Source organism: Podarcis filfolensis (assembly GCF_964270895.1).
Source record: "Podarcis filfolensis genome assembly, chromosome: 13".
Classification (NCBI taxonomy): domain Eukaryota; kingdom Metazoa; phylum Chordata; class Lepidosauria; order Squamata; family Lacertidae; genus Podarcis; species Podarcis filfolensis.
In genome coordinates this window covers 24,136,515-24,280,693 of record NC_139615.1, presented here as the reverse complement: position 1 = coordinate 24,280,693, position 144,179 = coordinate 24,136,515, and the positions used below count along the sequence as shown (strand labels likewise).

At 40.2% G+C, this 144,179-nt stretch overlaps 8 protein-coding genes and 2 pseudogenes across 10 annotated transcripts in view; 5 read left to right on the top strand and 5 right to left on the bottom strand.

Moving 5' to 3' along the window:
• Nucleotides 1-32,947: 32,947 nt before the first annotated feature.
• On the top strand, nucleotides 32,948-40,237 carry LOC310748616 (vomeronasal type-2 receptor 26-like; the record flags this gene model as incomplete). Its single annotated transcript, XM_083584467.1, has 6 exons — nucleotides 32,948-33,162; nucleotides 34,906-35,197; nucleotides 36,772-37,629; nucleotides 37,916-38,143; nucleotides 38,863-38,989; nucleotides 39,339-40,237. The coding sequence occupies 6 exons, from the start codon at nucleotides 32,948-32,950 to the stop codon at nucleotides 40,235-40,237; spliced, it is 2,619 nt and encodes an 872-aa protein (XP_083440593.1).
• Nucleotides 40,238-43,133: 2,896 nt separating this feature from the next.
• Nucleotides 43,134-55,790, top strand: LOC310748615 (vomeronasal type-2 receptor 26-like; annotated as a pseudogene). The gene is made up of 7 exons: nucleotides 43,134-43,351; nucleotides 47,616-47,814; nucleotides 48,666-48,717; nucleotides 49,501-49,829; nucleotides 51,496-52,344; nucleotides 54,619-54,745; nucleotides 54,888-55,790. The product of its transcript is annotated as a vomeronasal type-2 receptor 26-like (transcript).
• Nucleotides 55,791-73,882: 18,092 nt separating this feature from the next.
• Nucleotides 73,883-80,456, top strand: LOC310748614 (vomeronasal type-2 receptor 26-like; the record flags this gene model as incomplete). The annotated part of the gene is made up of 4 exons (XM_083584466.1): nucleotides 73,883-74,719; nucleotides 74,884-75,111; nucleotides 77,975-78,101; nucleotides 79,555-80,456. The coding sequence occupies 4 exons, from the start codon at nucleotides 73,883-73,885 to the stop codon at nucleotides 80,454-80,456; spliced, it is 2,094 nt and encodes a 697-aa protein (XP_083440592.1).
• Nucleotides 80,457-81,679: 1,223 nt separating this feature from the next.
• On the bottom strand, nucleotides 81,680-82,669 carry LOC310748613 (olfactory receptor 10A5-like; the record flags this gene model as incomplete). The annotated part of the gene is made up of 1 exon (XM_083584465.1): nucleotides 81,680-82,669. Exon 1 carries the CDS (start codon nucleotides 82,511-82,513, stop codon nucleotides 81,680-81,682), a length of 834 nt encoding a protein of 277 aa, XP_083440591.1. The 5' UTR covers nucleotides 82,514-82,669.
• A 6,653-nt stretch (nucleotides 82,670-89,322) lies between these two features.
• On the bottom strand, nucleotides 89,323-90,522 carry LOC310746679 (olfactory receptor 6F1-like). The gene has a single exon (XM_083580661.1). The coding sequence runs from the start codon at nucleotides 90,512-90,514 to the stop codon at nucleotides 89,576-89,578; it is 939 nt and encodes a 312-aa protein (XP_083436787.1). The 5' UTR covers nucleotides 90,515-90,522; the 3' UTR covers nucleotides 89,323-89,575.
• A 9,013-nt stretch (nucleotides 90,523-99,535) lies between these two features.
• LOC310748612 (olfactory receptor 6F1-like) lies at nucleotides 99,536-100,534 on the top strand (the record flags this gene model as incomplete). The annotated part of the gene is made up of 1 exon (XM_083584464.1): nucleotides 99,536-100,534. The coding sequence occupies one exon, from the start codon at nucleotides 99,536-99,538 to the stop codon at nucleotides 100,532-100,534; it is 999 nt and encodes a 332-aa protein (XP_083440590.1).
• A 2,916-nt stretch (nucleotides 100,535-103,450) lies between these two features.
• LOC310746646 (olfactory receptor 6A2-like) lies at nucleotides 103,451-106,343 on the top strand (annotated as a pseudogene). Its single transcript, XR_014552312.1, has 2 exons — nucleotides 103,451-103,556; nucleotides 105,031-106,343. The product of XR_014552312.1 is annotated as an olfactory receptor 6A2-like (transcript).
• Nucleotides 106,344-121,500: 15,157 nt separating this feature from the next.
• LOC310748611 (olfactory receptor 13G1-like) lies at nucleotides 121,501-122,436 on the bottom strand (the record flags this gene model as incomplete). The annotated part of the gene is made up of 1 exon (XM_083584463.1): nucleotides 121,501-122,436. One exon carries the CDS (start codon nucleotides 122,434-122,436, stop codon nucleotides 121,501-121,503), a length of 936 nt encoding a protein of 311 aa, XP_083440589.1.
• Nucleotides 122,437-126,652: 4,216 nt separating this feature from the next.
• Nucleotides 126,653-127,603, bottom strand: LOC310748610 (olfactory receptor 13A1-like; the record flags this gene model as incomplete). Its single annotated transcript, XM_083584462.1, has 1 exon — nucleotides 126,653-127,603. One exon carries the CDS (start codon nucleotides 127,601-127,603, stop codon nucleotides 126,653-126,655), a length of 951 nt encoding a protein of 316 aa, XP_083440588.1.
• Nucleotides 127,604-132,654: 5,051 nt separating this feature from the next.
• LOC310748609 (uncharacterized protein) overlaps nucleotides 132,655-144,179 on the bottom strand; it is a gene marked incomplete at both ends in the record, with an annotated part of 23,647 nt that continues 12,122 nt past the window's right edge. Inside the window, one exon of the mRNA XM_083584461.1 lies at nucleotides 132,655-133,623. Within this exon, the coding sequence (XP_083440587.1) occupies nucleotides 132,655-133,623 (969 nt within the window). The remainder of the gene's footprint in view (nucleotides 133,624-144,179) is intronic.

Here is a 144,179-nt window from a genome sequence, read left to right as displayed (position 1 = left end):
TGGATTTGAATTTCTGTGTGCTGGGTGGCTGGGGGAGCAGTTGGGGAGGGGTTTGCAAGAATCTGGAAGCTTGTGGTTTTTTCCCCCTGCATTTTTATAATTTTCTGTGACCATTGGGCCACTCTGCTGTTTTTTTAAAAAAATTCTGGGTTTGAATTTTGAAATGCTCTTTACAGTATGTGTGACTTTAAAGAGCACTTAATAAACTCTTGTTGTACCAAATTTGGCTTTGTTTGGACTTTTTTTGACCATAGGAACGCATTAATTGATTTTCAATGCATTCCTATGGGATTCCGTGCTTCGCAAGACGAAAAATTCGCTAGACAAAAAAATTCGTGGAATGAATTAATTTCGTCTTGCGAGGCATCACTGTACCCCCTGCCCGTCCCCCATGGTGAGCCATGAAGGCGCAGGCAGATTGCCAGTACCTCCCATACCCTGAGAGTTTCATAGGGGGTGGTTTAACTCCTTCCATCTCCTTTTTTTCAGCCTGTTCTTCTCTCCAATGTTGAGAGAGCCATTGCCATGGCATGATACACGAACCAGAAGCCTGAAACAAAAAGTTTTGAAGGTAATGGCCACTCAGCAGCATTCTGGATGGGCAGGGGTTGTGCCCAAGCAAATTCCCCCCACCTTTGAAAACCATTTTCTTGTGTCTGGCCATTGGAACCCTCCACAGCCTGCCATAAGGGCTTGCAGGATTGCGCAACAATATTGAATCTGAACTGGGCAAAAATGCAGCAGACTGTAGTGAAGAAGTCTTCACTCTGGTCCGCTTCCAGAGTATTTAAGCCAACAGTAGCCACCAGCAACCTTCCATCCCACACCATATATACAGCATCTTAATACTTTGGTTCTTAGACTGTGCTGTGGTGCAAAATGGCCATCGTATTCTTGGCCAGGAAGGAATTTGCCCTCAAACATTTTGGGCCTGTTGTGGGTTTTTTTTTGCCTTCCTCACAGCAATTGTCACAACGAGCAAAGCCTACCAAGACCTAGCTAATCTTTACATATCTTTAGGCCCCAGGTGAAAACATTCCCCTTCAATCAGGCTTTTCTCTGAATAAACAATCTATGACCCTTTGAATGATTTATGTTATATATTTTGTGTTTGAATGTACCCCACCCTGTGATATTTGGGTGAAAGGTGGTATGTAAATTTAATAACAATAAATTACCTTTGCTTTTCAGATATGCATGACTGTTATGACTGCATGGACACAACCTATCCAAACATCAAGCATGATTTTTGCATACCCAAAGCTAGAACATTCTTATCTTATAAAGAACCTCTAGGGATCAGCTTAAGCCTCTTTGCACTTTCCTTTGCATTGATAACAGCTCTGGTGCTGGGAATAATTCTGAAGCACCACAACACTCCCATCGTCAAAGCCAACAACCGGAACCTCACATACATTCTCCTGATTTCCCTTCTGCTTTGCTTCATTTCTGCATTGCTTTTCATTGGCCATCCTGAACCGGTGACATGTCTTCTCCGACAAACTGCATTCAGCATCATCTTCTCAGTGGCTGTTTCTTCTGTGCTGGCAAAAACTATCATGGTGGTTCTGGCATTTATGGCCACAAAGCCAGGAAGCAGGATGAGAAAATGGGTGGGGAAAAGCCTGGCCAACTCCATTGTTGCATCCTGTTCCCTCATGCAAGCAGGCATTTGCAGTGTGTGGCTGGCAACTTCTGCCCCATTCCCAGATGTGGACATGCACTCAGTGACTACAGAAATTATATTAGAATGTAATGAGGGATCTGTGATTTTATTTTCTTGTGTCTTGGGCTATCTTGGCTTCTTGGCTGTTGTTAGTTTCATTGTGGCTTTCTTTGCTCGGAAATTACCGGACAGTTTCAATGAAGCCAAGTTCATCACTTTCAGCATGTTGGTTTTCTGCAGTGTGTGGCTATCCTTCATTCCAGCTTATCTGAGCTCCAAGGGCAAATACATGGTGGCTGTGGAGGTCTTTTCTATTTTAGCTTCCAGTGCTGGGTTGCTTATGTGCATCTTTGCACCCAAATGTTACATCATTTTGTTGAGGCCTGAGCTGAACAACAGGGGACAGCTAGTAAGAAGATAAGACTCAATACATACTTTTTTTACAGTCTGTGGTCTGCACATGCACACACCTTTCTGATATGTTTCCCTTTCTGGAGCTGGTCAATATACATTTTGCTCAAAATTCTCCAGTCACTACTAGTTTGAAATACTAGTGAAACTCAGAATCAACTTTTTAAAAAGTATATACAGAAGGTAAGTCATACAGACTTACGTATGTACAGAAAGTATTTTTAAGTCAGACACATTCAAGAACTATACAGCAACACAGAAATGAGGATCAGAGTAGGTTTAAATGAAGATATGATGGTATGCATTTTATTATAGTCTGTGGTCTGATAATATTTTATAGAGAGATTAATAATATTTTAAAGAAAATAATAAGAATTCAAGAAGAGTGTGACTTGGCTAAAATGAGCTTGCTTGTATGAACTTACTGAAGCCTGCTGCTATTCATCAATTCAGGCTAGCAATGTGAAGAATCTTCTTCTGAAGGAACAGCTTGAGCTGCACCTACAAAGTGATTTTTTATTTATTTTTTGTCACTTGATGCAACCCCATCTGCCCATAAAAACAGCCCATTGAGGAACGTTAGAGTTGTATATCATGTCTGGATTTGGGTTTAGTTAGCCCTGAATCCTCCCATGTCAAATTGGTACTGTTCTGTAAAGTCGAATATGCTTCAGTTAGGGTCAGATGTGGAATGGGACATGCCAATGAGGCATTAATTGTGTATGATCTAATCAGATGTTGGAGGAAGATGTACACAAAGTCCTATGTAGAAATACAGTATCTATATGTATGAAAATGCAGCAGCTATTAATTCAGAATTTTGTATATTTACACAGAAAGCTTACTATCTCTTCAGTGTGAATAAACTTTGACAAGTTACAAAGAAAAAGCTCTGTGCGTTTGTTCATTTGTTTAAAATGAACAGCTTACAATTTTTATAATTTTTAGCAGAATTGTATTAAATTCTCAAGTGTATCACACCCTACTGATGGGATGAATCCTACCTAATTTCAGAAGGATACCTGCAGTTGATTTTCTATGAGGCCATCATTAACATGTTTGAGGTCATTAAAAAGAAAATACCATACACCATAGAGGTGTCCCTAGGTGGGGATACTTCCAAATTACAGAGAAATAGTAATTGTCTTTGTGCACTGCTATTCATTGGCCACCCTCAGAGGGTAGCATATCTTCTCCGACAAGCTTTTTTGGCACCATCTTATCAGTGGCTGTTTCCCATGTCCTAGCCAAAACCATCACAGTGGTACTAGCTTTCATGGCCACCAAAATAATAATTAAAAAATCCTTCCAGTAGCACCTTAGAGACCAACTAAGTTTGTTATTGGTATGAGCTTTCATGTGCATGCACACGTCCACCAAGCCAGGATCTCAGATGAGGAAGTGGTTGCGGTGAAAGCTGGCCACGTTCATTATTCTTCTCTGTTCCCTTATACAAGCAGTTATTTGTTCAATATGGTGGGCAACCACTCCACCATTCTCTGATATTGACAAGGATTTCATGGCTGAAGAAATTGTACTGCAATGCAATGAGGGGTCTGTGGCTATGTTCTGCCATGCCTTGGGCTATTTGGGCTTTCAGGCTATTATGAGTTTCACAGTTACTTCCCTTGCTCGTAAGTTGCCAGAAAGTTTCAAGGAAGCCAAGTTTACCACATTCAGTTTATCAGTGTTTGATAGTATTGGTTGTCCTTTGTTCCAAGCTATATGAGCTCCAAGGAAAAATACTGTACCTAGTGGCTGTGCAGATATTTTCCATCTTGGCTTCCAGTGTTGGCTTGCTGGGTTCCATATTTTCTCCAAAGTGTTATGGAATTCTGTTGAAGCTTGAGCAGAGCAGTAGGCAACAGTTGATATGAAGAAAGATTCAGGTAGGTAGCCGTGTTGGTCTGACACAGTCGAATTAATTTTAAAAAAATTAAAACTTTTTTTAAAAATAAAAAATTGTCTAGTAGCACCTTAGAGACCAACTGAGTTTGCTCTAGGTATGCACTTTTGTTCCTCTTTTGGCAGACAGTAGAGGGAGAAGTAGAAGACTGGAGGGGGGCGGAGGCATTGGAAGCTGAATAGATAACAGAATTTAGTGAGTAGGAGTGTCAGAGGTGTTCCTCTTTTGACAGACAGAGAGGATTCAGAAGGGGAGGAAGAAAGGACAGAGCTGGCAGGCAGTGAGGAATTCCAAGGGGTGGGGGAAGGAGTCACAGCACACAGAAAGGCAATTTGCCAGTTCTGATAATGACACAGACAGAGGAGGAGAAGATACTGTAGAGGGGGAGGGGGTTGAGTCTCCCAGAAGCAGACGCTGGAGTCGCTTAATGGAAAAGCGGCTCATGGGGAAAAGGAAGAAGAAAGGGTGGAGATCATGTTTTGGTCGGAAGAGATTAGTTTCGGCAACTGGTAGTGAGAGTGATGAGTAATTTAGCGAAGCTCAGTGTACAAAGCTTGCAAACTGCTAATAAATCTAAGTAAGAAAATAACCAGAGAGCTTGTCATGTGTGGGAGTGTACCACCCTGCTCGTGATTAATGCTTAGCTGGAATGAAATATTCAACGCAGCAATAGAGAAATTAAAATAATAATTTATTTGTCAGACAAATAAATGATAGGCACAGTGGTATATGGTTACCAAAAGCTCTGCCTGCCTCCAGCCCTGATGGCCAGCACTTATATTTCCTCAGCCCAGCCCCCTTGCTCCTCCTTTGGCTGCCTCTGTCCAATCAGCCTGGTTGAAATTCCTATTGGCTGTTTGCTAGAACCAATCATAAAAGATACACCCATTTCCTATTACCTTTTATAGGAGACAAAGAGCTATATTTCCTTCTATCCATAAATGGCAGACAAGTAGCCATATATCTTACATTTGCCTCGACAAGGCACCTTAATTACCAGATCACCTTTTGCCCCTGTTGCCCCTACATTCCAAAACAAATGGCTAAAATGGTATTAAATTCTATCTAAACAGAGATCTTGGGTTCACATTCTCACACACCATCAATGAAATAAGAATCTAACATTTCTTACTTTCTGAATCCTTTGCATTGTTACATTAAGGCAACAAATCTCATACATAACATAGATAGCTTTTTAGAAGAAAAGGCCTTTGCAAAGTAAAAAGGAATTCAGTAAAAACAGCTTCAAAAGAAGCCTCTTCAGTTTACACCCTCCTTTCCCAGCCAGCTGCTTTTCCCATTAGCTCTTCCCAAAATTTATTGCCCTTTAACTCTCTAAACCTTAGGAAAATATGGCTAGAGTCTGATGGGAGGCACATGATATTATTTTCTGTTAAACAATAAATCTTACTATTTACCAACTCTTAATTAGTGTTTTTGCAGCTTGATTGTATTCTATAATATGTAGGGTCAATGTAACATTTGCTCCCAGCCTGTAATTCCCTTTTACAACTTTGAGAAACTTGTCTCCTGCTACTGCTATAAATCAGGGGATTGTTCAAGAGAGCAGGAAGATAAACAACTGCCAAAGTACTTAGCCAGCTGCTTTCTGACTGGCATGAAACATACAAACATTTGCAAATATATCTTTAAGCTCATTTTAAAATACAAGCCTTGATCAGATGCCCCAGGAGAGCCTACAGACCTGACAAGGAGGAGTTTGAGGCAGAAAGCAGTCAGTAGGATAGGAGGCAGAAAAGAGGCATAGGTGCCTCCCTGTCCCTGCTCTGATAACTCCTCTCCACCTTTGTCTCCCAGAACCAAAAGAAGCATGAAAAGGGTGGAACAAAGACAGGTATGCAGGCACAATCTCTGATTGCTTGAAAAAAAAGAGAGAGGAGGGCCTTAGACAGCTGTGGGGAGGCAGGGGGCTTCAGTCTCCACTCCTTCACAGGGCCAAGGTCTACCAAAGAAGAGTAGCTGTGTTTATTAGGCCTGGCACTCCTGTGCAGAACTTGTTTTTTCTAGTATACAGTTAACTCCATCTACTTTGTGTAATTTACTGTTGGCTGGCTTGTTCCAGACAGTGAGACCTAAAAACTGCCTTCTCACTTATGAGGCCTTTTCATAGGGTTAGGATCTCATTTGGGGCTCACTTTGTAACATTCACTTGAGGTTTGGGGCTTCCCTAACCACTTCCTAACCACTTTTGGTTGCTTTTTCATCTCTGTTCAAAGCACCTGCCTTTTGGCTCTTGGCTTACTGACCATACATTTTTAGAAAATGAAAATGTGCTCAACTGTTGGGGGAGTGATTTGACATGGCTTGTGTTTTCTTTCCTTGTACAAGGGCATGTGATTTGCTCTTTCTGAATTTCTGAGACCATAAAAAATAATTATTTTTTGTGCTTCTCAGGGAATAGAGGCAGAAGTGTGGATGGATGGGATTTTTTTCTTTGCATTTGAAGGCAATACTACATGATTTGCACTGTTTAAAACCAATACAGGAAGTAAATCACAGCTATGCTTTGAAATTAGTACTTCTCTGAACTGTGTGATGCAGTTGTCCAACCAAACAATATGAACAAAAATGAAATAAATGAGGGGGATGTCAGAGAACTGGACTTTCTGACAAGCAGCGAAAGAGCAGGCACAGAGGAAGAGGGGGGAGAAGCAGTTAGCCACAGGAATTCGACCTTCGTACACACACAGAGAGAGACAGAGAGACACAGAGAGCAGGAATTCAGCTGCAAGGCTCAGATAGTGACACAGAAATAGAAATAGAGAGTGTGCAATCACCCTGAGCGCATAGACTCACAAAATTAGCCGAGAAGCACGAAAATTGCAGAAAGAGGAGGTGGGGGATTTCCTTTTGAGGGAGAAGAGAGCGGAGATCAGTCCTGGCAACTGTGGCATCGGAGAAAGACTGAAATTAGCGGAGTGGCTTTTTGTTGAACCAATAAATCCTAATTAATTTTTTTTTACAAGATATTTATTAAGATTTTTAAAGATATTACAATAAAAGAAAAGAAAAGAAAAAACAGATATATAACAAAAATACAGAATAAAAAAAAAATTAAAAACACATAAATTTTCAATTGCTTATTTTCCTTTAACTTGTTTCCCGGACCTCCTCATACCTCCCTTTTTGTATTCCACCACAAATTATTAGTTCAGCAAATCCTTACCAATATATTATTACCTATTTATAATCCTTTTTTTTCATATTCTCTTAAAGCATTACAGCTGGAAACCACTTAATTTCAATCCAACATCATTCTAGCATTCATTGATTTTACAATATTACTGTAGATAGTCTTTAAATTTCTTCCAATCTTCTTCCACCGACTCTTCTCCCTGGTCTCGGATTCTGCTGGTCATTTCTGCCAATCCCATATAGTCCATCACCTTCATCTGCCATTCTTCCAAAGTGGGTAGATCTTGTGTCTTCCAATACTTTGCAATGAGTATTCTTGCTGCTGTTGTAGCGTACATAAAAAAAGTTCTGTCCTTCTTTGACACCAGTTGGCCGACAATGCCCAGAAGGAAGGCCTCTGGTTTCTTCAGGAAGGTATACTTAAATACCTTTTTCATTTCATTATAGATCGTTTCCCAGAAAGCCTTAATTCTTGGGCACGTCCACCAAAGGTGAAAGAATGTACCTTCAGTTTCTTTACATTTCCAACATTTATTATCGGGCAAATGATATATTTTTGCGAGCTTGACTGGGGTCATGTACCACCTGTAAATCATTTTCATAATATTCTCTCTTAAGGCATTGCATGCTGTGAATTTCATACCTGTGGTCCACAACTGTTCCCAGTCAGCAAACATAATGTTATGTCCAACATCTTGTGCCCATTTAATCATAGCAGATTTCACCGTTTCATCCTGAGTATTCCATTTCAACAGCAAGTTATACATCTTTGACAAAATCTTAGTTTTGGGTTCTAACAGTTCTATTTCTAATTTTGATTTTTCCACCTGGAAGCCAATTTTCTTGTCCAAATTATATGCCTCCATTATCTGATAATAATGAAGCCAATCTCGCACTTTGTTTTTTAGTTTCTCAAAGCTCTGCAGTTTTAGTCTATCTCCCTCTTGTTCCAAAATTTCCCAATATTTAGGCCATTTGGCCTCCATATTGAGCTTTTTCTGAGCCTTCGCTTCCATTGGTGACAACCACCTTGGTGTTTTATTTTCCAATAAATCTTTGTATCTTATCCAGACATTAAACAATGCTTTCCTGACAATATGGTTTTTAAATGCTTTATGTGTTTTAACCTTGTCGTACCACAAATATGCATGCCAACCAAAAACATTGTTAAAACCTTCTAAGTCCAAAATGTCTGTGTTCTCAAGAAGCAGCCAGTCTTTCAGCCAGCAGAATGCTGCTGATTCATATTAAAGTTTAAAGTCTGGCAGGGCAAATCTGCCTCTTTCCTTTGCATCAGTTAATATCTTAAATTTTATTCTGGGCTTCTTGCAAGAAATCCTAATTAATTAACTGCCGGAGTCGTCTCGTGTGTGTGGGAGAGACCCAAGCCTTACAGGAGAAGTGTTTGCAAAATATATTAGTCAAAAGTGTATTTAGAATTTGTTCATTAGGATAAATTTGCACTACAATGCTGTTGAATTTTCATGAGGATTTTTAAAAATTGCTTCAGAAATGTGCAGAACTGAATTAAAAACGGTAAAACTAAAAAAAAGAGATTAACCAAAACTGACAAATCTTTTTATCCCTAGAGGCACATATATATTTTTCCTCCCATAGATTTCTATTCTCTAGCTCATAGATACCAGTAAATAATTTCTATGACCAAACACTTTTATTTCCTGTCTGACTCCAGAACAAAGCCTTGAATTTCTGATTTCCTTCCCTTGCTGTCCTAAATTTCCCCCCTTATTCAACTAAGTAGAATTAAAAACATCTGTTCAGATGTGACAAATATGTTTGTCCAAAGGGAAGGTAATCACCATTCAAAACTGGAAATTCTCTAGAGAAAACATGTTTGTCACATCTGAATAGAGGTTTTCAAAAGTGTAATTATTTCATATGCTTGTCAAAAACCTTTGTTATGTTACAGTGATCAGTACTAAAACCAATCAGACATTTGTGAGTGATGGTACAAATATACCTTTCAGTTGTCAGAGCTGGAATTAGGGACTAGAAGAAGCAAGGATCAACCAAACAATACTTTTCATTTGCACTCCACAGTTCACACACATTAGGTGACTAAATGGCCAAGTAAGTCAGGCCATTTTAGTCAGTTTATATGAAATTAGGGCATTTCTGTGTAAATAGAAGGTTTGTATCAAGAATGATTTTATTATTAGTCTTGCTGATGACAGGACTTCCTCATGCAATATGCAAGCCACATATTGTTAAATGCAGTGTCCACAACTCACACATTCCACTTCACAGTTATCATCAGGAAGGAGACCTCATCATTGGTGGCATTGCCTCTCACAGCTTCATCATCTCCAGTCCAATATCCTTCCATGAAGAACCACCACCACCATCATATGACGAGATAAAGTAAGGACATAAAATATTTAACATTAAAATTGCAATTCTTTTTGATAAATGGTTATTTAGTGTATAATAAGAATGTTATAAGCATTAGCATACATGTGTATGACTGTATGAAATAATATCTTCAAATGGTTTTGATCCTTATCCATTGCTTAGGTACATCCTACTTTCAACAAGTACCTAACTTAAGCAAGTGCAGGTTATTTCAATTTTTGAATATGATCATCTGATGTTGTTTAGCTCTCTAATCATGCCTAGAAAGCTCCATGATGTGGATTTTGTCAAGAAATGTTTTTGCATCAATAAAGTAATGCATGATACTCATGGAAGTTGTGTGGTGATAATTTTACAAAGTGTGGCCTATGTTTCTGATTCAAAATACCATTTTCTTTGTAGCGTGGTGCCTAAGCATTACCAGCACATTCTGGCCTGGGCATTTGCTGTAAAGGAGATAAATGAAAACCCTCAGATCTTACCCAATACCACTTTGGGGCTCCTTATTTATGACAGCTATTTCAATGCCAAGTGGACGTACCATGCCACAATGCTTCTTATATCTGCCTTGAGCAAGTTTGTCCCCAACTACATATGTGATACTGAGAAAAATCTGATAGCAGCCATTGGGGGACTGGACTCCCAAACTTCGCTTCATGTGGCAGTAGTTTTGGATATGTATAATATTCCACAGGTGGTATCTTCTTTCTTTCTTTCTTTCTTTCTTTCTTTCTTTCTTTCTTTCTTTCTTTCCCTCTGAGTGAGACAGAATAGGATTTTGTTTGGAAATGTTAATGTGGGCATTTCTAGTGATTAAATGGACCATATAGCGTGTTTAAATATGAGATCTAAGCTAAGGATACATTATTGATGATTTATGAGTAAAAAAAAGCTAGACCTGGATGAAAAGGAAGAAGTGACACATGAGAACAATTGGAGTAAAATAAATTACATTATTAGGAGCAGCTTACAAGAACCAAGGCAAAAAAAAAAAGTTGAGAAGTGGAACTTTCATGGAGGAAGTTCTGCAGATGGGAGGCAGGTGCAGCAGTTTGACTTTATAGTAATGCTTCAGTAAATGTTAAAGGCAAGCATATTCATAGGTGAGAAATAATTGATTCATATAGGAACATGTGGTCATGCTTTGAACATTCAAAACTGTATTGTTAAAACAATGTCATTCAAATTCTTTCTCTTCTCTGCCCAAACATTGTTTAGCTTATATATGGCTCTGCTCCAGTGATGAATAGTAAAGTGTCAAGTGCTTCCTTCTACCAGATGGTCCCTAAGGAAGCTCTCCAGTATGAGGGAATTCTCTCTTTGCTTCTACATTTCAGGTGGATGTGGATTGGGGTCAGTGTTATGGAAACTGACAATGGAGAACAATTTGTGCAAAGTGTAGTTCCACTTTTTGCCCAGAGTGGTATCTGTTTGGCCTACATAGAAAGAATTCCCAGACCAACGTTAGTCACAGAAATTTTGGAAATGTTTGTCCGGGGGGCAAAAATACGCGACAGAATCATGGACAGCAATGCCAATGTAATAGTGATCCATGGTGAATCTTATTCTTTGACAATTTATAGATGGTTTGACTATCTATCAGAATTAGAACATGTGGCAAATAAACCCAAAGTATGGATAGCAACAGCCCAGGTGGAGCTCACTTCATTTGTCTATCAGAAGACATGGGATACAGAACTAATCCACGGTTCTCTGTTATTTACAATTCACTCCAATGACCTCCCAGCATTTTCCAAGGCTGTTAAGGACAGAAACCCTTCCAGCGTAACAGGAGATGGATTTATCAAGGACTTTTGGCAACAGGCTTTTGTTTGTGAATTCCCTACAGGTGGGGGCAAGGTGGAGGGAGATATTTGCACTGGGAAGGAGAAGCTGGAGAGCCTTCCTGGACCTTTTTTTGAAATGAGAATGACTAGCCACAGCTATAGCATCTACAATGCTGTCTATGCTGTGGCCCATGCTTTGCATGCTATGTCTATATCCAGAGTCAGATATAGAGGAGGAATGAAGCTTCAGACTCAACAGTGCTGGCAGGTAAGAGACTGAACATCACCTTGTGACTCACTCTTTGTGCTCACACTTTCACCTTCATTCCTCTTGACATTGATTGGAAATGATACCACATAATGTGTTTTCTCTAATTGCCATCTCCAACTTGTAAACCCAAGTTTACTATCATAATGTAAAACTGAATGGATCGGGATCAATTTATGAGTAATTGTGGCATCAACTCCCAGGCTAATTTTTTTTTTAATAGTTTGACTATATAAAACCAAAACACACTTTTTGAAACAATATCTTTGACATAATCTAACATATTTGATTAGATTTTATAATTAGCAAATCAACAACAAATAAAAAAAAAAACCACTATTTCACGAGTCCACAACAATAAAGAATCTTAATATTATTCTTTTCCTCTTTTAAGCAAACTCTTGAATATTGTTGTGAGGAATAATATTCCATTCGATAGCATTATGAATTCTAACATGGCCACATCATTTTAAAAACAGATAAATTGGTCAAGGAAATGGCCATGAAACAGCTGCAAGCTTTCTTCAGTGTTCTGAATGTGACACCCACCAGTGTTTGGGGAAGGCGACAGTTGGGCCCCCAAGCACTGTTGATCCACTTGGCGGGATCTGCTATTGGAGGATGAGCAGGGAAGGGGATTTTCGCAGGGAGGGGGATTTCCTTACCTTCTGCAGTGCCTCACCTCCAAAACAATCTGAAATATGTTCTGGAGAACTGGATAAACATCTAGAATTGATTTTGTACCGATGTGCTGGGGATTAGAGAGGGGGAGAGAAATGTCCATAATTGCCTTTGCTGCTTTGGCTCAAAAAAATTGAATCTAGCCTGCAAGGAACATGGTGCAGCTGCTGCTGCCACCTTGGCTGCAGTAGCAGGTGTTGCATTCCTTGGAGCAGAGCTTTCCAAACTGTGTGTTGCAACACATTAATGTGTTGGCTGCAGCGTGTAGGTGTGCCATACGAACGTTCCTTGTGCCCCTCCCTGATCAGGAGTGTGCAGATCAAGAGATATGTTGTGTCCCCATACATTTCACTTTTACAATTTATGTATGTGTCCCTATCTCTTATAAGGGGTTAGTTAAACCTCCGGTTTGCTAGTAAAACTGAATTACTGTGTCGCGAAATGATACATGTCTAAAAAGTGTGTCACCAGCATTAAAGTTTGGAAAGCTCTGCCTTGGAGGCTAAATCTGTTGCTCCTGTGGATCCTGATGCCTGAGGCAATCTCCTCACCTAACCTCATAGGTGTGCTGGCCTTGCCTCTTAGCAGCTGTGCTCTCCTTATGTTGTCTCTTAGGTCAATCATATCTGAAGAGGGGTAGAGTTGATTCCTCTGTTCTTCAAAAATGATTCAATCTCTGGACTCTTCCGCTCAAAATATTCATCAACTGTGGCTTTTCCTCTATCACCTTACTAACTTTTTACACCATATACAGTATGGGGAACCTGTTACGCTCCAGACACAATTGAAGTCCCACTCTGTTCACTGTCTGCCAGTATGGGCAATGGTTAAGGATAATGGAGCATAACAACTGAAAGGCTGCAATTTCCCTCATCTCTAGTATATACTTTCAGTCAGTGCTTTTTAAAAAAAAAATGTTTAGGGGTACTCTCATTTTCTTACTCATATTGAAATACTGCCCCTCAATGAGCCCAAACTTAGATTCACAAAACATTTAGGGGTATGCGTCCCCCTGCATTTCCCCAGAAAAAAGCACTGCTTTCAGTGCCGACTTTAGGTGGAGCTCAACACAGAGATTTGTTCCAAAAACATGCTGGAGTCGGCTGAGTCTGGAGCCAAATCAGGCCTATTCAGAGGGGTCTGTGCATCTGACATCCCTGCAGGAAAGCCACTTGTGAAGCAGCAGCCCCTGGGATCAATGCCTCAATGCAACAGCAATGAGATTTATCATGCATGATGGAGGGTGCACTTTTACAAGAGGCTTCCCTGCAGAAAAGTCACTTTGGAAGAAGCACCCCACAGAATTGATCCCACTCTGCTCACAGAGTGAGGGTAGCAGATGCAACATGTGCTTCTTTCTGCTCATCTTCCAGCCATACTGGTATGATGGTGATGATGAAAGCATGGGCCAAACTGACTGAGTCCTCTGGATTGAGCTAATGGCAAATATGGGACATGGGCTGTGTCCACCCATAGTATATACATCATTCTAATTTTGCTGATTCATGTAGTGCATCCTCCTGCAAACTCTGGGTCGAAAATAGTGAGCACTTATCTACCACTCTTCAGTTTCCAAGATCAAATTACAACCTTTTCTAAACTTCTTTCTTGTCCTTTTCAATCTAGCTCCATCTCTTTCTACGTGGTGTCACATTTAACAACAGTGCTGGAGACAAGATTTTTTTTGACAAGAATGGGGAGTTAACAGCTGGGTTTGATGTTATCAACTGGGTCAAGTCCTCCAACCATTCTTATCATAGAGTAAGAGTTGGAATGATGGATCCCCTGGCTCCCCAGGGTCAAAGGTTTACCATCAATGAGAAGGTCATAACTTGGCCCAGATCATTTAACCAGGTAGGCACTGGCTGTTTGGATGGTCTACCACTATTTTATTAAGGGCCCTTACCTGGTATGCAAAGCTGATTTCATCTGATAGTGGTCGACCATGAAAAATACTGAATTTCATCTGTAAAAACAGTTATTAAGGCAAAAAACAACAACCCCAAAGACTTCTGTACTGTTTATGTATTGATCAATATATTCATTAGCAAGAGAATGGAGGAGGATTACCTGCATAGGCACCTCTTTTCCCTTCTTCTTGTAATTTGTGGAACTGTAGTCATTGGATGTTATTCACCTCAGTCATACTCAAAGCCAGTTCACTGATATCAATGGTCTGGTTAGTCTTGATTATGTTCAGTGATTTCAGTGGAACTGCTCTTACTAGGAAGTGGAAAAGCAATATCTATAAATGAAAACACAGTCCCAAGTGAGGTTTTCTTTGGCGGGGTGGGATAGATGAACTATTTAAAACTGTCTTTTTCATCTTTGACAGAAGTCTTTGTTATTTGCAGGCATATCATTCCACTCTGAGGGGATGGACCATGCTTAATTTCAGAAGCATATCTGCAGTTTATTTTCCCCTAAAGGGGCATCCTTTACCGTTTGAGAGAATGGAGCTTGATTGATTGGTTTTCCTTTCTGATATTCCTAAACTTATATAATTAGGATTCAAATGGATAGTGCACAGCAGCTGCAGTGTGCTATGCATTTCCTGGAGGTCAAGTCTGCTGCCCCTTTGGATCCTGACATCTGAAGCAGTCGCCTTGTTTTGCCTCATGTATGGGCTGACCCTGCCCTTTTCCAAAGCTGAGTGATTGAAAAAGCCATGATAAATGTATTACCAATCATTAGGAATTAGACCTGTCAGTCACAAAGAGTCTCCCCACCCTGAACCTGTCAGGTGTTCTTCAGAATCCCCCCTCACCACAATTGCTCTTTTTTGGGGAGGAGGGGGTAGAAATTGTAGCAAGTTTGAAAACAAATGTTTCAGTTTTTGCAGACACAAGGTCTATGCAGAATCATTTCAGAGGCTTCTGCTTCATTTTGGGGTGCTTTGAAGAGATCCTACTTCAGTTCACAAACCCTTTATCTGTCCAATGCTCAGTTCAGCATTGAGGTTACATACAAATTCAGGGCACAGCACTATTAACAACATTCCCAACATGTCCAATATTAGCATGGTTGTAGAACACATTGAGTAACAGCCCCAAACTTCTTCACAAACAGTGTAAAGACCCAGTACTTTCAAGTGTCTAAGATCATTATTCTCAAAATAGTCATTGTCCTCTTTCATTTATGGTTTAGGTTCAGCCTCGCTCTGTATGTAGTGAGAGCTGCTATCCTGGTTTTAGCAAGAAAGTGAAGGAAGGGGAACCATTCTGCTGCTATGAATGTATCCCCTGTCCTGAAGGGAAGATTTCAAATAAGAAAGGTAAGAAATATACTCCAACATTCAATGAGTGCATCAGCTGTAAAACATACATATAAAGCAGTGGTGAGGAATCTTTCTAGCCATGTGGACCAGTATTTAATCTCCTTCCACACTAGGGGGAGTTCTTATTAAGATCATAGCCTCCATTATCATACGTTTCTTTTTTTTATTTATAAATATTTATTAAGTTTTCCAATTTTATGCAAACACAAAAAGAAAAAGAAAAATATTGAAAACAAATCATTTTCAATAACAATTTTTCAGTAACATGTTTCTTTGACTTCCTCATACCTCCCCTTCTTGTTTTCTAGTTCAAATTGTTAATCCAGCAAATCCTAATCTCTTAACATTCCTTTTAATTAACACCTTATTTTCCACTCAACTTTTTAAATTTTATGACTTAAACAATTTTAATCCCTGTTATCTTTATCATAACAGCTAGAGACCACAAAAGTTCAATCCAGCATCTTTTCAGATTTCATTAATTTTGTAGTATTTCTGTAAATAGTCCTTAAATTTCTTCCAATCTTCTTCTGCCGACTCTTCTACCTGGTCGCGGATTCTGCCCGTTATCATACGTTTCAACTTGCGAACGCTGAAAAAATTTTCCCCACCTTTTTTCTCCATTGACTTTTGACCGCCCTTGGATCCTCGGTTGTCAAATGTTTCAGAAGTTGAAGGGTCTTCCAGAACGGATTACGTTTGACAACCGAGGTTTGACTGTACTCATCTTGCACATTATGATCCTGATCATTCACATGAATGAAAGAAATATTGCAATTTCAAATGACATGTGCAGCATCACATCTAGCTGAGGTCTTGGCTGTGGGAGGGTGTGAATTCTTCTTTGAAGCAAGTAACCTTGAGGCCATTGTCCCCAAATGACATTAACCTGCTCAATACCTGATACAACATGGGATGTTAGATAAGGGGCAGAATAAATTGTGTTGCCAGTGTACAATTGGGAACCTTAAAGTGGGGCTCACTGTTGCCAAAAAGCAGCTGGTTGGTGGTGAGAGCAAACTATCTGGGATCAGCTGTGCTATGGAATGCCGTATGGTGAACTCTGTAGCACAGCTGGTCCAAGCAAAAAGAGAAAGCTTATGTCAGGTCCTATCAGCTGGTCAGCACTGACTTCAAGCTCTATGAGTCTGGCTGCAGTATAGGGGCTTGCATAAAGCTGAGCAGGGCTCTTTGCAAGCTTCTTCTTGTAAACAGCCTAAGCAAAGAGCCCTTTTCATTTTTCAAAGTTAAGATTAGCCTGCAAAAAAAGTTGACAATTTTGGGTATGAAAATTAATCTCCATCTCTTCATCATAGTTATTTGATTGAATCAAAATATATTTAGGGAGTGGTGTTAACATAACTATCCTGAACAAACCTAGACTGATGAGGACAAGTTAATGACATTTTAGTTCTTTATTAGGAAAGCACTCAGCTCCTAAGGTGCAAAGGATATACACACTACTTCCTGCTAACTAGCTGTCTAGGCAATCTACCTCTGCATACCTGTGCTCTGTCTCAGACAGTTAATGCAACTGTGTGACCCCATCCCCTATGCCTTCTTCTTCTTTTTCTTCTTCTTCTTCTTCTTCTTCTTCTTCTTCTTCTTCTTCTTTTTCTTCTTCTTCATTAAATTTCTAAACTGCCCTTCATTCAAGGATCACAGCACAGTTTACAATATAAAAACACAATAATACATTCCATAGTAACAAATGAAAAGAATAAAACCCCACAGTTTAAAAGGTCATATATTGTTTAATTAGCAAAGGCATGGGAGAGGAGGAATGCTTTTGCCTGGTGCTTAAAGATATGTAACAAAGGTGGCAGGTGAGTCTTCCTAGGGAGAGCATTTGACAAGCAGGGAACTGGCCTCCAGACCTATCACGGAGAAGGGCAGAGGGAATGCTGAACACATGACTTCAGGATTTCCTACAGCCCTTCTTGAAGATCTTCCTCTGCCTCCTTTTCTTCTGTCTCTGCCTGCCTGGTCTCTTCCTTATGACTCCCCTCTTCCTCCACCCCGGCAGCTGCCTTACAGGTGGAAGAGGACCCAACAAAACACTGTCTCCTTCCCCAGATGATCCTCTTCCTCACCAGCCTGCTCTGCCCCCTCAGACTCCTGTGTGTCGCTGACAATAACTCTATTCTTAATTCAGTCTGCAATTTGAAGAGAATATGTGGTATTTTACCCTATAAATATGGACCCTGTTACTTCTGTAGCACAGTTTCATCTGTTTCTTTTTCATTCACCTGTTTCTTTGTCATTCTTCTTTTCAGAATGGTTTCATATTTGCTTTTCTATTTATTTATTTATGTATAGTGTTTCTTCTAAAAGATTAAGTGGTTTAAGAATGCAGTTGAATAAAATTAATATGTATATTCTAATATGTAGAAAAGTTCTGGTATGTTAAAAAGATATTCTCCCACAGATATGAATGACTGTCATGAATGTACAGATGAAAACCACCCAAACAAATATAAGGATTCTTGTGTTCCGAAGTATATAAGCTTCTTGTCTTATGAAGAACCTTTGGGGATCAGTTTAGCATCTTTGGCTCTTTCCTTTTCTTTGATTACGGCTATGGTGCTAGGATTGGTTTTGAGGCATCACAACACTCCCATTGTCAAAGCCAACAACCGGCAGCTCACCTACACTCTTCTCCTCTCCCTCCTCCTCTGCTTCCTTTCTGCATTGCTATTCATTGGACAGCCTCTGAAGGTGACATGTCTCCTCCGACAAGCAGCTTTTGGCATGATCTTCTCAGTGGCTGTTTCCTGTGTCCTAGCAAAAACCATCACAGTGGTTCTAGCTTTCATGGCCACCAAGCCAGGATCCCAGATGAGGAAGTGGGCGGGGAGAAAGCTGGACACTTTCATTGTTTTTCCCTGTTCCCTTATCCAAGTAGTTATTTGTTCTATATGGTGGGCAACCACTCCACCATTCCCTGATGTTGACAATAATTCCACGCCTGAAGAAATTGTACTGGAATGCAATGAGGGGTCTGTGGCTATGTTCTACTGTGTCTTGGGCTATTTGGGCTTTCAGGCTATTTTCAGTTTCATCGTTGCTTTCCTTGCTCGGAAGTTGCCAGACAGTTTCAACGAAGCCAAGTTTATCACATTCAGTTTGCTAGTGTTTTGTAGTGTTTGGTTGTCCTTTGTTCCAAGCTATGTGAGCTCCAAGGGAAAATACATGGTGGCTGTAGAGATATTTGCTATCTTAGCTTCCAGTGCTGGTTTGCTGGTTTGCATATTTTCTCCAAAGTGTTACATAATTATGTTGAAGCCTGAGCTGAACAGCAGGGAACAGTTGATGAAAAGAAAGACTTGAATGTTGTGCCCAAATAATGTGCACTGCTAGTTATCATAGTCTGCAATCCATACGTGTGTGTCCATGACCCCTAAGGTTTGCAAACATTTCTCTCTCAATATAGAATATTTTCATAGCTGTTGAAACACTATGTAATTTAAAAACGGCAAACTTCCATCCCAGAAGTATACAGTAACACAGAAATGAGGGTCGGAGTAGGTTTAAATGGAGAATGATGACTGCTTTTAAAACAGTCATTTTATGAGGAATGAAGCAATGTTGCATTCTTGCTCCCATGGTTTTTACCGATATAATAAACACCCCCTCTTTAGTAATTAGGATCAGAATTTTCCCAACCTTGATTAGATGATTTAGTGGTTTTCTTTATTCTCTGATTCTGTCTCAAAAATCTTTTGGAGATCTCATCCGAAGATCTCAGGGCAGTTCACAAGATGGTTCCTGGATCAGCAGGCTATAAAAGAAACTCTTTCTTTTAGATACCTGGGTGTTCTCTTTGATGAAACCCTCCCTTGGAAGTGTCATATGGATGCAGTTAAAGTAAAGACACAGAAAACCATTGGGCCATTGATGAAGTTATACTACAATAATGGAGGGCAGCTAATTGAACCTGCCTTAAAGATATTTGGTAGCAAAATGCTTACCCAAATGTTCTATGGCATTGAAATCTGGGGCTCTGAGTAGAACTTCATTATGTATTGTTTTGGAAACAATACAGAATAATTACTCTCTACCATCAGGAATATCAGCAGGTAATCTGAGTGGCCAACAATCAAAGCAAGAGAGGGCTATGCTCTGTTAAAAGTATGTTAAAAATGCTACTATGCCTCTTGAGCTTTTTCCTGCTCTGTGCTATTACAAACAGATATATGTGATGGGGAGTAAAGGAATGGGAGGGTTGCTAGAAACCTTGAACAGTAGAGGGGGTGACAAAATTATTTGGTCCACTTCTCACAGTTGGCCAACATGCTCAAGCTTTCTAGTGAATTGAAATTCAACTCTTGGTTCAATTATTTATTTACTTTATTTCTTAATTTTCTATACCACCCTTCATTCGATGATCACAGGACAGTTTTCAGTATAATTATGCACTTCTCCAGATTTTTTGATACAGCTTCTGTACAAAAAATGGGCTTCTCTAGTTGCAAACCTCACCTCTGTCCACAGTGCACAGCAGCTAAGGCCCACATTGTCTTGCCAGCCCTTAGGGGAATTCCCCAGCTGGCAGAATCTAGGAATCCCCACCCAAATACTGTCTTCAAATGGGCCAGTAGGAGGCCCTGATGAAGGGCAGCGCCTTGCCAGCTGGATGGGCATTAGCTGTTGGCCATGTCTGGTCAGTTGGCAATGCATAAAAGTTGGCTACTCCTACCTTCTGCAGTGCAGATATTTGACATCAAAGATGCAGACAAAATGTAAATTTTATGGATGAATGTATTGAAAAATATTTTATAATTATTAAATGGTTCAGATTTTACATAAAACTGTGTATTAAAGACATCCAATTTAAATTGGATTTTTTTCATGAAGCTGCTAAAAATATGTAAATACATACAATGAGTTGGAATGGAGCAATAACTGAGCAAGAGTGATTATTATTCAATTTCTAACCCATGCTTCATCAGCAACAAGTATGTTCCTGTTCTCTGTCGCATACCACAGTACTGTAATTTGTGATGACATTCTCTTTCTGTGGATCATTCTGTCTTTGGTGGGAGAAAATGTTCACCTGTGAAAAACAAGTTTTCTTCTGCAATTCCACAGGGAATCTTCAAACCTGGATCTGGTGATTGTCTTTCCTTTAATTATCAAAAGAGCTGTAATTATTTTGCTGCTTGTAAAAAACAAAACAAAACTGAGGTGTTTTAGTGACCACTTGCTAAATGAATAGCAAATACTGTGAAATATAAATATACCTAATACCATTTAGAAATAAGAAAAGGAATAAAGATTTATACTCCTGTCTTTAAGCCTATCAGTACACTGAATGAATGCTCAAATCAAATTGTGACCATAGAGACTCTTATACTGCAATCCTATACATGCCTACTCAGAGGTAAGCCGTATTGAGTTCAATGAGACCTACTCCCAAGAAAGTATGTATAGGATTGCAGCCTTAATATTCAGCTACAGATGCGGGGGGGGGGGAATAAAAAAGTTTATCAAATGAAGATTTGTATTTGGATTCTAGGATGGTCCTATTAGTGCTGGTGGTGCTGGTTCTGCTTCCTCACATGGCATGCAAGGCTCATAATATTCAATGCAGGGTTCATTTTCCTCACCCTCCATTTGACAAGTATCATCAGTCAGGAGACCTCATCATTGGTGTTATTGCTTCCCAGAGCTTCATTGTCTCCAGTTCACTAACCTTCAGTACAGAACCTCCACCAGTATTATCTGATGAGCTTACGTAAGGATTTCTAAAAAAAATTATTTAATTTTTTTTATTTAAAAAACTAACACCCTGCTATTTTTTTAATTCCACAAAACAGTATAGTAAAGGCAGGAAAACTGCATTATAAAACCAGTAAGAGGTAAAAACAGGAATTCTGAACTAACAGGATCCAATCTCATGGGTTGGGAAGAGCCTAGGCAGAATGATAACAAGACATTCGAAGCAACTAATAGATGGTGCCTTTTGTATGACAGATGATTTTTTTGTATGATTGTTGTTGTTGTTGTTTAGTCATTTAGTCGTGTCCGACTCTTCGTGACCCCATGGACCAGAGCACGCCAGGCACTCCTGTCTTCCACTGCCTCCCACAATTTGGTCAAACTCATCCTGGTAGCTTTGAGAACACTCTCCAACCATCTCGTCCTCTGTCGTGCCCTTCTCCTTGTGCCCTCAATCTTTCCCAACATTAGGGTCTTTTCCAGGGAGTCTTCTCTTCTCATGAGGTGGCCAAAGTATTGGAGCCTCAGCTTCACAATCTGTCCTTCCAGTGAGCACTCAGGGCTGATTTTGTATAATACAGTGCCACAAGTAACCTATGTGACCTATGTGGTCTGAAAGGTCTGTTCGGGGGCAGGCACTCCTTCAGGTAACCTGGTGCCCAGTTGGTCTGGGCTTATATGGTGGTTAAGTAGCTGATTGACAAGCTGTAGTAGTACCCTTGCTATTTTCCTTCCTTCATTCCCTTGTGTTACCCAAGTAATCACTTTGAGAGTTCCTGATCCGGAGACGTGACTTATTGGATTGGACAGAAGAAAATGTTGGTGCAATTGAGGGTGCTGCTGCAACACTTACTTATCTTCAAGTGTAACTAAGAAATTATTGTGTAGAAATTGTTCAGCAGATGAGAGCCGCCGCCACCTTTCTTCATATTTGATTCTTGCTGTTTGGAAAGGAAATAACAAACCAAGAAAGGGTGGGCTGTTATGTTTTATTATTTAAATATTTATATATAAAAATTCATAGAATCATAGAATTTTAGAGTTGGAAGGGACGCCAAGGCTCATGTAGTCCAACCCCAGCAACACAAGAATCTCAGAATATATACCACTATGTCATTGAAAAAATATATATCAAGTGATTCACAGCCATAAACATAAAACCATACAATAAGAGCAAGATAAAATGTTGTTGTTTAGTACTATCACCTCACTTCTTGAAGATGATGGCTAATTCTGTTTGGTAGTTTCACCTTTGTGTAGACCATGTTACGCTAAGGAATGCCTCCAGAAGTTGTGTAAATCCTATAATGAATAATAATATTGAAAGGAGATTATGCATAACACAGTTGTGATATTTGTGCAAAGCTTAGCAGAATATACCTCTTGTTCTAGTGTAGTGCCGAAGCATTACCAGCATATCCTAGCCTTGGCATTTGCAGTAAAGGAGATAAATGAAAACCTCCACCTCTTACCCAATGTTACCTTGGGCTTCCACATCTATGACAGCCATTTCACTGCAAAGTGGTCCTATCATGCCACAATGCTACATTTATCTGGACTGAATACATTTTTCCCCAACTACAAATGTGGCAATCAGGATAACTTGATATCAGTTATTGGTGGACTGGACTGTCAAATCTCTCTTCATGTGGCAACAATCTTGGATCTATATAAAGTTCCACAGGTAAGGTTTGTGTGTAACATGAAATTTTGAACTTATTTCATACCTTCTTTATCCTCCCAGATTCCATTTCATTGTTGAGTGACATAATTGTGTAAAATGAAGGTAATGAGGTAGCTATATTTTCTGTGCCTGTCATGTCCAGACGAAGAGAAACAGCCATTATGGTTTGTTTATTTTGTGTTGGTTTATTCATAAATGAGAAAAAGAAAAAGCTGAGCTGAGATTCATGAAAAAAACCTTCTGGGTACTCATGTAGTTCAAACAGAAGAATAGATCTACAGCATCTGGCCAATTTGGATAAGAGTGCAATTTAAGGTTTTAATTCAAACTCTATTTTATTTGGTCATCTGTTATAAACACTCCTGTGGTGAAATAAGAAGGCCGGATTTAGGCTTGATGAGGCCCTAAGCTTCTGATGGTAATGGGGCCCTTTATATGCCCAGCTGTCCTTTGTCAACAACAAATTGTTGCAGGTTTTTGTGTTGAATATATGCTGTGTGGCAACTTGTGGACCTAATAGGTATCTAAAGCCATTTGCACATAACAAAACACTGTTATTGTATTTGTTTTTTATCTTATATTTTGGAAATGTATATCCAGTTGTTTCCCCTTAAATTTTTTTTTGGGGCCCAAGAAAGTAGGGCCCTAAGCTATAGCTTGTTTAGCTTATACATAAATCTGGCAGTGGAGCTACATGAGTCCTGAATCTAAAATGGACCACCTGTAGGAAGGTACCCAAATTTTCAAAAGTAGATCCTGATTTTAGCTGGACTGAGCAAAAAGCTCAGAATTTGAGTAACTTGAATACAGGTAAAATGCACTTTGTCAGGCCATAAGTCCCAGAGCTGCTGAGATTGCAGAAATAACAAGAGGGGCTCCTCTGCCAATTTTTCAGAGCCCTCTTGTCAGTCTTAGCACTCAAGAGGAAAGTATAGGGAAGGAGGCAGTATTTCATGTATTAGAGATACAGTGGTACCTCAGGTTAAGTACTCAATTCGTGCTGGAGGTCCGTTCTTAACCTGAAATTGTTCTTAACCTGAAGCACCACTTTACCTAATGGGGCCTCCTGCTGCTGCCGCGCCGCCGGAGCACGATTTCTGTTCTCATCCTGAAGCAAATTTCTTAACCTGAAGCCCTATTTCTGGGTTAGTGGAGTCTGTAACCTGAAGCGTATGTAACCCGAGGTACCACTGTATAACTTATTTGTGGCTTTAATGCTCAGAAATGACAACATGCAAACACGCTTACATTATATTTAGATTCTTTTCTTCTGACTGCTTGTGTTGCATTGGGTTTAAAACATTGTGTGATTAAAGGGAAACAAGTGCTCCCCAGTGCAGTTATTCCCTCAGCCAGTTATCTTCCTGATGCAAGGTGGACATAAAATTTGATCAGTATCAGAACTCTCTTTATAGCATGGAAATAACAATATTCACTTGCTTGCCAGCTTGCATTATTTTGTGCTGAATGCTGGACACTTGAAACTTCGCAATAAATGTTGTTGTTACTATTATTATTATCATCACCACCTCCCCCTCCATTCCACATCTCTCCATTTAGCTAATATATGGCCCAGCTCCAGTGATGCATGACAAAGTCCCAGGCCTTTTGTTCTACCAGCTGGTCCCTGAGGAAGCCCTTCAGTATGAAGGGATTCTCTCTTTGCTTCTGCATTTCAGGTGGACATGGATTGGGATAATTGTGATGGATAATGACAGTGGAGAAAGATTTCTGCAAAGTGTGCTTCCAAGTTTGTCCCAGAGAGGCATCTGTTTTGCCTTCATAGAGAGATGCCCCATCTTATCCTTTGTCACTGAAATGGGAAGCATGATGGAGGATGGGGCAAGAATACATGATAAAATCATGGACTCTCAAACAAATGTATTGGTGGCTTCTGGAGAATCTTACTCTGTTATGTATTTGAGATGGTTGCCATATCTGTCACACCTACAACATGACTCCAACAAACCAAAAGGCAAAGTATGGATAATGACAGCCCAGATGGAGCTTGTCTCATTGGTCTATCAAAGGACTTGGGATACACAGATACTCCATGGTGCTCTGTCCTTCACATTTCACTCCAATAATCTATCAGGATTTAAAACTTTCCTTGAGAGCAGAAGCCCTTCCAGCATAAAAGGAGACAGTTTTATCAGGCACTTCTGGGAACAGGCCTTTGACTGTGTATTCCCAAATATCTTGGTTGACAAGGTGCAAGGGAACATTTGCACAGGGGATGAAAAGCTGGAGAGCCTTCCTGGCACTTATTTTGAAATGAGCATGACTGGCCACAGCTACAGTATCTATAATGCTGTCTATGTCATGGCACATGCTCTACAAACTGTATCTTCATCTAGTCTTAAAAAGAGGGCAGTGGTGGATGGAGGAAGATGGACAGTTCAGACTCAAGACTTGTGGCAGGTAATGGGCTAATATTTCATCAAACATTGTATTATATCCTGTGTGTTGAGAAAGACCCCAAAGATCTTCATATTTACATCTCCCTTCCTCTTACCATCAGGTGGAAAATAGTTCCATATTTTCCGCCTTTATCTGTGAACACTGATGTGTTCCTCCTCTCAGAAACTACCCATGCCATCATTGAACTGATGGTATTGAATTTAGTCTGAATGATCCCACTGCAGAATGTTCTAAACTCTTGCCTTTTCTTAAAGGCGTTTATAAAATTACCCCAAAACAAGATTCAGATATAACTTCTGGTCTTGGAGGTTTTATCCAGAAATATCAGGGCTGACAAAGAGGGGCAGGAATCAGAATAATAAAAAAGAGCACAAATTGAAAGCTTTTGCTGATGATTTGGTTATTACAGTAGAGGATCCAAAGAATTCTCTCCCTAGAGTATTAGAAATGTTTTAGAAGTTTGGACAGGTGGCAGGATTTAAACTCAATAAAACTAAAACTTAATTGTTAGTTAAAAATCTTAAAGAAAGAGTAAAGAAGGAGCTATCGGAATCTATAGATATAGAAATCCACAAAAAGGTAAAATACTTAGGAATATGGTTGACGACAAAGAACCTCAGTATTTACAAAGGTAATTATGAAAAAGTTTGGAATGAAATAAAAAGGAATCTAGAAATATGGAATAGGATGAATCTTTCCCTCTTAGGAAGAATTGCAGCAATTAAAATGAATGTACTACCAAAAATATTGTTCCTATTTCAGACAATGCCAATATTGTCAAGAAATGGCAAAAAGATATTTCAAAATTTATCTGGAGTGTGAAAAGGCCAAGGATAAAACATAAAATACTTATAGATTTAAAAGAAAGAGGAGGCTTTTCCCTTCCAGATTTTAAAATTTACTATGAAGCAGCATGTCTTACTTGGATTCAGGATTGGATAAAATGGGGGGGGGGGGGAGAGACAATAGAGTTGGAAGGACATGGTAACAGATTTGGTTGGCATGCATACCTGTGGTATGGGAAAGCTAAAGTACACAAAGGATTCCATAATCATATAATAAGTAAATCATTAATAAAGGTATGGGAAAAATACAAAGAATTACTGGAACCCAAAACTCTGTGGTGGTTATCACCCATTGAAGCACTATCAGTTAAAACTTCAACAATTCTCCTTCAACCATATGCAATCCTTAAATTTCAAATTCACTTTCCAAAATCTTATCCAATCCTCAAACTATTTATTATGGCCTACATCCTGTGCCCACTTAATCATTACTGATTTGACTTCTTCATATTTGGTTTCCCATTCCAACAATATATTATACGCCTTCTTTAATAGTTTGGAATTATCATCTATAATATCCTTTTGGAATTTAGAAACCGTATAAGTAAACCCTTTCTTATTGTCTTCTTTAAAAACTTCATTTAATTGTCTATGTTGCAACAAACTCTGAAGGTTTTCTTTTATCTCATCATAGTCTTTCAATTTTAACTTTCCTTGTTGTTCTATTAATAAGTCTCTGTATGTTAGCCATGTTTCTTTCATTACATGAAAATGATGTACAGATGGTATATCACACCAGTAGAATTGGCAAAAATGTATAAAACAGAACAAAAGAACTGTTGGAGGTGTAAAGAAGGGGAAGATACATTTTATCATATGTGGTGGGATTGCAAGATTATTTTTTAAAAATGGGAAATGATATACAATGAACGGGGAAAAAAATGTTTAAAATAACATTTGTTAAAAAACCAGAAGCTTTTCTGTTAGTTATTTTAGGACAAGAGCTGCTGAAAGAAAAAAGAACATTATTTATGTATGCTACAACAGCAGCAAGAATTCTAATAGCACAAAATTGGAAGAATGGAGTACCATCTAAAAAACAATGGCAAGAAAAACTGACAAACTACACAGAGTTAGCAAAGTTAACGGACAAACTGCAAGAAAAGGACAATAGGGGCTTTGAAAAAGAATGGGAAACTTTTACAATATATTTGCAGAAACAAAAAATAATGGACTCGTTGGCAGGATTTAAATAAACATTTACAACTTCATCTACAAAAAACAAGAAATATAACAATGTGATAATATAGTATTATATACAAACAGCAGAATGTATCATCTGATGTAATAAACCAGAAATGGAAGCTGAGGAAAGTCAACAGGGAGGGGGTGAATTGAAAAAGGAATGTTTATTATTGATATTGGAAATTTGTTTTGAAAATATGAAATCAATAAAAAAATAACAAAAAAGCACTCTTGCCTTTTCTATTCTAGCTTCATCGCTTTCTGAGAAGCATTTCGTTTAACAACAGTGCTGGGGACATGATTTCTTTTGACGAGAATGGGGTGCTTGTTGCTGGATTTGATATTATCAACTGGATTATTTTCTCCAACCAATCCTTGATGTTTTATCCAACATTGTATTTTATCCTGTGTGTTAAGAAAGACCCCAAAGAACCTTTTTCATCTTGGCATTTACATCTCCCTTCCTCTTACCATGAAATGGAAAATAGTTTTTTCTGCCTTTATCTGTGGAGACTGATGCAATTTTTTTGATCTGTCTTCCTCCACTCAAAACCCACCCATGCCATCACTGAAATGATGGTATTGAATTTAGTCTGAAAGATGCCACTAAAGAAGGTTCTAAACTCTTGCCTTTTCTTTCCATTCTAGCTGCATCATTTTCTGAGAAGCATTTCATTTAACAACAGTGCTGGGGACATGATTTCTTTTGACGAGAATGGGGTGCTTGTTGCTGGATTTGATATTATCAACTGGATTATTTTCTCCAACCAATCCTTTCAGGGGATGAAGGTTGGGACAGTGGATCCCCAGGGTTCTTCCGACCAACTATTCACCATCAATGAAGATGTTGTGACATGGCATACCTGGTTTAACCAGGTAGAATCTAATTGTATGCAATTTGGATTGACCTCCAGGTTTGAATGAGCACTGACACTGTGTTCTGATATGTAAAATGATTTTTAGTGGACAATGAATAGAGTGTGGACAATGAATGCTCTAAAATAGAGTGTGTTAATTGAAAAGGTTAAAAAAACACACCAAAGAAATAAAATAAAATAAAATTGCCATATTAAATTATCTTCCAAAGGTTCTTTCCTCTTGATATTATTGACTGAGGAATTTTAATCAACTCTTAGCATGCTATGTAAGAACTTTTTCAAAGGAAAAAGTATATGTTTCTTTAGAAACAAACAATTTTTACATATATTGCAGATATATGTATAATGCAGTGTCATCTCCTTAATCTGAATGCAATAGTTAGTTCTCTATATTGAACCCATTCATATAGTACTATTGCAGAATGTGGATTTTTCTATAGCCCCACCTGATACTACTGTGGCAACATTGGAAAGACCAGAAATAAATGGATTCAACCAATCACATGTATTCTACCCATCTAACTTGCATTTTCCTTTCCCACTCAAGTGACAATCAGTTTAGAGACACCCAGGTTACCGTCTGCCTTCCAATCAGAAAATAACAACAGTTCATAATTTACGGTAGACAGGAAACAAGGCAAACATTGCCAACATGATGATGTAGAAAAATGTGGGAAAACATCACTATAGTGACATTTAAACAGGGCCCAGTATAAGGCTTCCAAGCTCCTCATTCTCACTCTGTTCTTTTTGTTTTATGGATTCAGCACAAAATATTTCTTATTGTACTGATTATTGCTATACTGTATCCTTTATGACTTAGGTAAGGCCCATTTCTGTGTGCAGTGAAAGCTGCAATCCTGGCTCTAGCAAGAAAGTGAAGGAGGGGGAGTCATTTTGCTGCTATGATTGCATCCCATGTCCTCAAGGGAAGATTTCAGACCAGAAAGGTAAGAAATGAATTATATAGAACTATCATTTATACTGCTTCAAAGAATTGTCATTGAATATACTGTTTATATTGCTTATGGTACAGTACCACTCCCAACGAAAATGGGAGCACCATAGCCACACCATGACTCCCCTAAAAAATAAGACTGAGTAGTATATTCCCAGGGGAGGAGTGGGCAATGACAGACTGGTCTACGTGAACCAATACTGAGAGGGAGTTTGCCACAAAATATTAGGTAGCTGCTCCCATGGGTGCCTCACTTCACCCCCAATTCTTGCATCCTTCCTTCCTCGGCAATATGTAGTGTTCAGATTTTGTGAGAGGAAGTCAATAACTTTTCGTTTCAGACATAAATGATTGCTACAAATGCATGGAGCAAAGCTATCCAAACAAAGAACAGGATTTCTGTCTTCACAAGATTGTCATCTTCTTGTCTTATGAAGAACCTCTGGGGATAGGCTTGGCCTGTTGCGCTCTTTCCTTTGCTTTGACCACCGCTCTGGTGCTAGGGACATTTATGAAGCACCACAACACTCCCATTGTCAAAGCAAATAACAGGGACCTCACCTACACTCTCCTCTCCTCCCTTCTGCTCTGCTTCCTTTGTGTTTTGCTATTCATTGGACAGCCTAAGAAGGTGGTGTGTCTTTGACAGATTGCTTTTGGCATCATCTTCTCAGTGGCTGTTTCTTGTGTGCTGGCAAAAACCATCACTGTGGTTCTGGCTTTCATGGCCAACAAACCAGGATCAAGGATGCAGAAGTGGGTGGGGAAGAGGTTGGCCAACACCATTGTTTTCTCCTGCTCCTTTATTCAAGCAGCCATTTGTACTGTGTGGCTGGCTACCATTCCTCCTTTCCCAGACATTGACACGAAATCACTTACTGAAGAAATTGTACTAGAATGCAATGAAGGATCTGTACCTATGTTTTATTGTGTCTTGGGCTACATGGGCTTGCTGGCCACTATCAGTTTCACTGTAGCTTTCCTGGCCAGGAAGTTACCTGACAGTTTCAATGAAGCCAAGTTCATCACTTTCAGCATGTTGGTCTTCTGCAGTGTTTGGGTGTCATTTATTCCAGCCTATCTGAGCTCCAAGGGAAAATACATGGTTGCTGTGGAGAGTTTTTCTATTTTAGCCTCCAGTGCTGGGCTGTTGGGATGCATATTTTCCCCAAAATGTTACATTCTTTTGTTGAGGCCTGAGCTGAACAAGAGGGAACAGCTAACAAGAAGGGGTTACTGAAACATTTACTTACCTGCATGTTTTGCTATGGTTTGCATGCTGGATATTTGAATTTGTAAAAAAACCACCGAATTGTAATGTGAGCTTCGCTTGTAGCTCCTACATAGATCTTCCTTATAGTTTTACAAGTCCTGCCTAGTTAGAAGAAAAGAGAATCATCTGTAGTGGAGAGGAATGGAACAAAATTTTGCTTAAAAGCAAACTGACTTGCAACGTATCTCATTTTGCCCTCTGGTTCCCCTTTAGCTACTCTCCTGTTCATATGCTTATAATTTGGTTTAGCTGTGGATATACAACACCTATTGGAAGTTAGTTTATACATGAATGGCAGAACATCACCCTTTGGATTATAACCATAAAACATAACGTGTTCACGCAAGGAAATAGGCAAGGGACATGTTTGCTCAAACTGGGCTACTTTTGTTTGATTGAATTTAACAGGTCTGCAGTAGATGACAATTGTGTGGAATGTTAACTACTCATGATCTAAATTTGTAATGATTTTTCCAGTTTGTTTTGATGCCATTTTGATTATTGCATAGAAAACCTATCATCTGCACATGTATTTATCTTGGAAGACAACACTTTTTGCTTGGTAATCATTTTAATATTTTCAATAAAGTTTATTGAAAGAAAAAACCTACTTGCAACAAATTGTGGATGTGCCCAGTTTGACAAGACTGTTAGGTTGTGTTTCACCTACCCATTCCTTTAAGTCTCTTATTCTCAGGTGAGGATTAAGGCCTTCCTGCTTCACCCCTTCCCTGGGCCCCACAACTCGAGGGGTTGACCTCAAAGGTGCTACCCACACTGCCAATGAGTCCCACAGCATTGAATACAAGACTGGATACTACACACTTCCCCGTTAAAGTGATTAATTGTTCTCACTGAACCTTTGCTACCGGATAACTTCTCACACATACCTGCCAATGTAGCCCATCAAACACTTCAATGGCAACTACTGCTAAAGACACCTCCTGCCAAATCAGTAGGGCTGTGCAACTGCTTCAGATGAATCCTGAATTCTAAATAGAATGGGTTGTGCTTTCTCAATGTGAGGACCACAGTATGTCAATGTCAGGACCAAATATTTTGATTTCTAAATTTTAATTCAGAATCAGGGTCTTAAGTTGCATGCACACAACAAAGTGCCTGGGATCCAAAATAATGCAATAGAAATAGCAAGCTACAGGAACAAAAACTAGAAAAAACATAACCTACAATATGGTAAATATAGCGCTTGGCATAAGGCAGCTTCCCATGCTCCCTAATACAATGTATTTCTGTGTGCATTTTTCATGAATAAATGCATTTTAATACAACTTCTGTTTAATATATGCACATTTGGAAATGTTATTTTGTTGGAGAACTATATTTCATGAAAATTTCCAAGGATTACAAAATTTCAGTTTACATGTTGCTTTGAGAACTGCAAATTAGGTAGGCTAATATTAAAATCTCTCTTCCACCCCTACCCTCACAGTCAGGTCTCACACCATGTGTTGTTGTCTCTTTTCTCAACTAGCTCATTTTGATGTTCCCTTTATTCTTGCCCTGCCCTCCTTGCTAATATGTTTGTCCATCCCTTCTTGCTGCCTGCTGGTACACATAGTATCACACATTATCCAACAAAGTGAGATAGAAATAGATATAGATGATATAGATATCGATATTGATAGATACACCCCCCACACACTTTCTTTTGCTACTGTAGATCATTGTTCTGTATTTCTGGGGCCCATTTCATTTTTTATAGATGGCATACAGTTCATGGGTCTGTTCTCTCTGGTTTCTGCATTAAAATGATAGGAAAATAGACAAAAATAGCATTTACATGTGTGTGTGTGTGTGTGTGTGTGTGTGTGTCTAAATACCCATTCTTTAAAGTATTTTGAAAAGTTTTTTAAAAGGCAGATAAATCCATTCGGCCATTCAGGAAGTAAACAAAAAACAAACCCTAATGGAAAACTATCCTGTGAGCTGCTCATAAGATCGGAATTCCTTGGCAGAAAACTGAACAAAGGAAAACTTCTGCCCAGGTGTGACAAACATGATTTTCTGAAATCTTCTGTAATTCCGCAGGGAAAACTTCAACCTTGACTTTGTAATTATTTTCCTTTGTTATTGTAAAGTAGACTGTAATTAACTCTGACACATGTTAAACCACTTGCAAGTATTAGTGCTGGAGACTGCAAAGGATGTTATCTATGTGCCATGTTAAAAAATATGTCTCGGGACCACTGCTATTTTTCTAAAAAAGAGGTGCTGGAACTCACCCTGAACACCTCCCTTGTTCTTTTATAATGGCAACAGCACCCATATGGTGAGTTCTGGCTGAAAAAAAGTCCTGTTCAGGAATAACAGTATTTATTCTTGAGGTTTATGGTGTATTGCAGAGAGACGAGTATTCAGATCAGCCATTGAAATGATGGAGTTGTCAGTAGAAACATAATAAAGCAAGTCTAGTGAAGGTTTGTCGTTACAGTCAGGATGGAGACCTTTGTGATGTTGCTGCTGGCACAACTTCCTCACATATGCAAGGCTCACATTGTGAAGTGTCATATCCATGATCCACACCCTCCGCTTCACAAGTATCACCAGTCAGGGGAGCTCATTCTTGGTGGCATAGCTTCTCACAACTTCATCGTCTCCAAAGAATTATCCTTCACTGAGGAACCCCCACCAGCATTGGTTGAAGAACTTATGTAAGGAATTTCCTTTCATTTTTTAAATCAGTCTTAGATCTGCATTTCATTATGATGACTTATGGGTTAGGACTGTGGAAAAAGCTTCAGGTCTGAGGAAGGTTGTTCCAGGGGCAGGGAGGAAGCTCCTTGTTTTCTAGAGCAAACACACACACACACTGTGGACCTAATTAGATATGCTAGGGATGTTTTGTGTCTTATTTCAATCAGGCACCTGTAACCAGCAAAGCTTTTATCTCTGTCTCCTGCTATCTATGCAGGTGAATCTGATGGTCTTGCACACCTGGTATATTATTTAAAAGCTAATTCCCAATTATACTACCATTTCAGTTGGAAGACCATAAGTAGGAGGTGAGCACAATAGAACAGTAGGAATCAATCTGGCCCCTGTGAGCACAGGGTACTGGAAAAGATGGACCTGTGGTCTGATTCAGAACTGCTTTTCTTAACCTGCTATACTTATGGAACATCCTGCTCATGATTCCCAGCTACTGGTTATATATCTATCATTATAAAAAGTCATTGATCACCCTATACTTCATGAATGTTTCTGATTCCATCTTACAGATGGCAAAATCTCAGGTTAAAGCCCTCATTCTGCTCCCCTCCTTCTATAAAATACAGCAGGTGTTACTTTACTCATCTTTATTTATTCATTCATTCATAATTTTGGTACCCTAATTGCCATCTTTCAAAATATCAAGGAAGAGTTGCTTGTTTTCAGATGTGACTAAGAAAGTATTATGTAGAAATTGTTCACCTGAGAGTCGCCACGATCTTCCTTCAAATCTGATTCCTGATGATAAGCAAGGAAACAAAAAAAGCTCATTGTCTCCTTGTTTGGTGTGATTTCATTGTTTTCTACATCTCTGATTTGTTCAGAAGATCTTCATAAGGCACTCGGTACCAAAGACATTTAATTTAGAATAAGAATATAACTGGAATAAATGTACAGTGTTACCTCGGGTTAAGTACTTAATTTATTCTGGAGGTCTGTTCTTAACCTGAAACTGTTCTTAACCTGAAGCACCACTTTAGCTAATGGGGCCTCCTTCTGCTGCTGCTGTGCTGCCGCTGCACGATTTCTCTTCTCGTCCTGAAGCAAAGTTCTTAACCTGAGGTAATATTTCTGGGTTAGCGGAGTCTGTAACCTGAAGCGTATGTAACCTGAACCATATGTAACCCGAGGTACCACTGTATATTTGTTAGAGTTAAATACTAAATAGCACCTCTTATTGTGTTTAGATTATATGTTTTTATCTAACACTTTAAATTTTGAAGGTCATTACCAAGAAAATGTCATTTTGAAGAAAAGTCATGCTGTGCAATATTTTTTTTTATTTAGTTATAAAAATGTTTATATACCACTGTGTCATAAAAATATACATCAAAGTAGGTTACAGCTATAAAACATAAAACTGTACGATAAAGGCTAGCATACAGTTCTGAAGATGAACACTGATGCTGTTTAGTTCTGTCATCTCTGCACATATAGGTATAGGCAATATCATTTCCTAAAGTTTATCACTCTGGTAGCTTCACCTTTGTGTAGACCATGTTATGCGAAAGATTACATCAAGGAATGTATTGTGTTGACACCTGCCATCTTGGGAGACAGTGGAAGAGTGTGCCATGAAGAAAGAAGTTGTGTAAATACTAAAATATATAACAATATTTAAAGAAGCTTACACGTAACATAGTTGCATTTTTTAGAAGCTTAACAGAATGTAATTCTTGTTCTAGAGTAGTGCCGAAGCATTACCAACACATCCTAGCCTTGGCATTCGCAGTCAAGGAGATCAATGAGAACCTCCACCTCTTACCCAATGTTACCTTGGGCTTCCACATCTATGACAGCTATTTCAATGTAAAGTGGACCTATCATGCCACAATGCTCCTGTTATCCACACCAAACAGATTTTCCCCCAACTACAAATGTGGCAATCAGGATGACCTGATAGCAGTTATTGGTGGGTTGGACTCTCCAGTCTCTCTTCATGTGGCAACAATCTTGGATCAATATAAAATTCCACAGGTAGTGTGTGTGTGTGTGTGTGTGTGTGTGTGTGTGTGAGTGTGTGTGTGTGTGAGAGAGAGAAACATGCAGTTTTGAACATCTTTCATACCTGCTTTATCCTCCCAGATTCCATTTCATTGTTTAGTGACATAAATGTGTAAAATGAAGGTAATGAGGTAGATCTAATGAGGTAGATCTTTTCTGTACCTTTCATGTCCAGATCAGGAGAAACAGCCATTAGGGTTTCTTCGTTTTTTGTTTGGTTGTTCATAAATGGGAATCCATAAAAGGCTGAGCTGAGATTCATAAAAATATTCTTCTGGGTACTTGTGCAGATTAAACAGAAGAACAAAAGATCTACAGCATCTGGCTAAATTTGGATGAGTGAAATTCAGTGTTTTAATTCATTCTCCTTTTTGCCATCTGTTATACACATTATTGTGCCAGGATAGGAGAGGAGCCATATATGTATGTTGAAGTTCTTATTCTAGACTGGACCACATGTAGGAAGGTGACCCATTTTCAAAAGTATGTAGATCCTGATTTTCATTGAACTGAGCAAGAAGCTCCATACTTGAGTAACTTGAATACAGGTAAGGCTAGGTGGTGAGAAATGTGTGCTGTTCAGAGTAATTATACATTATTTATGTATTGCGTTTATTTACTATTTATTTATTTCCACTTATTAATCCTTTCCTATGAAACACCTCAAAGTCATCTAACAAAAAAAATATTCAACAATTAAATCATGTATGTACAGTAGGTTCCACATATAAAAAGAAAACTAAAATCATTTCACACATAAAAACAATTTAAAATCCAACATGGATAAAGATAGAGATAAACATCACTTAAAAGGCTGATTGAAAATAGAAAAATTCCAGTAGGTGCCAAACAGATAACAATGATGCCACCTATCTGATATATAATGGGAAGAAGCTAGGTCATGAAAATAAACATATCAGGCGTCACATGCCAGGGTAAAATAATGTGTCTTCAGCTCTCAGTGTAAACTACATACTGAATTTGCCAGGTGTACCTCTGTGGGGAGGAAGACCCACAACTTAGGGGCTACCAAAGAGAATGTCCTTTCCCATGCCACCAGTCCCAGGTTTCTGAGATGGTAGAACAAGCAAGATGGACCACACTGCCAATCTTAATACCCAAGTGGGACTGTAGGGAAGGAGGCAGTTTTTATAATATTTGGGGTCTAAGACATTTATGGCTTTAAATATTAGCTTGAGCACCTTAAATAGAACCAAGAAATGAATGGGCAATAAGCAAACAAATTAATTTATATTGACAATTGTGTTGTATTGTGTTTAAAACAAGTTTGTGGTTAAAGTTGGGAGACAAGGATGGTCCCTCAGCCAGTTCTCCTCAGCTTCCCTCTGCAAGGTGGACATGCTAGCCACCATTTGATCAGTATAAGGCCCCTCTTTGTAGCATGAAAATAACAACATTCACTTGCTTGCCAGGTTGTTGTAATTTCTGCTTGAATAGTGTATGTGCTGAACTTTGGACATTCATATTTCTCAATATTGTTGTTACTATTATCATCACACACCCCTCCATTCCATATCTCTCTTTAGTTAATATATGGTCCTGCTCCAGTGAGGCATGACAAAGCCTCAGGCCTTTTGTTCTACCAGCTGGTCCCTGAGGAAGCCCTTCAGTATGAAGGGATTCTCTCTTTGCTTCTGCATTTCTGGTGGACATGGATTGGGATAATTGTGATGGATAATGACAGTGGAGAAAGATTTCTGCAAAGTGTGCTTCCAGTGTTCTCCCAGAATGGCATCTGTTTTGCCTTCATAGAGAGATTACCCATGTTGTCCTTTGTCACTGAAATGGGAAGCATGATGGAAGATGGGGCAACAATACATGATAAAATCATGGACTCTCAAACAAATGTATTGGTGGCTTCTGGAGAATCCTATACTTTGGTTTTTTTGAGATGGTTGCCATATTTGTCAAATCTAGATGTGTCTAAAAAACCTAAAGGCAAAGTATGGATAATGACAGCCCAGATGGAGCTTGTCTCATTTATCTATCAGAGGACTTGGGAGACACAAATGCTGCATGGTGCTCTGTCCTTCACATTTCACTCCAATAATCTATCAGGATTTAAAACTTTCCTTGAGAGCAGAAGCCCTTCCAGCACGAAAGGTGACGGTTTTATCAGGCACTTCTGGGAACAGGCCTTTGACTGTATATTCCAAAATACCACTGTTGACGAGGTGCAAGGGAACATTTGCACAGGGGATGAAAAGCTGGAGAGCCTTCCTGGCACTTATTTTGAAATGAGCATGACTGGCCACAGCTACAGTATCTATAATGCTGTCTATGTCATGGCACATACTCTACAAACTGTGTCTTCATCTCGACTTAAAAAGAGGGCAATGGTGGATAGAGGAAGATGGACAGTTCAGACTCAAGATTTGTGGCAGGTAATGGGTTGATATTTTATCAAACCTTGAATTATATCCTGTGTGTTAAGGAAGACCCCAAATAACCTTTTTCATCTTGGCATTTACATCTCCCTTCCTCTTACCATGAAATGGAAAATAGTTTTTTCTGCCTTTATCTGTGAAGACTGATGCAATTTTGTTGATCTGTCTTCCTCCACTCAAAACCCACCCATGCCATCATTGAACTGATGGTATTGAATTTAGTCTGAATGATCCCACTAAAGAATATTCTAAACTCTTGCCTTTTCTTTTCTTTCCATTCTAGCTGCATCATTTTCTGAGAAGCATTTCATTTAACAACAGTGCTGGGGACATGATTTCTTTTGATGAGAATGGGGTGCTTGTTGCTGGATTTGATATTATCAACTGGATTATTTTCTCCAACCAATCCTTTCAGGGGATGAGGGTTGGGAAAGTGGATCCCCAGGGTTCTTCCGACCAACTATTCACCATCAATGAAGATGCTGTGACATGGCATACATGGTTTAACCAGGTAGAATCAAATTGTATGGAATCTAGATTGACTTCCAGGTTTGAATGAGCACTGACACTGTGTTCTGATATGTAAAATGATTTTTAGTGGACAATGAATGACTGCTCTAAAATAGAGTGTGTTAACCGAGAAGGTTAAAAACCCCCACAGAAATATATAAAATACAGTGGTACCTTGGGTTAAGTAGTTAATTCGTTCTAGAGGTCCGTACTTAACTTGAAACTGTTCTTAATCTGAAGCACCACTTTAGCTAATGGGGCCTCCTGCTGCTGCCGTGCCGCTGGAGCACGATTTCTGTTCTCATCCTGAAGCAAGGTTCTTAACCTGAAGCACTATTTCTGTGTTAGGGAAGTCTGTAACCTGAACCATATGTAACCTGAAGCGTATGTAACCCGAGGTAGCACTGTACTGTATTAAATTATCTTGCAAAGGTTCCGCTATTTTGATATTATTGAATGAGGAATTTCAATCAATTCTGCCTTGCTATGAAAAAATAGCAACAGTGGATAATTTAAAAGAAAAAAGGAAACAAGTCAACCATTACCAATATGATGATGTAGAAAAATGTGGGAAAACATCACTATAGTAACATTTAAAAAGGGCCCAGTATAAGGCTTCCAAGCTCCTCATTCTCACTCTGTTCTTTTTGTTTTATGGATTCAGCACAAAATATTTCTTATTGTACTGATTATTGCTATACTGTATCCTTTATGACTTAGGTAAGGCCCATTTCTGTGTGCAGTGAAAGCTGCAATCCTGGCTCTAGCAAGAAAGTGAAGGAGGGGGAGTCATTTTGCTGCTATGATTGCATCCCATGTCCTCAAGGGAAGATTTCAGACCAGAAAGGTAAGAAATGAATTATATAGAACTATCATTTATATTGCTTCAAAGAATTGTTATTGAATATACTGTTTATATTGCTTATGGTACAGTACCACTCCCAATGAAAATGGGAGCACCATAGCCACACCATGGCTCCCCTAAAAAAGAAGATTCAGTAGTATATTCCCAGGGGAGGAGTGGGCAATGACAGACTGGTCTACATGAGCCAATACTGAGAGGGAGTTTGCCACAAAATATTAGGTAGCTGCTCCCATGGGTGCCTCACTTCACCCCCAATTCTTGCATCCTTCCTTCCTCGGCAATATGTACTGTTCAGATTTTGTGAGAGGAAGTCAATAACCTTTCGTTTCAGACATGAATGATTGCTACAAATGCATGGAGCAAAGCTATCCAAACAAAGAACAGAATTTCTGTCTTCACAAGATTGACATCTTCTTGTCTTATGAAGAACCTTTGGGGATAGGCTTGGCCTGTTGCGCTCTTTCCTTTGCTTTGACCACCGCTCTGGTGCTAGGAACATTTATGAAGCACCACAACACTCCCATTGTCAAAGCAAATAACAGGGACCTCACCTACACTCTCCTCACCTCCCTTCTGCTCTGCTTCCTTTGTGTTTTGCTATTCATTGGACAGCCTAAGAAGGTGGTGTGTCTTCGACAGATTGCTTTTGGCATCATCTTCTCATTGGCTGTTTCTTGTGTGCTGGCAAAAACCATCACTGTGGTTCTGGCTTTCATGGCCAACAAACCAGGATCAAGGATGCAGAAGTGGGTGGGGAAGAAGTTGGCCAACACCATTGTTTTCTCTTGCTCCTTTATTCAAGCAGCCATTTGTACTGTGTGGCTGGCTACCACTCCCCCTTTCCCAGACATTGACACAAAATCACTTACTGAAGAAATTGTACTAGAATGCAATGAAGGATCTGTACCTATGTTTTATTGTGTCTTGGGCTACATGGGCTTGCTGGCCACTATCAGTTTCACTGTAGCTTTCCTTGCCAGGAAGTTACCTGACAGTTTCAATGAAGCCAAGTTCATCACTTTCAGCATGTTGGTCTTCTGCAGTGTTTGGTTGTCATTTATTCCAGCTTATCTGAGTTCCAAGGGAAAATACATGGTTGCTGTGGAGAGTTTTTCTATTTTAGCCTCCAGTGCTGGTTTGTTGGGTTGCATATTTTCCCCAAAATGTTACATTCTTTTGTTGAGGCCTGAGCTGAACAAGAGGGAACAACTAATAAAAAGAGGTTATTGAAGCATTTAAGTATCTGCATGTTTGGCTATAGTTTGTGTGCTGGATATTTGGAACCGTTCTCCTACATAGCTCTTCATCATAGTTTTATAATTCCTGTGTCTAGCATGATGGTGGTTGCTCGCACTAAGATGTTCCCCACATCCCAAAACCTCTTGTTTCCACTGAGAAGAAAAGTTCCCCCCCCCAGAATATTTGAGGTTAATCTCTTGATCTCCCTATCTTCAAGGAAGACCATAATACACAAAACTTACATCTTTGCTATCATTAATCACCTCATAATAATCTGCCGACGAAGAGTTGGCAATCGAGAACAAGCCAGCCATCTTTTCTCCTGGAGGTCAGTATCCCACATTTTCCGATTAAATAGCATTTGAAAGGTCTGTTTCTTTTCATGCTGAAGACCATGGTTTTGTATTCCTGGGGTCTTTTTCATTTTTTATGGATGGAAATACACTCCATGCATTCATTCTGTCCTGTTTTCACATTATTTTGATTTTTAAAATACGCACAGAATAGCATTTTTAATATACATATGCACATGTTTTTTTTAAAAAAAAAATTTAAAGAAAGACCAAAACTCCTTGCTGGGCTTTGGAATAATAGTAATATAAGCATGGTTGAATAGTGTTGAGCTGATTCCTTCTCTAAATATCTCCAGATAAAACACTTACTAACCACCATCTATGGACCAGCAGCTTTTACAGCCTCAGAGACCCCAGAGATATTGAAGTAGTCAAACCACTTACATCTGTAACCAATAAAGTTGTGGTCTGTTTTAGCTCATTAACCTAAATGCTCATGTCAGTGTGTGTTTAGGGACAATAGGGAACTGCAGGGCATGGGCCCTGGCATGCAAGACCACTCAACTTTCACGGTGGGAGGTGTTATGGCTGGGCATCAGGGCGCTTGTGGTGATCTGGCTCAGGGGCAGGGGATTGATGCCCCCTCATGTCAACCCCCAGCCACGTCACACCCACCTGGCCAATCAATGCTGGAGAAGGGCATGGCCATGGGTGTTTTAAACTGCAGCACTGCCAGGGGCTTCCCTCTCTCACCTCCTCATTGGATCTCCCAACCCACCTGTCCTCTTTTTAAGCTTTTGTGTGACACAATCTTGCTATGGACAAATGTCGGCCACCTTATTGTTGGGGCCGGAAGGAATTTTTCCACTTAGCGAATTAGCAGCTGCCATTTGGTTTTCGCCTACCACAACTTTGTAAGGTTAGGCATTAAGTAAGCCTTTGTTTAATGGAGGAGAGGTTGTATCCTCCGCCTGCCCCACCTCTATAAGGGCAATCTGTTAACAGGATCCAGGGGTGTGGATCTTGTCTGAAGCCCAGGCGTGGGCTACGGCCATGCCATGACCCCAACCGGGATCCCTTGTGGTGTCCCTATTTGGTGTAAGTCATAGGGCTCCCCCTATTGGTAGCTTACCCTTAGCTGGACTCCCTGCAGACAGGTGGGAGTCAAGATACTGCCTGGCTTCACCCTAAGCCCAACCACTCCCATCTGTAACCAATAAAGTTGTGGTCTGTTTTAGCCTATTAACCTAAATATTCGCATCTCTGTGTTTATTAATCAATAGGCAATTGAGGGGCATGGGGTCTTGGCACGCAAATGCTCACTGCCAATATCTCCAGATAAAACACTTGCCAACCACCATCTATGGATCAGCAGCTTCTACAGCCTCAGAGACCCCAGAGATATTGAAGTAGCTGATTAATTCTTGTGCAACAAAAAACCCAACCATCAACATATATAAATCTTTGTTACTAGCAAACCAATTTGATATACAGGTATTGAGGGAGGAATGGAATAAAGAATTAGAGATCTCTGTTTCGATCACACAGTGGGAAACTGTTTTAAGTGCTATAACAAGGGCATCTCAGGACCTTAAATTGAGGCTCATACAACAAAAAATAACATTTAGAATATACTGGACCCCATTATGTTTGTCTAAAAAAGGGCTATCTAGGGTATCTAACTGTTGAAGATGCAATAGGGATAATGCTTCTCTAAAACATACGTTTTTTCATTGTCCTATACTGAGAGATTGTTGGCAGAAGGTAACTGAAACTATCAACAGAACCGTACGGAACAACCTTACATTTACAGAGCAAAATATCCTTTTGAATTATATACCCAGCATATGAAACCTTACAAAAGGACAATATGAGTGGACTCTCCATGCTCTTACCACAGCAAAAAGACTGATACTGATGAATTGGAAAAATAAAAATCCATACAATTGGATGGAAGACTTTTACAAACTCAAAACATGTGAACAACTTGCATATAAACACAGACTTGCCATGGACAAACTCAATTATATATGGAATCCATCCTTACAAATACTGTATAATAGGTTAAGGTCTGGTGAAGTACAATAACAACTTTGTAAAGTAAAAAAGAGAGAAATAAATAAAGACCAAAACTCAATTGGACCATTCAGGAAGGGCAAAAAACTAATGGAAAGCTAAGCTCTGAGCTGCACATCAGATCAAAATTACAAGGCAGAAAATGAAGCAAAGGAAAACTCATGTCCAGGTGTGACAAACATAATTTTTTGAAAGCTTCTGCAATTCCTCAGGGGAAACTCCAACCTTGACTTTGCAATTATTTTCCTTTGTTATTATAAAGTAGACTGTAATTAATTCTGCCACATGCAAAACCACCTTAAAATTTTTAGTGTTGGAGACAGTGAAGTATTTTATATAAGTGCCATGTTCAAAATATGGCTCAGGACTAAAAAAAATATTATTCTTCAGGTTTAAGGTTTATTTCAGACTGACAAGTATTCAATACCTGCCTTTGAAACTATGGACAATACATTAAGGGAGGTGTCAGTGGAAACACAATATAATAAGTCTTGTGGAGATTTCTCCTTACACTCAGGATGGTGGCATTTGTGGTGTTGCTGCTGGCACTGCTTCCTGAAATGACATGCAAGACTCACATTGTGAAGTGTCATGTCCATGATCCACACCCTCCACTTCACAAGTATCACCAGTCAGGAGACCTCATCCTTGGTGGCCTAGCTTCTCAGATCTTCATAATCTCCAAACAATTATCCTTCACTGAAGAACCTCCACCAGCATTGTTTGAAGAACTTATGTAAGGGATTTACCTACTTTTTGTGAACAGTCTAATACCGGCATCCTCATAATGGTGGCTTTGGGGTTTGACTGTTGAAGAAAGCTTCAGCGAAATAAAGGTATGGGGAAGGGTGTGCCAGAACCAGGGAGGAGGTTCCCTGTTCTCTAGAGCATGGACAAAGCATCATGACTCTGTGGGCCTAGGTAGATATGCTAGAGATGCCTTATTCCAACTAGGCAGCTGCTATCTATGCAGGTGAGTGTTGTAGTTTTGCACACATGGTAAATAATTTAACAGCTAATCTCCAATTTCAGTATCATCTCAGTGGGAAGCTGCTGAGGGTTTGAGACCCATCGACTACACTCACCTGGTTTAGCTGCAAAGAGATTTCCTGGGATGTGGTCACGTTGGCATGGTGACAGCTTCTAGGAGCCACAAATGAGAACTGAGGGTAGGGTGGGAGCCAAAGGTGGACAAACTATCCCTGAAGCAGCATGACCTGTTCCCCACCAGAGGTCTTACCACTCCCTTATCAGCCCATACACCCTACCATACTGAGAAGCACAGTACCTATTATTAAGTACAAATATACTTCCTTTCTGCTTAGGGCAATTTAGGTTAAGCGTTATGAAAAAAAATGGCAATACTGCAATATATATATATATATAATGATGCATTGGTGATCATTTTACAAAACATGGGAAACATGTGTGATGTGCAATGCAACTCTTGTTCTAGTGTAATAATTAATAATTACCATCACATCATGGCTTTGGCATTTGCCATGAAAGAGATCAATGAAAACCCTCAGAATCTCAGTTTTAAATTGATATCAATTTCTCGCTTTTCTTTTCTTTTTTTTAGGTCAAGCAATTTTGTTGAATTTTCTTTTGGCCAAAAATGGGTATCTGAGCTAAATCCATTCACCCCTCTAGGAAATACCGTATGTCAAGCATTTTTGTTGACCTTTCTTTTGGCCAATACAGGGCTGGTGCTTTCAACTTTAGAAAAGCAATATGCAAAATTTGGCCTTTGGGTCAGTAAACTGAGCAGAGATGGTTACATCATCATCATCATCAATATCATCATCATGTATTTCATTACCTAGCATTCACTGTAAGGTCCCAGGGTGGGTTACAACATTTTTTAAAAAATATATTTAAAAAATCACAACACAACTTTAGAAAAGTAATATATGAAGTTTGGACTTTAATCTCATAATGAAATATTCTGGTATGATGTGCTACTTTTCAAATATTTATGTAATCACTTAAAGCATAATCCAACACTGCCATTGAGTTCAATAAGGCTTACTCCCAACTGAGTGACTAAGGGATTGCCACCTTCTTGAATCCCAGACTTTGTACAGTTTTGAGGGATTCTATATTGATACAGCTTAACAGAATGTTTATGATCATAAACTGAATAATGCTCCAGGTCATGAGTAACTTGAAATTACTTTATGTACTACATTGGTTAACTGTAATGTAATGTATTGCTTAATTGTTTCTTTTTTTAAATAAGACACCTTAGATGAGAGGTTTTCAATCTTTTTGAGTCCATGGCTTCCATGATCAACTACATTCTTTCCGTGGCTCTCCTGTGGGAGAACACGCTCCAAGCCTCAAAAGCTGCAGAGCTGGCAGGCCACCACCCAATTCTGAACACCCTCCCTTGTGGAGTGTTCCCTCAGGCTCCTCATCTCTCCTTGAGAGTCCTTCAGGGAGCAGCTGCAACTACCCCTGGTCCATGAGCCACCCCCCAAGAGAGGTGACTCCTCCTAACATCCCACAGGGGCCTGGGAAGAAGATGCCCCCAGCCTTAGTGGACCGACAGAGACTGGTCAAAGGTGAACATGAGGACAGCAGCTTACTCACCTTGGGAGGCAGCAGTGACAACAGCAGATGCCACTGAGCCTGCATGGTGGAAGGGTTCCCCTTCAACTGCCAGATAGGCCTTTCACACAGCAAACACAAGAAAGGCCAGCGTGGTGCATGCCTGCCCAGCCTCCCACTTGTCTGTTCCTTCCCAACAGCAAGGGCTAGCAGACTGGCTGGCTGGGATCCCTCACCCATTTGCTTGTCTACTCCAAGGCCGCCTCAGCTCTAGGCAAACAGCACCTCCTGGCCAGCCCCAGAGGCACCATTCGCCTGAGGAGCTTGTAGCCAGGGCTGCAGCAACAAACCACCACACAAGCCATTGGGAGGCAGATGCATGAGGGCATCAAAGAAGGGAGAGAACCCTCCCTGACCATCATTCAAGGTACCCCAAGGTGCCATGGCACACTGGTTGAAAACCACTGCCTTAGAGTAGTACCACAAATGTGGTATGAAATACTGAAATATAAATTCATGGAAAAGATGTTTAAAATACAGTAATTTTAATTTTTCTTGAATACTTTCTTGTGGATACTAGTAGTCCAAGGTCAACACAGCACCTACTTAATTACCAACAGCTGTGATAATGCAGAGCTAAGGTTTAATTGGGGCTCAGTTGGGGAAACATGCAGGATGGAAATATAATCAACCAATAGTCCTTTCAAAACTCTAATTTAAAAGTCATGAGGTGTAAAGAGAATTTATGTTTTCTTCCCCTCTCCAAGCCAAGAGCAAGAGGATTGAATCCTGCAGGGTACTGCTTCACAATAATCTGCCCTGCTGTGAGTAGTGGATTCAATCCTGCTCGGAACTTCTTCGCTACTGTGTTCCCTGCAGGGGACTTATCATTGTAGACTTCCCATTCAACACACAGTACACTGATAGTGCCAGATCACTCTGTGTGACCCACCCAAGGGAAATAAGGAGCTATCTTCATGGGACTCTTGGGAAGCTCAGATTCCCCTGAATAGGTCTGATTGGGTTCTGCTGTCTTCTGCTGACTTTGATGTGCAGCCCTAGAAATCTCCACAATCACCATACTGCAACTAATATTTCTATGAGAAGAAAGGGGTTGGTTGCTATGAAGATTAATGTCATGTTTGTGAGATCAAGCCAGACATTTTCCACTTGCTGATTGAAGGTCCTGCAAGTTCAAACTAAACTTATTCACAATTTTTTAAAAAAAACCCACACAAAACAAAACACTATTTCTGTATTCCGCAGCATATAAGCTTCTTATTCTATGTAGCATGGACACAGCCCTAGTAACATACTAAGGAAATGTCTTTCCCAGAAGCATTTGAGTCTAGTTTCAAAGGACTCAGCAGTTGGGTTTTTGAAGGCAACTGAGTTGCCGATTGGAGGATAGACATGTATTTGTTATAGGTAAGTGAAGCTTCCCTACACCCCACCCTGACTGATAATTCCTCCCACCAATGGCTTGTCCCCATTTATAATCAATGAGAGGGCGTTTGATATCTCCCAGAATGAGTTAATGAAGTTCAGTATGAATATTCAGTGTGGTCCTCCTAAGACATGTTCATGTGTGTAATGGCTTCGGTCTCTCCCACAGAAGCAAGACAACTCTGGAAGTAGTTATCTCAGATTTATTGCTTAAACACGTAAATCACTGCAGAGCTCAGTCCTCAGCGTCTTCTCCCAAGTTTGCTGTTGGCATGTCTGAGCTCCGCCTCTTCCTCCCCCAGCAACAAAACCCCCACTTTCGTTTTCTTTCTTTTTCCCGCTTCTCGCATATTCTCGCGAGCCTACGCGTTTTTGGACAGGCTATTTCCGGTGCCCCTGCTTCTGAGCCCGAATTTGAACTGACAGTTTGTGTTTTCCCCCTTGGACTCCCCCCCTCCTGCTCTTTGTACTCAGGGATTAGTTTTCTACTGCAGCTTGGCTGCCCTTTCCCCCTTTTCACATTCCAGGCTTATCTCCTCTCCTTGGCTCTCAGCGTGCTCAGCCTCTGAAAGCTGTGTTTCGTCTCTGACTATGTGTTTTCTAACTCCAAAACATGGTGTTGTGCATCTGATTATTTGCTCTCATTTCAATACTCAACTGATTAGGGGAGATATGCTCAGATGTGACAAACTAGCTCCCTTCTGCTATTCCACAGTGAAAACCTGACATCAAAAAATGACAATAATTAATTCTGCTGCCTCTCAAACTCCCTGTGGAATTTGAATAAGAAAGAAATTGAAAGATGCCATTTACTAAATATAAGAATGAGAGTTTAGAACTACTGCTTTCCACCAGCAATATTTATTATTCAGGGCAGCATGCCTCTTTACAGACTGAATGAACATACATATTAGCCTTTGAAGCTATAGACACTCTAAGAAGGGAGTTGACAATGGAGATAGTGTAATGTCCCTCAAGTGAAGATTTGTCCTTGCACCCAGGATGCTGATATTTCTGGTGATGCTTCTTGTACTGCCACCTCACACGACATGCAAAGCTCACATTGTGAAGTGTCATGTCCATGATCCACACCCTCCACTTCACAAGTATCACGAGTCAGGAGACGTTATCCTTGGTGGCATAGCTTCTCACGGCTACATCATCTCCAATGCCTTAACCTTCACTGAAGAACCCCCACAGGTACTGCCTGAAGAGTTTATGTAAGGGAATCCCTTCTTTGTTCATTTGAATAGTCCACCCTATAGCTTAAACCTTACACCTGTGTCTTACTGTGTCTTATTTCCTTTTTTGTGTTTTTTTTTTTACTTTCAAAAAAGAATAGAGCTAAACAGGTAATTTCTCAATTGCCCAGCCCATAGAAGGACAAGCAGTTGAAATTTTTTTGGAGGATACATAAATCAGATGAATGCATTGTCTGAATGCAGGATTATAGAGACATCACCCATCAGTGCTCCATAATCTTAGAAAAATGGATGGATGGTGGGGATGTTGCATAGGTCCCCGAATGTATTAAATGAATGGACTCCACATGGGGGGGAATTCAAACAGTCAATATGAGTTTTTGCAAGTGTGATATGATAAGAATACATATTTGCATACTTTGCAAGTTTTTTTGCAAGTATGATATGATAAGAATACATATTTGGTCTCATATTCATGTCCTCTCCGCTCCCCCAACCCACCCTCCCACTACACAATTTATTGTTTCGGTTATTGACCACTGATACTTAAATCATTAGGTGAAGTGTTGATTAATGGCCCAGAATGGTTGGCTACCAAAGCCTAAACATTGTAATTTCCCTTTAAACATATCTTATGTGAAAAAAATATTGGGTTGAAAAATGAATGTCCAACGTAAAATTATAGTTATGAATACAATCTGTTCAATTTTTATTTTCAAAAATGCTAAGATATTACATTTAATTTTATTTTAATCCATAGAAAAGCAAGGCTTGTAGCTTCAACTTTAGAAAGGCAATACTGAAAATGATGAACGTAATTTTCCAATGTCTTTGTTTGTGCTGTTTCAGGCTCCAAAAGAGTTGGTCAAAGGAGCTGTTTATCCATATACAAAAAGTGGATGTAAGAATATCGGGTTTAAAGATAAATATGCAAATTAAATTACGGTTTTGATACCAATTACTTTTATTTTGAAGTCAAACAATTTTATTGAACTTTCTTTTGGCCAGAAATGAGTATCAGACCTAAATCCATTCTAACTTCTGGTAAATATGTCAAGCATTTAGGTTGGATTTTAGCCAATACAGGGATGGTGCTTTAAACTTTAGAAAAGCAATATGCAAAGTTTCAGCTTTGTGTCTATAAAATGAGCAGGGTGGTTTCATCATCATCATCATCAATTTTATTTCTTACCTGTACTTCATCATAAGGTCCAAAGATGGGTTGCAATATTGTTATTTTTAAAAAAAATACAATCCATAACCACAACTTTAGAAAAACAATTTGCAAATATGGACTTGAATGTAATAATACTATCTCCTGCCCTTGTGCGCTACATTTCAAATAATGGTTTACAGCACAATCCAACAGTGAAATTGAGTAAAATAAGACTTATTCCCAGATGTGTGACTGTAGGTTTAAAAGCTTATTTGAGGCCAGACGTAGACTTTGTATCACATTGAGTAAAGCTATGTTGTTGTACCTTTAACAGAACGCCTCTGATTATTATGTGAAAATTTTCTGGGTCATGAGTAATTTGAAACTACGGTACCTTATGCATCAAATTGGTAATTGGCAAAGGATAAGCCACCAGAGTGCAAGGGGCAACCCAGTCAGATGGGCAAATATTATTACTACTACTACTGCATTGGTGAAAAATCAGTAATTATAATTTACACAATGTAGGTTATCTTTCTGATGCATATTGCAATTCTCATTCCAGTGTAGTGCCTAAGAATTACCAGCACATCCTTGCCTTGGCATTTGCAGTAAAGGAGATCAATGGCAACCCTCAGATCTTATCCAATATAACCTTGGGCTTCCACATCTTTGACAGCTATTTCATTGCAAGGGGGACTTATCATGCCACAATGCTCCTTACGTCCAGCCCAGAGAGATTCGTCCCAAACTACAAATGTGACACTCAGAATGATTTGATAGCCATCATTGGGGGACTTGACCCCCTAACCTCTCTTCATGCAGCAACAGTCTTGGATATCTACAAAATTCCACAGGTATATCAGTCTCCCTTAATGTTTGTATGGCCAACCATATTTCACCTTGTGGCTTAAAGGTTAAAATATGGAAAGTGGTGTTGTGAAGAAAAGCATAACCTTAAATAAAAAATCCTGAATCTGTTTATACAAAAAAAGAAAAACAAAAGAACATTCTCTCACACACAAACATGCATGAGGTTCTTTTACCTTTTCTTACCTTTATGTGTTTCATTATCTGAGCTTATAGAGAATTCAGGATCAGCTTGAATGAAGCTAGTCACTCCCCAAGAGAAGTTTAGATGCATTAACTCAGAGCAGAGAATAAGGTGATTTAACAGAGTTCCAGCTTTGTTAATCTTCATAGAAGATAATTATTGAGAAATATATGAAATCAGCCACAAATCTTTGGGCAGATACATATGAAAGACACCAGGGACACAAAGGTCATTGCCTCAGAAACTTATAATATGATGGTTGATTTTATGATGGAGGTCGGGTGAGAATTGAAAACGGTATGGGAGGCAGATCTTGGAGTGCACTTCTCAGAAGGGGAGTGGAAAGTTATGGAGCATTGACCCCATCTAAGGAACATTTTATTAATAATTAGGGAGACTATGCTAAAATTATCAAACAAGTAGCATTGCATGCCTACTAGTTTGCACCACTTAAATTTGATATTCTCTCCATTGTCTTTGCAGAGATGCAGGCAGGAGGGTGCCTATATGAAGGGAATACATATATTTAAAGGATTTGAGGTGCCATAGAAAAAGATCAGCATAGATCCTGCACGAATCTCCCTGATCCAGAAAAATACTGTTAATGCCATTTGGGCAGTGATAACCATCCCAAATGGCATTAACACTTTTCTACAAATACAAGCAGATGTTATAACAAAATCTGGAAAATGAAAAAATAATAATGACACAGTAAAGTAGGATGTCGGGATTGAAACACAGTGAGACTGTTTTTCTGAAACATGACATCCTCTTTCATCTCCATTATCAATACTCATATTTACACTGCTCTGGCTCCAGCTCTTAGAGTTCAATTTGAGGGCATCCATTCATAACAAAGTAGAACACAAGAAACACGTTTCATTTTTTAAAAGAATATTTTTCATTCGTTAATTGAACCATAGGAACCCAACTCCATGAGCCATGATAATTTATTTATTTATTATTTTTTAAAAAACACCTTATGGTAAAGAATATCATAAAAACAGTTAAGAGAAGAGAAAATTTAAAAAATCAAGAAAAGAATCACCACCATAGCTTAAAACATATAAAAGTTAAAATACAGCAGCAAATTAAAATTACCTCAGCTTTCTAAGTATCTGAGTGGGCTAATCTAAACAAAAAAAACAACAGCAATTATAAAGAGGACAGTGAAGCCAGCCATTTGATTTAAACAAGCAGGGAGTTACAAAGTGTAGACACTACCAAACTAACCAATCAAGTTCCTCTTATAAATGCAGAAAATATATTATGAAGCACCAGTGGGAGTGCCAAGTATGCCAATCATAGCGGTCAAGTAAGCACTTGTAGGGTATGGTAGTTCTCATAGTTCTGCATTTTGAATGACTGTGCTGGTGTACATTTAAAAACATTGAAGAAAAACTGACTGAATATCTCCATTAAAGAATTTCTATTTGTTCTGTTCCTTTTCTGCACCCTCCTCCCTTTAGCTCATATATGGTCCTGCTCCCATCATGCATGATAAAACTCCAGGCCTCTCCTTCTACCAGGGAGCCCTTCAGTATGAGGGGATTCTGTCCTTACTTCTGCATTTCAGGTGGACATGGATTGGGCTCCTTACAATGGAACTTGAGAATGCAGAACAATTTGTGCAGAGAGTGGTTCCAATGTTTTCCTCTAGTGGTATCTGTTTTGCCTTCACAGAAAGAATCCCCAAAGTATCTTTCATCACCGAAGCTAAAGACTTGGTACAAGAGGGTGCAAAAATACATGATAAAGTAATGGGTAGCAATGCCAATGTGATAGTGGTCTATGGAGAATCTTACTCAATGATATTTCTTAGATGGTTTCCATATTTATCAGAAGAAGAAGACATGGGGGAGGATGCAAGAGGTAAAGTGTGGATAATGACAGCCCAGATGGAGATGACTTCTGCAGTTTTTCAAAAGACTTGGGATACACAAATAATCCATGGGGCTCTGTCTTTCACAATTCATTCTAATGCTCTACCAGAATTTCACAAATTTCTTGAACACATAAGTCCCTCCAACACAGATGGTGATTATTTCATCAAGGACTTCTGGCAACAAGCCTTTGCTTGTGTCTTCCCTAGTACAGTCACAGATGTTATGGATCAGAATATTTGCACTGGAGAGGAGAACCTGGAAATGCTTCCTACACCTTTTTTTGAAATGAGCATGACGGGCCATAGCTACTGTATATACAATGCTGTTTATGCCATGGCACATGCTGTCCATGCCATGTTCTCATCCAGACTCAATTCAAGATTACTGGAAGACAATAAGAAGCTGTCATCTCAGGTTTATCAGCTGTGGCAGGTAATGTGGCCAGATTTCCCTTCAGACTGAGTGCCATAAAGGTAAAGGTAAAGGGACCCCTGACCTTTAGGTCCAGTCGTGACCGACTCTGGGGTTGCGGCGCTCATTTCGCTGTTTGCCATAAATTGATGTTAAAATAGTGCAGTAAATTATCTCTCTGATGGTTCTGGTCCTTGTGAAATGCAGTTAGCATTGTCTTCATCTGTAAAACTGATGTGAACCTCTCTTTTCTATCTAGTGTGGGAGACACAGTTTCCTTCAACCAGAAGGGGGAGTTGGAAGCTGGGCTTGATGTTATTAACTGGATTGCTTCACAAAACCAATCCTTTCATAAAGTTGAAGTTGGGAGAATGGATCCCCAGACTTCTTCAGGGAAAATGTTCACCATCCATGAGGATGCTATAACTTGGCACAAGTGGTTTAACCAGGTACAATCAGATTGTAGCTATTTTAGTCCTGATTTTAACAGTTTCTCTGCTCAGTGTTGAGTATGGAATTTATGGAGAATTTGGGAACTGATTATACAAAGTACACTTCATGAAATTCCTCTTCAGGAGCTCTTTGATTTTATGTATTGACAAGTTGTTGGGTGAACAAAGAATATGCTTTTTTGCATTGAATATGTGTAAAATATTCATTATTGATTGAAATATATAATAAGTCTGCACTTATTTGGTATCCAAGGAAGTGGCATTTGGTTCCCAGCATGGCTGTGACATGATCCCAGGGCCATGTTTTCCTTCCTGCGCAGTTGGTGGTTGGATGCACATCCCCTCCCCCTGGCTGTACTGGCAGGAAGTGGGTTGCTTGATACCACATACATATCAAATACTTTGGCCGAAACATGGGGGGGGCGCTAGTTCAACCTAATACCCACGCCCTGTATCTTATCACTAATTTACCCCTCACCTGGCCTCAGGTATCATGCACATGGGAATGCAAACACGCACACTAATTTCAGTGAGTACGCTCAGAATACTGCACCATTGAATATTACCCAAAATATCAAATTCCCTTCATAGGACCAAGCTATATGTCACTTTTAAGCCTTTTCTTTATGCAATGATTTCTGTCAGCTGCTTGAAGTCTGCGGAGTGAGAGTCAGGGAAGTGAGCAATCTAGCTAGCATCACCAGACAGGAGTCCTATTCCCTCTCAACAAGTGGAAAACTTTATTTCCTGCTTGCCTGTAACAAAACAGCCCTTAAGACTTTGTAATTCACTGATCCAGTAACCTCAGTATTCTGGAGACTTTGACTGATGAGGGGAGGCTACAGTGTCAGGTAATGGGCAAAGGAGGAATGGTGGAATCCATCTTCCCATCCTGGCTCTTCTAGGGAGGAAGAAGAGGTAGATGGCATGTACGGCATTTACAACAGGCATTTGAGGGAGGTCACAGCTCAGAGACAGATGAGGGGGAAAGTTGGGTAATCATGGGAGAGCTGGGCCAACACTTGGCTGACACCTTGTCATTAGAAATCATATCAGACCCTCCATCTCCCAGAACCTGGTGAGCCTTAAAAGTATGAGAGCAAGGAGCTCAAAGACAGAGGGCACTTAGGAGCACCTGTAGAGGAGGTGATTATGTTGATGGATGGGGAAGTTGGAAAGAGAAAAAGTGAGGGTGGAGATTCACTTGGGACAACACCGTTCTCCAAGAGGCTGGGTTCTATAGCCTCTCTCTGAAAAGTCTGAAATAAAGAAAGGACTGTAGGAAACTTTTCCTTGTCTTTATACTTTCCTGGGTAACCATTCGGGAGCCGACAACATCATCCTGACACCATACCATCACAATAGCATGTTTCTTTAAAAATATGTATTCCTATAATTGATTGAATATTGATTGAATATTGAATATTGGCAATGAGACCGGAGTTAAATAATTCAAATGGAACAAAATGGACATGACCACACTCCTTGACTGTGGCATTGCCACTATCGTAAGGCACAATTAGAACATTGTTTCAGCTGCTGGATACAGGGGAGCCGTAAACTGTTATTTCCTGCAATGCAGCTAATATAAATGACCAGCCTTCTGTTTATGAAAACAGCCTTCAGCATTAAATGCCCACCCTCACCTCATCCTCCTCACTGGCCCACTTCGAGAAAGGGCACATGGTTCCTTCCTCACAATGAGTGCATTCTGGACAAGGTCAGCCTGCATCACCACTTTTATGTGGAGCCTAAAGGTTCAGTTTGAAATAAGATAATTTAAAATTAGCCATTCCCATAATGACTCCAAGATCTATATTCTCCTTTTTCCTTCATCAATTAGGCAAGGCCTATTTCTCTATGCAGTGAGCAGTGCAGTCCTGGTTCAAGCAAGAAAGCAAAAGAAGGGGAGCCATTTTGTTGCTATGATTGCATCCCCTGTCCAAAAGGGAAGATTTCAGACCAGAAGGGTAAGCAATAATGTGTTTATAAATAGGAGGGAGTTTACGTGATATTTAATCACTACAGGGCTATAGATTCATATTGCATAATCAGCTGCTCTTGAGATTAAAGGCATGTTTGTGAGATTAAGCCACGTATTTTCCTTTTCAGATATGAGTGATTGTTCCACATGTTCAGAACAAACATATCCAAATAAACACCAAGATTTGTGTATTCCCAAGGAAATAATCTTCTTGTCTTTTGAAGAACCTGTGGGGCTAAGTTTAGCCCTTTCTGCTCTTTCCTGTTCTTTGGTCACCGTTCTAGTCCTCTTCACATTTGTGAAGAACCACAACACTCCCATTGTCAAAGCAAATAACAGGGACCTCACTTACACTCTCCTCCTCTCCCTCCTGCTCTGCTTCCTTTCTGCATTGCTATTCATTGGACAGCCTCAGAAGGTGTCATGTCTCCTCCGACAAACTGCTTATGGCATCGTCTTCTCAGTGGCTGTTTCTTGTGTGCTGGCAAAAAAACCTTACTGTGGTTCTGGCTTTCATGGCCACCAAGCCAGGATCCAGAATGAGGAAATGGGTGGGAAAGAGGCTGGCCAATTCCATTGTACTTTCTTGCTCCCTTATACAAGGAGGCATTTGCATTGTGTGGCTGGAAATTTCTCCTCCGTTGCCAGAGACTGACGTACACTCAGCGGCTGGACAAATTATACTCAGATGTAATGAGGGGTCTGTGACAATGTTTTACTGTGTCCTTGGCTATATTGGCTTCCTGGCCATTGCCAGCTTCACTTTGGCCTTCCTTGCCAGGAAGTTACCCGACACATTCAATGAAGCCAAGTTTATCACTTTTAGCATGTTAGTGTTTTGCAGTGTGTGGTTATCCTTTGTTCCAACCTACTTGAGCACCAAGGGGAAATACATGGTAGCTGTGGAGATCTTTTCTATCTTAGCCTCCAGTGCTGGATTGTTGGTCTGCATCTTTTCTCCCAAATGCTACATTATTTTGTTGAAACCTGAATTGAACAAAAGGGAACAGCTAATACGAAGAACCAACTGAAGAATTAAATGATTTTGTCTTTCTATCTGGTTATTAAATTACAAATATGCTAATTATAAACTGACTCTTCATTTCACAAGAGTTTAGACTTTTTATTCTACAGGAGACTTTGTTAACATATTAGGGCTCAGATGGTTAAGAGCCAAATGATGCCATAACTCTATCATTTAGAGCAATTAAGCATTTTTGTTTTTCTCAAACTGAAGTCAGGGCTGCAAGGCTAAACCTTTACCTGGGGATAAGTAATGGTCAATTCATTAGGATATTTACATGTGAGCAGAATGAATCTGGGCTATTTCATTTTAATACTGCAGCTTCTAGGGTAACCAAAACGGCCTCCCATTCCAAGGCTGCAACATGAAGGTGAATAGGAAGGCCTATGTTGTTCCTCCCCCTCTCCTTATAGCCCCATAACATAGTCTCAATATGCTTAGTAACTGTCTGAGACATAGCTCCCTATGCACGCAAGGAAACCAGTGCTATCAATGGAAAGGAATCAGCTGCTCTTCTCTTTAAGGCATCCAAACACACCAAGAGAGAAGACAAAACAGACCCCTCTTCATCAGAGGAGGAAACAAGTATAGGGGAATGTTGCTTGCTAAACACAGATTTCCCTTTTTGCTTTGCTCCTTCTTTATTATTCTGAGGAGTCATAGCAGAAGGTCAACTGCAGATGCTAGGGAACAGAATATAAACAGAGTGGCAGGGAGCCCTGTCAAGCCAACTACTCCCAAAATTGTCAAGTCCTCAAAGTATCAAAAAGAAAAGGCGGCACAAAAAGCTGAAAACATATTGCAAGCTTTAAATTGCCAACAATACCTCCCAAAATTTCAGATCAAAATTAGAGATGCTAGCCTCAATTCACTAAAATGGCTACAGACAAGCATAGGCTAAACAAGCTCACCCTTCGAGGCCACCTTAAGATACCTCCTTCTTAAATTACAGCTGTCTAAAGTCTTCTAATAAAGTAATGAACCTTCCCATTCACGGTAATAAAACACAATTATCAGAGGTGCGCAGAAGTTCTGAATGTGGCTACTGTGACCCTAAAGGATCAGGTGAATGACCTGGGGATCATTTTGGACTCACAGCTGTCTATGAAGGTGCAGGTTAATTCTACACCCAGGACCACTGTCTACCAGCTCCATCTGATACACTGGCTGAGACTCTACCTCTCTAAGCCACTGTCTCGCCAGAGAGGAATATGTTCTGGTTATCTCCCACTTGGGCTATTGCAGTGTGCTGTACGTGGACTACATGTGAAGGTAACACATAAACTAAAACTAATCCATAAGGTGGAAGCTAGACTGGTGACTGGGAGTAGCCACCTGGACCATGTAACATTGATCCTAAAAGATGTACATTGGTCCCCATTAGGTTTCTGACGACAATTCAATGTGCCTCTACCCCCATCGCTCAGCCCAGACATGGAACTCCAGTTCTGAGGGCCTTCTGGTGGCTCCCTCACTGTTAGAAGTGAAGTTGCAAGGAACCAGGCAAAGGGCTCAGCAGCTGGGTTTCTGAAAGCAATTGACCTGCTGATTGGAGAAGCTTATCTTTGTTAAAGGTAAATGACACCACCCCACACCCCACTGTGACTTATAATTCCTCCCGCCAGCGGTTTCCTCCCATTTCCAATCTAGGAGAGGTCATTTGAGATCTCCCAGAATAAGCTAATAAAGTTCTGTGTGAAACTTCAGTGTGGTCCTCCTAAGACATATCCATGTTGTCAGGGAATCAGGAGCAGGAGCACTGGGGAGAGAGGATTGGGAGAGCGAAGGGGAAGAATCCGAGGGCAGCGTAGGGGAGTATGACAGTGGCCCGAGAGATTCCATGAGCTTCTCCAGCGAATCAGAAGATTCCCAGAAGGGGGCGCCGATGGTCAGGGCAAGGGGGGTCCCAGGGGGGACGCACCAGAAACAAGGAGCCAGAGGGGAACCCCAAAGCAGCAGTGGAGGATCAGGACCAGTTTCCCCACCAGAGCGTAGTGGGGGGGAGGAGTCACATGTGTCAGGAGCAGTGTCTCCTCCAGAGAGGGAGTCAGGGCTGACCACGCCTCCAACGGAGGGGAGGTCAGTTGCAGCTAGCCCCCCCGATGGGGGAAGCAGTGACAGCAGCAGTGGAACGGTCAGGAGGAAAGTTGCTGGCTGGGCGCGCGCGCCAAGTTCAAATGTGCAGGCGCGCGGAACAGCAGGAGACCCGGATGGGGAACCAGCTCCTAAAGCCCGCCGGAGGGAGGGAGAAGGCTCAGGGGAATCAGCGGGAGAAGAGGCTAGAAAGGGCGGAACCCCGGCGGGCAGGCGGACCCAGAGGAGGAAGGAGCAGCGGAGAAGGTGGAGCAAGGCTAGACTCTTAAATTGGTGTCAAGGGGGAGGAGACTCAGACGGAGCATCAGTGGTCTGACACTTTAGACGTGGGGCTGCGCGCTGCGGCTCTGGAAGTGAAACTGAACTTCAATAAAGGCTTTTATACTTAACAACGAAGCAGCGTTGGTCCTTTGTGAGCTGGGACCTAGGGTAGCCCTGACACATGTGTTTTCCAACTCCAGACAATGGTGATCTTCATCAGATGACTTGCTCTTTTAGATGCCTGACTAATTGGGGAGGAAATATGTTCAGATGTGACAAACTAGCTCCCTTCTGCTATTCCACAGTGAAACCCTGTCATTGCAAAAATGGCAATAATTAATTCTGCTGCCTATCAAACTCCCTGTGGAATTTGCGTAGGAAAGAATTTGAAACATGGTATTTAGAGTAAATATACCAATTAGAGTTTAGAGCTACTCCTAGAGACTAATAATATTTAGTACTGAGGCTTCAGGCTTCTTTACAAGTTGAATGAGCATTTATATTTGCCTTTCAAACTATAGACACTCTAATAAGGGAGTTGACAGTGGACATAGTGTAATATCCCTTGAGTGGGGATTTTTCCTTGCACTCAGGATGCTGATATTTCTGGTGATGCTTTTTGTACTGCAACCTCACACAACATGCAAGGCTCACATTGTGAAGTGTCATTTCCATGATCCACACCCTCCACTTCACAAGTATCACAAGTCAGGAGACCTCATCCTTGGTGGCATAGCTTCTCACAGCTACATCGTCTCTAATGCCTTAGCCTTCTCTGAAGATCCCCCACAGGTATTGCCCGAAGAGCTGGTGTAAGGACTTCTTCCTTTGTCACTTTGTTTAGTCAGACCATAACTCAAATCTGGCAGCTGTGCCTTAATGATTTTTTCTTCTGTATTTTCTGCTATTTTCAAAAAAAGAGAGAATAGAAACATTAAAACAGGTAATTTCCCAAATGCCCAGCTGTAGAAGGAGAAGCAGTTGAGAAAATTTTGAGGATACATAAATGAGATGAATTCATTGTCTGAATGAATGAGAACAGAGACCTCATCTGCCAGTGTTCCACAATCTTAGGAAAACAGATGAGGATGTTGCATAGATCACCAAATGTATTAAATGAATGGACTTCACATTAGGGGAAAAAATCAAATAGTTTCGCCTTTCCTTTGGCAAATTTGATGTTGTGTTTTGTTTTGTTGCAAGGGCAATATGCAAAATGCTAAGTTTAATTATTGTGATCATAGAAAAATAATAACAATGAAATTAATTGTATACTGAATGCGTTAAAGCTTCCTGTTCCCCATAACAATAAAATAAGGAAGACTATAATAATGATTAATTGATTTAATCAACATATAAGCCTGAATATTCTAACTGCATATCTATTAATTTTAAAAACCATTGTACACCTTATTCTGCAAATGAAACTAAATCCTAAGTCATAAATTTTCTTCTATTTTTTACCTTCATATATTCCTGATAATGACCGCTCCCCGCTTAAAACGGGGGGCGCCCTTTGCGTGGACGCGTGCAGCCCCTAGATCTGGAGCGGCTCCATCAGCATAGGCTTGGCTTTGCCTTCCCTCAGGTGGGATACCTGGAGGTCTCCGCCTACCTCAGTCAGTTGTCCAATCCCACCTGGGGGAAGCGTTGCCAAGGAGACCAGGCCAGGTAGGGGAGGGATTACCTGCCCACACAATAGAGGGAGGATCTTACCTGGGAATCCTCACTTGGCTCCAGAGCTTCTCCCACCCTACCCACCCTCAGTTAATGTCTTATTTTGCAGGTTAACTTTTCTTCACAGGTTTTGCAGGTTAACTTTTCTTCACAGGTATGCGGGCGCTGCTACGTTAAGGTCGCTGTTAAAGGGCCGGAAAGGAATTTCCCTGCATTGGCAGGTTTCGCCTTTCCCATAGCAAAACGTCACAACTTTGGCGGTATCAGGCCTTGGGCGGAATCCTTTTGTCCATCTTCCTCTTTGTGGCGGCGATACCAGGGTTCCCCGTTAAAGGGGTTTTCTGAAGGGAGGCTTTGACCGTACGCCGAAAGGTCGTCATTGCTCTCCCCTGCGGCGGCGGCATTACGGGGGCGGCTATCTCTGCTTGAACATATGTTCTCCAGAGCCGGCCCATCCCCCCCCACACTGGATAACCCTGATGCTCCCTAGGTCCCCGGCGGGGGACTGGGGAGGGAGAACGCCCAATGCCTGAGCCAAGGTCTACCCACATTTGAAATTTAATAAAGTTGTGGCCAATTTAATCCCATAGCACGTTGTCTTGAGTCGTTATTCCACATGACGGGGGGACCGCGCGGGATCTGGGGACTCCGCCTGTCCATGCAATGGTACTGATTGATCTCATATTCACATCCTCTCCATCTTCTCCACCTGCACTAGATAATTTATTGTTTTGGTTATTGACCACTAATACGTCTATTATTAGGTGAAATGCTGATTAATGGCTCAGAATGGTTTGCTACCCAAAACAAAACCTTGTTATTTTCCTTTAAGAATCTCTTATGGGAAAAGACTATTGACTTTAAAAATGCATGCTCTACATAAGATTACTGTCATGAATACAACCTATTCATTATTATGTTTAAAAATGCCAGGCAATGGAGTTTAATTTTATTTTGGCCCATAGAAAAGCAAGGCTGGTGGCTTCAACATTAGAAAAGCAATACTGAAAATGATTAATGTAATTTTCCAATTTCTTTGTTAGTTGGAGTACTCAAAAAGAGCTAGCCGTTTATCGCTATACATTAAGTAAATGTTAGAATTGCATGTTTAAAGTTAAATATGCTATTTACATAATACATTTTATATTTTTCAAGTCAAATATTTTTGATGAACATTCCTTTGGCCAAAAATGAGTATGAGAACTGAATCCATTCTCACTTTTGGGAAAGATGTCAAGCATTATGTTGAATTTTCTTTTGGCTAATACAGGGATTGTGTTTCTACTTTAGAAAAGCAAGATACAAAATTTCAGATTTTGGCCAATAAAAAAGCAGGATTGCTGGTTTCAACATTATTATTATTATTAGTAGTAGTAGTAGTAGTAGTCTTACATTGGTTAAAATGCTGTAATTCTAATTTTACACAATGTAAGATATCTTTCTGATGCAGATTGCAATTCTTATTCTAGCATGGTGCCTAAGAATTACCAGCACATCCTGGCCTTGGCATTTGCAGTAAAGGAGATCAATGGCAACCCTCAGATGTTACCTAATACCACTTTGGGCTTCCACATCTTTGACAGCTATTTCATTGCAAGGGGGACTTATCATGCCACACTGCTCCTTATGTCCAGTCCAGACAGATTCGTCCCCAACTACAAATGTGACACTCAGATTGATTTGATAGGTGTCATTGGGGGACTTGATCCCCTAACCTCTCTTTATGCAGCAACAGTTTTGGATATCTACAAAATTCCACAGGTATAACAGTCTCTGTGCTGAGCACTATGGGTTTAAGAGGGTTTTCCCTTAATGTTTGTATGGCCAACCATGTTTCACTTTATGGTTTAGAGGCTAAAAAAAAATCCTGAATTTATTAATACAATTAAGAAAAACAAAACAACATACTTTTTCATTCCTCTAGTTTTTTCATCATCTGAGCTTATAGAAAATTGAGGATCAGCTTGAATGTAGCCAGTCACTCACCAAAAGGAGGTTAGATGCATTAACTCAGAGCAGATAACAATGTGATTTAACAGAGTTGCAGCTTTGTTAAGCTTCATAGAAGACAATTATTGAGAAATATATGAAATCAGCCACAAATCTTTTGGGCAAGAATATACAAGTGACACCAGGGAAGCAAAGGTCATTCATCTCCTTTATCAAGAGTCATATACCATATACAGTCCTCCAGCTCCAGCTCTCAGAATTCCATTTGAGAGCGTCCATTCATAACTGAAATAGAACACAATCTTTATAAATATTTTACAATTATTAATTGAAGCATAGGGACCCAACTCCATAAGCCATGACAATTTGTTTACTTATTATTACTTAAAACCACTTGAATGCAAATGAAACCTCAAAAGCAGTTAAGAGAAGAAGAAAAAAAAAATCACAACCAAACCTTAAAACATATAAAGGTTAGAATACTGCAACAATTTAAATTTACCTCAGCTTTCTAAGCAATTGAGTGGGCTAATTTAAACAAAAATGTTTTTAGCAGCAATTTAAAAGACCACAGTGAAGCCGACTGCTTGATCTAAAACAGGCAGGGAGTTTCAAGGTGAAGCCACTGCCAAACTAACCAATCTTCTTACAAACGCAGACCAGATATTATAGCGGTCACATAGGGACATGTGGGATAAGGTAGTTCTCATGGTTTTGCAGTTTTCTTTATTGTGCTGCTCTACATTTTTAAATGTTGCAGAAAGACTCACTGGATATATCCATTAAAGCATTCCTATTCATTCTGTTCCTTTTCTGCACCCTCCTCCATGTAGCTCACATATGGTCCTGCTCCCATCATGCATGATAAAACTCCAGGCCTCTCCTTCTACCAAATGGTCCCCCAGGAAGCCCTTCAGTATGAGGGGATTCTGTCCCTACTTCTGCATTTCAAGTGGATATGGATTGGGCTCCTTACGATGGAACTTGAGAATGGAGAACAATTTGTGCAAACAGTGGTTCCAATGTTTTCCTCTAGTGGTATCTGTTTTGCCTTCATAGAAAGAATGCCCAAAGTATCTTTCATCACTGAACTAAAAGACTTGTTACAAGAGGGTGCGAAAATACGTGATAAAGTAATGGGTAGCAATGCCAATGTGATAGTCGTCTATGGAGAATCTTACTCAATGATATTTCTTAGATGGTTTCCATATTTATCAGAAGAAGAAGAGATAGGAGATGTTGCAAGAGGTAAAGTGTGGATAATGACAGCCCAGATGGAGATGACTTCTGCAGTTTTTCAAAAGACTTGGGATACACAAATAATCCATGGGGCTCTGTCTTTCACAATTCATTCTAATGCTCTACCAGAATTTCACAAATTTCTTGAACACATAAGTCCCTCCAACACAGATGGTGATTATTTCATCAAGGACTTCTGGCAACAAGCCTTTGCTTGTGTCTTCCCTAGTACAGTCACAGATGTTATGGATCAGAATATTTGCACTGGAGAGGAGAACCTGGAAATGCTTCCTACACCTTTTTTTGAAATGAGCATGACGGGCCATAGCTACTGTATATACAATGCTGTTTATGCCATGGCACATGCTGTCCATGCCATGTTCTCATCCAGACTCAATTCAAGATTACTGGAAGACAATAAGAAGCTGTCACCTCAGGTTTATCAGCTGTGGCAGGTAATGTGGCCAGATTTCCCTTGAGACCATGTGCCGTAAAGGTAAAGGGACCCCTGACCATTAGGTCCAGTCGTGACCGACTCTGGGGTTGCGGCGCTCATTTCGCTGTGTGCCATAAATTGGTGTTAAAATAGTTCAGTAAATTATCTCTCTGACGGTTCTGGTCCTTGTGGGATAGAGTTAGCATTGTCTTCATCTGTAAAACCGACATGAACATCTCTTTTCTCTCTTTTCAAAATCTAGTTTCATCATTTCCTCAGGCGTGTGTCATTTAATAATTGTGCGGGAGACACATTTTCCTTCAACCAGAAGGGGGAGTTGGAAGCTGGGCTTGATATTATTAATTGGATTGCTTCGCAAAACCAATCCTTTCACAAAGTTAAAGTTGGGAGAATGGATCCCCAGACCTCTTCGGGGGAAATGTTCACCATCCATGAGGATGCTATAACATGGCACAAGTGGTTTAATCAGGTACAATCAAATTGTCGGTATTTTGAGTCCTGATTGTAAACACAGTTTCACTGGACAATGATGTGCTTGGATGTTACACTTCATGAAATTCCTCTTCAGGACGTCTTTGATTTTATGTATTGATACGTTGTTGGGTGGACAAAGAATATGCCTTTTTTTGTATTGAAGATGTGTAAAATATTCATTATTGACTGAATTGTATAGTTAGTCTGCACTTATTTGGTATCCAAGGAAGTGGCATATGGTTCCCAGCATGGCAGTGACATGTTCCCAGGGCCATGGTTTCCTTCCTGCGCAGCTAGTGGTTGGATGCACATCCCCTCCCCCTGGCTGTACTGGCAGGAAGTGGGTTGCTTGATACCACATACATATCAAATACTTTGGCCGAAACCTACCTATTTCTCTAATCAAATTTTTTTTTGGCCTAGTTCAACCTAATAACCACGCCCTGTATCTTATCACTTATTTACCCCTCACCTGGCCTCAGGTATCATGCACATGGGAATGCAAACACGCACACTAATTTTAGTGAGTACGCTCAGAATACTGCATCATTGAATATTACCCAAAATATCAAATTCCCTTCATAGGACCAAGCTATATGTCACTTTTAAGCCTTTTCTTTATGCAGTGATTTCTGTCAGCTGCTTGAAGTCTGCGGAGTGAGAGTCAGGGAGGTGAAAAATCTAGCTAGCATCACCAGACAGGAGTCCTATTCCCTCTCAACAGGTGGAAAATTTTATTTCCTGCTTGTAACAAAACAGCCCTTAATACTTTGTAATTCACTGATCCAGTAACCTCAGTATTCTGGAGACTTTGACTGATGAGGGGAGGCTACAGTGTCAGGTAATGGGCAAAGGAGGAATGGTGGAATCCATCTTCCCATCCTGGCTCTTCTAGGGAGGAAGAAGAGGTAGATGGCATGTACGGCATTTACAACAGGCATTTGAGGGAGGTCACAGCTCAGAGACAGATGAGGGGGAAAGTTGGGTAATCATGGGAGAGCTGGGCCAACACTTGGCTGACACCTTGTCATTAGAAATCATATCAGACCCTCCATCTCCCAGAACCTGGTGAGCCTTAAAAGTATGAGAGCAAGGAGCTCAAAGACAGAGGGCACTTAGGAGCACCTGTAGAAGAGGTGATTATATTGATGGATGGGGAAGTTGGAAACAGAAAAAGTGAGGGTGGAGATTCACTCGAGACAACACCACTATCCAAGAGGTTGGGTTCTATAGCCTCTCTCTGAAAAGTCTGAAATAAAGATAGAACTGTAGGAAACTTTTCCTTGTCTTTATACTTTCCTGGGTAACCATTCGGGAGCCGATGACAGCATACTGACACCATACCATCACAATAGCATTGTGTGCATGCACACGTATCTGACGAAGTGTGCATGCACACGAAAGCTCATACCAAGAACTAACTTAGTTGGTCTTTAAGGTGCTACTGAAAAGAAAAAATTTTTTTTTGTTATCACAATAGCATGTTTCTTTAAAAATATGTATTCCTATAATTGATTGAATATTGATTGAATATTGAATATTGGCAATGAGACTGGAGTTAAATAATTCAAATGGAACAAAATGGACATGACCACGCTCCTTAACTGTGGCATTGCCACTATTGTAAGGCACAATTAGTTCATTGTTTCAGCTGCTGGATACAGGGGAGCCGTAAATTGTTATTTCCTGCAATGCAGCTAATATAAATGACCAGCCTTCTGTTTATGAAAACAGCCTTCTGCATTCAATGCCCACCCTCTCCTCATCCTCCTCACTGTCTCACTTTGAGAAAGGGCACATGGTTCGTTCCTCACAATGAGTGTATTCTGGACAAGGTCAGCCTGTACCACCACTTTTATGTGGTGACTAAAGGTTCAGTTTAAAATAAGATAATTTAAAATTAGCCATCCCCATAATGACTCCAAGATCTATATTCTCTTTTTTCCTTCATGGATTAGGCAAGGCCTATTTCTCTATGCAGTGAGCAGTGCAGTCCTGGTTCAAGCAAGAAATCAAAAGAAGGGGAGCCATTTTGTTGCTATGATTGCATCCCCTGTCCAGAAGGGAAGATTTCAGACCAGAAGGGTAAGCAATAATGTCTTTAGAAATAGGAGGGAGTTTATGTGATATTTAATCACAACAGGGCTATAGATTCAAATTGTATAATCAGCTGCTCTTGAGATTAAATGCATGTTTTTTGGAAAACTGTTAAAATGATATGCATTGAAATTCAATTAGGGGGATATGAGGAAGTCACTTAACAATGTTAAGAAGATTAGTTTCAATAAGGTTATGATTTATGTTTGTCTGTTTATTTGTTACTGTGTTTTTAATTTTGTGAAAATCAATAAAAAAATTGAAAAAAAGAGAGAGATTAATGGCATGCTTGTGAGATTAAGCCACATATTTTCCATTTCAGATATGAGTGATTGTTCCACATGTTCAGAACAAACATATCCAAATAAAAACCATGATTTATGTATTCCCAAGGAAATAAGCTTCTTGTCTTACAAAGAGCCTGTGGGGCTCAGTTTAGCCTTTTCTGCTCTTTCCGGTTCTTTGGTCACCGTTCTAGTTCTCTTCACATTTATGAAGAACCACAACACTCCCATTGTCAAAGCCAACAACCGGCAGCTCACCTACACGCTCCTCCTCTCCCTCCTGCTCTGCTTCCTTTCTGCACTGCTATTCATTGGACAGCCTCAGAAGGTGACGTGTCTCCTCCGACAAACTGCTTTTGGCATCGTCTTCTCAGTGGCTGTTTCTTGTGTGCTGGCAAAAACCCTCACTGTGGTTCTGGCTTTCATGGCCACCAAGCCAGGATCCAGAATGAGGAAATGGGTGGGAAAGAGGCTGGCCAATTCCATTGTACTTTCTTGCTCCCTTATACAAGGAAGCATTTGCATTGTGTGGCTGGCAATCTCTCCTCCGTTGCCAGAGGCTGATGTACATTCAGTGGCTGGACAAATTATACTTGGATGTAATGAGGGGTCTGTGACTATGTTTTACTGTGTCCTTGGCTATATTGGCTTCCTGGCCATTGCCAGCTTCACTTTGGCCTTCCTTGCCAGGAAGTTGCCCGACACATTCAATGAAGCCAAATTTATCACTTTTAGCATGTTAGTGTTTTGCAGTGTGTGGTTATCCTTTGTTCCAACCTACTTGAGCACCAAGGGGAAATACATGGTAGCTGTGGAGATCTTTTCTATCTTAGCCTCCAGTGCTGGATTATTGGCCTGCATCTTTTCCCCCAAATGCTACATTATTTTGTTGAAGCCTGAATTGAACAAAAGGGAACAGCTAATACGAAGAACTAATTGAATTCCTTGAATTAGTGAACCAGTGCCATGCTTATTAAAAGCTGCCTCTTCGTTTCATAAGAATTTAGTGTTGATTTTTCTTCTATAGTGGATGCTACTAAAAAGTCAGCTCTCTCTAATAAACATTTTTCCCCCCATCCCAAAAACACTGAAGTCAGGGCTGCAATGCTAACCCTTTATCAGGGAGTAATTCTCACTCCATTCTTTGGGATACTGACATAGAATCACAGAATTATGGAGTTGGAAGGGACCCTCCACAGTGCAGGAATTTGCAGACATGTGAGTAGACATGGTTAGAAGTACCGTACTAAAAAAAAAAATTATTATGGGGATGAACCTGGTCTTTTACATTTCAGTATGTTCAGTATATTTGTTTGTTTTTTGCTCATGAGTCTATTTTCCACAGTATCAGATCCAGTGTAATAGCGTGCTCTGTGTCAGTTGCTCTATTGAGATCTCAGCCCCCCTTTTATATTTGCTTGAATTAAGTCCCTTTTGAGAAATTTGAAGGTGTGAAGGTCTGAAGGGGGCTTCCACACATTTTTGCTTTAACTTGTTTAACAACTTGCACACTACAGGGAATTCTTCCTGATCTGGTTTCCCAATTTTGGTGACATCTAAGTACTGTATATCTTGCAGAATGCACATATACAGTATTTACTTGAATCTAATGCTCACCTTTTTTGACCAAATTACATTGTGAAAATTAAGGTGCGCATTAAATTCAGTGTCACATTTACATTCAGCAGTAAATACTTTTTTTAGGTGTCAAAATTCTGAAAATTGAGATATGCATTAGATTCAATGGTGCATTTGACTCGGGTAAATATGATAAGTCTTTTGAAGAATGGCAATATATTGACACAGCAGAACTGGACCACTTAGAATATATGCAATTCTCACCACCTCCATTGATTTCTTAATGGGTAGATGCCAATGCATTGTCTCTGAATACACATCCTGAAATTAAACTGTTCTAAGCAATGGATCAAGTGTTCTGAACAAGCAAAGCCTACAGTAATGACAATTTAGGGCTGTTAGGGACATTGAATTTTTTTTGTCAGGCAAAGAGCTCATTGACATCACAGATTAATTGTATTTCCTGATTGGGCTAGGCACCAGTCTTTGTTAAGGTGAATACCATCTTCTACTGGTCTCAGATGCCTATAAATTTGTGCAGCTTTACCTTAAGCTTTAGTTTTCCTATAAGCATATTATAAGGAGCCACAAAATATTTGGTTCTGAACTTCCATTTTACAAGGAACTCTTCACATGTACTGAAACCCAAATCTGCTCAGTTCAGTAACATCTAGCTCAATAAGAGTGAATTTATTTGTTTCATTTACAATCCTGTGTTGTGTATAATTGTTTTCCTTCTGTTTCCCTACCATTTCCTGGTCTTCTTAGTAAAGGTTTTTATATATTAACATTTGGTTTCCTTGTTTCTGAAAGGTAATTCAGCTGAATTTCTCACTGGCTTCCTCCTAAGCTTCAAAGTTCTATAAGAACTTTGGATTTGAGGAGAGTAAATTCAGAACTTCACTCATGGTTCATATTGTAGCCCACAAGTATGTTGGGCTGCTGCTGTGAGAGCCCTGAAAATAGGGTTAAAATATCATTCATACAGCTGGACAGAATCGGGTGAGGTAAAGGATAATACTGCCTCATAAAAAGATATTGATACTTCTTGAGGGTGTGAATCCTTATACAGAAAATGGTTTGTCCAGTAAAGAACCCATACAATTTATCACAAGCCACCTACAGACCTCTGTGCTAAATGTGAAAAAATATGGGAGGATATACCAAGCACATATAAATTGGGATCAAAGCTGACCTATATGTGCCCATAACTCTATTCAGTTTTAATAATCCCATGTTTAGGCACAATGATAGCCTGAAATGAGTTATGGTTACCCAGCAGCAAAACTGATTTAGCACCATAGCAGTCAAGCAAAAAAGCAACTTTTGTATGATGGAAGTGATAACAATATGTATGAAAATACAGGCTTTTATAATGTACTTTCGGGAATTTCCAGGGAATGCTTTGCTGGGTTTGTTGCGTATGGCTTCACTTTATCTCTAGAATAAATATGCTATGATTCTGAAAATAATACCAATAATATCAAATAAAAATAAAGAATGAAACCTGGCAAATAAGAATGAATGCCAAGAATGAAACCTGGCAAATAAGTGCAGGGGTCTTTGGGTTGGCACCCATTACATATATTTTCGAGGAGGAAAAATTAAATGAACTTGCTTTCCAGATTAAAGAATTTCCACTGAATGCAAGCTTGGACCATCAGTCACTATCATCTGTGGATACTAACAGCACAAGGTCACCACAGCGGCCTGCTTAATTACCAACAACTGTGAGAATGCAGGGCTAATGTTTAACTGGGGCTCCTTTGGGAAAACATGCAGGATAGTAATATAATCAGTCATAAATGTTGTTAAAACCCTACTGTAACAGTCATGAGGTGGAAAGAGAACTTGTGTTTCCTTCCCCTCTACAAGCCAAAGCAGGAGCATTGAATCCTGCAGGGTACAGTTTAACAATTCTCATTCCAGCAATGAGTGGTGGATTCAATCCTGCTTGATTCAATCCTCTTTCACTACTGTGTTCCCTGTAAGGGACATACTGTTGAAGCAAACCCCTGTAAATTTCCCACCGAATGCAGAGTCCATTCGCAGATCACTCTGGGTGACCCACCCAAGGGAGATAAGGAGCTATTTTCACAGGACTCTTGTGAAGCTCAGATTCCACTGAACAGGTCTGATTGTGTTCAGTCTTCTGCTGACTCTGGTGTGCAACCCTAGAAATCTCCACAATCACGATACTGCAACAAATATTTCTATGAGAAGAAAGGGCTTGCTATTGAGATTAAGGTCATGTTTGTGAGATCAAGTCAGATATTTTCCACTTGCTGATTGAAGTTCCTGCATGTTCAAACTAAACTTATCCAAATACAAAACACTATTTCTGTATTTCCCAGGAATATAAGCTTCTTGTTTTATGTAACATGTAAACAGCACTAGTTACATACTGTCTTTCCCAGGAACATTTGAGTATAGAGTTTCAAAGGACTCAGCAGTTGGGTTTCTAAAGGCAACTGAGTTGCTGATTAGAGAAGAGGCATGTCTTTGTTAAAAGTAAGCAAAACCACCCTGCACACACAAACACCGACTGATAATTCCTCCTACCAATGGTTTGCCCACATTTCTAATCTATGAGAGGGTGTTTGATATTTTCCAGAATGAGCTAATAAAGTTCTGTATGAAACTTCAGTGTGGTCCCCCTAATACATGTCCATGTGTTTTCCATTTCTAGACCATGGTATTGTACATCTGATGACTTGCTCTTATTCTGATACAAGAATAATTAGGGGGAAATTTGTTCAAATGTGACAAACTAGCTCCCTTCTGCTATTCCATAGTGAAACCCTGTCATTGGAAAAATGGCAATAATTAATTCTGTTGCCTATCAAACTCCCTGTGGAATCTGAATAGGAAAGAATTTGAAACATGTTATTTAGTAAATATACCAATTAGAGTTTAGAGCTACTCCTAGAGATTAACAATATATATTATTCAGGGTTCAGACTTCTTTAAAGACTGAATGAGCATTTATATTTGCCTTTGAAACTATAGATACTCTAAAAAGGGAGTTGACAGTGGACATAGTGTGATAGCTCTTGAGTGGGGATTTTTCCTTGTACTCAGGATGCTGATATTTCTGGTGATGCTTCTTGTACTGCCACCTCACACAACATGCAAGGCTCACATTGTGAAATGTCATGTCCATGATCCACACCCTCCACTTCACAAGTATCACAAGTCAGGAGACCTCATCCTTGGTGGCATAGCTTCTCACAGCTACATCATCTCTAATGCCTTAGCCTTCGCTGAAGATCCCCCACAGGTATTGCCCGAAGAGCTGGTGTAAGGACTTCTTCCTTTGTCCCTTTGTTTAGTCAGCCCCAGAACTCAAATCTGGGAGCTGTGCCTTACTGATTTTTTCTTCTGTATCTTCTGTTATTTTCAAAAAAAGAATAGAAACATTAAAACAGGTAATTTCCCAAATGCCCAGCTGTAGAAGGAGAAGCAGTTGAGAAAATTTCGAGGATACATAAATCAGATGAATCCATTGTCTGAATGAATGAGAACAGAGACCTCATCTGCCAGTGTTCCACAATCTTAGGAAAACAGATGAGGATGTTGCATAGATCACCAAATGTATTAAATGAATGGACTTCACATTAGGGGAAAAAATCAAATAGTTTCGCCTTTCCTTTGGCAAATTTGATGTTGTGTTTTGTTTTGTTGCAAGGGCAATATGCAAAATGCTAAGTTTAATTATTGTGATCATAGAAAAATAATAACAATGAAATTAGTGGTATACTGAATGGGTTAAAACTTCCTGTTCCCCATAACAATAAAATAGGAGGACTATAATAATGATTAATTGATTTAATTGACGTATAAGCCTGAATATTCTAACTGCATATCTATTAATTTTAAAAACCATTGTCTATCTTATTCTGTAAATGAAATTAAATCCTAATTCCTAAATCTTCTTCTTCTTTTTTACCTTCATATATTACTGATAATGGTACTTATTGATCTCATATTCACATCCTCTCCATCCTCTCCCCCTGCACTAGATAATTTATTGTTTTGGTTATTGACCACTAATACTTCTATTATTAGGTGAAATGCTGATTAATGGCTCAGAATGGTTGGCTACCAAAAAAAAAACCTTGTTATTTTCCTTTAAGCATCTCTAATGGGAAAAGAGTATTGCCTTTAAAAATGCATGCCCTACATAAGATTACTGTCATGAATACAACCTATTGTTATACATTAAGTGAATGTTAGAATCACAGGTTTAAAGTTAAATATGCCATTTACATTATACATTTTATTTTTTCAAGTCAAATATTTTTGATGAGCAGTCCTTTGGCCAAAATTGAGTATGAGACCTGAATCCATTCTCACTTCTGGGAAAGATGTCAAGCATTATGTTGAATTTTCTTTTGGCCAATACAGGGATGGTGTTTCTACTTTAGAAAAGCAAGATACAAATTTTCAGATTTTGGCCAATAAAAAAAGCAGGATTGCTGGTTTCTTCTTCTTCTTCTTCTTCATCATCATCATTATTATTATTACTATTATATTGGTTAAAATGCTGTAATTCTAATTTTACACAATGTAAGATATCTTTCTGATGCAGATCACAATTCTTATTCTAGCATGGTGCCTAAGAATTACCAGCACATCCTGGCCTTGGCATTTGCAGTAAAGGAGATCAATGGCAACCCTCAGATCTTATCCAATACAACCTTGGGCTTCCACATATTTGACAGCTATTTCATTGCAAGGGGGACTTATCATGCCACACTGCTCCTTACGTCCAGCCCAGACAGATTCGTCCCCAACTACAAATGTGACACTCAGAATGATTTGATAGGTGTCATTGGGGGACTTGATCCCCTAACCTCTCTTTATGCAGCAACAGTCTTGGATATCTACAAAATTCCGCAGGTATAACAGTCTCTGTGCTGCGCACTATGGGTTAAAGGAGGTTTTCTCTTAATGTTCGTATTGTCAACCATGTTTCACTTTATGGTTTAGATGCTAAAATATGTAAACTGGTATTGTGAATAAAGCATAACCTTAAATAAAAAATCCTGAATTTATTAATACAATTAAGAAAAACAAAACAACATACTTTTTCATTCCTCTAGTTTTTTCATCATCTGAGCTTATAGAAAATTGAGGATCAGCTTGAATGTAGCTGGGCACTCACCAAAAGGAGGTTAGATGCATTAACTCAGAGCAGAGAACAATGTGATTTAACAGAGTTGCACTTTGTTAATCTTCATAGAAGACAATTATTGAGAAATATATGAAATCAGCCACAAATCTTTTGGGCAAGAATGTACAAATGACACCAGGGAAGCAAAGGTCATTCATCTCCTTTATCAATAATCATATATACAGTGCTCAAGCTCCAGCTCTCTCTATTCCATTTGAGAGTGTCCATTCATAACTGAAATAGAACACAAGTCTTAATAAATACTTTACAATCATTAATTGAAGCATATGGACCCAACTCCATAAGCCATGACAATTTGTTTACTTATTATTACTTAAAACCACTTGAATGCAAATGAAACCTCAAAAGCAGTTAAGAGAAGAAGAAAAAAGGAAAAAAATCACAACGAAACCTTAAAACATATAAAGATTAGAATACTGCAACAATATAAATTTACCTCAGCTTTCTAAGCAACTGAGAGGGCTAATTTAAACAAAAATGTTTTTAGCAGCAATTAAAAAGACCACAGTGAAGCCGACTGCTTGATCGAAAACAGGCAGGGAGTTTCAAAGTGAAGGCACTGCCAAACTAACCAATCATCTTACAAACGCAGAACATATATTATAGCGGTCACATAGGGACATGTGGGATAAGGTAGTTCTCATAGTTTTGCAGTTTTGTTTATTGTGCTGCTCTACATTTTTAAATGTTGCAGAAAAACTCACTGGATATATCCATTAAAGCATTCCTATTCATTCTGTTCCTTTTCTGCACCCTCTTTCGTTTAGCTTACATATGGTCCTGCGCCCATCATGCATGATAAAACTCCAGGCCTCTCCTTCTACCAAATGGTCCCCCAAGAAGCCCTTCAGTATGAGGGGATTCTCTCCTTACTTCTGCATTTCAAGTGGATATGGATTGGGCTCCTTACGATGGAACTTGAGAATGGAGAACAATTTGTGCAAACAGTGGTTCCAATGTTTTCCTCTAGTGGTATCTGTTTTGCCTTCATAGAAAGAGTCCCCAAAGTATCTTTCATCACTGAACTAAAAGACTTGTTACAAGAGGGTGCGAAAATACGTGATAAAATAATGGGTAGCAAAGCCAATGTGATGGTCCTCTATGGAGAATCTTACTCAATGATATTTCTTAGATGGTTTCCATATTTATCAGAAGAAGAAGAGATAGGAGAGGTTGCAAGAGGTAAAGTGTGGATAATGACAGCCCAGATGGAGCTGACTTCTGCAGTTTATCAAAGGACTTGGGATGCACAAATAATCCATGGGGCTCTGTCTTTCACAATTCACTCTAATGCTCTACCAGAATTTCACAAATTTCTTGAACACATAAGTCCCTCCACCACAGATGGAGATTATTTCATCAAGGACTTCTGGCAACAGGCCTTTGCTTGTGTCTTCCCTAGTACAGTCACAGATGGTGTGGATCAGGAGATTTGCACTGGAGAGGAGAACCTGGAAATGCTTCCTACACCTTTTTTTGAAATGAGCATGACGGGCCATAGCTACTGTATATACAATGCTGTTTATGCCATGGCACATGCTGTCCATGCCATGTTCTCAGCCAGAATCAATTCAAGATTACTGGAAGACAATATGAAGCTGACATCTCAGGTTTATCAACTATGGCAGGTAATGTGGCCAGATTTCCCTTGAGACCGTGCGCCATTAATTGGTGTTAAAATAGTGCACTAAACAATCTCTGTAATGGTTCTGGTCCTTGTGAGATGCAGTTAACATTGTCTTTATTTGTAAGACTGACATAAACCTCTCTTTTCTCTCTTTTCAAAATCTAGTTCCACCATTTCTTCAGGGGTGTGTCATTTAATAATAGTGCGGGAGACAAAGTTTCCTTCAACCAGAAGGGGGAGTTGGAAGCTGGGCTTGATATTATTAATTGGATTGCTTCGCAAAACCAATCCTTTCACAAAGTTAAAGTTGGGAGAATGGATCCCCAGACATCTTCGGGGGAAATGTTCACCATCCATGAGGATGCTATAACATGGCACAAGTGGTTTAATCAGGTACAATCAAATTGTCGGTATTTTGAGTCCTGATTGTAACACAGTTTCACTGGACAATGATGTGCTTGGATGTTATAAAGAATTCACCAATTCTTAACACCAATTGGCCTACCATGCCCAGGAGAAAGGCCTCTGGTTTCTTATGAAAGGTACACTTAAGTACCTTCTTAATTTCATTATAGATCATTTCCCAGAAGGCCTTGATCCTTGGGCACGTCCACCAAAGGTGATAGAAAGTACCTTCAGTTTCCTTACATTTCCAGCATTTATTATTGGGTGTATGATAAATTTTTGCAAGCTTGACTGGGGTCATGTACCACCTATAAATCATTTTCATAATGTTCTCTCTTAAGGCATTACATGCCGTGAACTTTATACCGGTAGTCCATAACTGTTCCCAGTCAGCAAACATGATGTCATGACCAATGTCTTGTGCCCATTTAATCATAGCTGATTTAACCATCTCATCCTGTGTATTCCATTTCAACAGCAAGTTATACATTCTTGACAAATTCTTAGTATTGGGTTCCAACAGTTCTGTTTCTAGTTTTGATCTCTCCACCTGGAAACCAATTTTCCTGTCCTGTTTGAAAACTTCATTTATCTGGTAATAATGAAGCCAGTCTCTTACTTTTGACTTCAGTTTCTCATAGCTCTGCAATTTCACTTTTCCCTCCTCATGTTCTATAATTTCCCAATATTTTGGCCATTTAGATTCCATATTAAGTTTTTTCACATCCTTAGCTTCCATTGGTGACAACCACCTAGGGGTTTTGTTTTCTAACAAATCTTTATACCGAATCCAAACATTATATAGTGCTTTCCTGACAATATGGTTTTTGAAACCTTGGTGAATTTTAACCTTGTCATACCATATATATGCATGCCAGCCAAACCTGTTATTGAACCCTTCCAGATCCAAAATGTCTGTGTTTTCAAGAAGCAGCCAGTTTTTCAGCCAGCAAAAAGCCACTGATTCATAATACAATTTTAAGTCCGGCAGGGCAAACCCCCCTCTTTCTTTTGCATCAGTTAATATCTTAAATTTTATTCTGGGTTTTTTGCCCTGCCAGACAAATCTAGATATGTCTTTCTGCCACCTCTTGAAACAATCCATTTTGTCCACAATCTGCAATGTTTGAAACAAAAACAACATTCTCGGCAAAACATTCATCTTAATAACAGCAATTCGGCCTAACAAGGAGAGTCTCAAATTTGACCATATTTCTAAATCTTTCTTAACTTCTGCCCAACATTTCTCATAATTGTCTTTAAATAAGTTCACATTCTTAGATGTCAAATTAATCCCCAGGTATTTCACTTTCTTTGCTACCATTAATCCAGTTTCACTCTGAAACTTCTCTCTTTCAGCAACTGTTAGATTTTTATCCAGTACTTTCGTTTTCTGTTTGTTCAACTTAAAACCTGCTACTTGACCAAATACTTGTATTAGCTCTAAAACTCTTCTCGTACTAGTGTCTGGCTCTTGTAAAGTTAATACTAGATCATCTGCGAACGCTCTCAGTTTGTATTGTTTAGCTCCGACCTGAATCCCTTTAACCAGCTGGTCCCCTCTGATCATGTTTAATAAAACCTCCAAGACAGATAAAAAAAGTAATGGGGACATTGGGCACCCCTGTCGTGTCCCTTTTTCAATAGCAAATTCTTCAGTAACCACATTATTTACAATCAATTTTGCTGTTTGTTCAGAATAAATTGCACCTATACCATTCTCAAAGCCTTGGCCTACCCCCATCCCTTGAAGATTCTTTTTCATAAAGCTCCAAGAAATATTGTCAAAGGCTTTCTCCGCATCCACAAATATTAATACTGCCTTAGTGTTAATATTAGCTTCTAATAATTCCATAATATCTATTATGTTTCTCACATTGTCAGATAGATGTCTTCCTGGAAGAAAGCCCGCCTGGTCTTTATGAATCTCTCCCACCAAAACTCTTTTCAATCTTTTTGCCAAAATGTCTGCAAAAATTTTGTAATCCACATTGAGTAATGATATAGGGCGGTAGTTCTTAATCTGATTCTTCTCAGTCTCTGATTTTGGTATAAGTGTAATGTACGCTTCTTTCCACGATTCGGGTGCCTTCTTCCCCTCTAAAATTTCGTTACAGACCTCCTTCAACGGTTGTATAATCCATTCTTTCAAAGCTTTGTAATATCTGGAGGTCAATCCATCTGGTCCTGGAGATTTTCCCAATTGCATATTTTGAATGGCTCCCTCAATTTCTTGATCAGTTATCTTCTGGTTCAAAATCACTTTACTTTGTTCAGAAATTTTTTGTAATCCATATTTTTTAAGGAATTCTTCTATCTCTTTTTCATTCACCGGCCCTTGTGCATAAAGTCTCCTGAAATAACTCTGAAAGCAGTTTCTAATCTCATTTGGTTTATAGATGTTCTTTCCCTCAACTTCTAGGTTTGTAACCATGTTCTGTTTTTGTCTCTTCTTCAATTGCCATGCCAGAAGTTTCCCACATTTGTCTGCCGATTCAAATGTCTTTTGTCTCATTTGTTTTATTTTCCATTCTATCTCCTGATTCATCAGTTCCATATATTGTCTCTGGTAAAACTTGATTTCTCTCAAAATTTCATGTGACTTTGGTTTACTAATTGTGTTTTGTTGTATCAGAAACCCTCTCATTACCGCTTTGCTGGCCTCCCAAATCACCCTTATTTCCGTTCCTTGATTAAAAATGTGTGCATTCTAGACAAGGTGCACCTGCATCAACACTTTTATATTGTGACCAAAAGTTCAGTTAAAATTAAGGTAACAATTTAAGGTTGACCCCCCACAAGTTCTCGAGGATTCCAAGCTCTATATTCTCTTTTTTCATTCATGGATTAGGCAAGGCCTATTTCTGTATGCAGTAAGAAGTGCATTCCTGGTTCAAGCAAGAAAATGAAGGAAGGGAAGCCGTTTTGTTGCTACGACTGCATCCCCTGTCCAGAAGGGAAAATTTCAGACCAGAAGGGTAAGCAGTAATGCATATAGAAAGAGGAAGATTGCATGAAATTCAGAGAAACAAGGCTAAAAATGCATAAGGATGTGCGTATACACTAGGACTGCATTCAGATAACACTTTATTCCATTTTCCAAACATTGTTAGCTAATAATTTCAATTTTTTTATGTGGCCTTTTAAAAGATGTAACAGTAGATGCTAGAATTTAGAGGGAGGTTTCTTTACCACTTCCATGTCATTAGCATTCAGTACTAAATGCATTTGCAATTTTGTTAACCTGTAAAATTGTACAGCCATACCTCTGCTTACGTATCCTTCCGCTTACATAAACTTCGGGATATGTAAGCGGCAAACCAGGAAGTATATTTCTGGGGTTTTGCTGAGTGTGTACGCGTAGAAGCAGTCCCTCCATTTGCAGAAACCTCTGTATCTGACCGGAGCTCCAGAATGTCCGCAACCAGAGGTACCACTGTATTTGTGTTGTAACTTAATGTGATGAAATTGCAGGGATTATTTAAGGGATGCAGGTATAAGGGACACTGGTGGTGCTGTAATATAAATCACTGAGCCTAGGGCTTGCTGATCGGAAGGTTGGCGGTTCGAATCCACACGACAGGATGAGCTCCCGTTGCTTGGTCTCAGCTCCTGCCAACCTATCAGTTCGAAAGCACATCAAAGTACAAGTAGATAAATAGGTACCGCTCTGGCGGGAAGGTAAATGCACTGGCAGAGGAAGAGGAGTGCGGGGGGAGCACACCGCCCCTGGCAGCACGATCCCGACGGGGTGCCATCACAGCTGCCCTCCTGCCCATGCTGGGTACCACGCCCCCAGGACGCGTGCCAACCCCACCGCCGCCTACTCTCTGCCCCCCGGTGCTGAAGCATGAAGCTCCACCACTGGGTAAATGGCATTTCCGTGCACTGCTCTGGTTTCACCAGAAGCAGCTTAGTCATGCTGGCCACATGACCCGGAAAAACTGCCTGTGGACAAATGACGGCTCCCTCGGCCACTAAAGCGAGATGTGCACCGCAACCCCAGAGTCGTTCGCGAATGGACTTAACTGTCAGGGGTCCTTTGCCTTTATAACAAGATATACTTCCTTCCAGCCATATGTTGTATTTCAATTGCTTTTGTCAGCTAATTTGAATTGCATGTGTATAACAGCCTTGGTATAAGCATTGAAATACAGATTACTAGTGCAATAAGCAAACATGCATAGCAGGGCTCTGTGGTATCATTTCTGTTTGCTTGGTTTTCAAGTTAAACAAAATGGCTGCTTAAGGCCTTAAAGTTGGGAAGAATTTGAAACTTTCCACTTTAGAAAGACTCAGCCTTAATTACTGTAGTCACACTACATTTTACAGGATGAATAACTTATTCTTCTCCAATTTAAATTGTAAAATTGGCTGCTCTTGAGATTAACGGCATGTTTGTGAGATTATGCCAAATATTTTCCTTTTCAGATACGATTGACTGTGCTACATGTTCAGACCAAACTTACCCAAATAAAAACCATAATTTCTGTATTCCCAAGGAAATAAGCTTCTTGTCTTACGAAGAGCCTGTGGGGCTCAGTTTAGCCTTTTCTGCTCTTTCCAGTTCTTTGGTCACCATTCTAGTCCTCTTCACATTTATGAAGAACCACAACACTCCCATTGTCAAAGCCAACAACCGGCAGCTCACCTACACGCTCCTCCTCTCCCTCCTGCTCTGCTTCCTTTCTGCACTGCTATTCATTGGACAGCCTCAGATGGTGACCTGTCTCCTCCGACAAACTGCTTTTGGCATCGTCTTCTCAGTGGCTGTTTCTTGTGTGCTGGCAAAAACCCTCACTGTGGTTCTGGCTTTCATGGCCACCAAGCCAGGATCCAGAATGAGGAAATGGGTGGGAAAGAGGCTGGCCAATTCCATTGTACTTTCTTGCTCCCTTATACAAGGAAGCATTTGCATTGTGTGGCTGGTAATCTCTCCCCCGTTGCCAGAGGCTGATGTACACTCAATGGCTGAAGAAATAATACTTGGATGTAATGAGGGGACTGTGATTATGTTTTATTGTGTCCTTGGCTATATTGGCTTCCTGGCCATTGCCAGCTTCACTTTGGCCTTCCTTGCCAGGAAGTTACCCGACACGTTCAATGAAGCCAAGTTTATCACTTTTAGCATGTTAGTGTTTTGCAGTGTGTGGTTATCCTTTGTTCCAACCTACTTGAGCACTAAGGGGAAATACATGGTAGCTGTGGAGATCTTTTCTATCTTAGCCTCCAGTGCTGGATTGTTGGTCTGCATCTTTTCACCCAAATGCTACATTATTTTGTTGAAGCCTGAACTGAACAAAAGGGAACAGCTAATACGAAGAACTAACTGAAGAATCAAATATTTGTTTCTATAGTTTATTGAACCAGGGTTATGCTAATTATAAACTGCCTCTTCATTTTATATTAATTTAGTGTTGATTTTTCTTCTACATTGGATGCTACTAAAACATCAGCTGTCTCTAATCAACATAATAAAATTGTTGAGCATCCCCCCCCCTTACAAAAACGCCAATAAAACAAGTTTGTATCATTGACTTGACAAAGTGTCTCCTTTCAGAAACTCCTCCCCAGATATCAATTCCACCTTTGAAATCCCAATAACGTCTGGGAAAATCTGGTCTTAAGGCAGCCCTAATTTTTATATATATTTGATTTCATATTTATTTCTCAATCTGGGAAAGTTTGTGAAGGATAGATTTATGAAATTTATTAACATTTGTTTTAAACCACTTTCAAAGAGCGCATTTTCATATCAATGTAAGACCAAACAAACAAAAAATATTGATGGAAACATACTTTTAATAACATCAAAATGCATCAAAACATTTTATGTCTGAATGTAACCTTGAGAAATTAGTGGGGGGAGCTATTTGGCCAAATGGACTGTATGTTATGGCAAACTGCATATATTATGTCAGTGTTAGACATTCTAGTTCAACTGAAAATGAGGAACAGTAGAATGTAGAACAGAGAAGAGGAGGAGGAGGAGGAGGAGGAGGAGGAGGAGGAGGAGGAGTTTGGACTTGATATCCCACCTTTCACTTCCCTTAAGGAGTCCCAAAGTGGCTAACAATCTCCTTTCCCTTCCTCACCCACAACAAACACTGTGAAGTGAGTGAGGCTGAGAGACTTCAGAGAAGTGTGACTAGCCCAAGGTCACCCAACAGCTGCATGTGGAGGAGTGGGGAAGCGAACCCGGTTCCCCAGATTACAAATCTACCACTCTTAACCACTACACCATGCTTCCTCTGAATAGAAGGAGCAGTTAAAGAAAAAAAATGATGATACCTTTAATTCCAATTCTGATCAAAGTCTTTTGCATCTATTCTGCCTCCATATAGCCCTGGCATTTGGGGTGTGGGAAGGAGATTTGGCAGCCACATGGCTTGGAATCCCTGACATAAATTATGACGTCCATTTATAGACCCAAGCAATTGCCTATGCAGAAACGCAATAGAAATTAATACTAAATCTTTCTAAAATTAAAAGATTGGGATGAATTGGTAAATTGTCCCTTCAAAGAAAACAATATCTCACTTATTAGAAGTAAGGATCACTGGTCTATTGCCACTTCTATTGGGGTTCCCTTATATGCTGCCTCTGGTTCCACAGTGGTGGCCATGCACGGACAATAAGGTTCTTTATAGATGAGTTTCCACAGGGCTTCTTTGACATCTTTGTTTCTCAGACTATAGATCATGGGGTTGAACATGGGTGTGATGACAGTGTACAACAAAGAGAAGAGTTTATTGAGAATGGGTGACTGTTTTGCTGATGGGGCTGCATAAACAGTACCTAAAGTGACATAGAACAGTGTCACCACAATGAGGTGAGAGGAACATGTGGAGAAAGCTTTCTGCTTCCCTTTGGCAGATGGAATTCTCAAAACAGTCGAAATAATTTTGGCATATGAAGCCAAAGTGAGAAGAAAGGGGACCATTGTCACCATGGATGCTAAAATGAATGTGGTCATCTCTGCTATATGAGGGTCAGCACAGGAGAGCTTTATAATAGGGCTTAAATCACAGAAGAAATGGTCAATTTCATTGGAGGCACAGAACGGCAATCGGAAAGTTAGCACGATAGTCACTATGGGAGTCAGGAATCCACTTATCCAGGAACCAGCTGCCATCTGAAAGCAGACTTTGATGTTCATGATGGTTGTGTAGCGAAGTGGATTGCAGATGGCTAAGTACCGATCATAAGACATCACTGCTAAGAGATAGCATTCAACGACTGCCATGGAGCCAAAGAAATAAAACTGGGTAATGCAACCAGAGAAGGAGATGGCTTCACGTACTTTAAGAAGAGTCTTCAGCATCTTTGGGACAACTGAGGTTGTATACCATATCTCCAGGAAAGAGAAATTTAACAGGAAGAAATACATGGGTGTGTGAAGGCCTCGGCTGAGTGATACAGTAATCAATATGAGGATGTTGCCAGAGACTGTAATCAGGTAGATAACCAAGAATGTCACAAATAGAAGGATTTGTAGACCATGAAGATTCCCGAATCCCAAGAGAATAAATTCTGTTATGGTTGTTTGATTGTTTTCTAGTAAAATGAGCATCTGAATGCAACAAAAAAATTATAACAAAGAGAAGAGAAACAATAACAACTACAAAAACAGTAAAATGGTTACAGTTATATGGAATAAAATAAAAGTACAATTCAGACCACAGAAAGTATTTCTAGCTGCTTCTTTCAGAATATCCTATGTACTATGTTACTAAATAGAGAAGAAACAATAATTAGTAGCCTGTGTTGTTGTCCAGAGTTGTGGAATCACTGTCCTAAAACTGCTACAACTTATCTGGCTGATGCTGGGTATATATACAATGTCAAGTTAAGGGCTGTGCAGGCACACTGAGAGAGGGTTGCAATCCAGCATGAGCTGCTATGGCCTCATATCCACCAGGGATCTGGAAAAATATTTGGAGTTTGGGCTTAGTACACATTTTGTAACAGGCCAGTAATTTTTAGTATAGACCCTGAACATGTCCTATACATGGTCAGTTAGAAGCCCCTGGATTAATTTATTTGATGTGGTTTACTCCTACACAGGCATGCAAATGATTGTAGTTCTGTAGCTTTATCATATGGATATAGGAGTAAGGTAGGGTTGCCATATTTCAAAAAGTCAAAATATGGACACATTTTTTTTTTATTTCTCTCCATTTTACTCCTATTCATTTCTCTGACAACAAAACTTGCAATTTTCCCCAGGTCTGTAAAGCCATGATGAGCATCTGGACTCAACAAATAATAATAAAGCCATTAAATCAATTTGGATGAAAATAACATTGTAATGGAAATGGCTACTCCCCACATGAAATGGGGGGCACTGTTTGTGTGGTCGTGTGCAGCCTCCCCCCAAGCCTATGCGATTCCCCGCAATGCAGCCCACCTTTGCCTCCCCAAGCTAGATACCTGGAGGTTCCTGCCTAATCTTAAACAATTAACCAATCCCAGCTGGGGAGACATTGCCAGGGGAATGGGCCAGGTAGGATTGGGACCGCCCTGCACACACAATAGAGGGTGGAACTTACCTGGGAGCCCTCAGTCAGCTCCAGAGCTTCTCCCGCCCAACCCTCCCTCAGTTTATGCCTTCTTATTGCAGGTTACCTCTTCTTTACAAGTATGCAGGTGCTGCTGCAGTCATTAATGGTTGCTGTTGAAGGACTGGGGAGGAATTTCCCTGCATTGGCAGGTTTTGCCTTCCCCACAGCAAAATGTCACAACTTTGGTGGTTTCAGGCCTAGGGTGGAATCCTTTAGTCTATCTTCCCTAAAAGGTGTGGGGGGGAGCGGTGACTCGCGTCCCCCCCCCTGTGGCAGCAATCCCAGGGTTCCCCGTTAAAGGGGTTGTGATGAGGAGAGTCACTGGCCATACGCTGAAAGGTTGTCAGTGCTCTCCCCATGTTGCAGTGAAATGGGGGGGGGGGGGCTCTCTGCTTAAACATACGTCTTCCAGAGCCAGCCCTAACCCCACACAGATTACATAACTCTGGTGTTCCCCAGATCCTCGGCTGGGGACTGTAAGGAATAAACGCCCAATGCCTAAGTCAAGGTCTCCCTACATCTGAAAGTTTAATAAAGTTGTGGCCAATTTTAATCCCATAGCATGTTGTCATGAGTTATTACTCCATCCAGGTGTCGCCTGGGGTCAGGGGGTCTCCGCCTGGCCATGCAATATATTTATCACAGCTCAATAAAGACACAATTCCCCCTCCCATGTTCTGAAGGAATATTCATTTAAGAGGACTTGCTTTTTCTTGTATATTTGAGAGGAGACATTTATAGCAGAAAATTTTATCCAGTGCTATGTACTATTGTGCAGTGTGAACGAGTAGAGGTATTTTAATACATTTTTATCCTTAATTTCAGTTCCTTTCAGTTCCTGTTCATTTCATCTGAAATGCTTTCAAAAAAGTATTTATGCATTTCCCTTCAGAACTGTCAAGAACTACACTGCATCTTTCAAAGATACACAATTTCCACCAGGTAAGGAAGTTTAACCCACCAGGTCATATTCAATTGGAGTCAAATTGCTTAAGCAACACTGTGGAAAATCAGAATAATCTGGGCCAATCCAATGCTTTAACAGGAATACTATATTGCCATGAATTGCCTGGTGGAAACAGGGCCCCCACACATATGACAATACCCACACATATATCACAATCCAACTTCTGAATAATTATGAATAGGATTTCACAGCATATAATCAGTATATTGCTCAATGTAGGTTTTATACCCCACACATCTTACTGGGTTGCCCCAGCCACTCTGGGCAGCTTCCAACATATATAAAAACCATAATAAAACATTAAACATTAAAAAAAACCCTTCCCTTTACAGGATTGCTTTCAGACAGTTTGGGGGCTGCCTAACTCCATACCCCCAACATTTCTCCAATGAAAATAGGGACATCCTAAGGAAAAGTGGGACATTCCGGGATCAAATGAGAAATCGGGATGGCTTCTCTAAATCAGGGACGTCCCTACAAAATACGGACACTTGGAGGCTCTGCAATCCAAATAACAGGGAAATCAGCTGAAGTGATGATTCTGCCTTTCATTTCTACACAGTTGCTTACCATTGTACTAAAATGAATGACACATGAAATGCAGTCATACACATTGGTTATTTAGATATAAGTTGCAGTACCTTCAGTGGAGCTTACTCTTATGTAGTGTGTGCAGAGTCTTAATAATCAAAACATGAATTTCATTGGGGCCACAATCATATGCACACTTACTCAAACAGAAAGTGCCGAGGAAATGCTCATAGGAAACTTAACTTCTGAGTGAATGTGCTTTGGAGTTTGCTGTTCATCACTTTCTTCAGCTCAAATGAGCAAATCACAATGTGCCAGTTACTTCTCCATCCAATTAATGATTAACTAATGAAAATCACGCTTACAACATGTGGTAATGGTAACCGTTATGTTATAGCAGTTTCAAAGATACCATGTGCAACACTTGCATATATTTTTTTTCATTTGCTAACGGCTGGATATGTGTCCTGATTCCCCTGATATGCCTTCCATTGCCCATTCAAACAAGGTGGCAGTCATGCAATAATGAGTATGTATGTGTGAGTTAGACTGATCCCAAGCTCTTTCTTACTTTCAGGATGTGAATTGAGAGTTCACTGTTTATCTATAGCAAGGTCCATGATCAAGAAGGTTCCAAAGCTTCTTGACCATGGGAGTTGCTGGAGTTTTATCATGTTAGAGTATGCAGACACTTGGACACAAAGGCACCGGGCGAAATAAACAAGCATAAAAAAACACAGGTGTTACTAGGATCTGAGTTGAAATGTCCTAAAGATTTACCAGTATTACCTTCCTTTAGGGTAAATTAGTGAAAACTATGAAAAGGTCTGCAGATAGATGTAAGACTGAATGGCTATAACTTGAAATAAAACATGCTGAATAAAATAAAAGTGCTGTGATATGAACCTCTGAAATCAAACTTATTAAAGATAAATTTAAAATAGCTTACCATTATAAAAAATGTCCCATGTAACCATTTCTTTATTTTCCGAGAGGCTACAAATAATTCATTTAAACGTTTTTCAGGCCGGGGAGCTGTATATTTGATCCTCCTCCCACTTTTGATATTTTAGAAACTAACTCTGAATTAAGGTTTGATGACTTCATCACCAAATCAAAAGCAGACGAATCACAGATTATGAACGTTGGGTGTATATTTAACGTCCCATTATACATCATAGTTGATTCTAGTGCAGTGACTTAGACATTATACTACAATTGACATTAAAATATAAAGTGAATGTCACACACTACAATATTTATTCCCAAAGGAAAGCTGTTTCTAACTGAGATAGCGTCAGCCAAGTGAACTTTTTGAAGAGGAAGAAAAGTTGAGTTAAAGAAATTACTTTGCTGATTCCTTTGAGGCAGCTAGAACAATGTAAACATATAGAGTATGACCTTTGCATAAGATTAGCACCAAGTTTGAAAGAAATTAAATGACAGTATAACAACCCTTTCGCCCTTTTTAATAATTGATGCATTTTGTATACTGTGTATATTTTTGACTTCTTTGCATTGAGTAATTCTTTTTTTGGGAAATGCCACATGAAGAAAAAAAAACATAAATACATGCTTTAGAATTTATTTAGGATTGTTTCTTAGTTATGTATATTATTTAAAACACACACATATATTCCACAAATGTAATAATTCAATGTTATACGCCCATATGTATTAAAGGCCAACTAGCATAACCTCCTATGCTTAACCATAGAACAATTAAAAAGAAACAGAAAAAAACCGTCCTTTGTGCAATTTTTCTCATGTAAGAAATACTGTGCAAATGTGTTGTGAATCATGATGAAAAGGAAATAAATATTTTTTTAAAAATGGCGCAAAAGCAAGATGGTGATTGCTTCAAAACATAGCTGGTTTTAAATAATAATAATAATAATAATAATAATAATAATAATAATAATAATAATTTATTATTTATACCCCGCCCATCTGGCTGGGCCTCCCCAGCCACTCTGGGCAGCTTCCATAAAAACCAAAAATACAATAAAATATCACACGTTAAAAACTTCCCTGAACAGGGCTGCCTTAAGATGTCTTCTGAATGTCAGGTAGTTGTTTATCGCTTTGACATCTGCTGGAAGGGCGTTCCACAGGGTGGGCGCCACTACCGAGAAGGCCCTCTGCCTGGTTCCCTGTAGCTTTGCTTCTCACAATGAGGGAACCGCCAGAAGGCCCTCGGCGCTGGACCTCAGCGTCCGGGCAGAATGATGGGGGTGGAGACGCTCCTTCAGGTATACTGGACCAAGGCCGTTTAGGGCTTTAAAGGTCAGCACCAACACTTTGAATTGTGCTCGGAAACGTACTGGGAGCCAATTTAGGTCTTTCAAGACCGGTGTTATATGGTCTCGGCGGCCGCCCCCAGTCACCAGTCTAGCTGCCGCATTCTGGATTAGTTGTAGTTTCCGAGTCACCTTCAAAGGTAGCCCCACGTAGAGTGCACTGCAGTAGTCCAAGCGGGAGATAACCAGAGCATGCACCACTCTGGCGAGACAGTCCGCAGGCAGATAGGGTCTCAGCCTACGTACCAGATGGAGCTGGTAAACAGCTGCCCTGGACACAGATTTGACCTGTGCCTCCATGGACAGCTGTGAGTCCAAAATGACTCCCAGGCTGCGCACCTGGTCCTTCAGGGGCACAGTTACCCCATTCAGGACCAGGGAATCCTCCACACCTGCCCGCCTCCTGTCCCCCCAAAACAGTACTTCTGTCTTGTCAGGATTCAACCTCAATCTGTTAGCCGCCATCCATCCTCCAACCGCTTCCAGACACTCACACAGGACCTTCACCGCCCTCACTGGTTCTGATTTAAAAGAGAGGTAGAGCTGGGTATCATCCGCATACTGATGAACACCCAGCCCAAACCTCCTGATGATCTCTCCCAGCGGCTGCATGTAAATGTTGAAAAGCATGGGGGAGAGGACAGAACCCTGAGGCACCCCACAAGTGAGAGCCCAGGGGTCTGAACACTCATCCCCCACCACCACTTTCTGAACACGGCCCAGGAGGAAGGAGCGGAACCACTGTATGACAGTGCCTCCAGCTCCCAGCCCCTGAAGACAGTCCAGAAGGATGTTATGGTCGATGGTATCAAACGTCGCTGAGAGATCCAGCAGAACTAGGAAACAGCTCTCACCTTTGTCCCTAGCCCGCCGGAGATCATCAACCAGTGCGACCAAGGCAGTTTCAGTCCCATGATGAGGCCTGAATCCCGACTGGAAGGGATCCAAATGGTCCGCTCCTTGAGTATTATTTTAATGCATTCCACTTACATGTAATTGTGCTGAAAAACTGGAAGTTCTATAGAGATGTGATTTGTTTGTGTGTGTATATATATATATATATATTTAAAAAAGATAGGAAAAAACAACTAGAAGTAACTAGAGGCAATTTTGACCATGGCTGCAATGGCCAGAACCAATCACTGAGCCATGGCATCTAAACAGTTTATAGATGCTCTAGGTGAAAGGTAAAAGGTTTTTTATTAGGGTGAGGCAGGGAAAGCCATCATTAGTATCTGCCATCCCTGGGCATCGCCCTGCCCTACTCCCCCCAAAAAACCAACCTCTTAGAGTGCAAACTATGCAGGTGCCACTCTGGACATTCCTTTTGTGAGAAACAACTGTCCCAGTTTTAATGTTTGCACCCAATGAATGATGGCATAGCAGTGATTAGCAATTTTGGAAATCTATCCAAATAGACAAAATGAAGTCAGTGGGTATATCATTCTGGGAAAGAAGCTTCCTAATTCATTATTAAGCCATTTTGTTTGTTTTCTGCTAGTGGAGAAGTTACTGTTGTCCCAGAGAAAGAAATGGTTCATTTTCTTTTGAGTGACAGAAATAGCTTTGTTACACACATAGTGGCCCTCTACGCACCAGCTGCAAACAAGCAAACAAGCAAACAAACAAAAACAGGAAATAGGAAAAATGATTTAGATAAAATTGCTATACAATGTTGTGGTGATTCTGAGATTTAATCTTAAATCAAGCTTGATATGAATTGGTTGGTGTCTCTAGTAACTGCTTTCAATAAACCAATCTTTTGCATAGCTCTGTGTGAAGAGTATTTATTGGGTTGATAGGCACACACTTTGAACAACACACAGGTTAACTCTATGCACAAAGTTTCAGTTCTCTCATAGAAAGGTGTTTTATGGAATCATATGTGGGGTGGATACACCTAGGGCTATCCAAATGTACAGGTAAAGTGTGTGTGTGTGTGTGTGAGAGAGAGAGCATGTGCACAAACAGAAATCTTACTCCAGTCATCTGCAACTCTCTTAACAACTAGACTGTCTGCTGCCAAAATCTAGGCCAACTAATACAGATTTTATTTATTTCCCTTCCCCTTCACATCTGTGCTTTGTTAATCACCTGCACAATACTTTTCTCAACACCCCCCTCACCTCTTTATTTCTTAGAGTATAGATGAAAGGATTCAAAAGAGGCACCACAATAAGATTGAAGATGCTCACTACTTTGGTTCGTTCTAATGAGGTCTGTTTAGATGGCTTTACAAACAGGAAGATAGTGGAGCCATACCAAATAATCACCACAGCAAGATGGGAGGAACATGTGGAAAAGGCTTTTTGTCTTCCTTTTTTGGAGGGGATGCGTAGGATGGTGAGGATAATGTAAATATAGGAAAGAAGGGTTGTCACACAGGAGCCTACAATGACAAATATAGCTGTGAAAAAAGCTGTTATCTCAAGAAAGTGGGTGTCTGTGCAGGAAAGAACTATCCAGGAATCTAGGTTACAATAGAAATTATTGATAACATTGGGGCCACAGAAAGACAATGTTGTGAGCAGATAGGTTGGTATACACATAGCAAGGAATCCACCAAGCCAACAGCCTCCTGCCAACTTGCTAGAAAGATGAATGTCCATAATGGTGCTGTAATGAAGGGGGAAACATATGGCCAAATATCGATCATAAGCCATGATGGCTATTAGAAAATGCTCTGTGCACCCAAAGGAAAAAATACAGTACATCTGCAAAATGCAACCTGTAAAAGAGATGCTTCTGCTTCTTCCGAGGAACATAGCCAGGATCTTTGGGACAGAGGCTGTTGTGTACCATATTTCCAAAAAAGAGAGATTGCAAAGAAAGAAATACATGGGCGTATGGAGACGGCGATTAGTTACTATTAGAAGGATAATACAGAAATTTCCCAAAATGGTCAAGATGTACATATTTAAAAAGATGATGAAGATTGTTAGCTGGAAATGTGAAGACCCAGGGAAGCCAAGCAGAATGAATTCCATCACTCTTGATTTATTTTGCTCTTCTCTGTTGTTTTCTCCCATCTGTTCTTTTCTTTAACCTGCTGGAACACAATTCTGAATGAATATGCAGAACATTTCTCCTTACCCTCAATATGAATATTACAGACAATCCCTGCACAAAGTTGGTAGAATTTACATCAATTGAGGTTTGGTTTTGGGGTTTGTTTGGGTTTTTTAAAAAAAAAATCTAGACCACCACCTAAAATGGATTCCCAGCATTGCTAATACAAAAACTGATATGAATTTTTGAATTATATCTGCATTTTGGGAGGCAAGGTTACCAGAACAATATTCAGTACAGTCATAACTCGGGTTACAGACGCTTCGGGTTGCTTGATTTCGGGTTGCTCACTGCGCTGAACCCAGAAATATTGGAACGGGTTACTTCCTGGTTTCGGTGCTTGTGCATGTGCAGAAGTGCTAAATGGCGCTTTGCGCATGCGCAGAAGCACCGAATTGCGACCCGCGCGTGCGCAGACACGGCACTGTGGTTCGCTGATGCTGTGGGTTGCGAACGTGCTTCCCGCATGGATCACATTCGGAACCTGAGCGTCTACTGTATTTAAAACTAGGGATCTGTTACTTTAATATGAGAAAGAAACTGAGAGAAACCAAAATGGACAGATTTGACAATTCCTACTTGTGATCCAGGATGTGGGTGGTGCTGTGGTCTAAACCACAGTTCGAATCCCCGCCATGGGGTGAGCTCCCGTTGCTCAGTCCCAGCTCCTGCCAACCTAGCAGTTTGAAAGCACGTCAAAGTTCAAGTAGATAAATAGGTACTGCTGTGGTGGGAAGGTAAATGGTGTTTCCGTGTGCTGCTCTGGTTTCGCCAGAAGTGGCTTAGTCATGCTGGCCACATGACCCGGAAAAACTGTCTGTGGAAAAAAGTCGGTTCCCTCGGCCAGTAAAGTGAGATGAGCACTGCAACCACAGAGTTGTTTGCAACTGGACTTAACTGTCAGGGCTCCTTTACCTTTACCTTTACTTGTGATCTAACCAACTGAACACAGACCACCAAGCTTGCCTGAATGGTGCCAATGTGTCCATGGGAGCCTAGCAAAAACCCATTTTTGCTAAATGTCTGGAGCTGCAGAAACTCAAAATGTTGTTTTCTTGAGTTTTCTCATTTCAGTTTGGAATTCAAAGCACCAGTGTTGCTTAGTGAAAGACCAGGGTTCAAATTCCTATTCAGTCATGAAGCTAACTGGGTGATCTGAGCTCAGTTACTGAAATCAGATGGGAAAGTGGGGTATAAAATAATAAATAATATAAATCAATACATAAATATTAAAAATGACCATCCGGTTGGTTCCATTTTGTGTTCTGGGTTCAGTTTGTACAGGTTGCATATTGTATAGTCTGGTCTCAAAATCAGATTAAACGTGGACTTTTAGATGTTTACGAGAGTTTTGAAAAAAAATCCAAAATTTTAACAAATAGTGTTCTCTCTCTCCTTTTATATACAGGAAATCCAGCATGTAAGATTCAGTATCAAATTTATCTCAAAGCCTACATGTTCTGAAAACAAACAGAGCTTGGAAGCTATTTGATTTTCTTAGGCAATATGCTTCCTTCACCTTTCTGAGAATGAGAGTTTGGTTGCAATCCTGTACAGAGTCAAGACTGCTTTTATCCCACTAATGCCCATACTTGTGCTTGCTTCTTCAGTCAGTAAAAATGTTGCTCTAAATTCACTAACACTGCAATCCTATTGACCTTGGGAAATGTAGCTCTTCCTCTCCAAGGAAACAGAGAGAGGAGCATCTTTGAACTGTGAGATCAGATTTCATAAGGCCACCCCAAAAGCTGCCATAAACCTTATCTTACTATTGCCAAAAAGACATGCCAAAGAATATTTGGTCATGCTGGAAGTGGATCAGGGAAAAGCATGGATCCAAAGGAAACAAAGTCTTCCTACCCCCTGAAACTACGATATACATGAGAGGGACATTGTTAAGAAAATAGTAATAATAAAAAGGGGATATAAAATACTGCTTCTCTCTCTCTTCAGCTCTTGCATCTTTAGTTTTCTCCCACTGGCCAACACACTTGTACAATTGCTTTATATGCATTTTAATGTATGATTTTATAGGGTGTTAGGGGGTGGGAGTACCTCTGGTAGGAGACACATTGTGCTCTTTTTGGGTAGCTTATCCACCTTTGACCCCCACTCTGCACTCAGCTCTCATCTGTGGCTCCTAGAAGCTATCAGCATGGGACAGAGGCCATACCCCAGAAACAGCTTCAGCTGGCTGGCTAAACCAGATGAGGGTAGCCAAAGGGTCTCAATCCCTTAGAGAGTTAGGAACTTGCCCTGCATCTTAAGACAGGCTCCAGCAGATTGAATGGATGAGACCAATAGTGGGTCCAGTGGTCAAGAAGGAGGTTTCTTCGTGTTCTGTAGAGAAAAGTGAGGGGCAGATGGGGCTCATTTACCTGGGAAGATACCCCTCTAGGATAGGGAAAACTCTGGTCCTAAACCTCTGCTGTCTTGTGGGATATCTTCAGGAGAAGAAAAGGCTAAGGAGTGAACCCTACCCAAATCTGGAGCCCATATGACATTAGGATGGGTCCTTGTGTGCCTCCTTCTGGCAACTCCTGCAGCCAAGCTGGTGCCAAACATATCTGCCTTCCCTTGGACCCCATCAGCAAGGCCAAGAGTGGGGTCCTGTTGTCTGGGCAGCCCAGGACCTCTGTACATACTGCCCAGGCTTTTGCCCCAGGGAGGTCACTAATGCAGCACTAATTTCACTCCCAGAGGTGCACTCCATTATCTCTCAAGATGACAAATGCCAACATTTTAATGTAAACAAATCAGCTCCTTCTCCGCTGATCTTCATGCCCAGAGGCCAATTGTGACCCTCCCGACCTCTCTCTCTGCCCTTCCCCAGACGAGACTCCTCATTAGCCCTGCTCTGTTCCTTCCTTGAGTGCTTTTGCCTATCTGGAATGCGTCCTTCAGCTATCTCAATGGATGGAGGGTGAAGATACATGACGAGTTGATTCTTTGTAGAAGCTTCAGGCTTTTGCATGGCTAGAATGTACTACAACAGTAAGAGTCACATCTGTTGTTTCTTTCCCCTTTGTCTCTAGTTTCACGCCCTTCTGGCATGTAGCTCTCTCATGTTGCAAACAAAGAACTGTAGCCCTTGGGCTGAAAAAGGTTCCCCTGCTTTGATTTTTTTATTATTATTACTGGCAGGGAAAGCTACAGGCCAGCTCTTCAAAGTAGTATTTTTTTTTCCATTTGATGAATTGCTGATCACAAATGCATTTAATATTTAAAAACTGTCAGAAAAAATAAGTAAAGAAAGCCACTTCACAGATATTTATTGCATCATCCTTTCATATCCATACACAAACAATATCGCTTTGAATTTTCATAGCAACCCACTCACCCACCCACCCTATGATTCACACATACTGTATACATTTTCAGTCTCTCAGTCATCAGCTACTTTATATTGATTACATCCCTCATCGTTTCTACTCACAGAGTCTAAAACCGAACCAGGAAAGCCCTTCTAAGCACCTGAGATACAGACAGCTGAGCAAGGTATATTTATATCATTGACACGATCAGTGCTTCCCTTTACATTTTATCTCCAAGGAATTCATACAAAATGTTCTCAAGCAATTATGGAATAGATCCCCCCCAAGGATATTTCATATTTTTTGTAGTCAATTCTCTCCATGGTTTTGGATTGCAACGCTAACACAAATTTCAATATGAAATTTCAATTTCTAGTAGAGAAGAATGAAAATGCCTGGAGCTAAATTAAACACCACTATGGGTATAAATAACAAGTACTCAAACTGGCTTTTCTAAAATTGTTGTTGTTGCTGCTGCTGCTGTGCTGTTTTGTTTTATCATTATTCCATTTATATCCCACTTTTCCTCCAAGAAGTTCACGATTTTGTACATGCTTCCTATTTCCCTTCCTATTTTATACTAATAGCAATCCAGTGGCATAGGTTAGCTGGAGAGAGCATGGCTGGCTCAAGGTCACACTGTGGGCCTCATGGCTGAGTAATGCAACACTTGAACCATGACACCACACTTGCATCCTCAGATGGATGTAAACTGCATGCAGCCCATTGGTTCAGCATTTTTGAACCTGTACTTTCATTTTCCCATGGGCCTTTTTCTATTTTCCATTTTAATCTACCACCCTTCCTTTATACTTGAGCACAGGATGGCTAACAACACACAATCCGTAGAATGATCTTAAAACTGAACTTCTTTCTTTTTTTTAATTCCCAAATAATAATAAAAATATAAAAAGTCCACCCATGAAACAAACTCCACATCCAAAAGAATGTCCCATTTTCACTGCCACTGGTGGCACATCTATCACCACATAGTTTTTTGTAGGTGGACTGGGGGAGCTACTGGTGGCATAAATATGTGTGTAATTCCATATCCAAGAGCCTTTTAAGTCAGTCTTTCACGTGTTTTAGGATTGACCCCTTAGCTTGTTTCATTTGTTAATTAAAAAACACCAACCACAGAAATTAGAGTTTTGTTTCTCCAGGCAGGTGCATATTTGTGGCTCATGGGTCTTGTGGAAATAATACAAAATGAACACCAGTTTTGGGAGAAATGAAGCCATAACTTTGATGATTAAACAGTAGGTGGAGGTAGTATGGCAGCAGGGTGAGGATCAAGTCTTTATTCTACTCAGCTTCTACTGATGGAAAGGCATTCCTTTCAAGGTTGGGAAGCACAACCCCTCACCTTAGGAGTCGCCCAGTACTGAACTCATGTATCAGTGTTGAGCTCAGTACTGAACCATGCATCCGGGGTCCCACTAGGGAACCCAGAGAGATATTCCAGGAAGGCAGTGTCAGGGACGAGCCAGTGGTTTCAAGTTCCCTGGAGGGAGGGGGGAACCTGGGAGTGGAAGAAGTGGTTGATGTGCCTGAGGGGGAGGGGGATACTGAGGAGAGATCTGTGAGTAAGCTTAGAGCAAGAAGCAGGAAGGGCGTAGGGAAAAATATGGGTTCAGAGTTGATTTGGGATCTAACAGACCCTAGGTCACACTCTCCTGTGCCCACTTTGGTGGTTTCCCACTGTCTAACACTCTTCTAGGGATATAGTGTGTCCTCCCTAAAAGAGGGCACGTGTTGCGGTGAGACCTGGAGACCGACCTCCTGGTTGTGGGTGGGACTATTGGATAGCCACAACACCCAAATTGGTAGGTCACTCGTTGCTGGGTGTAATCTGACCAATGGGGTGCAGCCTAAACAATTCAAGGGACCTATTTAATCCCTTGCACGTGACCCAGAGATTCTCTTTCGCCTCTTGCAAACGGAAAAGAGAGCAACCTGTCCTGTGTGTAGCTGAGAGACTTGCCTTTGACGATTGTCAGTTGGGGATATTGATTCCTTTTATCCTTTCCCCCAGTTCCTTTCTAATTTAATTTATTTTCTCCTCATCTTAATTTAACCCCCCCCCACCAACCCTTCACCTACAAAAGGGTCTTTTCCCGGCGTGGGGTTTTGCACCCAGTAAAAGGGAGCTTGCCACTGTTCCATCCCCATCCCCCAATTAGGCTTCTGCAGCCCCTTTGAAAATGGGGATGAATTCAGCTGAGGCTGACATTGGGCTTACCCGATACAATGTGGCTTTTATTCGCGGAACTGTGCCTGCTTGGTGGTGTGCTTGTAGGCACCCACCCTTCTTTAAAATCTGAAGTGGGGGGGGCTTGGAAGAGTTGAGAGCAGCTCTTCCTGGACTCAAAAATTTTGGTCACTGATGGCAGTGACGTGTGTGGCTCAGTAGCCAGTTGCCCAGCTGCCACTGAGAGGGCCAGGAAGTGTGTCCAGAGCACAGCGGCCATGAAGGTTCTGGCCTTGGGCGGGACGGTGATCTGTCACCCGGGCATCACCTTCAGTGATCCATCCCTTTACAGGCTTGATGGGGTTCATCTGTCTGTGATTGGGAATGATTTGTGGCTGACTGCAGTGTTAGTGGGGTTATGGGATTGGTGTGAGTGGTTGGCGGTGGGTGCGGGTGCTCGTGTGGTGGATAGGCACTGGTTCAGGTGATAGGGATGGGAGAACGGTCTCGCCATCCTTATGTGAAGGGTATTCCATTAAAGGAATCCAGGGACTCAACTTGGTTTGGTTAACCCCCAAGAGGGGGTTGTGCCTGTGCCTGAGTCCAGGGGAGCATCTGGGGGGGGTGGGGGTAGACAGAGTCTGTTCCCGGGCTTTCCACCTACCTCAGGTGTTCACCCTTGGCTGACCCTATGATAGAGCTCTGGGTCAGTGCTACCTAGAACGGTGTAGGGACCTAGTCAAACCAGAGCCTATGCAACCACTCACTTTTCAGTAATCAGTAAAGTTGTGGCCTAAATTCTGCCAAAAACCAAAACTAAAATTTGAGTCAAATGTGTTTTTTTTTTTGGGGGGGGGGGTCCTCTGGGTCTGAACATGCAACACTTCTTCCACCAGCCAATTGTTTGAGTGAGTAACTGGTGTGATCCTTACTGGCAGAGCCAGACAGGTCTGGCCAGAGACCTCAAAAAAGCTTCCAGTGTTGTTTAGGGATGTAGATTGCTCTGCCTCTCCTCATCAACTATGCATAAGACTGCATGGCAAGCCTGTTTCCTATTAATTAAACATTAAAATTATCTCAAAAATGATAGCAAAACCTCTGTGGCAGAACAACTGAATCACTTATGCAATTTGCACACACACTGGAGGTGGAAATGGTTGCCGTAATCCAACATGTCTTCCGCACTTTTTATCTATCTGGCTTTTGGGAAGAACCAAGTGGAAACAAAGCAGGTGGTAGGGATGGTAGAATCTGTCAATTTTGGTATCTCTCAGTTTCTCATTGTTTCCAATCTTCTCCACATTTCATCATCAGCTTGTCATGATGATTATGATGATTTTATAAAGTCACTCAGTGAGCTATTTCTGCTCTAACTGCAACTGAGAGATTTAAAGGGCAGAAAGATAAAAGTTTATGACCCATTCAGGAGCTATTGTGCTCTGTCTTCTCCTTAGATATTTCTTATCTACAAAAATAGATCTTGATCACCCAAGAAGAACAATAGATAAAGCAGCAGGGACGAGTAGGTCGGTTCCTATGGCTTGGTGGGCCACATGAGGACATGAGCTTTGAGTTAGCCACCCCTACCTTAAACTGACCTTCCCCTCCCCCCAAAAAGCTCTAAAATTATTTGCTTATCTATAATTTCTTTTTTCCTTCAGTTACATCCTGAATAATGATTGACTGCAGTGATGTTCCAGATGCACACAACATAGAACCACACTTGCATATACTGTGTTTTTGTTGTTGCTTTTAAAAGAGAGATATTGAAACAGAGTCTTGTCATTATTTGTTAGCTGCTCATGGATTTTTTTTTCCAGCTGCAGATGCTATATATAAATAAAGTTTGTGACTGAGTTTTCTCCTATACCCTAGGGAGAAAAACCCATTCTCCCTGATCCAATACACCTGGCACATTAAAATAAGTAAATAAATACACAGACATTGCTCCTGCAACTTAATAATAAAGCAAGCAACACCCATTGCATTTACTCAAAGTGTATAAATTTATTGACTATAGTCAAGAGAGAATTCCCAACAAAAATGCATAAAGGTTGAAACACATGGGATCAGAAACTAAAAAATGTGTTGCAATGGATTAGGCAAGTACCATAAATTTTCAAGTGAGAATGCTTATTATTTTAATGCAAGAAAAAACACAGATAACAATAACAACTTTTTTATCTCCAAGGAATGCAGTTTTTTCTTTAATTGTGACACGGGGTCTTGAGGTCTTCATCAGCTTAATCGGAACAATAGAAAGGTAAGAATTGTCTTTATTATAAATCACTTAGGGCACAATCCAGCACAAATTAATAGAACTAAACTCTACTATTTCAATGACAGAAGTTTAGAGTGTTCAGAAGAAGGGAAATAAGTTGTAGTTGTAAATGTAATGGTTAATGTGTGTAGATGTGATAGTAGGGATTTCCCCAAGAATTTTATTCTTTCAAATTTCTTCATGGACTTTCCAATTAACTACTCTTGTTAAATGGAAATCAAACACAAAAATACACTCACATGTATGGGCTCTAAACAATTGGGACAACTGTATATACTTTTGCTATAATATGTGATCCCTATTCCATGGGACCACACAAGATCACAGCAGAGAGAAATGTCCTCCCTCCCCCACTGTTCCACAAGACCCAGCACTGCCACCTTCCCTTTTGGGTGCATAATGGTCTGGACTGGGAAAATAATGGACTTCTCTTGCCCTATATTGGACAGCAAAATAACACAAGCTTAAAGCCATTGATAAAATCCCATTAAAGACACCATTGTCAGCATCCCAACACCAGGAAAATCTTTATGAAAAACATTACAAAGTGAAACTTTTCTAGAGCATCTCCTTGTTTAATAGGTTTAAAGTTTGGATATAGCCCTCATGACTACAGTGTACCATCGTAAGAATATGAAGCAAAGAAAAATCTCTGATAAATTTAATGAAAATAGAATTTTATTAATCAGTTGCTGGAATAGTAAATTTCAGGGGAACATGTATTATTTTCATTAGTGTAAATCATGTTCCTCTGATAATTTATTTTTGTGTTTGGTTTTTTGCTAATGATATTAATATGCCAAAGATCCAGAGTAAAAGAGAGTAATTTTGCAAACAGAAATCAAAGCATCTCTCTGCCCTTCTGGTAGAAAATGCAGCATGTATTCTAGACACCCACTAATTCTAAGCTGAAGACCTGTAACAAAACTGTATAGAAAAATGGACAGAATAATATAAACTGATTTATGAATAGAAATCATTACAGTAAGACAAATTGATATTATATGAGAAGTAGTGATATTTCATTTGAGAAAGAAATCATTTTGAACTAAAGTGCTAAATTAATAAAATCCTCTTACAATGAACTTTTGGCTTATATTATTATTTGTTAATAGTTATTCTATGGAGAGCATTATTAATATTTCTTCAAATAAGTGAGAATATAAGAGCCACCATTTCCAATCACTAAGTTTTCATGAATGTTGTTTTGGCAGAAAAACACCTGATTCTGATGAGAGAAGGAAATGACTCCACTGTGAAGGAATTCATCCTCCTGGGTTTCTCTGGATCTCATGAACTACAAATCTTCCTTTTCTTCCTCTTTTTCTTTATGTACATCCTGACAATCGCTGGAAATGTGGCCATTATAGCTTTAGTGCGAGTCAGACGACAACTCCACACACCCATGTACTTTTTCCTCTGTAATCTTTCCTTCCTGGAGATATGGTACACAACAGCCTGTATTCCCAAGACTTTAGCAATCCTTGTGTCCAAGAGCCACCAAACCATCACCTTCACAGGGTGCATCACACAGATGTACATTGTTTTCTCCTTGGGATGTACAGAATACTTCCTGCTTGCTGTCATGGCTTATGACCGCTATTTGGCCATATGCCACCCATTGCACTACCACACCATCATGTCCAAAATGTTGTCTATCCAAATGGCATTGGGATCTTGGATATGTGGCTTTGCAGCGATTTCGGTACCAGCCTTCCTTATTACCCAGTTGTCTTTCTGTGACTCCAATGTTATCAACCACTTCTTTTGTGACATTGTGCCTTGGATAGTCCTTTCCTGTACTGACACGTACACATTAGAAATAGCATGGTTCATACTTGCTGGTATTGTCATCATGGGCTCATGTGTGATAACTTTAATATCCTACGTTTATATCATCACCACAATATTAAAGATTGCATCTGCTGAAGGCCGTCAACGAGCCTTTTCCACCTGTTCCTCCCATCTCACAGTGGTGATAATATGGTATGGTTCCACCATTTTCCTACATATCACACCTGCCAAGCATCAGTCACTGGAATTGACCAAAACGGTCACTCTCCTGAATACTATTGTAACCCCTTTGTTAAATCCTTTCATTTACACACTCAGAAATACTGAGGTGCAAGAAGCTTTCAGGGCCACATTCAGATTCACAACTATGTTACAAATTAGCAGAAAAGATAGAGGCTGATGTTCTGTACATGTGTCATTTGCATGGTGCATGGGACATTTCCTGGCAGTGCATAGAATCATCTGTGCATTTGATGTAGGGCTTCTGAATTGCTACAGTGTCCTTCCCTATTCTCACTGCTCTCTGTCACCACCATTTTTTATCATCCTCATCCATTTGCTAAAGATGAAAGTATTAAACAGAAGCTTAAATCTCTCAAATTCACATCATCAAGTGAATTTCATTTCAAAGGGACTAAAGTAGGCATAGGCAAACTCCAGCCCCCCAGATGTTTTGAAACTACAATTCCCATTATCCCTGACCATCCCTGGTCCTGTTAGCTAGGGGTGATGAGAATTTAGTTCCAAAACATCTGGAGGGTCAGAGTTTGCCTATGCCTGAACTAAAGCACCCCTTTGACCCAATTCCAAATATCCGAGGAAAATATTTTTATATCTAACATAGTCTCGTAGTTTCAGAAATTGTTCTCAATACAGGGTTGTTCTTTCCCCCTAAATAATGCTACATTCTCTGATTTCAACCGGTGTAGGAGAACCCCAAGAATGTGCATTATGGCCCCCAGGTGCAGTGAGCCCGAAATTATTGGGGTTGGAGCATAAGAAGAAGTAATAAAGCCTACCACACTTCTGAGTGCAAGCACACCCAGTTCAAATAAAATGGAGGCTGATCTAAGGCAGGGTCAGATTTCACACAGGTCCACCTCAAAAGTCCAGCCCCTTAGCTTGCCCATGATTGGTCAATCCACGGGCAAGTCCCGACAACCCCTGCAAATGATGGAGGAGATTACATTGTCCATTGGTCGTGTGGGAACAGGAAATTTCCTTCCCAACTCCCCCATGACTGCACCAGTCCACAACTGTCATTGCCACTGGAACGGTAAATTGGCTTTTCAGAAGAAGGCAAACATCTCAGACTCTTACCATGTCCCTCTGTGGATCAATGAGGAGAAATTGAAAGAAACTAAAACAAAGCAGTAAACTTATCATTGCTTCCCCTTAATTGTGTTTAACATGAAGGTCAACAGAATATGAATAAACATTTAAATGGATTAATATGCCTTATTTACAGATGCTTCAAGCTTCATGTACATTTTTACTGAACTACTGTTGCTGCTACTATTTCCTTATCTCTCCATTGGTAATAACACATACCCTCCAAATGCCCCAAAATTGCTGGGACTGCCACAGAAACAATTTAGCTATCACTGCCACAAAAAGTCCCAATTTAAGCTGCTCTTAAAGGGGCTTGCAGTTTTACTGTAGCTGCCATTTTTTCCATGGCCTCTTTAATAGTAGCTTGGCTTCTCATCTCTGTGCCGTCCATAAATATGTTATGCAGAGAGGAAGACAAGGGGGGCGGGGCTTGAAACAAACATTGACGGTGGAGGGCATTTCTGAGTTATGGTGTTTTCAGAGCCTGCAGGACCCAGCAGGAGAGGAGAGGGGAGGGGAGGGGAGAGGAGGGGAGAGAGCACTTTCAAAATGTGAGTCTACCCTACTAGGAGGCTGGAAGTATTCTGGCTCTCTCCCCTTCCCTCTTGTGCCTTCAGACCAGGGGTTGCCAACTTTTTTTGAGCCAGTGGGCACATTGGAATTTTGAGGAGGTGCTATGGGAACCAGTCACAAAAGGACTGTTGTGTGGTCCTGGCACAACACAAAATGGCTGCCATGATTTCATGGAATAACATGAAATTGATGCCACAATTAAAAGAGCAGAAAAAGAGACAGGTATAGGCATGTATCCATCACCTTCCTCCATCAATTGTGGGGGAGGGGGCATCTATATAAGTCACCACTGCAGTCGTTCATGCAGAAAAGTTTTTTGCAGCTTCAGTTCTTCTGAATGGGGTGGAGGGTGCATATCCATTCCTCATACCAAATGAAGCATGGGACTGCCTGAAAGGTATGTTTAATGAAGGAGAATTTGAACCAGTGCCAACAAGATCTGAACAGGAAGAGCTAATAGTTTCTGATACACTATGTTTTTTTGAAAGGATATATATTTAGAACACTTGCAGGTGCCATACTGGGGGGCATCCTGGTGTCTGTGGGTGCCATGTTGATGCATTCTTCAGAACATACCCTCATACTGCTGTGGTGATTCTACAATGGCGGCTTAGTTGATAAACACCTCGCTACAAACTGAAACATATTACATTGGGAACAGGACCCAGTGGGGAGACCTAGATTCAAGCCATCACTCAGCCAGGCTCTGGGTGTCTTTGAACCAGTTACCGAATGTGGTTCTTTAGTGCACATTTCTCCTTATATAAACCATTGTGCAAGCAATTTCCAATAACAGAATGCATTTTTGCATGTTGTCTCAACTAATCTATGCATTTTTAAGCACATTTCTCCCTATTATATGCTTTTTGAGAATTTTGTTGTTGGAGACCTAGGGTACTGTAGCCAAGCCAAGGTCAGTCAGCAAATGAAGCAAAGAAAGCTAAATCCCACTGATTTCAATAAAGTGCCGCCTTTCAAAATATTGTTAAATGTGTTTTATCAGTTTAGTAGAGAGGCAAATGTATGGTAACTGGAAGAGGAGAGAGAGAGGAGAAGGAAGGTGGAGGAGAGAGAAAGACACCTTGTTGCTATCATTAGCCACATTCTAAGTGGATCTCCCAGCATTCCATAAACTTATTAACGTAATAGGACAGAGGTGGGATTTGTGACTAAGCAAAGCCATAAGAAGGAAATCTCTTAGGCTATGGGAAGTTAAAGCTCCAGGGTTCTACTCATTTACGATTTCTTGTTTGACTCCTTTGAAAAATTACATCACTCACATCTGAGCTTCTCATCATCTTGAAAGAGGACAGATGTAGAAGTGCTTCAGTAAGAACTTTAGAACCATCCAAGTATGGATTTCCTTCTTTTTTTACAGTTGCCGTTAGAAAGCATGGAGAATGGGCCATTGAAAGGTCTACCTTCTCCAGAATTATTGCAATCCAATAACTAGTTAAAAAGAAGATGTACAATGTACAAAAGTAGGCATTGCTGAATCCAATGGGTCTTACTCTCAGGTAAGTGTGTACAAGATTTAAGTCTCAGGGTTCTAGATACATTGAAGCAGGACATGCTCCAGCCAAATTTAGTAAGGTGCATTAACTCAATTTGAAGGCAGTTCACATTCACACTATACATTTAAAGCACTCTCCTGTCACTTTAACAGGGATGACTTCCTCCAAAGAATCATTGGAGCTGTAGTTTGTTAAAGGTGCTGTGAGTTGCTGTGGGACCCCTCACAGAGCTACAGTTCCCAGCACCCTTAACAAATTACAATTCCTAAGATATTCTAGGAGAAGTCATACCTGGCAATGTTTTGCAAATGTTATACAGGAAATGTATTGTGTGGATGTGACCATAAATTTGGCTGAAACAGACCAATGATTTTTTTTTTAAAAAAAAACATATTCAGAGTTCTGTTATAAGGATATGAAGAGATATTACAGAACCTGACAACCTGATTATGCCTGTGTTATTGTTTCAAAATCCAGTTTCATTAGAGCTTGATAGCTTCAGCTTCTTTTTCTTCCTCCTCCACTAGCTGTCTACATTTGAATAGGTCAGTGACAGCAGTGAGGTCATCATTTTTAGTTCATGTAGGTATCACATACTTTTAAGTGCAACCCTATATTACATAGAGGTCAATTGGGAAATTCCTATTTGTCATGGTATTTGACTGTATTTCAAATTAGCAATGGAGTATTTTGGTAACATTTATTACCTTTTTAGAGGGTTATGCTTTAGCTCTCAATCTAGAAAACCATAGAGAATAGCTTGAATTGGTCTTATTATTAATTGAAGATATACAAATTGAAAGTCAGATATCACTCTCTGGATGCTAGACTCACAATCACATTTCAACTAGAATAAAACCTGAAGTGTATTTTGACAGTCCTGTACTATGTATGGCATCCAATGCTGTCTTCCCAGCTCCACAACAGAAATTAGTGTTTGCAATACGAGTTCAGGTTTCTCTTCCCCTTCCTCCAGCTTCTCATGCGCATTCCAAAATCTGGTCCTGAAGGTCCCCCAACTTTCCAGAGCAGATTTTTGGCTGTATGGGGGCTGCAGTAAGGAAGAAAGAAATTTTAATCTCAGACCAGGAAATGGACCTTCAGCACACAATCAAAATTACAAGCCACTAGTAAATGCAAGTAAGATGTTCAAAATGTGCAACAGATGCTCTCCTGAATTGAAGAACAATAGCAAAGGCTGAATAAATATCTGCACACATTTTAAAAAGTCATTGAAATTGTTAATAATCACATGAGTAAGAATCTTGTGACTATTTTATTAGCTGCTGATCTACTTCTCATCTGATTTGCCCTGTTACGGATTTCAGAATTTCCACATTGGTTTTTCAGACTATGCCATAATCACTAGTATAAGTGGATTTATTGATATGACTGATGTTACTTTGCATGTATCAATTTCACTGACTGTTCCCCACCCCCAAGAATTGTGCTTAGCATGCTCTGTTTTTATTAACAGCGGAAGCAGCAATTAACTTACAGAAGAATGTGGAACCAAACCTCACATGTAGAATTCATAATTATGGGTTTCCCTGAACTTCCACAGCATCAGTTATATTTATTTGCATTTTTCAGCACCATCTACCTTCTAACTCTTCTGGAAAATGTCCTCCTCATTGTGACCATTTAATTGAACAACCACCTTCATACTCCCATGTACTTCTTCCTAGGAAATCTCTCTCTTTTGGAAATATTCTATGTCTCAGTAACAATGCCCAAATTGTTATCAAATCTGTTGTTGGGTGAGAAGACAATCACTTTGGAGGGCTGCATCACTCAGCTGTATTTTTTCTTATCTTTGGCTTCTTCTGAATGCTTTCTCTTGGCAACTATGGCCTATGACAGGTATTTGGCCATTTGCTACCCATTACATTATGCAACGCTCATGAATCACAGAGCATTCACTGTCTTGAGTCTGGTTTCCTGGCTAGGTGGCTTCCTGGCTTCCTTTCCATCAGTGTTGATGATCTCCAACTTGCAGTTTTGCAGGAAAAATACAATCAGACACTTTTTCTGTGATCTCTCACCTTTGTTGAGGTTGTCATGCACCGACACTTCATCCATTGAGATGCTGGATTTTGTGGCAGCTTTAGCAGTCCTCATGACTTCACTGGCAGTCACTGGAACATCTTACGTATGCATCTTTTGCACAGTTGCAAAAATCCCCTCCATCAAAGGGAAGCGGAAAGCTTTTTCCACCTGTGTCTCACACCTGGCAGTTGTTTCAATGTTCTATGCTACCACCATATTCATGTATGCATGACCCAAGGCCATCGGAACCTTTGATCTCAACAAGCTGGTGTCCATCCTCTATACAGTGGTGGCTCCGTTTCTCAATCCAATCATCTACAGCCTTAGAAACAGGGAGGTGAGGAAGACCTTAAGGAGAGCTTTACATAACTCAGGCATGTTATCAAAATGTTTTCAAACAGAGAAGCTAAAGCCATCACAAAACTGAAAATTACCAAATTCAGATACCTTCTCCATTCACCACCAAGCATCACATGATAACTTGTGCAATGATAAAATACATTGGAAACTACCAAAACATTAAGAGGTTCTAATATATGGCCTCTATGATTTCAGGGTGGGTTTCAGAAAGTTACATTTCATCTAAGTTTTAATTTATATATATATTTAACTGTTGCTATATCTGTATTGTTCCTGTTATACCTAATTGCAAATTCAAATGTATCCCTATCGTGTTTTATGACTTCCTTGATATTGTATGTGGGCTGGAACTGGTCTGTGACCAAAATAATAAAATTCATTCATACATTTCATCAGGTTTTCCAACATACACTAAATCAGTTTGTACAATCTGATTTTGCCAATACTTCTTCCCGTTTGCTGATTCCAAAATAAAGACATACCAAGCTGTCTAAAAGTTTCTGATTGCCAGGAGTTTTTTCTAAATAAAATGTAGAACTGCACAGCGAGATGTGATCTGAATTCACATGGATAATGTACATTGCTGCAACCCTTCTGAAAATCACATGTCTTCTGGTGTTGATAAGTGTTCCCACGTCACATCTTGGAAAGGCAAGAACATTCATTTATCTAACAGGAGATTTTGGATATACTGATAAAATATAGACCAGAACTATGTCAGACATGGAGTGGATCCTTAAGGATCTCATGAAAAAAGTCAGTGAATTCATGCTGTCGCAAACTGTATGTAAATGAATTGCTTCCAGGAACCTAGGCTGCAACCTAGGTCAACTCTTCTAACTTGAAATCTGTCTATGTGAAGCACCTTTACACCTTGATTCAAAACACATTACATTGGTAACTCGGGTTAAATACCTAATTTGTTCCAGAGGTCCGTTCTTAACCTGAAACTGTTCTTAACCTGAAGCACCACTTTAGCTAATGGGGCCTCCTGCTGCTACCGCGCTGCTGGAGCACGATTTTTGTTCTCATCCTGAAGCAAAGTTCTTAACCCGAGGTACTATTTCCGGGTTAGCGGAGTCTGTAACCTGAAGCATATGTAACCTGAAGCGTATGTAACCCAAGGTACCACTGTACTTGGAAGCATGTCTCACATTTATTTGTAATATGCTGACAGATTCTGGTGCTAGTTTTCAGCAGTACAGCCCAATAGATAGAGATAGCAGAAAATTTATAAGCTATGCCACAGGTTACTGTTTCACAAGTTCTTTCATGGAAAATGCCATTAGGACTGGTGTGCTAGAAAGACATATTCAAGCATTACAAAAGCCTAACCACAACAGTCCCATTCCCTTCATCCTGATCTTGCCACATTTAGTGGTGAGGTCTCAAGTGAGCTTATAAATATGCTCATCTGAATATGTGTATAACCCTCCTTTTAATCAGTGGTCCAAACACATGCAAAATCCCAAAACTGTGAAGCGCTTCAACTTGCCATTAAAAATGACAATGTGAGGGGTGGAGTGGCTGGGCCTGTCAGACACACATTGAATTTTGTAATGCCTTAAGAGTGATCAAAACTGGGAAGTCTGAAATTCAAATCATCATTCTGTCATGAAGCTCTCAGGGAAGACCTGGACCAGTAACTATCTTTCAACTCAGCCTATCTTACAACTAGATACCTTCCAGATGGTGTTGGATTGTAACTCCCAACAGACCCTACTAGCATGGACAATGCTCAGGGACAATGGGAATACTAGCCCAGTGACATTTAATAAAGCATCATAGTAAAGGACAGGTGGCCATACACTCACCAAAATAGCCTTGTGTGCCAAATGGGGAGGCCTCATGGGCCTAATTAAACCAATGGGTTGTAGGCTCCTCACTACTGGTGTACAGGATTGCATTGAAGAGAATTAAAATGAAGATGGGCTGTGTCTGTTCACATGGCCTAGTGGTGCACCTATCAGCACCTCCATCTATGATAAGCCCTTAATGTAATTTGGTAAGAGCAGAATCCAGCCTCATTACCATTGAACACATACCCTCCAACATTTTTCCAATGAAAATAGGGACATCCCATTCCATAATGATAATTTTACTATTTACATCCCACACATCTTATTGGGTTGTGCCAGCACTCTGGGAAGTTTCCAACATATATAAAACATGATAGAACATCAAACATTTTAATAAAATCTTCCCTACACCGGATTGCCTCCAGATAGCTTGAGGGTTGAATAACTCCATACCCTCCAACATTTCTCCAATGAAAATAGGGACGTACTAAGGAAAAGCAGGACATTCCAGGATCAAATCGGAAACTGGGACGGCTTCTCTAAATCTGTGACATCTCTGGAAAATAGGGATACTTGGAGGGTCTGTTAGCATATTAGTTAGCTGTTAGATATCTGAGTATATACACTTGCTTTGTAAATTCAGAACATATTGATTTCAATAGGATATTTCTTCCCAATATAAATATTATCTTCAGGAGAAGGATTTTCTTCAGAATCCCAGTGAGGGAAAATATATAAAATCTCCCCTTCATACCTGCTGCTATTAATACTTTGAAAAGAGGGCAGGGGGTTTTGGTACACATTTTACATCACATTTATCTGATCCACATTATGTTTTGATCCACTCATTTGTTTTTGATCCACCCATATGTTTAATGGTTCTAGTATATACAGTGCAACCATTATCCAAGATAAATTAGGGAGTGGTTTGTGAAATACCCTTCTATTAATTGTCATATATGTCCATAGTGTACCTTGGATTCAAACACCAGCTTCCAGCATCACACCCAAACAAAAACCAGGAAATCAAATTGAAATTGATGCGCTCTATGTGGGGCTACCTTTGAAGGTGACCCGGAAACTACAACTAATCCAGAACGCGGCAGCTAGACTGGTGACTGGTAGCGGCCGCCGAGACCATATAACACCGGTCTTGAAAGACCTACATTGGCTCCCAGTACGTTTCCGAGCACAATTCAAAGTGTTGGTGCTGACCTTTAAAGCCCTAAACGGCCTCAGTCCAGTATATCTGAAGGAACGTCTCCTCCCCCATCGTTCTGCCCGGACACTGAGGTCCAGCTCCGAGGGCCTTCTGGCGGTTCACTCACTGCGAGAGGTCAAGTTACAGGGAACCAGGCAGAGGGCCTTCTCGGTAGTGGCGCCCGCCCTGTGGAACGTCCTCCCATCAGATGTCAAAGCGATAAACACCTACCTGACATTCAGAAGACAACTTCAGGGAAGTTTTTAATATGTGACATTTTAGTGTATTTTTCATCTTTGTTGGAAGCCGCCCAGAGTGGCTGAGGAAACCCAGCCAGATGGGCGGGGTACAAATAATAAATTATTATTATTATTATTATTATTATTATTATTATTATTATTAGGGTCTTAAATAGAGACTGATCATTGCAGGAATGTTACATCATCTGTTTTCATAAGATACTGACCAGGAAATAAAACAACTGTTGAAGACGCAACCTAAGTTTTGTTAACTTTGAGGAGATTCAGCAGCTGCAGGACTGTTTCCTAGTGATTCGTAATCCAACAGTGAATAAATGATACTGATATGCTACATTCTGCTTCAAAGAGCAGAAACTAGACCAACCTGTTTGACCACAAATACAAAAGCTAGACCAGTAGTTATGTGGGTTTTTGCCTGCTGAATGAAGTACATTGACAGGATGACTGCCAAATGAGGTGACAAATGGAGATAAGTTTAATGCATTTGACAATGGAATAAAATGGGGATCTGTCAATCCCCTCTCATATCCTCCTTCAGCGAGCTTTGTTTTGATAAGCATGGAGACATTTTTATTCCGAAACCAACTTTTTTCCTTATAAAAAAAGTCATTTTTATTCCTGTACTGCTATTGATCCAATGTTGCTATATAGAATTTTAATGGTAGGGTTTTGTGTTTTTCTTAATTGTCAGTTGTTTTAAGGACTGTTATTCTTATGTTTCACAAGCTGTTGAGTCTAATGTATTACTTAACAATATCTAATTAATAATGACTAATGTTTTTCTTTCTTTCTTTCTTAACAAAGAAAAAAGAAAAACCTTTTCCATTTACTGTCCTTGTATTTATGTTGCGATCTGTGAAGAAAAAACCTGCAACAATTCCTCTCCCACCTTTCCTCCATCTGGTTATACTACTCTCACATAGCAACGTCAGAATTTCTAAGCTTACATCTTGCTTAGTGTGTCTGAACAGATTTTTGTTCACTGTTTGCATATTCATATACTGTACACATTTTTCATTAGACATCAGTTTTGCAAGATTTAGCTCTGGTCAAAAATCTCTGTGTCTACATTAAGAAAATCTCTGTGTCTACATAAAAAATGTATACCATACTCCTAAGATATAGGAGGAACTTTGCTCTGACTTTCACATCAATGAGCAGTTCAGTTGGGGGCAAGTCACATTGACTGGGTGTTCTACTGTGAGTGCTAGCACAGTCTTATTATGAGAAGTATGTTTGTGTGTGTTTAGAGGAGCCTACACTGTAGTGAGTTTGTTTAAGGTTGCAGCCTTAGGCTATGCTGTCGTTCTGGCTGTATTGTTGTTTTCAGTGCTGAATATACTTCTCCCCCCCCCCAAAATGACCCCTGAATTTTTGAATTTTATTGATATTGATGCTGCATTTTATGTTGTATTTTATGCTGTTTTATGCTGTTTTGAAGTCGCATTTTAATCAATGTTTTATATTTGCTGTTAGCCGCCCTGAGCCTGGTTTTTAAACCGGGAAGGGTGGGGTATAAATAAAAATTAAAAATAAAATAAAATAGATGCAATGTACCAAGATCATTATTCTTCTGATGGCTGACTAACTTAAGTGCCAGCACTTCAAAGCACATATCTGAATTTTCAAACTGAGATGAACTGCGAAAAACTAATCTCTAGACTGAAAGAGAACCTCAGTCTAGCCATATTTCCTACAAAAAAAGCTGTAAACAGTGCCAACCTATAAAATCATTACACTTTGTTTCATTACGCAGCGTCCTTTTAATTACAACTTCTTTCTAAAAATGAAACTTGTGCAATTAATCACCTAAGGGCAGCTACCTAGAAGTTAATGAGATGTGTCTCCCCAGATGATTTTTCTTGTAAATTCCTTGTTCCCTAATAATACTTCTGAGAATTTTGACTCTGGGCAGCAATGATTGGGTCCACAGTGACTAATTCAGCTTCAAGCCCTGTGGATCAGAAACGCTGAGATTTTGATTAATCTCCTGAGATACTAAAGCAACATACAATGTGACATTTCTGTAACTCTAATGGGGCCCACAGGGAGCTGTTAGCAAAGAAACTTTTTTTCCCTAAGACAAAATGCAGCTCTAAGCAGATCTCACTTCATGCTGCTTTAAAAAAAATCTTAGCACTGACAAACATTAGACAAAAAAGGATATAGGTTTTGTGTGAAATATGCTTCTCTCTGTGTCTGGCAATGGACATACACATGCGGTGAATTTCTGCTTTTATACAAGGACACTATGTCATCATTTAAAATGTAATCAGGCATCTCAGCACTCAAAGGAATGGCATTCTGAGTCACAGTGCTTACATCCCTGCTTCCTGTCACATGGCCAAAATAAACCACTTCTGTATGGCTTAAATTTACACAAATTAACACACTATGTCAGTGTTGCTGTGAGCATTTCAGTGGTAAAATAAAAGATAGTTTGTGTTCTGCTTCTCCACCTCCAACCCAGAGCAGCCAGCAATATTTGACCATAAAGTTATTTTTTAATTAAAGTTATATACCCCCCATCACTTTGCATGGCGGTTCACAGTATAAAAACATAAAATTAACAACAACCCCCCCCCGACACACACAGTCATATTTTAAAGACCATAGATGGTTTAATCAGTCAAAGGCCTGGAAAAAGAGGAATGGTTTTGCCTGGCACCCAAAGATATGTAATGAAGGTGTCAGATGAGCCTCCCTTGGGAGAGCACTCCACAAAGAAGGAGCCACACCCTCTGGACCTCAGGGAGGGGACACAGGAAGAAGGGCCTCAGAATATTATTGCAGGATCTTGGTGAGTTCATATGGGGAGAGGCAGTCCTTCAGGTACTGTGGTCCTGAGAGAGTGAAGGCTTTATAGGTCAAAAGTGGTGATTTAATTTGGACCCATAAACTAATTGGCATCCAGTGCAGTCAGGCCATGATTGATGTAATATGTTCAAAATGCCGTGCCCCAGCAAGCAACCTGGCAGCTTAATTCTGCACCAGCTGAAGTTTCTGAACTGTCTTCAGAAGCAGCTCCACATATAATGAGTTGCAGCAATCTAACCTAGAGGTTACCAGAACATAGACAACAGAAGTTAGGCTATCCCTGTCCAGATAGGAGTGCAGCTTGGTTGAAGCTGATGGAAGGCACTCTGTGCCACTGAGACCACCTGAGCTTCAAGCGACATTCAATGGATGCATAAGTACCTCCAAGCTGTGTTCCCAGGCCTTCAGAGGGAGTGTAACCCCACCAACAGCAGGCAACACTCCATCAATCTTGTTGAGGGAACCTCGCACTAAGCTACTGCTGGATTCAGAGGAGCGGTGGGAAGAACCAGCTGGGGAGCCTACAAGGAGATCCAAAAGGGAAGAAGGCGTAGAGCCAGGGGATTGGTGGTGAGATGACAATTAGTGGTCATAGGGACAAGAGGGAGCAGACTGGGGAGGAGGAGGTATCAGAAACTAAAGAGGTAACAGTGTTGTGAGCAGGAAGAGGCTGTGGCAGAGAGCAGTTCAGAATCAGAGGCTGAAGTGGAGGATGAAGAGGAGGGGGTGGACTAGAGGCAGGTTTCTGAAGAAGCCAGGGGGTCTCCCCCAGCTGCTGTGACCTCCCTCCTGGTCTCCCAGAACCCACAACGGTATGAAGAGGGTGGAGCAGAAACATACAGATTGGGAAGGCCCCAGGAGAGGAGGAGAACTGTAGGAAGGCAGGGACTTTTTGTCCTGGCAATTGCCTCATTGGGGTAGGATCTACTGAGAAGAATTGTTGTGCTCTATAGGCCTGAGCTGTTTTGTTTCTTTGAATAAATAGTTAACTTCACTGACACCTTGTGAGTTATTGCTGACCTGTTCCTGACATATGCCCTGATATGACAGGCATTCTGTGTTCCTATGTGTTCATCTATATGGGAAAACAAACACATCTAGTAGTCCTGCTTCATAGTCTTGATGTTAAGTGTGTAACAATTTACAGTGGTACCTCTGGTTACAAACAGAAACCGTTCCGGAGGTCCGTTCGTAACCGGAAACCGCTCATAACATGAGGTGCCATTAGTGAAAGTGTGCCTCCCACTGTGCACTGGCCTCCAGCACAAGATTTCCTCTCACATCCCGGGGCAAAGTTTGCAACCGGGAGTGGCTACTTCCAGGTTACCAGAGCTCGTAACCCACAGCGTGCGCAACCAGAGGCGTTCACAACCAGAGGTACTACTGTATGGCTATGCCTTCATATGTACAGCGGTTCACTCAATGTCTCCATTGTTATTGATAATCATACTCTTTCCATGTAGATGGGGAAGGGGGTGACTACTTAGGACATCACTGTCCCTGAGTTAATGAACATGGGGACAGTAACACCCCAAATAGGATTCGAAAGTTAGCATCAAATGTGGGAGTTCTTCCTGCAGCAGCTGGCCTTCCCCACTCCTTCATGTACACATCTCTGCTCGCTCTATCCTCCTGACTGTGAAACTGTGTGTTAGAATTTTTTTTTCATGTGATAAAGCTTTTTAGGTAATTTACTTGAGTAAGAAACTGCAGCTAGCAGAGGAGTTTTTAAAATGATAATTAAGTAGCAACTAGTTAACAAGACTTGATTAAAAAATAATTATGATTTTGGCCTAGTGGAGCCAGAGGCTAGGCGAATGTACACATTATTGGTAAAAAAAAACAAAAAACCTCCCTGCTTCAACAAGTAGCTGATGAATTCGATTTTACAGTCATACTGTATTAATTAAGCGAAAGCTACGTGTAAATTCCCTTCTGAGGGCTGTAAACTGGCTGGAAGCCTAGAATATTCCCATTCCACTCATGAAATAAAAGGTAAGTTTAGAAACAAAGTTATGTGCAATGGTAATAGGACCTACTGGGAGCTATTAGTGGAAACAACATTGGGGAAAGCTTAGCTCCAAGTCGGGTTCCCATTGAGGGTGATTAAAAAGGAAAAGCAGCTTGATGAAATTAACTTGAATGAGCAAGACCAGAAAGGAAAAGGAAAACAGTTACCACCAAAGCGTATTTAGGAGGCAGAGCTGGGCAGGCTAGATGTCAGGTCACTTAATTGTCTCTCCTGAGGACAGCAAAGCAAGTGTTGATAAATTCCTTTACACTTCTAGAGAGTGAAGGAATGTTTGCATTAACATTGCATTGAAAATGGTGCTTGAGCAAAGAGGGGAGCATCTCCCCAGCAGGAAAGGCCTTTGTGCTTTTAGAATGATTCATTTCTGTCTAGGCTGCTGCAGAAGTGTCAATATAATAGAATATTGTACAAAGTCACTGTGGATTCTGTAATGTTCCTGTATTCAAGCTAATTTGGTGGAAGGGAGCACAAAGCAAGCAAGCAGCATTTCAAACAAGTAGTCTCTTGATCCCAGAAGGATGCTGAAAAACAAAATTTTATGTAGGTACCTAGTTTAAATACATATTCTACCCTTCATCCTAAGGCAGGGGTAGCCAGCATGGTGCCTATAGGTACCTACAGGTACTTACATTCCTACAGTTGACTCCTTCATAGACCTCAATGTCCCCACTGAAATTAGGTTTGTAGTCAATAAACTAGATTGTGGAGGGAAGGTTCCTGGTTGTCAGGGCTGAGGGAGTTGTTCCATCTTGCAAATGTTCCCATTGGCCCCAAAAGGTTGGTGGGTTACAGCATTAGGCACTATATACAGTAGATAGCTGCCAAAACGAATAATTTAAATAAAAATAAAACCTTAAAACTAATAAGTCAGACAATCACAATGTTTGCCCTAGCTGAAGATATAAAAACTGTATTAGCAGAAATGGACAAAATGGCTTCTTCAACAGCATAGCTGGGGTCCAGACCTACACTGTTCAATAAGGAGGGGGATACAAATCAGGAGGGAATTCCAAATCATTGGGCTCACAATACTAAATGCATGATTCCTGGTAGATATGAGCCATGAGCCATGGGGGACCACTAACAGCAACTCTTTTCAAGGCCTTGTATTAAGAGTAAGCAATCCCACATTCCAAGTTCCAGGCCTCAGAAACAATGATAATACACCAAGTTTCATAGCTAATAAATTAATACACTAATTGTACCAGTATGTGTGTATGGTCTGGCAACACCCTAGAAACACTAGCTTTCTCCAACGAGTCCTGGAAACTGTAGTTCCCACCTCACAGTGCTATAATTCTCAGCATATTTAGCAAACTACAATTTCTTGGCTTTTTTGGCAGAAATTCATCTTTCCATGGGTGGGTGTGGCAGTTTCCTCTGGGATCTAGAACACAGAGTGTTTGGCATGAAAACTGAAAGGAGAGGTTAAGGTAACTAAGCTATCTCTTGCGTGATGCAGTATAAGCAGGGGTGGGAATTAAGATATGCATTGGTCAACCCTTGCCAGGATTGGGAAGCTGTGCCCCTCCAGGTGTTGTTGGACTACAACGCCCATCATCCCTGACTTTTGGCCATGCTGACTGAGGCTGAAGGGAGTTTCAGTCCAGCAATATCTGGAGGCCAGAGCTTCCTTATCCCAGACATGGAGCCATCTTCAGTGTGAAGTAATAGCTTCGCAATCTACCCGATTACCAGCTGACTGAAGGGAACATCCCTTTGGCCATGGGTGCTTCCCCCCTCTTTTATAATATGAAAGCTGACCCCCCCACACACAAACAAACCTCTTTCAAATCAAGATCAGAGACAAGCAGGCTAGAAATAGGTATGTTTTTCTTTCATGCGTCAGACTGTGATTTTCAGACAGTTTTAAAGCACTGGCAAAATTAGGAATGAAACTCTGAGGCTGTGTCCTCATGCAGTTTTTGATTAAGCATGTTCTCCTTCATGGAGAGGACGTGTTTCGGTGGGGTCTAACAGGACACCCCCTCTTGGTTATTGGACGGGACCATTTGGATGGCCATGACTGTGATTGGGCCAATTTGGGTTGTTGGGGAAATTTTGATGTTACCATTTAGAGGGTTGGCCCAAAGGTTATATATTCTTCGCACGCAGCTTTTTTCAGTCTCTTTTGCTGCGTGCATTGGATCGCCCACCCTCCCTCCCCAATTTAGGGCTGTTGCATTTGACATTGCTATGCCTGTCATGGGGTCGTCTGCTTTTGGGGCAGGGGCCTGGTAGGAATTTTGTCCATTTGGCAGATTGGCTGGTACCATTTGGTTTTTGCCTACTGCGTAGCAAATCGTTACAACTTGTAAGGTTGCTGTTAGGCATTGGTTAAAATTTGGTTGGTGGAGGGGTGAGGGTTGGCTGTGCCTGCCCCTCCAATGCTGCTGCAAGGGAATTCCATTAAAGGAATCCAGGGGTTTGCCATGCTATTGTCCGTATCCCTGGCAAGGGGCTAGGGCCGTGCAAGCCCCTGGGAGCATGCGGGGAGGGGTGACGGTATGGTGCCCAGCCTCATTCTCTCCCCAATATTGTTTTCCCTTACCGGCTTTCACTGGAATCCGGAAGTCAGTTCTGTCCCGGGGCGGGGACAGATAGTCGTAACCAATGCCTAGGCAACCACTCACATTATGTATTTTAATAAAGTTGTGGCCAAAATTATGTCAAAAATCTAAAACAAAAATTCTGTGTGAATTGTGATTTATTTAGGGGGTGGCTTGGTGACCTCGACATGCAACTGCTGATTCTGGGTGCTGCTGCTCTACAATCACTGGATGGTATCTTCAAATACTGACAAGATTAAAACCAGGACACTTGGTGGCAGCATAGAATAAGAAATGGACCCTAGCTGACATACCTAGCAATTGAATTACATTATTATGATGTTATTAAGGCCTACTTGGATTATAACAGCATTTTTATTGGGGGTGAATAGTTGTATTTATTTTTCTCCCAAACTAAGCCCATTCCAACACAGAATTAGCTCCAGGAAAGGCTTTGTGACAAACGCTGAAATCCTGTTCATGTTAATTCAGAGCTCTATTCCACTGTTTTTAATAGGGCTTAAGTATGTTCAAAATTGCAAGCTAAGGCCAATTCTGTGCACACCTTCTTGAGAGTAAACCCCATCGAATGCAGTAAATAATAGTATTGTGCTTGCCAATCCCCTATTTTTTTTCCCTTCCTCCTCTTTTTACAGTTCGTGGGTCTTTAAAGAGCTTGCCTCTTTAATGTGAAAAGATTCAACTGTGACTTCTGTAGATCAATTTATTGTTAAAGGCACAAGAGCAGGCCCAGTTACTTTCCTTGTTGTCAATACTATTTTTGCTGTGCCATATTGTATGCTGCTATACACAGTGATTGGGTTGCCTGAAACCAATGGACGATGAAGCAGCAAAGCATGCAGTATTTGGGAAGTTGGATCCTCCTAACAGAGGGTCCATGTTGTGCTCCACCCCTGAAACTCTTCCTCAACAGGCTTGTGGGTGGGGCTTGCCCCGCTCCAAGCCGGTGGTGCCAAAGTCATGCCACTGGTCTTTAGCCAACTGGTATCGTTGCAAAGGTTGGGGGTTGGGGGTATCTATTTGGCAGTGCGACGTAGGGACCTCCTTTTGCTTCGCGCTGCCGAACACTCACCCACCCATTAATTAGGTCGTGTTTGGCCTTGCTTTGGACAGGTTGGTCGCCTGTTTTGGAACGGGGGCCGGGTAGGAATTTTTCCCAGTGTGGCAGATTGGCTGTGGGGCTGGATCTGGTCTGAAGCCCGGAGAGGGGCCAGGGCCATGCCAGGAGCCCTGGGAACCCCAGGGGTGAGACAAGTCAATATACACTGATGGACAGCCCCCTGCTCGTTGTTTACCCTTACAGGCTTCCTGCAGGGTGGGGCAGGAGCCAGATATAGTTTGATATCAATGCCTATGTCAATACCAGTCACATTTGTGTATTCAATAAAGTTGTGGCCAAAATTTTCCCATTAACATTTAAGCTAAATTCTGTCTCCACTGTGTCTTTATTTCCATGGGGGATGGGTTTGGGGGCTCGAAGCACAAATACTAAATCAGACCAAAGGCCCATATAGTCCAGCATCCAGTGGTCAACCAGATGTCAGTTGGAAGCCTGCAAGCAGGACCTGAGTGCAACAGTGCTTTCCTGACCAGTGATTTCCAGCAGCTCGTATTCAGAGACATACTGCCTATGACATTAGTACATAGCTTATGTCTATTAATCATTGATAGCTTTATCCTCCATGAATTTGTCTTTTAAAGCCATCCAATCAACTATCATAGTTTTTGCTTTTACACATCTCCTGCCTCCCAAATTTTCTTTTCACCTATACATTTTTAAAGCAGTCTGATTTGATATAAATTTATATCATAAAATATCCCAGACACATAACAGAATCTATGTCAAGGACCTGATTAGTTTTGGGGGTTGGAGGGCATGGCAGGAAGAGAGAGGAAAGGAAATGTGTTCAGGGAGCAAGCCTGTTGTCAAATGTTTTGTGTTGTAAGCTGTAAAAGCAGGGAGGGAGCAAAGGTGTTCCCACTCCCCTTGAAAACATACTTGAAAGCTTTTCCAACAACAACTAAATAAACAAGAAAGAGAGCACATATCAATCTAAGCTTGTTTACTTAGAAAAGTAAGTGTAATAAAATTTATTTCCATTTAAAATTGAATCATCTATCATTCATCATGTGACTCTTCATTATTTTATTATACAATTGAATAAATCTAAATACATATGCATATGATAAAAACCCCTTCCCTCCGCCACCCCCCGCCAGTCTTCCCTGCATGAAGCTAGGACCTCCCAAAAGCAGTTGTGTAATTAAAAGAAGATGAGAAAAATCAGCAAAGCAATTCTGTGACTAATTGAACAATTTATTTAAATAGGGTCTATTAATGAAGTTCACACTTTTGACAACCAGTATGATGCTTTTGCAGAAAAATATTCCTAGACACAAGACTTTTATTTTTTATTTTTTAAGCCCTTTCAGTCTCCCATCTTGAGGCTAAGTACAGCAAACTGTACATTTCCACCCCTCTCTCCAAGGCTGCATTATTTACTTCTGTGTGCTTGTGTATCTGTGTCTCCCTTGTACCTATTAGGGACTATTCTCATACCTTTCTTTTGATATCTATGCTACTGATTACTTCTGCCATTTTAATTTTAGAGAAAGTGTTTAATTATAAAGGATCTGTACTATAGAATAACAGTGGTAACAATGCATTGAAGACAAGTAAATATTTTGGGGAGGGTGGTCCCAGAGCCCTAGCCCCACCATCCCAAAGAGGACAAAATGGGTGAACTTTGGTACTCTTTTGTCCTCCTTCCCCCAATGTCTTTCTCTCTATCTGAGCTGGCTCCCTGCCTGTTATGTTATATGTGGGGAAACCCATGTGGAGTTCCTCTCTGTGTAAAGTCTTCAAGCTGTCCCTGCGCACGCCTGACAAATCTGCTCCATTGTCAAAATTTATCTTTTCCCTCACCTCCAGTCTCCGTTGTTGTGTGTCCTGGCTGAGGGGGAAAACATAAGACGGGTGGCCATTGGTCAGGGGTGGTCTAGTTGAGATTCCTGCCTTGCCACAGGAGTTTGGCTAGATGACCCTCAGGGGTCCCTTCCAACTCCACAATTCTCTGGTGCAGGCTTGTGCAGAGTTTTAGGTACAAGTTGGATGCAATGCAAGGGGTGCATAGGATTGCAGCCCATCTTATGCACCGTCTGCTCAGGAATAAGTCCCACTGATCATGATGAGACTAGATTGCTGCTGTGCAGTCCTGTTTTTTAAATAAATGTTCTCCTTTTCAGATATTACAGAGCATGGTGAAATCACAATAAATAAAACCTCCCGTTCAGTAGTTTCAAGCACTACTACAGGTTCCACATAATATCTGTACTGCATTGTTTACTGTGACAGCACCTGCACTTTGGAAATCCCAGCCTATTGCAACAAAGCACGTGCCTTTGCTAGACTCTTTTCGGGCACCTTCTAAAAGCATTCTTCTTTAGGTAAACATACCTAGAAGCTTAGGAAGTTGAAGTAATTTTAATATTAATATTTTAGCTTTTGTATGTTTTAAAGTAGGATTGTTTTTTTAAAAAAAAAATACTGCTGTGTTTTTTGTTTTGTTTTGGTAAACCACTTTGCAGTTTTTTTAAAATAAATTTTATTAAATAAATAAACAATAAACATAAATAAAATAACACAAGCCAAAACACAATCCATCCTGTAGATTTAAGTCGCCTACTTGTTATCAGAGGCCCAGAATCCACATTCCTTTGTAAGAAAATATGAAATAACGTAAAACCATTTTTGTAGGCAAAAGCAAACAAACAAACAAACAATGGGGGGGTGACAAGAAATTTTCCGCACCGGGTACCACCTGACCTTCCTACACCTCTGATGCCACCATGCTCATTTGTACATCTGCACAACTATTTCACTGATGCACCATATTGTAGCTTTTGTTGTCTTCAGGCAAAATGGCAAAGACTGGATACAGATAATAAACCAACCTTGTTGAAGCAAAATAGGCCTGGGTTTGCCAAGGTTTGATTGCACAATTCTATGCAGGCAGCCTACATAGGATTAAAATGCCTCTCCACTTTCCCATCTCTTATTTGATTTCACAGTTCATACAATACAATAAAGCCAAGGTTTGACACACAGTGCATATTTTAATGGTATCTAGTTTTGAATAACATTCTTTTCTCTCTTCAGCTCTACATTTTTTGTATTTGTTGTCTTCCTAACCCTAACCCTAAAAACAAATAACCCTTCAAATAATCAACTGGGTCAAATAAATCATCAAAGCTCATGTACCAAATGACTGCAAAAGTCTGACAAATTATATTTCTGTCATTCAGTTCTAACAGGCAACTTACAGATTGTGTGCCTCCTCCACAAGAGGATCAAAGGGTGGCAACATGAGAATGGACATTTTCTGTGGTAGCTCCCTGCTCTCCTCTTTTCCCAGGCCTTTGGCTAATTAAACAATCAGTGGCCTTTAAAGCTGGGCCGTGGGTATTGTTTTTCTTTGTTATGATGGTATGCGTTTTTTGCATTTTTATACAAAAATACTGCCCCATGATCCTCAGATGAAGGCCAGTATAGTAATTTAATTTAATTAATTAATTAATTAATTCATACATACACATGGTGCTAAGCTATGGTTATTATTAATCAAGGTTTATAAACCAACAACAGGCTTTAGAGTGTGGTTTCTTCATGCTTAATCAATGATGCTTAAGCCACCAGGCCAGGTTGAAACCATGGCTTAGCATGAAGTGTGAACCAGGCCTGTGTTTTGAGCCTGTAGATTTATCTTGTTGATAGGAAGGTAATGTTACTCTATGCAATGATTCAGTCACATCCTACATTGTGCAATCACTTGAACCATGAGACATTTATTAGAAGAAAACTACTCTCTCTGGAAGAGCCTTCTACCTGCTAGCTTTGCAAGAGCTTCTTTAACATCAGTGTTTCTCAGAGAGTATATGAGTGGATTGAGGACTGGAGTTACTACTGAGTAAAGGATAGCAATAACCTTGTCTTCTTCTAAGGAGTAGGCTGAGGCAGGCCGAAGGAAAGTGTAGATAATTGTGGAATAGTAAAAGCTTACAACTAAGAGATGGGAAGAACATGTAGAGAAGGCTTTCTTCTTCCCTTCTATTGAGCGGATTTTGACTATGGTTCTTAGGATAAATCCATACGATGTTAATGTTAAGGCACAACTACCTATTGCAATTAGCACAGAAGCTGCAAAAACCATCATTTCATTCAGACTTGTGTCTGAGCAAGAGATCTTGAACATAGGTGGTAGCTCACAGAAGAAATGGTTGATGATGTTGGAGTTACAGAAGGAAAGCTGTGCTACCAGTCCTGTGTGTACTGCAGAATTTACCAAGCCTATTAGCCATAGTCCAGCCATTGCCCCAATGCAAAACTCAGTCCTCATGATGCTTGAGTACTGGAAAGGATGGCAGATAGCAGCATAGCGGTCAAAAGCCATGAATGCAAGGAGCAGGAGCTCAGTCCCTAGAGCCAAGGTGAAGAGAAAGACCTGTGCAATGCAACCGGGAAGTGCAATTGTCTTTCTTGGTGCAAAAATAGTTTGCAGCATTTTGGGAACTGTAACAGAAATAGAACACACATTTATTATAGACAAATTGATGAGAAGAAAATACATTGGCGTGTGGAGTTTGCTACACGTGCAGATGGCAAGGATGATGAGGACATTGCCTACCAATGCTGCTGTATAGATGAAGGTGAATGCCCAAAATATAAATATCTGATGTTCAGGGGAGCTGGAAAGACCCTCCAGGATGAACTCTGTAATGGTAGAATGGTTCTTCATTTCCAACACTGTGACTCTGCAGACCTAGACAAATAAATCACTCTATGTAGAGACCATACCAGTTGATAGGAGAGATCCCTAATTCAGAAAAGAAAACTTTCCACGTGTTGGATTTATTAATAATAGCATATGAAGAAAATTATGGTTCGCATTTAAGTAAAGGGCAATAAAAAAAAGAGTAACAGGCTACTTGCTAAGTTTTAAAATAATGCTAGGCAGCAAATACTGTTCACAGGCAAGATGTCTACACAGTGGAACTTACAGTGCTATCCTATGCACATTTGCTCATAAACAAACCCACTAAATTCAATAGGACTTAATCTAAGTTAAGTATGTACAATAGTGCAGTTTTACTATACGCAGAATTGTATATTTAAATCAGGATCTGAAGAGCAACTGAAGCTCACACAAGACAACTTAAATAGGCCCAGTGTCATTTGCAACTCTTAAAAAAGAAAACCACACCTTTAAACAGCTGGTCCTAATGTGATTTCTGGCTACTTGTGAGCAGGTATTGTATATATGTTGTTGTGAAAAAATAAATTGCAACTAGGATTTGGAAGAAATTCAATTCAGTTCATATTTAAAGGTTGGCCTATCTAATTTGCAACAAACCTGAAACAACAAACCAAACACAGCCATTCTTCAAAATCTACACTTTCCAATTTTGCAGTGAAATTCTGCATCCCAAGTGATGTGTACAAAAATCCATACATTGGGATATAGTGTACATACAAATGCATACATTTGTGAAAATATACAAAAAATATCCCTACTTGAAGGGAAATTGTTTACAAAATGCATATATTTGGGAAATTGTGTAGAATAATGTATATTTTGAGAAATTCTCACATACTTGATAAATTTTCATTAGGAGTTGTTTTGTTGTTTTAAGCAAACTGATGTAGAAATGTGGAGAATTCAATTTAAGACTAGAGGGACAAGAAACTGCAACTGACAGGTGCCCCCATCTTTAGTCTGATTTTTGGTTAATGATTACATTGCCTGTTTTGCCAACACACCCAAGAAGACTTGAGATAAGAAATATGGGGAACAGGTTATATTTATTACATTATAACCATAGAATTTGCTATCAGAATAATCCAACCAAATTAACCAAAATCTATCTAAAACAAAGAAGGAAAGAACAAATCCTCACCTCAATTCCAGTTTTTTCTGAAGAAATGTTTCACAGTCTTCTCCTGAAATGCTTCAGTGTTCATGTTCACTATATTTGCTGGCTGGAAAGATTTACTGATATCCTTTGGATGTATTTCTAGGCAAGCCAATATTGTATTACCTTGATGCTCATCTGACAAAAGCATAACCATGTATAATTGGGCTCCACATACTTCCTTAAATAGGGTGTGGATGCCATTGGGAAAAACAAAAGACATTTGAGATTTCATGAGAACCATAACTACAAAATGAAGGGGGGGAAGGAAGCGCCATCACCTTCCCCCAATGAAAAGGGTAGTCCGGTAGAGGACTCTGGGGGGCGTTGCCCTGTCCAAAGCCTAGGGAGGTGAGGGCCCACGGCATGACTCCGAGCGGTGACACCCGTGGGATCCTAGTTGGCGTACTTCAACAGCACTCCCACGGCTGGTGGATAACCCTTCCTGGTCTCCATGCTAGGTAGTCGATAGGAGCCAATGCCTAAGGCCAATACCTTCCAATTCCTGTAATCAATAAAGCTGTGGCCTTTTACGCCCATTAACCTTGAATAATGTGTCCGGTGTCTTCATTTCACATGGGGGGAGGGGACTTGCCACACAACCATAACTACAGCTGTGTCCCTATCTGCACAGGGATAGTCTAACTTAATCTATGCTATTGTAACCTCTAGGTTAGGAACACTGAAGATGGTTCAGAAATTTCAGCTGGTACAGAATTTGGTGGCCAGGTTGGTCACTGGGGCAAGACAGTTTGAGTATATTACACCAATCCTGACCTGACTGCACTGGCCCTTTTTTTAAGGGAAATAGCCTTATTCCGAATAGGATTCCTTGCAAGAAAAGGGAAAAATTGACAGCTATGGTGCTGGCAGGTGGAGTCCACTGAACTAAAAGCTCCGTAGATCCTCCAAAGGCCCTGATCCTCTGGAATGTGCATAAGAGGGAAATAGTCTCTAATTTCTATCTTGGTTGCTGTGAGCCTGAAGGAATTGCGATACACCTCCGCTTCTCCCCGAGTACACTCTGTTGTATTGTTTTATTTATACGTTAGTTGAAGAATTAAAGAAAGCCCAGAAACATCATATATAGCTAATGTATTATTGTTCATAAGCACACAAATCTCAATGTATGAAATATATGTTAGGATATTTCCGTTCCACCTTAAAAGGGAGCAGGCTTTGTGAGTCACAGAGTCTGCGTATTTCCTGTTCACAGGATGTTTCTGTTGTGTCTTTGCTTTCGTTTCTCTCTCTCTTTGCCTGAACACGCAAGCAGGCAGTCATGTTTTTCTTTGTTCTGACCAACGCTGAATAAACTTCTAAATAATGCTCTCCTGCTGTGCATCTTTCGCTGTGTGAATTCTGCTGATAGAGCGTGCATCAGCCCAGGAATGTGGCAAGTTATTTCTGGAGCTCGTGTCGCTAATTGCTGATACTGCGTGTCTACGGGAGATCGATGGACGTCCGGAGACGACGTGCAGTCATGATGGACTTTGTTTCCCTGGCAGTATCCCAACAATATATACCTATACTGAAATATGCTTTTTAAAGCTTTTGGTATTTTTTTCTTTGCCATCACACCCTGGAAAAAGACTCATTAGGCAGACTATGGTGAAAATTGGTCATATTTATTCAAAATAGAACAGTAAAGAGGATATGCAAAAACAACCAATTGAAATAAATTTCCCTAAAACACAAGGGATAACTCCCTCCCCTCTCTGGGTCTAGAGTGCAATTGCCATCATTGGCCTCATCACATAAGATTGGAATGAATCCTTTCTCCAACCTGAACCTGTTAAGTGCATCATGGACTTATGGGTTCAGCTTTTACCCTGGTGTGCATGCCAAGCTTAAAAGGACCTCCAGGGTCCTGAAGGACAAAACAATGTAAGATTCGCACAGAGTGCCCTTATTTCCCCCACAAGATCTTATATTTCCAGCCTGGAAAGGCCAATTAAACCAATCCCATTAACTACATGCATAACAGTAGAAAAGAGGTGGGGGAGAGGAGTCCCAAAATCAATCAGGGCCTTCCCGCAGAACTACTACTCAACACTGAAACAAGCAACTAGCAAAGCTTGCCTGATCAGGCAATCCACCAGGAGCCACCTCTTGCCTGGCCTGTTGCTGCATCCCACCTCATCACTATTACCTAATCAAGCAGCAGGGAAGACAAGTGGCAATGCCACATGCCAGAAAACCCCTACTTTCGCTGAATGTGGTGAGGGGGGCACCTTTTGCAAGGCTTTGATGTTCATCTTGTCTGCCCCAGCAGGGCACAATTTTTATCTCCAGGGCTATCTAGCATGGATACGAGGCCTCCTAAAGCAGCAGTTTAGTGGTGTGTTTCAAAATACTATCATACTGTCCGTATGTTGGTGACACTCAACTCTGTTTCTCCATAACGTGTGAATAAGGAAGAGCATGTGGGCTTGGAAACAGTGGTGGGAAGGATGCGGGAAAACATGCTTAGCTTTAATCTTTGACTCGCTCAGGCTTCTCAATAATCTTCTGTTTGCGAAAGAGAAAGATTATTCTCCAATCTGGTGAGAAATAAGTTTGGATGACAAGAAAGAATGATGAACAAAATATAGCAGGTTGGTGCCTGAGAGCATTCAAAGGCCCCGTACTTGAGTACGAACACGGTAAATATAGCTGCAGGCTTTTAGGTATGACATTGAGGAGAAACCAATTCAAACAATAATATCATTGCCTGTTAAAGCACTTATGAAGGACTCCTCTATCTATGAAACCACATCATTTCCTCTTCAAAAACCATCCTAGTAGTGAAAAGGATGGTTTTAGTGTTACCTTTTATGTATTTTTAATGAAATCTATTATCTATTAGAGAGAGAATCATGAAAGCCTGAATAATAAGTTCTGCAATCGAGTTCTGAAGAACTGGAGCACATTTGACTACGCATAAAGAAATCAAACAGTTTACTGTTTCCAGTTTTCCAGTAGTCTTTATAATAAATGTATGTAGATCAATCAACCTTGAGCTGTATGGGCCTATGGCCGTAATAAATTTCTCAACTCAACTCAACCTTGAGAAATTTGAAACAGCCTTCCTCTTGCAGTAATTGTTTTGAATGCATCTTTGAAATCTTTGTTTCTCAGTGAATATACGACTGGATTAATAACTGGGGTTACCACTGTATAAAGGAGAGAAACAAATTTGTCTCGGTCTAGAGAGTAGTCAGAGGTGGGCCTGATATATGTGTAGATGACTGAGGAGAAGTAAAAACTGACTACAATGAGATGTGAGGAGCATGTAGAAAAAGCCTTTTTCTTCCCTTCACTGGAACGAATTCTGAGGATACTTCTTATGATAAATGAGTATGATGTTAGAGTCAACCCACAGCTACAAATCCCAAAAATCACATCTGCTGCAACAGCCATAGTCTCATTCAGACTAGTGTCAGAGCAGGAGAGCTTTAAAAGTGGAGGAACATCACAGAAGAAATGGTTGATGATGTTAGAGCTGCAAAAGGAGAGCTTCAGCATGAGTCCAGCGTGAACAGCAGAGTTGACCATTCCAGCAACCCACACTCCACTTGCTATTCCAACACATACTTCCTTCTTCATAATGACTGTGTACTGCAAGGGATGGCAGATAGCAGCATAGCGGTCAAAAGCCATAAATGACAGAAGGAAAAGCTCTGTACACAAAGCCCATATGAATAGATACACCTGTGTGATGCAACCATAAAACGAGATGCTATTCACATGGGTCCAAAGAGTCTGAAGCAATTTAGGAATTGTAACAGAGATGGAAAACACGTTCACTAAGGACAGGTTAAGAAGCAGGAAATACATGGGAGAGTGGAGTTTTCGGCAAGAGCATATGGTAAAGATTAGGAGGAAATTACTGCCTAAAGCGATAGCATAGATGAATGTGAATAACCCAAAGAGAAAAGTCTGGAGTTCTGGGGAGCTGATCAGACCAGCCAGTATAAATTCCATAGTAACCGACTGGTTCTTCATGTCCATTTCTCTGATGTTACTTTCCTAAACAAATGAATTTTATTAATTGTATTTCCTGAACAAATAAATTATATCAATTCAAATTAAGGATCAAGATTGATCCATATTCCCTCCCTCCCTGCCTCCTTCCCTCCCTTCCTTTTGTGCTAAATGGAAAAGATTGACCGTTGCTTGAATTCAGTCATTTTAAAAATTATGGAAAGCTGTCGATGCAGCAGCCCCTCTGGTGAGGAGGGATTTTGGACTTCAGGCAAATTGGGCAGTCTGCATGTTTTTCACCTGCCTCATAGCAGTCGTCAAAGCTTTGGGCAGATAAGGCCTTGGGTTGGATTTTTAGTTCAAGGTTACACCCTTGTGGGGTTCTGAGAAGTGGAGTTTCTGTCCAGGGTTCCAAATGGGCCATGGCACCCTTCTTTATGGCATATTGTTATGATTGCTCCAATTTGACCTGTGTCAAAGAGTACAAAATGCCTAAAAACATGTTTTCAGGTAAACTTAGCATCATGGGGGATCCTACGCTTGAACTAAATGTCTCCAAAATCTGAGTTGCAAATCGAGAGGTCAGAAGGGGTATTCCTACTCAGCAAAAGGGGCTACCAAACAACTCGAGATATTCCCCTGTACAGTCACAGATGATGTGTTTGCTGCTCCCTCACAACAAAGTGCCATACTTCCTTACACCAAGCATCTGATATAAAAGGAGCATGGGAGCACCAATGGCAAATCATTCCTAACTTAGCAGCAACTTTTAAGGGGGAAATGATCTGTTTGTAAATCACTTGGAAAATTGACAGCGGTGCCAATGTAAGCTCTGGAGGAATAATCTACATTAAAATTGTTGTGATTTTTTGGGAATATATACGTGAATATCGTCACCGTTGGACATTACCACCACATGTGCCCAGCCTGCAACATTGCATCCAACACTCCATAGATCGCTCTCGGTTTATCTTTCCCAAATTGACCTATGAGCAATACTACTAGAATATGACTTTGTACACATATTCTTTGACTCATGCCAAAACCATGCAAGGTGGAAGCTTATGCTTTCGGATTTCCATGCTCCCTTTAATAATCATTGAAGAATCAATCAGTTTATAATCAGAGTGTACAGTTGTTTGTTGTCAAAAATATTAGCTGTAAGGAGGCAGGAAGATGAAATGAAATATTTACCTTCATATCTATTTACATTTTTGTTTTGTTCCTGGTTTTCATTTGTTCACTTTATTCCCCTTCCTATAACTTAGAGCCAATTGTCTGCTATCAGCCTGATGTCTGATGATAACTAGTTTGATGCCTTTGTAGAAATCCTTTCCAGTCAGAGCGAGCAGCCCCATTAAATATTTCTTTATGTGAAGTAATAGTGCCACTGGGAGCATGAAATCACATGCAAGATTAACATTGCTAATCATCTTTCTGACGCAACATTTAGATACCTAAGGGGTAATCCACACTCCCTTAGAAGCCAAAGTAATAACTTGGGTGGTTCATGCCACTTCTATTTGTACTAATTCTACCACCAAACTAACAAACAGTTAACATGATGGGAGTACATGAGAAATAGCTCATAAACAAAAGACAGTATGTTCTAAAAAATAAAGTTATTGTTTTTTGTGAGATGATGCAATTGTAATTATATTGGGCTTTACTAGAAACAGTACTCAAAAGTCTTTGCACTGACAAACAAAAACATCTGCAGTGAGATTGTAAGAGAAAAGTATTTTGATTAATATCTTTGTATCCTGTTTTGCAATTGTTGCATTATATTGTATACATAATATAAAACAGATTCTAAAGAAGATTTGGAACACAATCTTAAACTGATTATGGTAAGAGTGGACTACTGAAGAGGCTCCTTATGAGGCTGGAGGAACATCACCCGCCTATTGTTTTATTGATTTAATATGCTGTAAACTGCTTTGAGATTTTTATTAAAAATATAAAGCGGTATAGAAATGTTTGTTTGTTTAATTTCTTCACTACCTTTACTTTCAATAAACTCAAGTTATTATGTGGCACTGGTGCCTGCCTGCACTCCACTGCATCAGTGAGGAACCAAGATGGGCAAAATGTTCTTGCTGGAAATGTCTCCACTGGCAGTGGCAGGCAGAAAGCCCAGAAAGAGAATATTTGAGGGACAGGGTACTGGCAGGTAGAGTCCACTGAACTAAAAGCTTTGCAGATCCTCCAAAGGCCCTGATCCTCAGGCATGTGCATAACGGGGAAATAGTCCCTAACTTCTATCTTGGTTGCTGTGAGCCTGAAGGAATTGTGATACACCTCCGCTTCTCCCTGAGTACACTCTGTTGTATTGTTTTATTTATATGTTAGTTGAAGAATTAAAGAAAACCCAGAAACAACATATGCAGCTGATGTATTATCATCTCTTTTTTGTAAATAATTTTTATTGATTTTCAAATTAATAAAATTCCAATTGATAGCAATTCAGATCAAATCTTGCCACATCATAATACAAACAAAGCCAATTATGCATTCTGAATTAAAAAATAAATAAATAAAGGAGGACTTCCCATGTTCTGGATGTCTGGGGAAAGTCTCTTTCAGTTGTTCCTGCATTCACTTCTCTTGTTTTTCCCCAGTTTCATAAGTCCGATCTTAATCCATTGTTTTGTCTTCGCAGTCCTGGTGTATGACTCTCTATCCTGTCCAGCAAATCCATATTTCTTTTAACATGCAGAAGGCAGTTCATTCTATGTTGTTATCCTTCAATTCCCCCCCCCCCCGCGCTGTAGTCCTCTTAATAGTCCCATCTTTCATTTCACCATTTTATCTTCCAGGCTCTGGGCTATGTTACAGCTCTCTCAGCACGTGCCAACTCTCCTTCTTGATCAGATTTATGGTGAAGCAGTCTTTCAGTCTTTTAATGAGTTAGTATTCCATAGTGTTCCGAATTAATGTTCCAAGTTAGCATTCCAAATGAATATCTCCGTAGAAAAGCAATGTTGTTGGGGTATATTTCACTATTTGTTTGGTGACTGTTTAATTTAGATCCTCTAAGATCCAAGCTTGCTCCCATGGGCCCTAGGGAAGCCTGCCAAATCCAAGATTGACTCTTCTTTCACATTACACCATACAGTGGTACCTCAGGTTACATAGGCTTCAGGTTACAGACACTTCAGGTTACAGACTCCGCTAACCCAGAAATATTACCTCGGGTTAAGTACTTTGCTTCAGGATGAGAACAGAAATCGTGCTCCGGCGGTGCGGCAGCAGCAGGAGGCCCCATTAGCTAAAGTGGTGCTTCAGGTTAAGAACAGTTTCAGGTTAAGTACGGACCTCCGGAACGAATTAAGTACTTAACCTGAGGTACCACTGTATATTGAAAAGAAAAGTTCATGCAAGTAAATAGAATTTTTTAGGGGAAATATTCTCCAATTATTCCATCAAATATTCTCAGCCCCTGCCCCTCAGAGGAGGCCATTTTCTTTTTCTCCTGCGCCAGAGCCGCCACCATTTTTTTCAGCCCAAACCTCCATCATCTCTGATCATATTTTGTCAGTTCTAATTAGGGCTCTCCACCGAGAACTGCAGAGCCCAGCTTCTAATTACTTTTTACAGTTCCTCCTGCACACCATTTGGATAATTATTTCTTTCTTTTTGTGTGGTTCAGGGAATGATAAGTAGCAAATGTAGAGAAAGAAGTAACCGCTCACCTCACTTGAAACACCATGATGAAAGTCCTTTTTAATTCAAAACTTTGGCATCCAGTGACTGATTTATTTAGCAGGTCTTTTTTATCTCCTTCTTTTCAGAACACGACTGTTTTTAAGTCCAAATTTTAATGAATTTTGCAAAACAGGGATCCTCCTGCTCATGGTGATGACTCTGGAGAGTGCCAATTCATGCAGTGCTCCTGACCTTGAGTCCCTGCCCAGGCATTCTGTAGTGAGCGGCAGTTATTGGGCGAACCACAGGTGTCGGCCAGTCCCCCCCCCCAAGCTTAAATGGCCCTCTGGGGTTCTAAAGGACAAAACAATGTAAGATTCCCACAGAGTGCCCTTATTTCCCCCAAAAATCTTACATTTCCTGCCTGAAAAGGCCAATTAAACCAATCCTATTAACTCCATGCATAACAGTAGGGCCTCCCCACAGAACTACTACTCAACACTCAAACAAGCAACTAGCAAAACTTGTACTGTACTACTAAAATAAGAGGGGACAATTTGGGGAGGAAACTGCTCAAATAGCTTGGCTTCCTTCCTCTCCTGATTGGGCAATCAAGCAGGAGCCACCTCTTGCCTAGCCTGTTGCTGCATCCCACCCCATCACTATTACCTCATCAAGGAGGAGGGAAGACAAGTGGCCATGTCACATGCCAGAACACCCCCACTTTTGCTGAACGTGGTGAGGGGGGCACGTTCAGCAAGGCTTTGAAGTTCATATCGTCTGCCCCAGCAGGGCACAATTTTTATCTCCAGTACTATTTAACATTGATATGAGGCCTCCTAAAGCAGCAGTTAAGTGGTGTCTGTCAAAATATTATGATATTTAGTTTTAATCTTCCACTCGCTCAGGCTTCTCAATAATCTTCTGACTGCGAAAAAGGAAGATTATTCTCCAATCTGGTGAGAAATAAGTTTGGATGGCAAGAAAGAATGATAAACAAAATATAGCAGATTGGTGTCTGAGAGCATTCAAAGGCCCCCTACTTGAGAAGGAACATGGTAAATATAGCTATAGGCTTTTAGCTATAACATTTAGGAGAAACCAATTCCTACAATAATATCATTGCCTGTTATAGTACTTATGAAGGACTCCTCTATCTATGAAATCACATTGTTTCCTCTTCAAAAACCATTCTAGTGGTGAAAAGGAAGATTTTAGTGTTAACTTTTAAGTATTTTTAATGAAATCTATTATCTATTAGAGGGAAAATCATGAAAGCTTGAATCATATGTTCCGCAATCGAGTTCTGAAGAACTGAAGCATATTTGACTGTTCATGAAGTAATAAAACAGTTTACTGTAGCCAGTTTTTTAATAGTATTTATATATGTTTGTGTGTGTGTGTGTGTGTGTAATTTATATATGTATAAATCAACCTTGAGGAATTTGAAGCAGCCTTCCTCTTGCAGTAATTGTCTTGAAAGCAGCTTTGAAATCTTTGTTTCTCAGTGAGTATATGATTGGATTAACAACTGGGGTTACCACTGTATAAAGGAGAGAAACATATTTGTCTTGGTCTAGAGAGTAGTCAGAGGTGGGCCTGATATATGTGTAGATGACTGAGGAGAAGTAAAAACTGACTACAATGAGATGTGAGGAGCATGTAGAAAAAGCCTTTTTCTTCCCTTCAGTGGAACGAATTCTGAGGATACTTCTTATGATAAATGAATATGATGCTAGGGTCAACCCACAGCTACAAATCCCAAAAATCACATCTGCCGCAAAAGCCATAGTCTCATTCAGACTAGTGTCAGAGCAGGAGAGCTTTAAAAGTGGAGGAACATCACAGAAGAAATGGTTGATGATGTTAGAGCTGCAAAAGGAGAGCTTCAGCATGAGTCCAGCGTGAACAGCAGAGTTGACCATTCCAGCAACCCACACTCCACTTGCTATTCCAACACATACTTCCTTCCTCATAATGACTGTGTACTGCAGAGGATGGCAGATAGCAGCATAGCGGTCAAAAGCCATAAATGACAGAAGGAAAAGCTCTGTACCCAAAGCCCATATGAACAGATACACCTGTGTGATGCAACCATAAAAGGAGATGCTATTCGCACGGGTCCAAAGAGTCTGAAGCAATTTAGGAATTGTAACAGAGATGGAAAACACGTTCACTAAGGACAGATTAACAAGCAGGAAATACATGGGAGAGTGGAGTTTTCGGCAAGAGCATATGGTAAAGATTAGGAGGAAATTACTGCCTAAAGCGATAGCATAGATGAATGTGAATAACCCAAAGAGAAAAGTCTGGAGTTCTGGGGAGCTGATCAGACCAACCAGTATAAATTCCATGGTAACTGACTGGTTCTTCATTTCAATAACTGTGGCACTGGTGTCCTAAACAGATAAATAATGTTAAGTAGAATTAATGATCCAAATTTATACATACACCATCCTTCTTTCTCTCTTTTTGTGCCAAAAGGAGAAAAATTGCCCTTATTTGACTTAACTAGTCATTTTTAAGATTATGGCAAACCAGTCTGACATCACAGAAAATGTGGACTCTGAAGTTATCCCTTGCACTATACTCAGAAAATAGTCTCATTGACATTGAACATTACTAAAGCAATACTACCCACCGCAACCCCAAAACACACACACAAAAAATGGCCACTGCTTAGGAAAATGCAGGAATTTTTAAAAAGAACGCTGCTAGCAATAATCTCTGACATTTGTATTACCTAGTGAGGATGACAACCACCAAGTAGTTTCAGTAAATGACACAATGCTTACCCTCGTTTATATCAGTTTTTGTTAATTGTCAACATTTGTTGAGACATATTGATTATTCCCTCCATTTCAAAAGGTCTCTGTGGCCATTTTGTTCATACTTAAGCTGGTTAATTAACTATATCTGAGTGGAAATGTATTGCTGCAGTGCTGCAGGATTTGTACAGGTAGATGTATCAGTCCACTCAGAGGGATGTAGTCAGGTGGAGGATCCTGTGATTGCAGATAACAGATGTAAAGTCTGACAAGTGCTAATTCATCACGCACAATTGCTTGTGCCCATCAGCTCTGTAGGGAGCAAGACCCAATGAACATAGTGAGGCTTTCATCCAAGTAAACTTCCATCAGATTGTGCTGTTTAGGGTGATATCTTGGATCTTTGTTCATAAAGGATATACTTATTTCACCATGATATCTGGTTAAACCAGTTTTGTGAGGTGTTGCATTTTTAAAAATTATATTAAAAAGAAAGTTTTACTAGTGAAATAAATAACACAAAAATACATTCAATAAGAGAGATACTTTATACTTCATACTTTAATCAAACAATAATCAAACACAAATCATCAAATTTAAATGACTATTTGATGATTTGTGTTTGATTATTCTTTGATATTTTATTCCTTATTGACAAAAAAATCATGTATTTATTCTTCATCATTTAATTTGAATTGATATAATCCAATTGTGGTTTAATTAAATCCACTTATACAACTTCTAACACCTCATTTCTATCATTCAAATATCAACTTTTATTATTTCTGTTCTTGTTAAACTTGCCCTGCTGTTCCAATCATTTTTGGGGGGTTGGGCATATTCATTCTTAGAATAAGCTTATATCTTATTTATGTATTAATAATTTACTGTGCTGTAATTTACTTTGCCACTCTTTTAAAGATAGGTGCCCCCCCATCTCTCCTTTCAAATACAGTTTTTAACCACCAGTACCTGAGCAGAGACTGACATACACACAATCATATTTCTACTCTTAAATGAGATTTCTTTCAGCCTCAGTGTTACATTACCCAGCAGACAATCTTGGTGGCACATTCCATGACACTGCACATGAAATACATATCAAAATATAATACTATATAAAGCCTCATTTTACAACCCCTTAAAAAGTGGTTTGAAAGGGGTTTATCAAACCACAACAGTTTCTTATTTATATGTATTTGTTGTGTGTTTATTTCTTCCCCACCAAAAATTAGCTGAAGAATTACATTAAAAAAGATAAAACACTAACAATAGAGAATAGAAACAGGAAAACTACAGTAGGGGTGCAACTGCTTGATAATGCAATGTAATTATTAGAGAGGAGCACAGAATGCCTGAAAACATGTTATCAGGTAAACCTAGCATCATAGGCGATCCTATGCTTGAGCTGAATGTCTTCAAAATCAGAATTGCACATCTGAAGGTCAAATTGGCCTATTACTGGTCACCAAAAGTGGCCCCCATGTTTCCTTTGAACTAATAAGCTCCAGATATTTTCCTGCAGAGTCACTGATGATGTGGTTAATGCTCCCTCTCACCAAAGAGTCACACTTTATTCCACCAACGTTCTAATGTTAGAAGAGAATGAGAGGACCAATTATGGGAGATTTCTAACATAGCAGCTGGCATTAGAACAAGAATGAGCTCTTTTGTAAATCAATGACTTCATTTCCATTAGAGAAATAAACAGCAGTGCCAATGTTAGTTCTGGAGGGATAATCTGTAGTACAATTGCTGAGAATTTTTGGAAAATGGGAGTCCAAACTGCTGCCATTATTGGGCAAGACCCCCACATGTGAATAATATATGCGCAGCCTGCAACATACCATCCAGAACTTAATAAATAGCTTTCAGTTTATCTTTCCAAACTTGACCAATGAATAATATCATTGGAGCACTACTTTGTACATATATTCTTTGACTCTAGCTGAAACCTTTTGGAGCAGGCGCATGTACCATGGAGTTTTTCATGCTCCTGATTTTATGCAGCTGATTTAGGTTCAGAGGAAACAGTTAGATGAAATCAAATATTTACCTTCATATGCTTTTGCATTTGTTTGTTTGTTCCTATTGTTCATTTGTTCATTTATTTCCCCTTCTTATAAAGTAGAGCCAATATCCTCCTATCAACCTGATGTCTGATAATAACCAGTTTGATATCATCGTAGGCACACTATCCAAACAAAGCTAGTAACCAGTGCTAAATATTTCTTTAAGTGACGAGATGGTGCCACTGGGAGAAAGACATTTGAGGCATCATCTGGGAGATGATGATGATTAATTCTGTTGCCAAAGTAAATGCACATGTACATTTGCATCATTTCCATGTTTAGCACACTTGTCAAATTCACTTCCTATCATTCAACTTTTAGAAACCTGAGGCAAAATTCACATTCCCACTGAATTTAAATTAATATGAGTGTGCTTAACCTTGGGTGAATCATGCCACTACTATTTCTACAAATAAAGTTATTGTTTTTGTGAGATGATGCAACCCTAATATAATTGGGTTTTTCTATGAGCACTACCAAGGTGACATATTATATATACACATGTAATATATGAATGAAATAAACAACTATATTTAAAATATGTGCATGTCAAGGAAAGTATTTTGGTGAATGAATTTGTATGCTGTTTTGCAGTTGCAGCATTATATTTTGTGCATATTATTTTGTGTACCCCTAAACATTCTTATTTTCAAGATAAAGGAATATAAGAACCAGAAGCAGGGAAGAGTAATTGCAGTCATCTAGCTAGTATTGTAAACACCTGAAACACTGCATCTCTTCTGTTGAAGGAAAACAAAATTCATTTGTGTCAGGAGTCCAGGTTCCCAGCTTGATAACACAGTAAGTGTAGGTAATTTAAAAAGGAGGCTTTATTGCAAAACAAACAGCTCCAGATGGCTCTAACAAAGCCTCCAGAATCATTACTCAAGATGACTCTTCTGAAAACTCCTTCCAGTGTCTACAGAATATATTGAACTTTCACACCTTATGTCTCTTGTTTTGCTTCCTGTCTAGCAGCCCTCCCATTCGCTGACTGTGTGGACTTATTGGATCAGCTCCAACTTCTTCCTTTTCAGAGAGGCTGTCTCTGAGTTTGTTTGCGCTGTTTTGTGCTTCCTGTGAGCTTTGGCCTGTGTTCTAGCCTGATCTCAGCTACAGTGGTACCTCAGGTTATAGACACTTCAGGTTACAGACGCTTCAGGTTACAGACTCCGCTAACCCAGAAATAGTACCTTGGGTTAAGAACTTTGCTTCAGGATGAGAACACAAATCGTGCGGTGGCAGCAGGAGGTCCCATAAGCTAAAGTGGTACCTCAGGTTAAGAACAGTTTCAGGTTAAGAACGGACCTCCAGAATGAATTAAGTTCTTAACCCGAGGTACCACTGTACTGCCTTATCAGCCAGCCTGTCACGGTCAGGAAGAGCTGAAGTCAGCAACTCCCCGGCTCTTCCCTGCCTAACATCTAAGTCTCTCTGTTCCTGGCTGCTTTCTGTTGTTGGCTGCAAACATTCGCTTGGAGCGGGCTCATTCCTGACAATTTGTTGTTAAAACTGGAACAGCCCATGTTTTGCCCTTCAGTTGTTTTTGGAGTATAGTTCCCTCCCATATTCTGTTACCATTGGCTATCATAACTGGGAATTGGACTCCAACAAAACCTGGAGGGCATGACACTGATTTCTGTGTTAAAAGGTAAAGGACCCCTGGAGGGTTAAATCCAGTCAAAGGCGACTATGGGGTTGCGGCGCTCATCTCGCTTTCATGCCGAGGGAGCCAGTGTTTGTCCACAGACAGCTTTCTGGGGCATGTGGCCAGCAGGACTAAACCGCTTCTGGCACAACGGAACACCGTGGCAGAAACCAGAGTGCATGGAAACACCGTTTACCTTCCTGCCACAGCAGTACCTGTTTATCTACTTGCACTGGCATGCTTTCGAACTGCTACATTGGCAGGAGCTGGGACAGAGCAACAGGAGCTTACTCTGTTGCAGGGATTCGAACCACCGACCTTCTGATCGGCAAGCCCAAGAGACTCAGTGGTTTACCACAGAGCCACCCGCATCCTAACAAAACCTGGAGGGCATGACACTGATTTCTGTGTTATACCAATAGTTGAAAGAGCAAGTTAAACCTTGTTGTTGTTGTTAGTTCTTTTCTGTCCCCACAGCTCCTGCCCTTGCCCACACCCATGTCTAATATGAAAGGATTAATCTGTAGTTTTGGGTTTCCCATTTTTCCAAACCTAAAATCAGCTCTACACATTTGTCTTTAAAAAAGTTCTTATGTAAAATTGTCAACCTTTTACTGTGGATTACTCCTACTATACATGTTTGAAAGCATTTCTTTCCTATTACAGACTCTCTCCCTCTTTTGCAAAGAATTTTCTCTAATATAATACATTTTGTATGCTATGTTCAGAAATATATGCATTTTATGCACTCTTTATCTAGTATATGCATATTTCTCCATATTATGGTTGTGTTTTGGGTTGCATGTTGTTTAGGAAAGTTTGGATTAGGTAGATTCAGCTTTACATGCAAACTGAATAGAATTCCCCCTTCATTCCTAGTCCATACTCTCTATTTCAGCAGTTTGGGATAAACCATTACTCCTTTTGTTTTTGTTCCACTTCAATTCAGTTCGAATATCATTTCAGTTCATTTCAATTGTCACATTTAACAAGGTCACTGTCAGGTTAAGGAACAATATGTTTAAGTTACGTATATTCATGCTGGGTTCAGTGGCTAAATATAATTCAAAATTAACTTTCAACTGGCTGCTGATACGCCCATTTTTAAGAGTAATATTTTTATTGAATTACAGAAAATTACAGTGGTTCTTGTCTTTACTCCTAAATCCATACACAATTGTACATTGCATCATTATTATTATTTTTAAAAAATTACAACTATGTGTGTCTTTAAAAGACTTACAACTCACAAACTCACAAAGTGCTCCTAACATTCATTGCTAACTGGACAATTTGAAGAGATCCAGTAACATCATCTGTATATATTGAACTTTAGATAATATAATGCACTGTTCCAAGTTACAAAGACAGGCAGAATATTAGTAATTACAGTGGCACTTTGGTTTGCAACCACTTCGGATTACAACCATTTTGGATTACAACCACCTCAAACCTGGAAGTGTTTGTCCCTTTTTGGGGATTACAACCAATTTTTTTTATTACAACCAATTTTTTTTTTGGGGGGGGGGGACCCATTGGCGAAAGCATGCCTTCGGATACAACCTGTTTTGGTTTACAACCAGACCTCCGGAACGGATTATGGTTGTAAACCAAAGTACCACTGTAGGCTATTTCAAACATTCCATGGGACACCATTTCACAATGCGTGGATTGGAATTGTGTCTGCAAAAACTACCCAAGACCTCCATGCTTGTGTTCTGCAGTTCTAAATAAGGCTAAGGCACATGAAAGGCTCATGTATGTGCAAAAGGCATGTTCCCCAATTGTGTGCACTGATGTACATGTATACTCTATCAAAAAAACCCTGTATCTTTTTTTAAAAAAGAAGCTATTTATACACTGGAATACTGCCATTCTATACTTGTATTTTCAGCAGTAATACCAATGAGTTCAGGGGAGCTTATACTTAGGTTGTTTCCTAAAATAGATTGCTTCCTAAAATGTGCTTGTTATTTATGCACCATGTTTGATTCTCAAGTACAAAATATGTCATCTGAAACATCTTACATCAGCTAAACATAAACAATATCCTGTTGTCAACCTTTTCTTTCAGTTCATATATTTTTAAGAATGCTGCTCTAAAAGGATATGGAGTTCATTCTTGGAGTATTGGAAGCATCCTGCTTCTTCCACGAAATGTCTTGAGTGCTTCTTTAAAATCTTTGTTTCTTAGTGAATATATAAGGGGATTAACAACAGGGGGTACCACTGTATAAAGGAGAGAAACAAATTTGTCTTTGTCGGGGGAGTAGTCAGAGGATGGCCGGATATATGTGTATATGATTGAGAAGAAGTAAAAACTGACTACAATGAGATGTGAGGAACATGTGGAGAAAGCCTTCTTTTTCCCTTCAGTGGAACGAATCCTAAAGATAGCTCTCATGATAAACAAATAGGATATTAAGGTTAACCCACAACTTCCAATCCCAAATATCACATCTGCCACCAATGCCATAATCTCGTTCAGGCTGGTGTCAGAGCTTGCGAGCTCTAAAAGTGGAGGAAGATCACAGAAGAAGTGGTTGATGATGTTGGAGTTGCAGAAGGACAGTTGCAGCACAAGTACAGTGTGAATGGCAGAATTGCCCATTCCAGCAACCCATACTCCACTTGCTATGCCAAAACACACTTCCTTCCTCATAATGACTGTGTACTGCAAAGGATTGCAGATAGCAACGTAGCGGTCAAAAGCCATAAATGAGAGAAGAAAAATCTCCGTTCCTAAAGCCCATATGAATAGATACACCTGTGTGATGCAGCCATAAAAGGAGATGGTCTTTGTGTGAGTCCAAAGAGTCTGGAGCAATTTAGGAGTTGTAACTGAGATGGAAAACACATTCACTAAGGACAGGTTGATGAGTAGGAAGTACATGGGTGTGTGGAGTTTTCTGCAACTGCATATGGTGAAGATGAGCAGGAAGTTTCCAGCCAAAGCAGTAGCATAGATAAATGTAAATACCCAAAAGAGAAGAGTCTGTAGTTCTAGGGAGCTGCTTAGGCTGACCAGTGTAAACTCCATAGCAGTAGACTGGTTTTTCATGTCAATATCTCTGATGCTGATGACCTAGACAGGCAAATTGTGTTAACTTGGTTATCCAGATAGAAACTTAGTTTTTCCATTCACTTTCTCCCTCTCTCACTCACAGAAGAGATTTGGCAGTTTCTTTCTTCAGCTGGCAAATATTTGCAAAGCAATTGTTCTTTCATTTGAGATCACAAAAAAATCAAAACTTCTTTTGAGTCTCATGGCTAACAATATACTTTCATTCATTATTAAATTGGCTGTCTTTTCATTAAAGAGCAGCATCTACTATGGCCTAAATAACTTGTTAGTTGATCTTTATAACCTAAATTGTCTTAATATTAGCCATAACTTCTTATGGACTGCCAAGCCTTGAAATAAATAATAAATAAATAAGGCCTAAATAACCCAATTTCATCTTTATATTCATCTTCGGTAAATATCAACATTAGTAAGAATATGCTGCCTAAATCTTTCCACCACTTTTTGAAAGTTTTCCATAATTCAAATTATTCTCTAAGAGTTGGTTTATCAGAAAATAGTTATATTCAAAACTTCTGTGTCCTTCTTTTAAAAACACGTACATGCAGTCATCATAATTCAGCCAGAAATACCCACTTTTAAAATATTCTCATTCATATCCAACTGGACTGTTTCAAAGCCCTTAAATATAGATATATGTGAGTATCTGAAAACGAGTGGACATTTTTTGTGCAAGAAGTTAGAGTTCAGAGATTTAAGTGATTGTGTGAAAAATCATTGCTTGCAAAATGCTATGTGAAATACTATGTCAAGCCACATATTACAAACCCTTTAAATGGGGTTGGGCAAAGCACAAGTAATTTATTTTCCTTTAATAATTAACCAATTTACATTATGAAGAAACTCTTAAGTAACATGAAAGATTTACCTTCATCCCTATTTGCTCTTTTGTATCGTTGCTGGTATTTTATAACTTGGAGCCAATTGCCTTCTATAAGTTGGATGTCTGATGAAAACTGGTTTGATCTCATTGTAGACAGGCTTTCGAGGAAAGCTATCAGCTACCTTTAAATCTTACTTTAATTGATGGTGCCACTGGGAGAAGGAACTCTGAGGCACCTGGAAGATGATGAGGATTTGTTCTATTCATTCTACGGATGTCAACATTTAGCCCATTTTTCAAATACACTTATAATTCAAATTTCAATGTTGACAATGCTTCATTTCCAAAAAGAGGCAGTTTTCATTTCCAAAATGAGTCAGTTTTCACTTCAAACTGCACAACAGTAAAATCTGCAATAATATATTGTCACTTCTTGCTTTTAACCTTTGCCATACATTGCTTGATCCCTATATATAAGATCAATTATAGGAGGAATTAAGTGTAATCTAAATATTACTTTGTAGATGTTTTGCTTCAAGATATGCTTTCAAACCCACAAAGTATCTAGTGGGATCTCTTGTCCCATATCTATCCCCCATTTGAATTGATAGCTGTTCATTAAGACATTTAAACCCGGGGGAGGCAAAAAGAACATGGTGTAACTAACAGAGCAATAATAATACTCTGAGGAAGGGGAAATGAAATTTAGTCAAACCATCACATCTAAAGCCCAGGCTCACTTAGTCCTTGTTTTGGAGAGTTATATATCTCTGGGATGGAAATAAGCTATACCAGCTTATTTTTTAATAGTTTTAGTTTTAATGACAGATCAGGAGAGTGGGAAACTTTTGGACTCTGTGTATAGACAGCCTCTGCCAGCACACCTCTTTTTTACACTCTCTGACACCAAAGTTCTGACGTAGAGAAGCAACAGATGTGATTGGTTTTCTTTCCATCTGCAGAGAGAGAAATCTAGAAATTTATATTGTCCTTCAAAGATCGTATCAACGGTCATAGCATTAATTTACAAATTGACATTACAGGTTTATTTTTAAAATACCTAGGCAAAGGCAGGTTCATCTAGCCCCCATTTTGATGAATGAATGGAGGAAGGGAGAAAGGAAATTATACCATTGTTGCTCTTATTCTTGTTTTTACTACGATGACTTTGGTGGTTCTATTTTTATAGAAAACAGGCTGTCTGGCTTATGCCTTGGCTGGTCCGATATGCTTGAGAGATGACAGTGGTGCAACCCAGACCCAGTGGGAATCAATTGTGCTTGGAAAAGGACTAGCTGCACAGTTAGGTGCCGCATATTGCAACCAAGTGGCTGGGTGATCCAGCACCCCAGTATTACATTCTCAGAAGAGACTCTGTTTAGGCCTGATGGCATGCACATATTCTCCACAGGAAATGATATTTGGTTGGCAGACATTGAAGGAAGTATCAGGGTTTGAATGCAGATGTGAGTGGTTTGGCAGTGACTGTTTTGCTCGATTGGCGGTTGGGGCATTGGGACAATTCTTTGTCTTGGATGGAGGGGAGGCTGTAGTCTCCACCTGCCCTTCCAAATGCTGGGGTATCCTGATAAAGAGATCTGAGGGGAGTGGTCATGTCTGTGTGCCCAGGTGGGGCCAAGGCTGATGGTACTCCCCCAGACAGCAGTCCCTGTGGGGGTCCACCTATTTCATGTAAGTCTTAGGAATCCACGCCTGGGTTGACCTACGCATCATTTCCAGTGGGTGGGCCGGAAGTATTCAATAAAGTTGTGGCCTGTTTCAATCCAAACCAGACTTAGTCGTCTTTTATTTATCTGGGGGTTGGGGGTTGTGGAGCATGATGCCTGGACCTGCAACTACTTTGGTGGTATTATTTTTATAGAAAACAGGCTATCTGGCTTATTCACTACTGGGGGAAGTTCGTGGTGCTGGAAATTAAAAGAAATTTGTGAGTTTGGGGGCTGTATGTGTATCATATGAACCAACTCCTAGGGGTCAAGCTCCCTTCAACCCCCCAATAAAACATTTGAAGGGGCTGGCTAGGTCCCCCCAAACTTGATGGGCATTGCCATCCAAATGGTGTTTGTGTGTGCTGTGTCTTGTCATCAGTTATGCAGGATAGGGCTTACCTGCCGCCCCCCACCCCCCATTTTATTCAAGTTGGCACCCCTGACATGTATATATCAAATTTGGTGACATTCTACCAAATGGGGAACAATATCTTCAGTGGCATCAAAATTGACTTGTTTTTGACGTTGCATGCCCCAAATCATGTGAAGTCATACCCAACTCATGCTTTCTACCACAGGAGCGCCATCTCCTAAGGACCAAGCCCTTTTGGCGTGCCCCCCCATGTTTAAAGGGGGCAGAGGAGGAAAAGCACAGAGCCAAGTGTGGCACAGCTGGCTCCTTCTCCTCCTGCTGCTCCTAGAGAGGAAGAAACAGGAAAGCAGCCCCCGGGTGGTGGTGGCGGCAGCAGCAGCAGCAGCAGCAGCAGCAGCAGCAGCAGGAGTCGTCATGGCCATTGAAGCTGCACTGTCAATACACTGCCACTGTGTT

What these genes read in the sequence shown, in the direction of transcription:
- LOC310746679 (XM_083580661.1), bottom strand. Translation starts at nt 90,514, where the DNA reads ATGGGAGAAAACAACAGAGAAGAGCAAAATAAATCAAGAGTGATGGAA.